This window comes from Pongo pygmaeus, chromosome 18 (genome assembly GCF_028885625.2).
Source record: "Pongo pygmaeus isolate AG05252 chromosome 18, NHGRI_mPonPyg2-v2.0_pri, whole genome shotgun sequence".
NCBI classification, from domain to species: domain Eukaryota; kingdom Metazoa; phylum Chordata; class Mammalia; order Primates; family Hominidae; genus Pongo; species Pongo pygmaeus.
Genome location: NC_072391.2, coordinates 70178610 through 70293751, shown reverse-complemented (window position 1 = coordinate 70293751; position 115142 = coordinate 70178610). Strand labels below are relative to the sequence as shown.

At 45.5% G+C, this 115142-nt stretch overlaps 3 protein-coding genes, 2 long non-coding RNA genes and 1 other non-coding gene across 54 annotated transcripts; 2 read left to right on the top strand and 4 right to left on the bottom strand.

Annotated features, from left to right (window-relative positions):
- Positions 1-16363: 16363 nt before the first annotated feature.
- LOC134738507 (uncharacterized) lies at positions 16364-32947 on the bottom strand. Its single transcript, XR_010124228.1, has 3 exons — positions 32645-32947; positions 21379-21509; positions 16364-17014 (listed from the first exon to the last, which is right to left on the bottom strand). It is a non-coding gene; the product is annotated as an uncharacterized LOC134738507 (long non-coding RNA).
- Positions 32948-32976: 29 nt separating this feature from the next.
- TRNAM-CAU (transfer RNA methionine (anticodon CAU)) lies at positions 32977-33049 on the top strand. The gene has a single exon. It is a non-coding gene; the product is annotated as a tRNA-Met (tRNA).
- Positions 33050-36352: 3303 nt separating this feature from the next.
- TLE7 (TLE family member 7) lies at positions 36353-48657 on the bottom strand. Of its 2 annotated transcripts, none has more exons than XM_063653989.1 (9): positions 48579-48657; positions 39663-39807; positions 39052-39110; positions 38496-38711; positions 38148-38389; positions 37806-37947; positions 37506-37659; positions 37052-37125; positions 36353-36739 (listed from the first exon to the last, which is right to left on the bottom strand). In XM_063653989.1, the coding sequence occupies exons 2-9, from the start codon at positions 39709-39711 to the stop codon at positions 36635-36637; spliced, it is 1041 nt and encodes a 346-aa protein (XP_063510059.1). In that variant the 5' UTR covers positions 39712-39807; positions 48579-48657; the 3' UTR covers positions 36353-36634. The 2 variants fall into 2 exon arrangements, with proteins under 2 accessions (XP_063510059.1, XP_054309695.2); XM_054453720.2 differs by lacking the exon at positions 48579-48657 and adding an exon at positions 39257-39279 and having other exon boundaries at positions 36603-36739; positions 39401-39711.
- Positions 48658-54214: 5557 nt separating this feature from the next.
- ZNF23 (zinc finger protein 23) lies at positions 54215-70406 on the bottom strand. Of its 28 annotated transcripts, none has more exons than XM_054453701.2 (7): positions 68307-68429; positions 67801-67914; positions 63375-63440; positions 60964-61027; positions 60661-60837; positions 59850-59966; positions 54215-56503 (listed from the first exon to the last, which is right to left on the bottom strand). In XM_054453701.2, the coding sequence occupies exons 5-7, from the start codon at positions 60692-60694 to the stop codon at positions 54711-54713; spliced, it is 1944 nt and encodes a 647-aa protein (XP_054309676.1). In that variant the 5' UTR covers positions 60695-60837; positions 60964-61027; positions 63375-63440; positions 67801-67914; positions 68307-68429; the 3' UTR covers positions 54215-54710. The 28 variants fall into 28 exon arrangements, with proteins under 28 accessions (XP_054309676.1, XP_054309677.1, XP_063510053.1 ...); XM_054453702.2 differs by having other exon boundaries at positions 59859-59966; XM_063653983.1 differs by having other exon boundaries at positions 60661-60787.
- LOC134738506 (uncharacterized) lies at positions 68928-70644 on the top strand. Its single transcript, XR_010124227.1, has 3 exons — positions 68928-69035; positions 69907-69941; positions 70582-70644. It is a non-coding gene; the product is annotated as an uncharacterized LOC134738506 (long non-coding RNA).
- A 10034-nt stretch (positions 70645-80678) lies between these two features.
- On the bottom strand, positions 80679-91729 carry ZNF19 (zinc finger protein 19). 21 transcript variants are annotated; one of them, XM_063653966.1, is made up of 6 exons: positions 91569-91604; positions 89238-89309; positions 89000-89139; positions 85824-85950; positions 85173-85286; positions 80679-83060 (listed from the first exon to the last, which is right to left on the bottom strand). In XM_063653966.1, exons 3-6 carry the CDS (start codon positions 89108-89110, stop codon positions 81958-81960), a joined length of 1455 nt encoding a protein of 484 aa, XP_063510036.1. In that variant the 5' UTR covers positions 89111-89139; positions 89238-89309; positions 91569-91604; the 3' UTR covers positions 80679-81957. The 21 variants fall into 21 exon arrangements, with proteins under 21 accessions (XP_063510036.1, XP_063510037.1, XP_063510038.1 ...); XM_063653967.1 differs by having other exon boundaries at positions 89078-89139; positions 91569-91598; XM_063653968.1 differs by having other exon boundaries at positions 89078-89139; positions 90968-91587.
- Between the last annotated feature and the right edge of the window lie 23413 nt (positions 91730-115142).

The following is a 115142-nucleotide window of genomic DNA, read 5'->3' as shown; positions in this document are numbered from 1 at the left end:
AAGTTCTGGAAGATGTCGGGGCTAGAAATATGAATTTGTAAAACATCTGTGCAAAGATGGGTTTTAAGGTGGTGGGAATGGCATGAGATTCCCCCAGGAATACTAGAAGGGAGGTCTGAGATAGGATCTCTGGACCCTCCCCTAGTGAGAGCTCTGGAAGGGAAGAAGGCATGGCCAGGCAGGCAGAGAGAAATCAGGAGGGTATGGTTTCCTGAAAGACAAGTGAAAAGTGGTGTCTGAAAATGAGGTAAGTGATCAAAGGTATCAGATACTGCTGAAATGTATGAAGGCTGAGATTTCAATGCCTGGTTGTCTCCTTATCCAAGTCCTCCAAAAGGATAATGGGAACTCCTAGAGGTGGGGGCTGTGTTTTTTGAGCAGTGCATGGCCACAAGAGTGCACAAATGAATGATTGAGTGACTCCACCATCAGGGAAAGAGGGTGGGTGTGAGTCTGAACTTGAGAAACCCTTTAGGGAATGATAAAATAATAACAACTCCAAGAACCTCGGGACATGAGCCAGTCAGAATGTGTTACCTTTGCAGTAGTCAGGCCTTTGGAAAGTGACAGAAATCCAGGTACAACTGGCTCAGGCAAAACAGAGAATTAGTGGATAGAAGCTAGACTATCTCATATGTCTGGAAGGGCCTCCTGGACAACCTGAACTGGGAACACACATACTGCCAGGAGTCTTCTCTCTCTTATTTCTGCTTTGCTGTAACTGATGGCTTTATTTTCTCAGACTGATGTCTTCCATATGGCAGGAAACATGACCTTAGCTGGCTATATCCCCACCATCTAGAACGATGCCAAGCACACAGTAGGTGCTCAATAAACATCTGTCACATGAATTCATTGGCTCCAAGATGCACATTTGGCAAAGGACTGTTTCTCTTCCCTTAGTTCTAGTTCAAAATGCCACAGAGAAGGAGCTCTAATTGACCCACCTTTGGTCACGTGCTCACCTCTGACCAGTCACCCATGGCCAGCAGGTGGGGTGACCCTCTTAGAATCAGACATGTGGGACAGGGGATGGGAATTCCAAAGAGTAGATGAGTGATCCAGTCCCCAGCAGGAAACAGTGGTCACCCAACAAATCCCCATTTTACAACTGAAAAAAATCGAGGCCATAAAGTTTAAGTATCCTTCCTCAGATCACAAGACCACCCAGAAGGAAAGAGTTGTACAGAGAATGCCACACATTTAGCTCAAGCACTGGAGCCCAGGTCTTCTTCACTCTTGGCCCACTGACAGTAGGAAAGGATTGAAGGAGGAAAGGGCAAGACAACAGGAATTAACATGTTAGAACTTGAAAACTTGGGGGAAGGGATGTTGGATGCATATGGAAGATGGGGTACATATGTCAACACGTGGACATGTATGTTAGTGAACCTGCAGGAAGGGACAGGATGCCTATGTCAACATGTTGGAATGTATGTAAGTGAACCTGCAAGAAAGGACAGGATGCACATGTCAACACGTGGGCATATATGTAAAAGAACCTGCAAGAGGGCCCGGGATGCATATGTCAACATGTGCACAGGTACACAAGTAGCCAACAAGGGGTCTGGGAGACTATGCAGGACTGACGGTGGATGTGGAGGGGCACGGGATTGGGTGTGACACGTAGAGTGAGACTGGAACTTCATCCAGAAGAAACCCTTCTTCCCAAGGCATATTTGCGTCCTGTTGGAGTCATAAGAAATTAGAAACTTCTCAGCCCTCCTTCTTCTAGTTCTGGGTAAGGGTGAAGAGAGAAACAGAGGGAACGGGGCTGTGTTTTCACTCTTGTGGGCCCTAGGCACTTTTGCTTTGGTGAACACCTTCCTCCATAAAAAGTAGTGTAACATATACTGTATGACTGCATTGGTATAAAGACAAATATGTTGATATTCTTTACTAAAACATTTTATTCAACCTAAGATGTCATCTTTCCTCAGCTTTTAAAAAGAAATTAGGACATTTTTGTGTGTTCCTTAAAGTGGCCTGGGTGCTGAGCACTGCACTGACTAGATCTGATGGAGAAGACAGACCGGAGAGGGAGTGGCCATCACATTTTCGGGTGGGCTTTGGGTCAGGAGCCACACACACATATAGGCAGGGGCTCTTGTTGTTTTGAAGGTAGAGTGGCTAGATGTAGTTCCTAGCTAAAGCCAGGAAGAATATGTGGGGTGAAGGCATCTCCAAGTGTCCTATCAGGAAAACTGCTCAGGAAATAGAAAATGGCCCAGCACAGAGAACCATGGAATACCTCAACAGGGTTCCTCTTCTGATGATCAAAGTATTTTGGACCTTGACTTCATGCCCTGTTTTGTTTTGTTTCAGGGTAACTGGTGGCTAAAAGTTAAGCAGGTAGAAGCATACACACAAAATATTAGAGACCAATACAAGGTGATACCATTAGAACAGGTTTTGGGGTCACATACCCTGTGTCGGGTTCTCTCCTAAGCATATTCCTGGGGTTGGCTAGCTTGATCCTCATACCAGTCCTGTGGGAAAGGTACTACTATTGTCTCCTCTTTATAGAAAAGTGGCACAGATCAGTGAAGCAACTTACCTAAAGTAACACAGCAAGTCAGTGGTAGAGTCAGAATTCAACCAGAGGCAGTTTGATCCCATGACTTGTGTCCACAAGGGCTGTACTTTTCAGTACAGGGGCTGCATAAATAGTAGAGAGTGTTCATTCACCTCAGATATTCATTGAACATCTGCTATGATCTAGGCCCCAGGCTAGATGCTAGGGACACAGTAGTGAATGCAACAATCTCTGGCCGCTGGAAGCTTAAGTACTGAGAAGAGGAAACTAGAAACTCAGTGTGATGATACTAGTGGGTTCAAAGAAAGCCGAGGAAGAGACCCCTAACCTAGATTTGGAGTAGGGCTGAAGTCTGGACGAGGTGAGGAATAAGCAGAGACCTGGAAGTAATGTAGGATTTGGTCGGGAGAAGGGGTAAAAGGAAAGAAAACCATCTCAGGCAGTGATACAGTTTGGCAATGTTGCCACCGAAATCTCATCTTGAATTGGAGTTCCTATAATCCCCATGTGTCGTGGGAGGGACCCAGTGGGAGGTAATTGAATCATGGGAGCGGTCACCCTCATGCTGTCCTGATGATAGTGAGTTCTCCCAAGAGCTGATGTTTTACAAGGGGGCTTTTCCCCCTTTTGCTCAGCACTTCTCCTTGATTCTGCCATGGGAAGAAGGACACGTTTGCTTCCCCTTCTGCCATGATTCTAAGTTTCCTGAGGCCTCCCCAGCCACGATGAACTGTGAGTCAATTAAACCTCTTTCCTTTATAAATTACCCAGTCTCTCAGATATGTCTTTGCTAGCAGCGTGAGAACAGACTAATACAAGCAGGAAAAAAAAATAGCATCAACAGTGGCACCAAGGCCAGAGGTAGCCTGGCTCATGTCAGGGAACTGCAAGCCGCTCAACCGAGAGGAAGCTCGGAGGGAGAAGCAAGAAATAAAACTCAAAGGGTAGCCAGGACCAGCTCACGAAGGGCCCTGCAGGCCTGCTGGGTCTTTGGACTTTACTCTTTTCCCGGCCTGCAGCGTGGCTCCTGTTCTCCTTCCAGGCTTGGCTCAAATGTCACCTCTCTCGTTGAAACCTGATTAGGCTACAGCCTTCCACCACCCCCTACACTCTACAACCTCCCCGGCCATATTTTTCTCCATAGGATGTTGACCATGTGAGATAGGTTTTGGCAGCTCCCCCAGTAGAAGCCCACAAGGGTGACTGACTCATGTATCGCTCTTCCCGCCTACATCCACTGAACCCACACACCTAGGGATACCTGCCCCTTTCAGGGCTCCTCCTCACCGAGTACCCCTCTCCTCTCCAGAACAATCAAGTCTTAGGGGCCAAGCAAGCTGTGGAGGGCTGAATAATCCCCACCAAAGCTGTCTCTGTCTAATCCTGGGGCATGATGAATACGTGATCTCACGTGGCAAAAGGGAATTAAGGTTGATAATCAGATGACCATAAAATAGGGGGTCATCCTGGCTTGTTTGGGTGGGCCAATGTAATCACAGGGGACCTTCTGTGTGAGGGAGGGAGGCAGAATTGTCAGGGTCAGAGTGACGCAATGGAAGAAATCCTCCACTGGCCATAACAGGCTTTGAAGATGGAAGAGGTGGCGTCTAGAAGCTGGAAAAGGCAGGGAAAGAGATCCTCCCCTGGACCGCCAGAAGGAACACAGCCCTGCCAAGACCTTGATTTCAGCCAAGTGAGATCCAGTTTGGACTTCTGACCTCTGGATCAGAAGATGCTGCCTCTACTTCTGAGTGTATGTTCTGCGGCTGCCCCAGGGCTCACAGGAACTCAGGTACTTCCACGTTTCGAACTCCTTAGACAAGGTGCCTACCAGGTATACTTTTTCCTGCTTAGCGGGTATGAATCCTCTGAACTGTATGCCAAGGGAGTAGCTGTGCTGAGCTGACCTGCACATACCAATCCCACAGTGGGGCAGAAGAAAAGCCGAAGAGACGGAGGCTCCAGAGACTGCCCAGAGGTCTGGCTCAGTGTGCTCCGTCCTCCCCACACCTGTCCTTGGTTTCCACTCAGAGACCACGGTCGGCTGTGGGAAAATGGCCAGACATCTCTTTTTGGATCTCAAGTTCCCCATCTGTAGAATGGGGAGCTTGGAACAGATGATGTGAAAGTGCCCTTCAGAATCTTACTTCCTAGGCTGTGCACGGTGGCTCACGCCTATACTCCCAGCACTTTGGGAGTCCAAGGCAGTGGATCACCTGAGGTCAGGAGTTTGAGACCAGCCTGGCCAACATGGCAAAATCCTGTCTCTACTAAAAATACTACAAATTAGCCGGGTGTGGTGGCTCGTGCCTGTAGTCCCAGCTACTCAGGAGGCTGAAACGGGAAGATCACTTGAGCCTGGGAGGCGGAGGCTGCAGCAAGCCGACATCACGCCACTGCACTCCAGCCTGGGCAATAGAGCAAGACTCTGTCTCAAAAAAAAAAAAAAAAAAAAAAAAGAATCTTACTTCCTAACCCTTCGATGAAGAAGATAAACGAGTGGCAAACAAACACATAAAATATGATGAACATCAATAGCCATTAGGGAAATGCAAATTAAAACCACAATGAGGTACCCTTGCACACCAGCCAGAGCCAAGTCTCATTTTAAAATGTTGTATTGCAGTGTATAAAAGCAGAGTCCACTAAATTGTGGTGGGTTACAGGGAGCCAAAGAAGAGAAAAGGTTTCCTCTTAGAGCCTGAAAATAGAACATTGAAACAACATTAACAAGAGTTTAAAGAAATAACTATGAAGAAATTCCCACAGCACTTCATGCAGTCCCATGAAATAAATTCTTGTTCCACTGGATCTTGGATCTGCATTCTCTGCTTTCATGAAGTCGTCTGCTTGCAGATTAAAAAAGAGTCCTAGAATTTAGATCTTCGGTGGCCTCATGTAAACCCAGCAGCCAGCCTCTTCTAGAACCCTAGCCCAGGGACTAGAGCAGGAAAGGGACCTTCAAAGTGAAGACTGCCTTGTCCCGCACCTCCTTCTGGCTTAGATTGAAAAATGGGCTTCCTAATGGGTTAAATCCTTTAAAACAAGGAGTTGTGGGGGAAGGGTGTCGTGCACTCCTAGAGAAAGGTACACAGTTGCCTGGCTGGGAATGTGCTTGGCGCTGACCCTGCGGGCATCCGACTGGTCTTCCAGCTCAGGAAAAAGAATTTGAAAGAGGCTTAGCATGAAGGGGAATCAAAGAGGAGGTTGTGATTTGGTCGAAGGTGCCTGGTTTAGTGCTGTAATTGTCTTATTTTATATATATATATATTTCTTGGCATAAACATTTTAAATAAACGACATCATTGTCAAAAAAAAAAAAAAGTCCTAGAAATCCTGACTCAGTCCACTGTTACAATCTGAGAGCTGCTTAAGTGATGTCAGTTCAGATGCCTGTGCTCACGAGTCTATAAAATGCAGACAGTTGGAAGTGTCCGGTCCAGTCATTTACCACCAGGCTCTAAAACTGTTCTTTTTCGTTGATGACACCAACTGCAGCCTCTAGCTTAGAGCAGAACCTTCAAGCAAGCATCAGAGAAAAGCAAACACTATCTGTAGATGACAGAGACTTCATAGCTGTGGTTAATTTTTTTTTTTTTTTTTTTTTTTTTGAGACTGAGTCTCTGTCGCCCAGGCTGGAGTGCAGTGGCGCAATCTCAGCTCACTGCAAGCTCCACCTCCCGGGTTCACGCCATTCTCTGCCTCAGCCTCCCGAGTAGCTGGGTTACAGGCACCCGCCACCACGCCTGGCTAATCTTTTGTATTTTTAGTAGAGACAGGGTTTCACCGTGTTAGCCAGGATGGTCTCGATCTCCTGACCTTGTGATTCGCCTGCCTCGGCCTCCCAAAGTGCTGGGATTACAGGTGTGAGCCACCGCGCCGGCAGCTGTGGTTAATTTATTACTATAACCAATAATGTCAGGGAGGAGAGTAAACTTCTCTCTCAGGTGGTATCCATCAGTAACCAAGGAGGCAAGCAGATTTTACTAAAATGTAATACATTTCATAGTTTCTTTCCAGAATCAGGTATTATAAAACAACATCAATAAAATTCACTATCCAAATTTTGTCCTTCACAGTGCCTTTTCATATTCTAAAACAAACTGTCAATTAGGACAGGAATTCTGCGAGGTTGAAACAATTTTCATAATAATGCCAAAATGTTACTTATGTTACCACGCAATGGGTCCATCACTGCTATTTTCAAACGAATTCTTTTAAACTATTTCACAACAGTCTGGATCTGTGTTTTTCCTGAGGGTGAAGTTCTGGGTGGTGAGGGCATTGACAAATCGCCAGGGACTTCCCATAAAACACACATTTTCTAAAATAGTTAATAATTCATTAATAACATTTTGTCTATATAACTTTAACCTGGGGGAATGCTGAGCATCTCTTCCAATCTGACAATTCTGCTCATGTAAATCTTATAATAGGAACACAATCAAACAAACCTAGCACTCTCTTCTCATAAGGTGGAAGAACAAATCTCTGCGATTTTCCAAGGCTCCTCTGGGAAATTATTGTAGGTGTAAAAGATATCCCAAAAATTCCTTTTCATTTTTCTTTCCTGTCTAATTTCGCAAGGCAACATCTAAAGAGCTGTCAGAGATTTAGATGCTTGATTAATATATATGCTCATGGGTGGCTGAGAAACAATCTTTGGTGACTCATTTAATTAAGTGATAAGAAAGCATTTAAAAATGAACAGACCCAAGAGTATTGAAGACATACGTCCCCATAAAAACTTGCGCACAAATGTTCCTAGCATCATTCATGATAGCTAAAAGTGGGAGCAATCTAAATGCTTATCACCTGATGAATGGAAAAACAAAATGTGGTATACCCATACAATGGAGTGTCAATCAGCCCTAAGTGGAACGAAGCCCTGATACATGCTCCAACATGGATGAGCCTTGAAAGCATTATGCTAAGTGAAAGAAGCCAGACATAAAAGGTCACGTATTGTACAATCCCATTTATATGAAATGGCCAGAATGGGAAAATCTATAGAAACAGAAAGTAGATCGGGGTTGTCAAGGGGTTAGGGGTAGCGAGAGAAACAGGAAGTGTGTGCTAATGAGCGTGGGCTTTCCTTCTGTAATGTTCTAGAAGTAAATGGTGGTGCTGTTTGCAAACCCTAGCAATATACTAAAAACCATTGACCTGTACTCTTTAAAAAGGCGAACAAGATCTCAATTTCTTAAAAAGCCTACGCACACATGAACTGCAAAATAAATAAGTAAAATAAACAAAGAAGCATACATATAGCTTGTTCATGAGCGAGGAAGTTTTGTTGTGTCCTATTCTAGGGCATTACAAATTAAACATAAAACACTGTTAAGTACTCTGGTATGACACAGAATCTTTACTATCCAGAATAACCTTTCCTGTTCTAGGCAGTGGTATCCATCAGTAACCAAGGAGGCAAGCTCATGAAACCACAGCAGATTTTACTAAAATGTAATACATTTCATAGTTTCTTTCCAGAATCAGGTATTATAAAACAACATGAATAAAATTCACTTTCCAATTTTTGTCCTTCACAGTGCCCTTTCATATTCTAAAACAAACTGACACTTAACTAGGACAGGAATTCTGCGAGGTCAAAACAATTTTCACAATAATGCCAAAATGTTACTTATGTTAACATGCAATGAGTCCATCACTGCTATTTTCTTTTGTTTTGTTTTGTTTTTTGTTTTTTGTGTTTTTTTTGAGACGGAGTCTCATTCTGTCACCCAGGCTGGAGTGCAGTGGCGCGATCTTGGCTCACTGCAAGCTCCATCTCCTGAGTTCACGCCATTCTCCTGCCTCAGCCTCCTGAGTAGCTGGGATTACAGGCATACGCCACCACCCCTGGCTAATTTTGTATTTTGTATTTTTAGTAGAGACGGGGTTTCTCCATGTTGGCCAGGCTGGTCTCGAACTCCTGACCTCAGGTGATCCACCCGCCTCGGCCTCCCAAAGTGCTGGGATTACAGGCATGAGCCACCGCGCCCGGCCCATCACTGCTATTTTTGAATGAATTCTTTTAAGTGTCTCCTTTCAATTTCTAATGCAGTAAACATCAATAGCATTAGCCCACATAAACAAAAGCTCTTTGGGAAATCTCAGTAAGTTTTTAAGACCGTAGAAAGGAAGGTCAGACCTTAAAACGTAGCATTGATTGAGAAAGGAAGGAGGAGAAAAAATAGCAGAATGATATCATCTATGTGAATTAAAAGTGCCTACACGCAAAACAGCCACAGTGCTTTGTTAGAGCATTTTTCTAAAGGCACCCAAGACAAAGAGTAACAACTCCTGCAGTGGGAGAGGGAGGCCTAGGGGCGAGAAATCTCATTCAAAGGGAATAAAACAAGAGAGGGACCTCACAGAGACCCCCTGATAGTGACCTACCATGTACTGCGGAGTGTGCTTAACTCACCCTCTGCATCAGAGGCTTCTGCCCTCCCTCCCACAGAACAACAGCCCCCTTGGTCCCCTGCCTTGCTGCAGCTGCAGTTCCCCAGGACAGAGCTGACGCCATCCAGAGACCCTCCCCTGGGCTCCCAGCATTATCTGGGAGGATTTTCTCCAGCAAACCCACACAAGGTGAGGAGCAGGGGCGAGTCTGTCTCCAAAGGAGCAGCATTGCAGGATAGGGAAGGCCAGTGGTGAGGCGAGCACACTGATCAATCAGAGGCCATTGACATTGACTAAAGGACTGGGTCAGTTGCAGGCACAGAGCGGGAGGGCTGGCCAAATGGGAAGCACGACAAGCAATGCAGACACAGGCAGAAGGAGACAGAAGTAGATGGCGGGACTCACCACACCCTCTTCCTGGTAAGGGCACATGTTCAAGGTGCATGCGTTGGACAGCCCTGTATCCAGGGTGATGGGGAGGGAGGAACAACGGACCCAGCAGCGACACACGAAGAAGCCAGCATGAGGGGCCAGGAGCCCAGAGAAGAAGGTTCTCCAAAGGCACAGAGCAGTCACAGGGTCCAATCCCACTGTGACTGCTCTGTGCCTTTGGCACAGACCGAAGGGCACATGCTCCTTCACTTTAAGCCAGCAATGGAGATAGACACTCATCATCAACACCAAACGACTTCCCTGGTTTCTGTGTAACCAGCACTCCTGTCCGGAAACTTGCTGCTTGTCAAAGAAACATACCTTACTGTCATACGGTGCAGGTGTGACATTGCTCAGATGACATTTTTTCGTCACGAGCTGTCATATGACAACTTCTTTTTTTTTTTGAGCATTAGTACAGGCTGTGCATTATGCTGTACTCACACCCAGGGGTACGGTGGGGAACAAAGGCAGCCCAACCCCTGCCCGCACACATGAGCCCCGTCTGGCGAGATGGCAAAAAAATCACAGCAATGCTCCTGCCCTCTGGAATCCCACCCAAAACGCCAGCTTCTCATCCTATCCATCCCCTTTGGTAAGCAAGCCCCTCTGTCCCCACTTTGTCATCTTCCTTCTATCCCCCTCTGCTCTCTGCTCAAGCCTAGCCTCCGTCTTGGCCAGGCTGGTCCCCGTGGTCTTCATGGCCCCCAGCAATCGGCCCAGGACAGGCTTCTGCCTTGGGACTGTCCTCTTTGGGACCAGGGAAATGATTTGCAAGTCCCAGTGCTGAGAGAAGATGTGGGGCCTTCTTCTTCAAAAGTCATTAGACATTAAATGATTAATAATCATTTAATTAATAATTAAGGCAGCAGCAGAGCATTAAACCAAGCTCAGGGCCTGAAGCCAGCCCTGCCCCCTCTTGACTGTGGAGACAGGAGTTTATCTCCAACCTGGGACCCATTAACATGTCCTGTTGTGAGCAGGGGACGTCGTCAGCCTTATCACTAACTGCTCTGAAAGCAACCCAGAATCTCATCAGCCCCCCGAAGAGCTTGCTGAAATTCATCAGAACAGAAATTGCAAACTGAAATGCAAGGTGAAGGAAAAGCAAGGGTTTTAGATATGAATTCTAAAAATTAAAGTTTTAAAGAGTCCTGCCTGACCACAGAGCTAAATCCCAAGAGCCCTTGGCCCTGCTGCAGTTGTCCTCGGTCACTCAAGGCAGGGACGGTGGGACAGCGTGGAGGGTCAGCCAGGGCTTGCTGTGGGCACCCAGAGGGCAGAGGCCTAAGGGCTGTGAGCTGTGCCCAGAGACACCACCTCAGGGAGAGATGCCTCACTCACCAGGCGGCCCTGGGAGTCCTGGAGGAGGTGGCCGCAATGGACTCCCTTTCCACTGTGACTTTCCTTAACCTCTGGTTTTATGAAAATCACGGAAGTCAGGATATTTGCTCAGAAAACAGGATATTTAATCAAGAACCAAGTAGTTCAAAGCATGGCCACAGTCATTGTTAAGAAGCTGCAGAGACACAGGCAAAAGTATGGCAGGCGAAAGAGTTGGCCCAAGAGGGCAGGGAGGCCACACATCCTGGAGAGGAGGCCCCCTCACCCAGAGCATGTCTCAACTGTAAGATACAATAAATCTTCCTGAGTTTCTCTTCAAAAGGTTTAGCCTGTTAACTTCCTTATCCTTTGTTCACAAACTCAACTTTCTTGTTCTTCCTTGGCCCTAGTTACTGTAAACAGCCTAATCCTTCCCATTAGCTCTAATCAATAACTCACATCTGTTCCCTTGGTTACCTGTACCCATTGTTCCCCAGAAACTGCACGTCTTACACGCTCCACCTCTGTACCTCATGTCCCCCTTCCCTGCTATATTTAGGAAAATATGTACAAGTAGCCAATCGGGTCAGCTCAGATGGTGTGGTACAACCCCAGCCCATGGGGGTAGGGACTGTGTTAAGGATAAAAACCCCCTGGTCTCCTTTGTTCTGTGTGCACTTGGGATCTTGATTGACACAAGTGACACCCTTCTGCAGAAGTAAATTGCCTTGCTGAGAGGATTAAACTTTTGCCTGAGTGTGGTTTTACTTCCCAGCACCGAGCATTTATTCCTGGAGTATTTTATATCCAACACAACCAATGAGAGACAGGAGCTGGTGGGTCAATACCCTAATTTTCGGTGCCATTTGCTATCACTCACTGCCCTCATCTCACGTGCCTCACCCTCCCCAGCATCCGAAGCACCACAAGTTAGAAAGCAGTTGAATCTCAGGGTGAGAACAAAGTCTGACACGTCCATTCATGATGAACCCAGAGGGCAAAACACTGTCCACCATGGTTTAAAAGAGGTGGTCCTCTTCCCTTCCAGATGGAAAGAAGAGGTGTCACTGAGCCACAGCCGGGAGAACAAGGGAGGCCCAGGTATAGCCAACGCTCTCCTGAAAATTCAAGAGGAACCTCACACAAGCATTCAGAAGGCTGTCTACAGCAAGTCATGGTTCTGCAATGCAAACAAAGTCAGGAAGAAAGAGGGAGGTTTGAAAACAATGCGGCCTTCCAGGCCCGAGTGAGAGGATGGGTCAGCCGGGCAGGAGTGACCATGTAAGTATCGCAGCAAAGGAGGCTGAGTGCTCCCTGCATCAAATCAATGCTCATCTGGATAATGAAGGTACACCCTCACAGGCCTCCAAGAAGGTCATCGGCAAAATGTCCCACTGGTGGACAGACACCTGATCAGCAAGAGGCAAGAGCAGAGGCTGCTTGAAGAATCTAAAGCAAACAAACAGAAAATCCATGACCTGGATAAAAAGTGAGAAACACAAGAAAGGCCTGACACAATTCCGAGTTGCATTCCGAACAAGAATGCCACAAACCCCTCTTCATGGCACGGGGTGTTAAAAAAGCTCTTGCCACAGAGTCATTTGAGACACATTTCAGGGAAAATACACCAAGCAAGAGAGACTCTTCAACCAACCGTGTCCCTCCAAACAGCCCTGAGAAGTAACAGTCATCAGAGACTTCCCAGAAGATACCCTCGACCACCAGAGTTCTGGCCCTACACCCACATGGGTGAGGTCTTCCTCCCACCACCAACAGCCAACCTGTGGGGTCTTTCTCTTCTTGCTGAAGGGGCCCAGTGTAGACTGGAGGCCTCAAGACTAGTTCCTAGGGCCATCTGAGGCCTCCAGTGCAGTACCTACCTCCTATTAGGTACAGCTGAGGCCCCACCAATACATGCAAGAAACCCTTCTCCTCTAAAGAGCTGGGCATCAGAGGTTGCCCATGGTTTCCATGATTTCCATGATCACACTATGACAAGGGAGACCACCACCCACCGGGAGGAATTCCTAAGCCTCCTCCTCTTCCCACTTAGGGTTCTTCTTATACCTTCTTGAAAAAAACACAATCTGTGCTTTCCCTAAATAAGGACTTCCTTTTGCCTGAGCAGGTATATGCAGACAATAATATGAAGTTTGAGATTAAAAAAAAAAAATCTTTTTGACCACTGTAAAGACGACCACCAAACTATTTCCTCCCACCACCAATCATGAGCCAAGCAACAAAGTCCTCATCCCTCACTGGGGAGCTCAACCTCAACTGCGGACTGTGCCTGCTGGGGAAGACCCTCCACTTTGTCCCAGGGCTCACTTGGGGTCTCTCCTGACCTTGCATCTGTGCTTTGCTGCAACCTTCACTTCTGCAGGTAAGTACACAAAAGGTACCGTGTCAAAGTATCAAAGAGGAACCAACCCGGTTCCCAAAATGATGGCGAATCCAGGGTCAGCCCAATCGACAGCTCCTCAGCATCCCTCCCTGGCTCTCCTGAGTTAGATTCAGGAGACTGGGGTCACATCTGTGGAGGCTGGACGTGCTTCAACATTGGCTATGCTGTCTGTATACATAGCAAATGAGAGGACTCAACACTGCTAGGATAATCCACACCACAATCCTCTGTGCAGTGTGCCTGGCTTTAAGAGAGGTATTCTTGGAGGCATGTTTGCAATTGACTCCAAATCTGAAACCCCAGCATTGTGACCATGACATTCAAGGGAAACCAGAATATCTGAAATGGTGATGACTTTCCACTCTGATTTGGTTTCATCATGCTGCAACTGACATTCTAGTATCATTATTTAGAGAGTCCGGGGATAATAGCCACCTCTGCAGAGAGCTTCTTCAATGCCTTGAAAACAGCCAGCAGCATTTCTATGGTGCACACACCTCACCCAATTCTGGACATCTCCGCCAATGTTACTTTTTTCTGTGGCACAACCATGCTATCGCAAGGTGCTAATTGGAATTTTAAACACTGAGTTCACAGGACCAGCTGCACAAATGATGGCCCAGGTCTACATGATCAGAAAGGAGGCTCCAATGGCCATGCCCAACACCACTGAGACGTTTCTCCTAGAATTCAACTCCATGCTGATTCTTGTAATAGAAAGATATTCCATGTGATACCTGGGGCCATCAACTAACTCAGGGCAAAAACTAGAACCTGCTTCTCTACGCCAAGGCATAGAGGCACTCCTTGTTGTACCAGCTGTGTTTCCAAAGCTTGCTTCTGGTGCTCTGTGTCATTCCTGGGACAACCTCAGTAAGGAGGAATTATTATGCTGCTAAACTTGTGACTGAAGGGCTGCTCTGAAGCAAGCTCTGGAGACATTCAGAAAGAAAGTTTCTCCAAAATCTGGAGGAACATTTCTCACTCCTGAGCAGCAACACTTCCGTGAATTGTATGGAATTCCTGGGGAGATTTTAGAGCAGGTATATAAGTCAAACAAGAGAAGAGCCGAACCATCCATAGAGGATGGTGCAACAAAGCAGCAGCCAAAATCAGTGTTGGAGACCCTCCTCACATCTGGGGTACCAAAAGGAGGTGCCCACCCACTCCCCAGGATCTTTTAGGCCACCTCCTAAATAGTGGAGACTTCAAATACATCCAACTCTTCCACCTCTGTCTCCTGCTTGTCCTTCTCCATAAGACCCTTCTCCAATCTTTCCCCTGAATGAGGAACTACTAATTCTGAGGCTTGTGGTTAAACAGAAATGTATTCACCACAAATGAAGATTACCTCAAGATCTTGCTCCCCACAAAATTAACTGTTTCATTTTAATTGTAGCTCATATTTTAATAGTAAAGGACTGAAAGATTTATGTTGCACTTAATGCTCTCAAGAACCTTTAGGGTGTTTGTTTGTTTGTTTGTTTAGAGACAGGATCTCACTCTGTCACCCAGGCTGGAGTGCAGTGGCACAATTATAGCTCACTGCAACCTTGAACTCCTGGGCTCAAGCGATCCTCCCACCTCAGCTTCCTGCGTAGCTGGGGCTACAGGGGCATGCCACTGGGCTCTGCTGAATTTCGTTTCTTTTTTTCTTTTCCTCTCCTTTTTTTTTTTTTTTTTTTTTTTTGTAGAGACACGGTCTCACTATGTTGCCCAGGCTGGAATCCTTAAGGTTTGCCTAACGAGGAACACAGTAAGAACCAAGTTCTAGTTGATCAGGCTGCCCCACCAGATTAAGGAACTAGTACTTTATATCCAACAGGGCTGGAGTTTGGAAGCCCCGTAGTCGTCGACTTTCCCTTTAAGCAGTGCACAGAAATAGGAGGGATCAACAAGGCCCAGAAGAGAAATCTTGCCAAACTTCAACAAAGCAAATAACCACTTATCGAGGGCTCACTCCACTAGGAACATCACAAAGCAGCAGTTCTCAGTTGGGGGCAATTTTGTCCCCCTCTCACCTCCCCAAAGACATTGAGCAACGTCTGAAGACATTTTTTATTGGTGAAACTAGGTGGGGATGGGGTGAAGGGTGCTACTGGTATCTAGTGGGTAGAGCCAGAGATGCTGCTAATCACCCTGCAATGCACAAGTCAGTCTACAACAACAAGGAATGATTTGGCCCCAAATGGCAAGATTCCCCAGGTTGGGAAACTCTGGTATAAAATAAAGGCACCTGAAACACGCCCCTGACCCCAACCCCAGGCATCCAGTCTTTCTGTCATGATCCCTCTGAACATCTTAGTTAAGCTATTGCCTTTCTTCTAAGGGAAAAAAAAAAAAAATTATATGTGCATACACAGAAACAAAGCTTTGCAATTTTGGGGGACAAGGTGACAGAACAGGGGCCTTGCCATTGTGGACAAGCACCTCATTTTAAAATTCATCTTAATCAAAAACCGCCTAAAGCCAAAAGTTATCAGCCTAATGGCTAAGGTCAGCATGACCATAAACTACAAATAACATCTCCGACCAGAAACGTTCCAAACTCATCCCCAACCAGAGACATGGTAGCCCCAAGATAACCCCCCTCTGGCTGGGAAGATGCCAGCCCCAAGATAACTAACCTCCCTCCTGCCAGAAAGATGTCAGCCCCAAGATAACCTCCCCTCTGCCCAGAAACATTCCGACCCTGCTATAGACTTCTCCCTGACCCAAAAACATTCCAAGCTTGTGATAAGCCCCCTCATCCTAAAACCAATATATACTCTTAGTCTGTAAGAGAAAGCGCTCCTGACCAAAATCAGCCAGAAGCCCCTCTAGGTTTTATCTAAAGTAAACCTGTCTTTAAAAATGTCATGTTTCTTTCCTCTTTCTTTAACTCTTACACAAGTGTTCATCAGTCCCTGATGCCCATTCAGGAACACTCCTCAATCCCAGACACCCAAAGATACTGAAGTCAGGTTCTTTTTCTTTTTCTTTTTTTAATCTCACTCTGTCACTCAGGCTGGAGTGCAGTGGCGTGATCTCAGCTCACTGCAACCTCCACCTCCTGGGTTCAAGCGATTCTCCTGCTTCAGCCTCCTGAGTAGCTGGGACTACAGGTCTCGATCTCCTGACCTCGTGATCCACCCGCCTTGGCCTCCCAAAGTGCTGGGATTACAGGTGTGAGCCATTGTGCCCAGCTGAGGTCAGGTACTCTTTTTAGCAAGTATTCTCATTTTAAAAAATCTTTTTAAATAAAAAGAACCCTGCTCCAAAAAAACCATTTGCATGTATGACGTCATTGAAACCTCAGAGCCATCCAACTGGGTCAGGACTACTCGAATTGCCATGGACAGAGAACAAGACTGGGGCACCGAGGGGTTTAGATAACTTTTCCATGGTGACACAGCCAGTGAGTGGCAAAGCCACAGGAATGCCACCCCACCCCTGCCCTGGCCGCCACCAGCACTCCAGGTTCTGACACCCCATGTCGTGGAATCACACAGTGGGATCCCAGCTGACCCAGGATGCTCCGTCTCCACCCTGGCTTTCCATTTGGCCCACACAGGTGAAGTGCAAAGGCTGAGCTCAGAGAAACCATCAGAGGTACTATCACACTGCCCTCATCAGTGACAGTCACTCCTGGCCAGATGCATGGGCGTGGATGTGGATGACATCAGGTATGGAACAGAGGCAGCACACTCCTCGAGCCCCAGGTGTTCACGGGAAGCCAACCATGCCCTGACTCTCTCCTAGGTACAGGTAGGCCAAGGTGCAGCGCTGACAGGCTCACCACTCCTGGACAGGAAACCTCCCGGCCTCAGTCAGCTCCTCTTAATCAGCCCCTCTTCATCTCCAACCAGGATCACCAGTCTGCCAGGCCCCTTCCTGGGCTCCTCAGGAGGCCAGCAGTCTGCCAATATCTGGAACTTAATGAAATGAGAGTAAAAGTGAATCCCTGAGGTTGTCTTATTTTTCCTCCATTGAACCTCCTTCCAGTTCCCTCAGTCTCTCTCTGCCTTTGTTTCACATCAAAAGGCTACATTTGGACCAGGTGAGCTACTGGTCATGCAGGAGTCGAGCTTGCTGTCCTCCTCTGGCTGGACACTGTAGCCTGGAACTGACTCCCAGCTCAGGAATTTGAGCCCAGGAAGCTTATCCTCTGTTTTCACATGCTAGTAGTCACCCTTTTGGTCTGATTGCTGTTGAAAACCACGCAATACAACACCTGCAACTCTGTCGGAAGCCTGTGACAATCAAGAAACTGCATTCACCCAGACTGCGTTCAGAGGCGCATATGTCTTAGAGTTTGCAAATGCACATATTAGAGTCTAAAATCTGTGTTTCAGAAAGCAACAGCCAACCAGATTTAGCAAGTCCCACCCAATTGCCATAGGTACACCAGACACATTTTTTAAATGAGTAAAACTTTTTTTTTTTTTTTTTTGGAGACTGAGTCTCACTCCATCGCCCAGGCTGGAATGCAGTGGCACGATCTCAGCTCACTGCAACCTCTGCCTCCTGGGTTCAAGCAATTCTCATACCTCAGCCTCCCAAGTAGCTGGATACAGCATGTGCCACCATGCCCAACTAATTTTTGTAGTTTTAGTAGAGACAGCGTTTCCCTACGTTGGCTGGGCTGGTTTCAAACTCCCAACCTTGGCCTCCCAAAGTGCTGGGATTACAGGCATGAGCCACCATGCCCAGCCAAAACATTATTTTAAAGCTAAGCTCCCCACTCTCTTGCTATTCCTTTGGGTCCCCTCTCTCCCTGGGACAAACCCCATTCAACTCTAACGTGCATCCCATCTCTGGATATTTCTCACTGTTACAAGGCAGCCATGTAGCCAGGACCACTGTGTCCTGATGTCTAGTGTGTTTGACAACTAACAGAAAAGGGATTTGGCGTTTTTATTTTATTGTATTTTATTTTATTTTGAGACTGAATCTCACTCTACCACCCAGGCGCGATCTCGGCTCACTGCAACCTCCACCTCCCACAGGCTCAAGTGATTCTCCTGCCTCAGCCTCCTAAGTAGCTGGGATTATAGGTGTGTACCACCACATCCAGCTAATTTTTTGTATTTTTAGTAGAGATGGAGTTTCACCATGTTGGCCAGGCTGATCTCGACCTCCTGACCTCAAGTGATCCTCCCACCTTGGCCTCCCAAAGTGCTGGGATTACAGGCATGAACCATGGTGCCCAGCTGGAAAAGAGATCTTCCTGTCCACAGCTGGGCCCTATTCGGGATCATCTCTTAGGAGGGCCCTAGCTCCTTTCCTGGACTGTATCTTGTCCCCATGATTGAACAAGTGTGGCTTTCAGGAAGAGGATGGGAAAAGTCCAGCCCAGAACCAGGCCCTGCAGCAGAAGGCAAAAAAAAAAAAAAAAAAAAAAAAAAGGTGATTCCCTTGACTCTGGCCCCCTAAGGGCAATGTGAGCCCCCCCAAAACCATGAGTCCAACTCCCTGTTGTCTGGGGAGCAGCACCACAGCCCAGGATGGCTTGGGGGATGCATTGGATGAGGGAGAAGCAGGCCCACAAAGGGGAGATGAATGTGTCAAGATCACACAGCCAGGCAGGGCACGGTAGGGACTAGACCTGTGCTCAAGGTACTGGGCCATTTTGCATTTCTGAATGGGCAGCAGCATCAGAACCTTCCTACTCCTCATCCCACTGACAGCAGGCTGTGTGCGTGGGGATGTCCTTGACCCTGCACCTGGCACAGAGGGAAGCCAGCCAGCTGCGGACAGTCACGCCCTGGGGCTCTGAGCTGCTCCATTGCACCTGGGGCATCCTGCACCGGGGTGAACAGTTCCCAGTCAAGACGACGAAGACTAGGAGACCCGACCTGGGAACTCTACGTGGAGCCAGAGTGCCCCCTGCTGGCTGACCTCCAAGCAACCCAAACCTCAGGTCTGCATCTAAGACTTCTCATGGCTCCCGCCCAGGAGAGCTGAGGGTTGGGTTCAGCGCCCACCTTCTCCTAGGAAGTTTCTCCTGGACCTGCTGTATCCAACCTCTATCTCAGCTGCCGACTACAGGGCCCCCTGCTGTTTCCAGTTCCTGGCCCACCCAGAGTTTTTCCTACTCATGTGAGCTACCGCCAGGACACTGGGAACGAGGCCCTTGTTTAAGGAATCGTCTTCAGCATCACGGCAGAGGAGGAGCCTCTCCTCACCATGTCAGGGTGAGTGCTGGGGTCTCAGGGAAGCCCGTCCACCATGGGCAACGACATCATTTTCCCAATTGTTCTGCGATTCCCATCTCTCTTGGGAACAGGGCTTGCGCTCTGACTGTGAGTGAACAAGATGACCACAAGGGGGCAGCAGAGACAAAAAGCTTTGCCTGAAAACCATTTGCTGAAGTTCTCCACCCACGAGGTAGAGCAGTTCCCAGTCCTGGCTGCACACTGGATTCACCTGGCGAGCTTTAAACACTACCGATGCCAAGTTCCCACCCCTACAAATGCTGAGTTAATGGCCCTGCGGTGCCATCCTAACATCTTTTTACAATCTCCCAAGGGAAACTTTAATTTAAAATGGAGAAGGGAGTGGAGGAGGCAAAGAGCGACCTTTCAGGCCATTCTTCTATCGGGCTAGGGCTGAGGATCACTGGGTTAGACCCTTGTTAATGCAAAGCGTGGCTCACGGACCACCAGCATCAAGGTCACCCGGGAGCTTGTTAGAACTAAGGACCTGCCCCAAACCTACTGAGTCAGAATCTGCCATTTAACAGATTCTCCAGGGAATTCATCTACATATTAAAAGTCTAAGAAACTTATGGTCCTCTTTACCAAAAAGGCAGTAGGGAGGTCCTGGTCCAATGCCATATGTACAGTCTGTGGATGCACAGATTAAAGCCCCGAGGGAGGAGTCCCTTTGCCCAAGGTCATTGGCCATGTATTCAGTGGGATGGCACAAACCTGAAGGCCCTGACTCCAGTACTAGTGCGCCTTCTCCCACAGTACCCTGCTCCTCCAACTCAGATGTGGGCCTGGGCACAAGAGGGCAGGAAATGGTGGCAGGAGTTTGGTGGGGTCTTTGAACTTCCCTGTTAGCACATGTCCTGTGGGGATCCCAGGGATAGCTAAGATACCATCCCTGGCTCAAGGAGCTTCTATCCTCATATCTAACTCTGGACAGACACACTTGGTATCAGTCAAACACAACCTCTTACCTTGAGTCACGTACTAGAACCATCTCTAAATCTAGGAAAACAGAGGAGGGAGAAAAAGGCTAGTTTGGATACGTAGCCTGGGAAGGTTTCCTGCAGTCCAGGCAGTGCAGGAGGAGGGTGGGTTAGGTTTCCCTCCTTCCCAGTGGAGGGAGGGGCTGCATTTCAGACCAAAAGACCAAGATGAATGAAGGGTACTGATATGCAGGAAAGGATCCACATGACCAGGGCATAGGTAAGGGCTGGGCAGTTGTGGGAGATAAAGCTGGGATGGGACAGGGGCTCGGGGCACAGACCAGACCCTAAAAGCAGGCAGAGCACTTGGCCAGGTAGAACCAATTCAGACCCTGGGCTGGAGGCCACAGAGAGCCATGGAAAGTGTTTGAGCCAGGAGAGGAGTCTGGGCCTTGGAAAGACCTTCCAGCATCAGTCCTGTCAGGTTTTGGAGATGATGCAATGAAGAGAGAGGCTACAGGAACCCTCATCCTGAGAGCTCACTGAGTACACGGATCAAGGCTCATTCATCTCAAGGTCACCAGCATTTACCAGAGCATTAGCCCCTGGAAGGTGACCTGCAAATGACCATCTCTAAGGGAGACCAGCCTTTAACCCAAGGATGATTTCATTCTTAAGGTCCAGGCTGGGCACGGTGGCTCATGCCTGGAATCCCAACACTTTGGGAGGCCAAGGCAGGCGGATCACTTGAGACCAGGGGTTTGAGACCAGCCTGGGCAACCTAGTGAAACCCTATCTCCACACACACACACACACACACACACACACACACAAATATATATATATATATATCCGAGTGTGGTGGCACATGCCTGTACTCACAGATACTTGGGGGGCTGAGGTAGGAAGATTGCTTGAGCCTGGAAGGCGGAGGTTGCAGTAAGTCAGGATTGCACCACTGCACTTTGGGCTGTGTGACACAGCAAGACCTCATCTCAAAAAAAGTAAAATAATTAATAAATAAATAAAACTTAAGGTCCAGAACAGGAAATGTAGGTCTCTTGGGACCTTGAGCTTGTTACACTGTGGGGTGGGGATGACCATAGAAATTCCCTTGTGAGATTACAGTGAGACTCACCTGTGATAATGCGTGTTACCTACCTGGCATCTGGATGAGGCTCAATGTCATGGCAACTCCATTCTACCTGCTTTTCCCAGGGCTTCTGTGACTTTGTACCATCGTAGTATTCTCTGGAGCCCCTTGAGTTTTCTCTTCAATCTCTTCTTGCCTCCTAATTAACAGCAGCATTTATTGAGTGCTTTGACCATATTAAAACACTTTGCATATGTGAACTCATTTGGTCCTACAGTCATGCCTTGATTCATTCTCCAAATTTTTTTTTTTTTTTGAGACACAGTTTCGCTCTTGTTACCCAGGCTGGAGTGCAGTGGCGTGATCTTGGCTCACTGCAGCCTCCCCACCTTCTGGTTTCAAGCGATTCTCCTGCCTCAGCCTCCCAAGTAGCTGGGATTACAGGCACCCGCCACCACGCCCAGCTAATTTTTGTATTTTTAGTAGAGACGGGGTTTCACCACATTAGCCAGGCTGGTCTCAAACTCCTGACCTTGTGATCCACCCGCCTCAGCCTCCCAAAGTGCTGGGATTATAGGTGTGAGCCACCACACCCGGCCCCATTCCCCAATTTAAAGATGAGAAAACTCAAGGGCAGAGCTGGCACATGAGCATAACAGGGACTTGAATCTGATTATTGGCTCAATCACCCCTCTCCTAACTACTCTTTCTCATGGCCTCCAATGTGTGACTGCCCAAGACTCTCCCCTGGCCGCTCCATGACCCTCAGGCCATACTCTCCCTCCATAACTCCTTCTCTGACAGTTGTGGGGGCAAATCTCAAGTCTTTGTTCTGAGCCTTGGTCTTCTCCTTTGACCAACATAACCACATGTCCAGAGACCAGTGGGCTAGATCCACATGGACGTCTGTCTTCCCCTGAAACCCAACCAGCCCCAACTCTAATCTGAGCCTTGGGCAGCTTGGCCTTGGTCCCTCCACTACAGTACTAAGTTCATTCTCTCCGGAAGTCTAGTTCATCAAGGCCCTGCTGGTTTCCACCCAGGACTGTGGGATCCTGGAGGGCAGGAATCTGTTCTCAGGTGCCTCTCATAGCTCCAAGCACAGTAAGTGCTGAACTTACCTCTTCTTTAGCCAGCATCCCTCCCAATTCACCTATTTCAGCTCATAGTGCCACCCTCCATCCCTTGACCCATCCCTCTCCAACAGCTGCCTCATCCCCCAATGGTCCTCTCTGCTCAGAACCACTTTCAACTGCCTCTTAGATTGTTCACTCCCCCACCAACTGCTCCTCCCCGCCCTCCAGCAGGCTCAGGTGAAATCCAACCCCATCCGCTGATTTTATTTTTTTTATTTTTTGAGACAGGGTCTCCCTCTGTCATCCAGGCTGGAGTGCAGTGGCATGATCATGGCTCACTACAGCCTCAACCTCCCTGGCTCAAGTGATCCTCCCACCTCACCCCCCACAAGTAGCTGGAACTAGAGACACGCACTACCACACCTGGCTACTTTTTAAATTTTTTGTAGAGATGCGGTCTTATCATGTTGCCCAGGCTGGTCTCAAACTCCTGGGCTCAAGTGATCCTCCTGATTCAGCTTCCAAAGTGCTTGGATTATAGGCATGAGCCACCGCTCCCAGCCTACCCCTTGAAATTTAGCCATACTCTGCCCCCATTCAAGTTAGTTTCTGTGACTTTCCCCAATGAACTGGAAACTCTTTGGGGGAAGGAACTGTGTCTACTTATTTTTGTCCCCACAACACTGTCCGAGTAACTGGCATATGTTTGAGGACCATTTTAATGTGTGTGTGAATTGTCCAAGTCTTTTCTCTTTTTTCTGTGGAGTATTTCATCCTCTGTCCCTCAATTTTTAAGAGTTCTGTATATATTAGGGAGATTAGCCCTTTGTCTGTGGTATGTGTTACAAATATTTTCTCTCAATTTTTCAGTTACTTTGGTTTCTGTGGTTTGGGTTTTTTGTTTTGTTTTGTTTGGTTTGGTTTCGTTTGCCATGTCCAATTTGCCAGAATTTTATTTCATTGCTTCTGGATTCTGAGTGACGCTTTCAAATCCTTTCCTTACACTGAGGTTAAGAGGAATTCACCCACGGACTTTTTCCCCCTAGTACTTATATGTTTTCATTTTTTACATTTAAATTCATGATCCATTTGAGTTTATTCTCATATATGCTGTGAACAATAGATCTAATTTTATCTTTTTTTTAAAAAAAGACTACCCCATTATCCCAGTACCATTTATTAAAAAGTCTGGGCCAAGCACAGTGGCTCATGTCTGTAATACCAGCACTTTGGAAGGCCAAGATGAGTGAATCACTTGAGGTCAGGAGTTTGAGACCAGCCTGGCCAACATGGGGAAACCCCATCTCTACCAAAATAAATAAATAAACAAATACAAAAATTAGCCAGGTATGGTGGCACACACCTGTAATCCCAGTTACTTGGGAGGCTGCAGCACAAGAATCACTTAAGCCCAGGAGGTGGAGGTTGCAGTGAGCTGAGATCGTGCCACTGCACTCCAGTCTGGGCGACAGAGCAAGACTCCATCTCAAAAAAAATAAATAAATAAATAGTCTACCATTGCCTCTGAGATTTGACACGCCACCTTTATCATATACTAAATTGCCATTCGTACTTAGGTCTATTCTGCACTTTCTATTCTATTCCATTGGTCTGTCTGTTCATGTGGTCAGTGCCACACTGTTCTAATTACAGAGGCTTTATAGTTTGTTTTAACAGTTCATAGGGCGAGGCCCCCATTTTGTGTCAGTTTTTCCCTGGCTATTTCAGCATGTTTATTTTCCATAGAAACTTTAATATCAGCTTATCAACTCCATGAAACAAAGCTTGTTGGTATTTTTATAGGAATGGCATTCAATTTATAAGTCAACTTGGGGGGAAATGGGCATCTTGATGTTGAGTTGTGATAGCCAAAAACAAGGGATGTCTTCCCACTCTACGTGCTTTAGTGTTTTCTAGAAGTGTTGTAAAATTTTCCCTTTATAGATTTTGCACATTTCTTATTAAGTTTATCCCTAAGTATTTAATCATCTTTGTTGCTACCATACATAGTGGGGTGCTACAGGGACCACAGCCTTTGCCACTTCCCTCTGGAGGCTGCAGCTCACCAGGAAAAAGGCTAGGGACAAAGGAGACCCCCACTTCAGACACCTCTCCTGCAGCTGCTGCCCCTCAGGCCAAGGAACGCCCTCTCTGTTGGAAGGGAGCACCCAGAACAGAGGCCATCCAAACCTGAGGCAGAGGGGGACCATATCCTCCTCACCAATCTAAGAGGCTTCCCCAAAGACCTCACCCCCAGCTTTTGCAGACCCAGCCTAGTGCCTGGGCTTCAGCTGAGAGGCTGGGGGATGTTTTCCTTCCTGCCCCAGAGACTGTCAACTGACTCCTCAAAATGTATCTGAAGGAATGGGAGACATTCTAAAAACACTGTTTGACTCTGAACAAAAAGATCAAAAGTTCAGGGACATTCTTTGAGGCCATCAGAGTAAAAAACAGAAATCAGTCAAAGGAAGAATCTGGGCTTCAACAGATCAAATTAAATTCTAGTGAGGAATCTACTTGTTAATTTGGAGCCAGGATAACAAGAGAAAACAGAGACAACGTGAAATATTACAAAACCATATGTGAGATTTAATAACACTTTCTAAGGTAAGAAGAGCTTTAAAGAACGTAAATGCAAAGGAGACATGTGGATCTAACTTCTGTCTGGCTTGGGAAGAACATATGAGGCTTCAGAATTCCTACAGGAAAAAGAGAAACAGAGAAACCAACATGCTGCCTTTAATGACTTGATCAAATGCCATGAGCAATCTCAGAGAGTCCTCCAAGTCCTTTTTTGCAAGACACAAGAAAATGCCCATCTAAAAGATCACATTACACCATGAGAAGCGCCGGCAGGCCAGTAGAGCGATGAGACATAGTTTCGGACAAGTCAGACGGCAGATGACTTTGACAGAGTCTTCGTTAACCATGATGGGGAAAAGCACAGACTACTTCCAGGCAACACAGAGGGAGGTTGTGTCAGACAAGCAACATCTGGAAGAACAGTAAATCAGCTGAAAGAAGGTGACTACCCACTGCATAAGGCCAACACTCTCCTGAAAAGATAACGTGCATCTGCACAGCCCACTCATGCAGAGCATTAGCAGAAAATCACAGCCCTTAAGCAAGCTGACTCTGGAAGAGAAAGAAATGGAAGCGAGACGCAGCCTTCCAAACGCACTTCGGAAGAGCATCCGCAAGACAGGGGCTGGGAGAGCAACTGCCATAGTGAAAGGTAACACTGACTTACTTCGTGGGACCAAGCCTCTTCTGGAACATCAATCTAAAAACCACAGAGCCTTAATGAAAGCTGTCAGCAAACGGAATCTCAAAAACCAGTTTGCTTAGCAAAGAAAAGAACATGAAGGGAAGTGGCAAAATCTTTCCCCCAAAAGAAAATAACCAAAACTCCAAGACCTGGATTAAAAATGAGAAAAACAAGAAAGGCCTTATACAATCCAGAGTTGCATTCTGAACAAGAACACCCATGAACTCTCCTTCATGGCATAGTATGTTAAAAGAGCTCTTGCCAGCCGGGTGCAGTGGCTCACACCTGTAATCCCAGCACTTTGGGAGGCTGAGGTGGGCACATCACCTGAGGTCGGGAGTTTGAGACCAGCCTGACCAACATGGAGAAACCCTGTCTCTACTAAAAACATAAAATTAGCCAGGTGTGGTGGCTCATGCCTGTAATCCCAGCTACTTGGGAGGTTGAGGCAGGAGAATCACTTGAACTCAGGAGGCGGAGGTTGCAGTCAGCCAATTTCACGCCATTGCACTCCAGCCTGGGGCACAGGAACAAAACTCCATCTCAAAAAAAAAAAAGCTCTTGCCACAGAGAAAGTAGGTGCTACCAACTTGAGACACGTTTCAGGGTAAACATACAGAGGAAGGGAGAGTCTTCACTCAGCCGTGTCCCTCGAAACAGCCCTGAGAAGCAACAGTCATCAGAGACTTCCTGCAAGACACCCTCAACCACCAGAGTTTTGGTCCCACCCCCATTCCCACACCAGGTGAGGTCTTCCTCCCACCACCAACAACCAGAAAACCCATGGGGTCTTTCTTGCTGGAGGAGCCCAGTGTAGACTAGAGGCCTCAAGGATAGTTCCTAGGGCCATCTGAGGCCTCCAGTGCAGTATGTACCTCCTATTAGATACAGCTGAGGCCCCATCAATACATGCAAGAAACCCTTCCCTTGAAAAGTTGGTGTCACAGGCCGCCTGTCATTTCCATGAGTTCTATGATCACACCAAGACAAGGGTGTCCACCCCACCAGGGAGACCACTGCCCTAACCAGAAAGACTTCCCATGTCTCCTCTTCCTCCCCTCTGTGGTTCCCTTTAGACCTCCTCAAGATAATACAATCTATGTTTTCTCCAAGTAAGAACTACCTTTTGCCCAAGAGGGTATATGTAGAAAACAATCTAAGGTTTGGAGTTTTAAAAAACTCTTGACCACTATGTAGACTACTCCCCAAACTATTTCCTCCTACGAATAACCCGTGTCTTAGTTCAGCTCCTATCAGCTCTGTAAGCATAAATTACTTAGAAATTAACAATAACTTTCCATGCAATAGGGCTCCCACAATGTGGTGCACGTTCCTAAAGCCTTCCAGACTTTCTGTAAGAAGTGTGGCAAGCACCAACCCCACAAAGTGGCACAGGACAAGAAGGGCAAGGATGCCATGTATACACGGGGAAAGTGGCGTCATGACAGGAAGCACAGCAGCAATCTTGGGCTGAGTACTCAGGAGGCTGAGGCATGAGAATTGCTTAAGCCCAGCAGGTGGAGGTTGCAGTGAGCTGAGATCACGCCACTGCACTCCAGCCTGGGTGACAGAGTGAGACTCCATCTCAATAAATAAAAAATATAAATAAATAAATATAAAAAGTCCATCACTGCCTCTGAGATTTGACATGCCACCTTTATCATATACTAAATTGCCATTCGTACTTAGGTCTATTCTATACTTTCTATCCTATTCCATTGGTCTGTCTGCCTGTTCATGTGGCCAATGCCACACTGTTCTAATTACAGAGGCTTTATAGTTTGTTTTAATAGCCCGTAGGGCTAGGCCCCCATTTTGTGTCAGTTTTTCCCTGGCTATTCCAGCATGTTTATTTTCCTTAGAAACTTTAGTATCGACTTACCAACTCCATGAAACAAAGCTTGTTGGTATTTTTATAGGAATGGCATTCAATTTATAAATCAACTTGGAGGGAATGGGCATCTTGATGATGAATTGTGATAGCCTAAAACAAGGTATATCTTCCCACTCCACGTGCTTTTGTGTTTTCCAGGAGTGTTGTAAAATTTTCCTTTTATAGATTTTGCACATTTCTTATTAAGTTTATCTCTAAGTATTTAATCTTCTTTGTTGTTATTATACATGGGGTTTTCTTAAGTCCTCTAACCTAAGTATTGTTTGTGTATATCAAGGCTATTGATTTCTGTAAGCTGATTTTCCAGAAAAAGGCTAAAACTACAAAGGAGATGGTGCCGAGGCTTGAGCGCTGAGCCCAGCTACAGATCTAAGACGATGCGGGCTATGAGGACATGCAAGCATTTTGAACTGGGAGGAGATAAGAAGAGAAAGGGCCAAGTGATTCAGTTCTAAATTTCATCTTTTGTTTTATTATGAAGACAATAAAATCTTGAGGTTATGTTTACTTCAAAGAAAAGAAATGTATGATAAATTTTACACTGTACATAAATCTTTTTTTGTGGGTGAGTGGCAGGCATTCCTCAGTTATCCCGGTGGGAACCAGGGGAATATAACAGACGGGCCTGAAATTTGGCAGCTCTGGAAGCCACTCCTACTTCCCAGCAGAGGGTCTTGAGAATAACTGGACCCATTCCACACTAGGTGGTGAGGAGAGAGGGCTCAGCCAGGCCAGGAGGGATCCTTCATCTCTAAGTGGCCGCAAGTCAGTGATCAGTGATAATCAGTGATCAGCCACTGCCTTCCCGTGCTAGGCACATTCTGTCCACTCTATAATATAACCTCCCTTCAGCAGCCCAGTGAAGTAGATTCAGGTATGATCACCATTTTATGGGAACAGAGAGGTTAAGATACTTGTCAAAGGTCTCTCAGCCAAGCATGGCAGACCTGGGGATGAATAGATCACTCCAGCAACCGTGCACAGTTGTTTCCAGGACTGACCCCATCATTCATAGAGGAGAAACAAGCCCAGAGGGGGAAGAGACATACTCAAGGTCACGCAGCCAGTCCAGATCTCCTGCACAGGGCCCTTTGCATCCACGGCCATGTATTGGGGTGAAAGATGCAATGCAAGGCTTCCCCCCAGAGAAAGGGCCAGAAATTGCAGACAACCCTAACAGAGGCCCTGGGCAGCTTCACTCTGCATGATGGTGGATTTAGTGACCTGCCCCAGGAGGTTCTCCTTTCTTCTTCTTTTTTATTTATTTTATTATTTTATTTTATCGCCCAGGCTAGAGTGCGGTGGCACCATCTCGGCTCACTGCAACCTCCACCTCCTGGGTTTAAGTGATTCTCCCTCCTCGGCCTCCTGAGTAGCTGGGATTACAGGCATGCACCACCATACCCCAGCTAATTTCTTTGTATTTTTAGTAGAGACAGGTTTCACCATGTGGGCCAGACTGGTCTCGAACTCCTGACCTCAGGTGATCCTCCCACCTCGGCCTCCCAAAGTGCTGGGATTACAGGTATGAACCACTGCGCCCAGCCTTTATTTTTTGAAACAGGTATCTGTCACTCAACCAGGAGTGCAGTGGCCTGATCTTAGCTCACTGCTGCCTCAAACTCCTGGGCACAAGTGATCCTCCTGCCTCAGCCTCTCAAGTAGCTGGGACTACACATGCATGACACCACACCCAGCTAACTTTTTTTTTTCGTAGAGACAGTGGTTTCACTTTGTCGCCCAGGCTGATCTCAAACTCCTGGGCTCAAGCAATCCTCCTGCCTTGGCCTCCCAAAGTGCTGGGACTACAGGTGTGAGCCACTGCGTTGGGCTCCTCTCTTATTAGTGCCCCACTGTGGAATCTTCTGGACCCTGTTGGTGAAGTCATATCAGGGGCCCCGTATACACAAGGGAATTTTTCCTCTCACTGCATGACTGAAATAATTGACTCTCTCAAGATTCAAGTTCCAGGAAGTCCCTAAGAAAAAAGAAGAAAGAAAGAAAGGGCCAAGTGCCATGGCTGATGCCTGTAATCTCAGCACTTTGAGACCCCCTGTTGCTACAAAAAAAATGTTTTTAATTAGCCAGCTGTGGTGGTGTGCACCTGCAGTTCCAACTACTCCAGAGACTGAGGCAGGAGGATTGCTTGAGGCCAGGAGTTCAAGGCTGAGGATTGCTTGAGGCCAGGAGTTCAAGGCTGCCGTGAGCAGTGATCACTCCGCTGTACTCCAGCCTGGGTGACAGAGCTTGAGAGCCTGTCTCTCAAACCAAAAAAAAAAAACACCTAGAGAGAGATGGCTTTCCATGTCAGAGACACTGGGATGGATACAGTAGAGACAAAACCCGAGTGGATGGTGCTGTCTATCATCACAAAAGTTATGACTTCTTGGATGTCTCCGATGCACAGTCTGGTGAGCAGAGAGCTGGGGTAGGCCAGGGAAAGGACCAAATGCCATCCAAAGACAGGCGCAGTGGCCACCTCTAATCCCAGCACTTTGGGAGGCTGAGGCGGGCAGATCACTTGAGGTCAGGACTTCGAGACCAGCGTGGCCAATGTGGTGAAACCCCATCTCTACTAAAAATACAAAAATTAGCCGGGAGTGGTGGCACATGCCTGTAATCCCAGCTCCTCAGGAGGCTGAGGCACAAGAACCACTTGAACCCGGGAGGCGGAGGTTGCAGTGAGCTGAGATCATGCCACTGCACTCCAGCCTGGACAACAGATCAAGACTCTGTCTAAAAACAAACACACAAATGCCAGCCAAACAAGTGAGGGGACTCCTCACAGTCGGGATCATATCTGATCTGAGTGTGAAAGGTGAATGGCTTCAGGCATAAAGAAGACAGTAAGAAATGCCTGGGGACACAGAGAAGGCACGGTTGGTGCCTTTCTCACTGGTCCCTGGTCCTGCTGCCTCCCCTCCGCTCCTCCCTCCCTGCGCACCAAAGTCCTGGGGCTGCTCCAATGGCCGACTCCCTCCAATCTTCTATTGCTTTCTCCTCCCCGCTGGTCATGCCAGCCTCATCTCACAGCCACCCCTGCCCCTGGCACTGTCCATGTCTCCTGTTCTCACCACGCACCCAGCCTCACACACCCACCCCTAACACTGAACGCTTGGATCTCTGCTTCCTACGTACAACTGTCTACAATCTCGACATTTCACAAATCAATAAGCAAAAACTTCTTCCTGCATACCTGCTGCAAGGAATTCAGAAAACTCCATACCAGCCTCTGCCCCTAAGAAGGAGAAGTCAGCTCACGGAAAGAGGAAAGGCACAAAGAAGTAGCAGAGAAAGAACATTCCCTGCTAGTTCTGGGCCACTGTGGCAAGGGGATCCCAGAAGGAAGGGGTCTTGTGGACCATGGATGCTGGAGTAGGACTGGGTAAGTGGGAGGATGGCAGGAAGGTTCTGCACGGGTCCGTGGAAGTGTGTGGCCCGTTTCATCCAGGTGGGAGAGTATGGGTTGGCCTTGTCCTTGCAGGGCCCTGTGGAATATTTCCCCAAAGGCTGGGAGAAGCCACTCAAGGTTAGAAGCGGGGACATCTTGAAAAATGTGTTTAAAGGGATTGCTAGAACAAACTATGTTCCTTCCCTCTATAGCTTCTCTGGCTGAGCAGCTCTTCAGAGCATCTGGGAACCACCCCAACTGGGGATGCTGCCTGTCCATCAGCTCCCTGGGGCAGAGTGTGTATGGCCCCAAGATGAACATGAGGGGAGCCCCAAATTCAAGGCTGGCTGGTGGCAGAGAGAAAAGCACCCAGGACACAGACTTCGGGCAGTGCTCTTTCCTCCCTTCACACTCTCCCTCCTGCGCTGGACCTGGAATGGAGAGAGCAGCAGAGGGCGGCTTGGGGGTGGGATCCTGAGCCCCCCTTTCCCCATACCTCTGGGCATGTGGAACGTGGCCCACCCAGGGGTGTCTCAGATCCTGTCTCTGGATCGCAGAGGTCCCAGCCTAATGGAGAAGACAGGACTAACACACAGAGAACAACTGAGAACCCCCTCAAACCCTGGGATGTGCTAGTCACCAAGTGCCCTGGGAGATCAGAGAAGGAAGAATCAGAATGACCACTGTGCAAGAAATCACCGGAAACCAGTTCCCAAAGGAGCACCGAAACCCCGAACAGAAGAGCAGGTGTGTGCGTGGGGGGTTGGGGGTAGAAGAGACTAGTCCTATCGGGTATTGAAATATATGATTGGTTATCTGGTGAAAACAAGCAAAAATGCCACAAGGGCTTAGAGAATGAGTAAGCTGGCAAGTTCAAGGTCGTCATCTTACCCAAAATGGTTTTTGGGCAATAGGATGGGGTGAAGACTCCCTGGGGCAGTAACATCCCAGTGAGGAGGGAATCTTGAGATGGGGAAAGCTCCCTCCACCCACCCATCCACTCGCCCATCCCGCCCCGCACCCTTTATTCCTGTCATCTTTTCATGTGACAATAAATTGGAGAGCCCTGCTCAGAACGAGCAGTGCGACTCTGCTGCCCTTCATAGAGCCTCTGGGCCTATGTGTAACCAGGAAGCAAGATTATTTGAGAAAGAAGTGGGAAAAAGAAACACGCGGGATGCGAAAAAAAAAAAAAAAAAAAAAGAATTGGCAAGTCCAAGGCAATCATAATTTCTTCCCTCCATTTTCCGACTGAATCCATGTCCAAGAATCTTCTGGAACCTTCCCTCCCTGCTTCCACCTCACCCCCACCGTGACTCCAGGACCTAGACCTGGGCCTGGAGATTTCACACCCCACACCCCTTCTCCGCCCTCCTGCCACGCCCTCCTGCTCCCCAGGGCCCTACTCACCCCTCGCTACGGGGTCGCCCCTGACGCCCACCCGCGGCTGACGTCGCACGCTCCAGCCTCAGTCCACCCTGGAACCCTGCATTTGGCAGCCACGCGAGCCCATCTCCCGCCCAATCAAGCGGCCGTCGCCCTGGAGACTGAGGACCCCAGCTGGGGTCACCCCTTGCAGCCTCCTCTCCCGTGCTTGCCGGTTCCCGCCACACCCCGCCAATTGCACCGGACCCAGGCGCTCGTCCCCCGCTTCCCCCGCTTCCCCCGCGCCCCAGCCCAGTCACGCCTCGGAGCTTGTCCCCACCTGGCCGTGCTCAGAGTCTGCCCGCCGGGCGTCCCACACGCACCGCAGGGTCCCACCGCCTCTCGGTGAGCCGCGGCGACTCGGGTCCCGGGTCCCCAGTAGGCTGCGCTCCCGGCAGGCAGCTTTCTTCCCGGCGCGGGACTCGTTCCCCGAGCCCAGGCCGCTGCATGGCCGCAAGAGCGACCTTCCCACGTGTCCCCAGATGTGCGCACAAGACCGGGGTGAGACCAGAGGCTGCTGCCTGCAGAGCCCGACCTTGGGTAGGTGACTCCGCGAGCGCAAGGGGCTGCAGGCATTTTCTTATGGGAGGTAGGAAGAGTCGTTCGCCAGAAGCCCTCTTAGCGCAGTGGGCAGCGCGTCAGTCTCATAATCTGAAGGTCCTGAGTTCGAGCCTCAGAGAGGGCAGCTGTTTTGTTGTGCTATGATTGCCGCAAATGTGCGGATGTCACCCAGCAAAGCGCTCTGAACTATGGGCAAAGAGTAGATGTGCCCCTCAAGGACCAGAGCGTAAGGATGTTCCGTCACCTGAGAGCCAGGTGTACATGAGCAGCGCACCCCGCCACAGGGCTGCGTAAATAAAATACATGGTAACGTCAACTCGCGAATGATTCAACCTCGCACATAACGAAAGAAACTCAGATCACAGCCACAGGAACTGCTATTGTCCCCTCTCCCAGGAATTAAAATCCACAAATGAGGCCAGGTGCATTGGCTCACATCTGTAATCCCAACACTTCAGAAAGCCAAGATAGGAGAATAGCTTAAGCCCGGGAATTTAGAGACCAGCCTGGGCAACATAATGGGACCCTGTTTCTACAAAAAATAAAAATAGCCAGGAGTGGTGGCAAGTGCCTCTAGTCCCAGCACCTCTGAGGTGGGAGGATCGCTTAGGTCGAAGCTGCAGTGAGCCCTCATCACACCACTGCACTCCAGCAGTTTTAAAACAAAACAAAACAAAAACCTCCACAAATGAGAAAACACGCACTGTTGGCGTGAATGTAGGCAAACGGACACTAAGCGTTGCTGGTGAGAGCTAAATTGAGTCAATTCCTGTTGCAACATCTATGAAAATCAGCCTCCTAGACCACTTCCAATCTCTTTTTTCCCCGACCTTCCTCTGCTAGGAGAAAGGCCTTGTCTCCACCCTCGCTCCATCCCAGACCCAGCTTCCAAGAGCCAGGAAGACCCAGGCAGTCAGCACCCAGCCTCAAGAGATCTAAGAGAGGGGGATGGGGCGTGGCTTCAATGACAAGCTCTGGTTCTAGCTCTAGCTGAATCCTTCCGTATTTTTCATTACAATACCTTCTAATTATTTTGTAGTTTATTCTCTATTAGTTATTTAGAAGCATATTTAATTTCCAAAATAGGAAAATTCTAGTTTTATTTTTGTTATTTATATCTTAATTGCATTGTGGTCAAATAATATATTCTGTAAAAGTTAAATCCTTTGAAATTTATGGCTTGTAAATGCTGTGTATGTGGGCGGGGTGGGGGTGTGTTCTGTAGTGGTTGTGTGCCTTGTTCTAAGTTTTCTTTTCTTTTTTTTTTTGAGACGGAGTCTCGCTCTGTCGCCCAGGCTGGAGTGCAGTGGTGTGATCTCGGCTCACTGCAAGCTCCGCCTCCCGGGTTCATGCCATTCTCCTGCCTCAGCCTCCCGAGTAGCTGGGACTACAGGCACCCGCCACCACGCCTGGCTAATTTTTTGTATTTTTAGTAGAGACGGGGTTTCACCATGTTAGCCAGGATGGTCTCGATCTCCCGACCTCGTGATCCGCCCACCTCGGCCTCCCAAAAGTGCTGGGATCACAGGCGTGAGCCACTGCGCCCGGCGCCTTGTTTTAAGTTTTCTAATCATGTTATTCAAAACTTCTGTACCCTTATAAATTTTTTGTCTATTTGAACTGCTGGTTACTGTGAGATATAAATTTGTCTAATTTGTTGATTTTTCTTTTTGTATTTTGAGGCTAAAATAACAACTACATAAAAACAGAATTCTTGTGCTTCCTGTTGAATTGAACCTGAATTGAACACTTACGAAATGTTCACCTTTATCTAAAATATTTTTTGTTTTCTACTATGTTGTCTAATATTAATATAACATCAACTTTCTTTGATTTGTGCAGAAAGTATCTTCTACTATGCTGTACTTTCTGTACCCTTGTTTTAATGTATCTTTCAAACAGTTATGATTTTTTGAATTGTGATATGATCTCTACAAATTAATAGGAATATTTAATCCACTTACATTTAATATAATTACTGCTATATTTGGATTTAAATCTATCATTTCAGTAAGCTTTTCCTTTTCTGCTGCTTCTTTGTTCCTTTTTTCCTTTTCCCTCTTTTTTTGGATTATTATTATATATTATTCCAGTATTTTCTGTCTTTGCTTGGAAGCTGTATACTTATTTAATATTCTTTTAGCAATTAACCTAGAGATTACAATGCTACTCCTTGATTTATCAACACTGCATTAATTAGGACTCTTATTTCCAGAAAGCATTTTAAAATTCTTGTATTCCCACTCCCAATTATTACCCTTCCAACTTGTATGTCTTTATTTTTAATTCTCTTGGACACATACTTAGGAGTGGAATTACTGAATCATATGGTAACTCTGTTAAGCATTTTGAAGGACTTCCAAACATTTTCAAAGTGACTGCAACATTTTGCAATCCCACCAGCAATATATGAGGATTCCAATCTCTCCACATCCTTGTCAACACTTGTTATTGTCTTTTTTACTCTAGCCATCCTAACAGATAAGTGATAACTCCTTTGGGTTTGTTTTCTTCCATGCAATAGTCCAAAGTGAACAGCTTATCTCAATGTCTGACTCATGCACACAGGATGCTTCTACCCTGTGGTTCTGCAATGCCCTGGGGCCTCCACATCATTTGCCTTGAGCTGGTAGAAGTGGAAGGAGACCCTGGAGGGAACAGTCCTGCTTCTTTAGGCCTAGCCCAGAGCTGACACATATTATTCACTCATGATCCACTGGCAAGAACTAAGTTCCTGACAATGTCTACATGTTGCAAAGGATGGCAAACTTGGCCCTTGGCATTGCAGCTTCCTCCCAGGGAAAACTCCAAGCCATGAACTTCAGTGGGCAGCTGGCAGTCTCAGCTATACAAACACCAAGCCAAAAAGAGGACACTGATGGAAAGAAGACTAGAAAGCAGGCCTATATGGCTTTTTTTCCAGGAGCTGGGCCCTTTCCAGCCTGGTGAAGCCCAGATATAATACTACATTGTCACATTTTCAAACATGAGGAAACTGTCCTGAAACAGTGAGCTAAGTAGCTTTGATTAGCACCAAACACCAGAATTAGCATCAGGACTTTTAAAGAGTCAAATAAAGTGAAGTAGCATGAAGCAGGGAGCTTCTCCATCACTGAAGTTAGGCACAAAAAGGGAACCTGTCCTCAGAACATGGCTAGACCAGCTCTAGGAGTTCTACCTGAGTCAAGAGTTGAGCATTGTTGGTCTATCTATCAACTCCCTGATACAATCTGAAAGTTGGTACATGGACTTACATTTCTTGAGCTTTAAGATTCCAAAAATTCCCCGCTTAAAAAAAAAAAAAAGTTTACAAACAAAACTAAGTCTGGTCTAAAATTCCTTCCCCACCTTGAAATTTGCTGAAGGCATAAGCAATCTATCACAATGAGTTTGTGACTTGAAAGAAAGGGACACATATCCAAGCCACTTTGCTTTCTGCTTTACTATTTTATTCATTACAAAAGGATCTCAAGTTTCCTGCCAAAACCCAGAAATCAGTGTTAGGAAGATAACAAAGGAAAAAGCTCCAAACCATCTGATTAAAATCTGGGAGTGCAGGCTGAGAGCGGGCTACTAGAGGGGAGGGATGACCCAAGCTAAGGCAGAGGGGATGGCAGGTGTTAGAGGTGTCCAGCACTCTGAAGCCATCCTCACAGCCACACCAGCCCAAAGACTGGGTCTTCACTGGCAGGACCATGGCATGCCACCTTTAATACAAGAGCTGGTAGATGGTAGCACTGCTATTGGAGCCCATGACCAGATACTGGTTGTCAGAGGACACGTCACAGCACAGGATACCTGAAGACTCCTCTATCTAGATGGATGGAAGGGCCAAAACAGGGATCACATTTGGGGCAAGGATTGGGCCAGACATGAAGGCTTCATTTAGGGCTGTTTCAAGGCTCAGTGTAGACCTAAGGCTCAGGCGGAGGACAGGGCCAGGTCTCAGGGATCAAGGTGACTTGGGAGTTCATAGGATGTGAAGTCTTCATTTCCCCTACTCTGTAAAATGGCCCTGGGTGCCATCTCAGAGGTGTTTTCCAACACCCACTGGAATCCAACCAACTGGGACCTGGAGCTATAAGCTCCCAGTGCCTGGGTTCGGGCATCCCTCCGTGTCCAGTACCTGAAACAACTTTTGTAGAGAAGGTGCCTCCAAGCCACTGAGGCGCGTATCTATTGCGGTCACAAAATAGCTCCCTGGTGAAGGAACGAACAGATGAGAGGCCAGAGACCAATCCTGCATTCTAGTTCCAGCACTGTCCCCAACCAGACTAAAGGCAAGTCTTTCTCTGCCTCAGTTTCCCTATCTATGAAAATCAGACACACAACCCAAGCCATTCCCTTATCTGCCCCCACCCTCCTACCACACACAAGATCATGGTTATCACGGGACAACAGAAGGACAATCAGATAGGGTTCACGCCTCTTCAGTTTGCCTGCGTCTTCAGGCTATCATTCTGTGCAGGACCTCCCATTACGGAGGGAGCCAGAAAAGGAAAGGGGGTGAATACAGAAAGAAGAGACGACAGCAAGTTCAAAATCGGACACCCAGAGGTGTCACCTGGCTTCTCACTCACCACAGGAGGCAAACTTGAGGCTGTGGTGGCGCGTGTATTTTTTCATGACAGCCTTAAACTGCTCATTCCGACGAGTGTGAAGGAATGCGATATCACCTGTTCTCAGGCCCGCCAATACCCATTCTTCACCGGGGTCATGGGTAATGCTGAGGATCTGTTCGTGGAAGCAGGTTTGAGGTCAGCACTCAAAGTTGCCAACGCCATCCTCTGTGCACACCTGTCAAGCTCACACTCCCACCCCTGCCTCCTTGCACGGCTCCACTGCAGGTGGCATTCTGCCAGTGGTGGCCAGCTGGGCACCTCATTCTGTAAGTTGTGTTGGTGCAGCCTCTGGTAGCTCCTCAGGTCCCAGGAATACAGGGTGGTGTCTTCACCTCCTGTCCAGAATATATTGCCGGTGATGTCCACACATCGGGACCCGTATACAGGAACTTCGTGCTTCCTGGTGGGTGGGAAAACAACTTAGAGGGTCACTGAATGGTTTGGGCCCCCGGGAAGTTTCAGGGTCAGGATGCCCCTAGGAGTACCCCAGATATATCCTCTATACTGACTTGCCCAGCCCTAATGCAAAGAGGGAAGAGTGAGCCTCACTGGCAAGCCCTCCCCCAGGTACACCTGAGTGGCTCTGGAGGGAGGTCATACCTGATCAAGATTTGGTTCTGCAAATCCCAAATCTCAACAAATCCATGGAAACAAGCCAAACAGATACGGGCATCAGAGGAGACAGCCAGAGAATAGCACGTAGGGCCTGTTGAGGTCAGCCGTGCCCTGACCTGGGGGGTGGGTGCCAAGTCCCAGAGAGTCACGGCCTGGGACGCACCCCCTGTGATCAGGCTCCGCTCATCAGGGAACAGCTTGCAGGTAACAACACGGTCCTGGGGATGCTGTAGGAAGGGTTCACACAATGGTATCCCCTCGGGGCACCGACCCTGGGTCTCATGTCAGAGGCCCTGTCAGAGTTCCCTGAGTCCTGCTTTGGATCCCCCTCACCTGCAAGTCCAGCTGGGCCCGAGGGGCCTTGTCCCCCGCATGCAGCACACTCTCATCCCATACCCTGATGTAGCCGGAGCCACACGTGTACACGTGGTGGGTTGAGCCACTGACGGCCACTGCGTAGACTCTCTTTCCATGGAGGAGTGTGCCAACCTTCCAGGAGCCCTGTGGGGCCCTCTTCTGTCTGACCACAACTTCATCTGGAATGGGGGGCTGGGCAAGGAGAGGGTGGATAGCAGTGGCCCTGACCTGCTATCATTAATAGGACAGCCCACCCCTGTCTTCCAGCTAGATTCTTAACCACCCACCCATCCACCCACCCAACCGTAGAACCTGGCCCCTGGTTCCCAGGGTCACAGCTCTTGAAGAAATGACACTGTGAGCTGAAGACCCTACTTCTCAGGATGCGGGAACAGGGAACATAGCTCAAAAGCAGCAGGAGCCCAGGACACCCCCCTACCTATGGGGGAGAGAGTGAAAGTGTGGACACATGGTTTCTTGATTGGGGGTGGGTGGGAAAGGAAGGATCCTGAGTATGAAGTTAGACACTTACAATTGCTCTGAGCAATGAGAGGACTTCTTCACTGGGAGAGGAAGAAGAGTAAGGCTGGCCTGCAGGGAAAGAGCAATGCCCACCTGCTCACAGAGTCCCACGCTTCAGGGAGAAGCCTGCTCTGTTGACACCAGGCCCCCGTTCCTAGTCCCCCATCTGGGGCCCAGCTTGGGCGACCACACGCACCACCGTGACTGGTACTCACCAACCTCAGAACCCAATAGGAAGCTACAACACATGGGGAGAGGGAGGGAGGAGACAGAGTGTGAGCCACAGAGCTTCCTGCTGGGCTGCCCTCTTCCCAGTCCAGCTTGCCACTCCCACTGAGTCAGGTTCAAGCAAGACCTGCCTTGGGCTGGACTCTGCTGCTTCTCCTGGTTGTGCATCAGGGAGCCCAGCGGCCTGGAGCTCAGATCTACCCAGGCCCTGGAGGTGCCACTGGTGCTGGGTCACCATGCTTGTCTCTTGATCAGCAGGGCTGTGCTGTATCAGGGGGCCCGGGGACTGCCAGGGCACTCCATACAGACTGCCCAGTTGCTGCTGCACTTGTGGCTCAGGCTGAGAGGAAACGCCAGAGCTTTCTGGCACATCCCTCCTCTCCTCTGGCTCACCATAAGCCCCGAACATTCTGAACGATGCCTCTTCCTTCTCTCCACTCATGTTCTTAGATCAGTGAGGTGCCTGGACCACCTGGTTCTAGGGCTTGATAAATAGACCCGCCAAACAGATCCCAGGTTCCCAATGTGTCCTGATCCCCTGTAAGGTGAAAAAAAAAGAGAGGCAGCTATGCACATGTGCTCTGTAGGGTCTCTTTAGAAGGGGCAGAGAATGTCTCCTTTGGTGAAAAGATTCAAAAGAGTGGTTGCCAACTAACTTTTTATATTAGGTGTTGGCGGCAATGATGTTAAGGGTGAAAGCGTCACACAAGCACTTTGAGATGTTAGTGCCAGGCATTGTATTTTTCCTTTTATGCAAATGGACTGCATTTCTGGTCATTTAAAAATCAAACTCACCTGCCGGGCACGGTGGCTCACACTTGTAATCCCAGCTCTTTGGGAGGCCGAGGCAGGCAGATCATGAGGCCAGGAGTTTGAGACCAGCCTGGCCAACATTGTGAAACCCAATCTCTACTAAAAATACAAAAATTAGCCGGGCATGATGGCATGTGCCTGTAATCCCAGCTACTTGGGAGGCTGAGGCAGGATAATCACTTGAACCCGGGAGGCGGAGGTTGCACTGAGGTGAGATCGCACCACTGCACTCCAGCCTGGGCGACAAAGCAAGACTCCGTCTCAAAAAAATCAAACTCACCTTTTCATCTGGCTGTAAATATTTCAAATGAGGGCTCATACCTAAGCTAAATAAAATACAAGGCAACAGGAAACTCCACACACACCATGTGTCTCTCACCTCCTAGAGGGGTTGGAGGAAACTCCAAGAGATCCTAAGAATATAAGGTGTCCTACTTGGATGGGGCAAGGCTATCTAATAATGAAGTTGGCTTGGAGGTGGTTACTATTTCCTACCCTGTGGGATAATTCTGAGAACTGGATGCAATTACTCAAGTAGAATACTCGGCATTGTACAAGGCTAGTGGTAAACAATCAATAGAAGATAGTACACTTATTTGAGGCCTATGTCAGGGACCAGAGCTTTGAGGATTTAAGTAGACCAAATACCCTCCTTCAGGAAGGCTCCTGCCCAACAGCCAGCCCTAGGAAGGCCCTGGAGAGACCCAGGGTTCTATGAACAGAGCATATCAGGAGCCTTAGGGATGGGACAAGACAATGCGTGGGGAAAGGATCTTCCAGTGAGAACCACCAGCTTGACAGCCGGGCTCGATAGTTGGCTCTCAAACACCCACGAACTCTACGGCAAGCACCAGGGTGGGGGCCCAGGCTACCTGCCTTTGGGAAGATGCAGGGGAGAGTTTTACTTCTCTGTGTGTTTGGCCCTGAACTAAATGCTTTACATAGCTGATCTCATTTTATGCTCACAACTATATGGGCCCCATTTTATAGATTTTTTAAAACTGGAGCTTGGAGAGCACTGGGTCCATGATCAAACTGCTAGAAAACACAGAGAGGAGGTTCGAACCCTGTCCTGCATAGCTCTAAACCACCTCCTTTCCTACCTCCCTGTTAGAAGGAAGGCAATATCCACCACTATTACCAATGCAGTGGCCTTTAACCTAGTACTTCTACGTCTAAAAATGTACCCTAGAGGTGCACTTGGATATATGCAAAATAATAGATGTACAAGCTGGAGAACAGCAGCATTGTTTGTGACAATGTTGGGACATTGTTTATTATAACCTTTGCAGAGCCAAGATTGCACCACTGCATTCCAGGCTGGGATTTGGCAGATGACTGGCCAACGCCCAAATGGCCATGGGAGGAGACTGGTGCAATAAGTTAGAGTATAGCCATATGGTAGAATAGTATGCAGCTATTAAAAATAACAAGGACGTGGCTAGGCACGGTAGCTCATGCCTGTAATCCCAGCACTTTGGGAGTCCGAGGCAGGCAGGTCATGAGGTCAGGAGTTCGAGACCAGCCTGACCAACAAGGCGAAACCCCCGTCTCTACTAAAACTACAAAAATTAGCCAGGTGTGGTGCCACGCACCTGTAATCCCAGCTACTCAGGAGGCTGAGGCAGGAGAATTGCTTGAATCCGGGAGGAGGAGGTTGCAGTGAGCCGAGATCGCGCCAATGCACTCCAGCCTGGGTGGCAGAGTGAGACTCTGTCTCTAAATAAATAAATAAATAAATAAAATAAAATAAAATGACAAGGACGCATACATTGATATGGAATATTCCAAGGTGTATTAATAAGTGGGTGAAAACTGCAATGTTCAGAAAAATGTGCCAAATATGCAACTTTTATGTAAAAGAAAAATGGAAATTAAATGTATCTTTGTACATCTTTGCATATAAGAAATTAGAAACAGTGGTTGCCTTTCAGAGATGGAAACTGGCAAATAGGAAAGAAGAATGGGAGGGAGATTTGTCACTGCATAACTCAGTACCTTTTCTGCATATTTCTGGATATTCAAACCTATGTTAAAAATGGTTGGATCTGGAGCCTTTCTCATGTCACCCCAAATGTTGATCCTCCTGATTCTTAGTTGTTTAAATAATTTAACACACTCTCCCTGACTTGCGTCAGGCTCCTCTAATTGGAGACACCAGGGCTGAGCTTGGAGCATGGAAACTCCCAGCAGAGACCACCACTGCTCAGACCCCCTTTTGGGGGCTACATAAAGCTTAAAAGCAGTGAAACTATTTAACCAGGGCTTCAGACTCCAAATTCGCCAGAATTTCACCCTAAGAATAAAACAAGGCTTTCTAGAAAGAGCAGGAGGAAGAGTCAGTATCACCGATTCCCTTCTCTTCTCTCTCCCAGAGCTAGGAACACAGAGATCCCCACCCCCTTACCAGACAACTCTCTTTCCAAAGCCCCCAAAATGCTGGTGCTGGGGGCTCACCCAAACCCCCATGGCAGGAATCTCACCTCTGAAGGAAGAAGGTCAAACCCTAGACATGGGAAGTCAGCCAAGCTAAGACCCAGCCAGGCATAAGAATCCCCACATCCTCTCCCAACCCCAGACCCTCCCTTCCACAGCCAGGTGCTGCTGCTATCCTGCGGTGCTGCTGCTTTTAAACGTGAGCCTAATGGATCATCAAGCCCTGGGTCAGAACCTCAGTCAGGTATCCTGGCCCTGAATGGCTATCAATCTATCACCAGGCGTGGCCACACAACCAACCTGGCTGAGCCAAGCTGCTGCTGGCGGTATCTCAGGTTAACCTATGAGTCCTTGAATTGGGGGTAGTAAGACAGGGATCCACCAAGTATTTCCATGGCAGAAGGCAAGATAGAGGGAGACATTTTTAGGGGGATATGTCTTTGGACTGGATTCAAACCGCCCTACAAGAGCCAGCGTCTGTGCAAAGATGGGGAGTTGAGTTGAGCTGTTCGCCAGAGCCAAGAGTCAGAGTCTCAGCTCCAGGTGAATCTTCTTTGCTTGAGAAGGCTGATCTTGGCCTGAAGCCAACAGTGGGTGATTATGGGAGGGACAGGGGGCCGCTTTCCTCTTCCTCCCCTGCTCTGGCCCAGACTTGCCTGGCTATGGGCCTCTAATCTTTTACCAGTGTCCCTGAAAGCAAAGACTGAGGAACCCTCTCTTTTTCGTGGCTGTCTCAGCCAGTGGTTCTTACATTGGAGCACACATCAAATCCCCTTGAGGCCTTGTTAAAAGTGTGGTGGACCCACTCCCAGAAATTCTGATTCAGGGCTGGGCATGGTGGCTCGCACCTGTAATCCCAGCACTTGGGGAAGCTGAGGCGGGCAGATCACTTGAGGTCAGGACCAGCCTGTCCAACATGGTGAAACCCTGTCTATACTAAACATACAAAAATTAACTGGATATGGTGGTGCACGCCTGTAATCCCAGCACTTCGGGAAGCCGAGGCAGGTGGATCACCTGAGGTCAGAAGTTTGAGACCAGCCTGGCCAACATGGTGAAACCCTGTCTCTACTAGAAATACAAAAATTAGCTGGGCATGGTGGTGCGTGCCTGTAATTCCAGCTACTTGGGAGGCTGAGGCACAAGAATTACTTGAATCTGGGAGGTGGAGGCTGCAGTGAGCTGTGATTGTGCCACTGCATTCCAGCCTGAGTGACAGAGTGAGACTGTCTCAAAAAAAAAAAAAAAAAGGAAAAGAAACGGAGGGAGGGAGGAGAGAAGAAAAGAAAGAAAGGAAGAAACAAAGAGGAAGGAAGGAAGAAAAGGAAATGGAAGGGAGAAGGGAAAGGAGAAGGGAAGAGAGAAGGGAAGGGAAGGGAGAAGAGAAGAGAAAGAAATTTTGATTCAGTAGGCATGGAGTGGGGCCCGAGACTGTGTTTCTAACAAGTTCCCGATGCTGTTGGTGATGTTGTTGCTGCTGCCACCAGGCTGGGGACCAGCATCTGAGAGGCACTAGGGGAATGCTTTGGTCTGATGGTCGCTTTCTGGAAGGAGAGGAAGGGTGATGAAGCTGGACCCCTTTCCTCCTCCACTCCTTGCTTTTGCCTCCATTCCCCGATCACTGCCTTTCCCCCACTGAATCTACTCTCTCCTCTCCTCTGGCTTCTTTCTCATTCATTGGCTTCCTTCTTTTGAAGAAGTCCTGAGATGGCTGCTACTTACAGAGGAATCTTTTACCACCCCCTGACCTCCAATCTCCAAAGCTCTCTGTCTCTCCCTTCTCCCCTCCACCTCACTTACACACCCCTTGTCCCCAGAACGTCTGTGGCTGCCTATTGCCTTCAAGATAATGTTGCTGGAAAAAGAGGGTCCTGATCTAGACCCCAAGAGTTCTTGAATCTCACGCAGGAAGGAATTAAAGGCAGGTCACAGAGTGCAGCGTGAAAGAAACAAGTTTATTGGAAACTACTCTGTTGTAGAGTGGAGCATCCTCAGAAAGCAAGAGGAGGAACACACCATCTTCTGTTAGTGTCTCTACTTGTAAGAAACCATAAGGAGTGGCCGGACACAGTGGTTCACACCTGTAATCCCAGCACTTTGGGAGGCCGAGGCGGGCGGATCACCCGAGGTCACAAGTTCGAGACCAGCCTGGCCGACATGGTGAAACCCGTCTCTAGTAAAAATGCAAAATTAGCTAGGCGTGGTGGCATGCCTGTAATCCCAGCTACTCAGGAGGCTGAGGCAGGAGAATCACCTGAGCCCAGGAGGCGGAGCCCTGAAGCAAGATTGCGCCACCCCACTCCAGCCTGGGTGACAGAACAAGACTCCATCAAAAAAAAAAAAAAGAAAGAGAGGGAGAGAGAAAGAGAAAGAAAGAGAGAGAGAAAGAAATAAAGAAAGAGAGAGAGAGAGAAAGAAAGAAAGGAAGGAAGGAAGGAAGGAAGGAAGGAAAGAAAAAGAGAGAAAAGAAAAGGAGCTGTAATTAAACTTGGAATGTGCAGATGTGCTAGCTAAAGGTAAGGGATATTGGTGGGCGCCTGTAATCCCAGCTACTCGGGAGGCTGAGGCAGGGAGAATTGCTTGAACCCAGGAGATAGAGGTTGCCATGAGCCGAGATCGCACCACTGCACTCCAGCCTGGGTGATAGGGCAAGACTCCGTCTCAAAAAAAAAAAAAAAAAAAAAAAAGTGAAAATGGGGACAGCCTGAGGAGTTGCAAGAGTCAAAGAGAGCCGTGGTTCTTAAACCCAGAGGCAAGTTAAAGGCAAGTGGTGCTTTAGAAATAACTGGATGGACAGACGGTGCATCCTGTTGTCCCTCAGCTGTGGATACAGGGACCCAGCTTGAGGTCAGGATGTGCCATAGTTGAAATTCAGGTGTATGTGGGCAACAGGTGGGACCCCCTTGACCAAAACTGTCAGAACCAGGGTAAAGTTGATTCAACACACAGAAAGCAAACAGGGCTGATGATAGTAATCAAACACACCTGTGCCCTTTCCCCACCACCTTTCCATCCCCGTGGTCTGTTGGCACAGTCTTACTGACCCCCGCTGTGCTGGGCACTGAGGAGATGAGGCTGGGCCCACAGAGCTGACCATGACCCGTGTGGAATTCCCTCTTTGGAGGGAAACTGACCACTGAACTGGAGATTACAAGTCAGAGTGGAAAGTGACATGGAGGAGGAGGGCTGTAAAGGGGCGGGGTGTGTGAGCCCAGAGAAAGTCACATAACCTGGAAGTGAAAGGTGATAGGGAGTAGGTAAGGTCGGAAGGATGAAAGGACTCAGCGGGGGAAGCAGGGTAGCAGAGAGCATAGGAGAATGTTCCAGGCAGACAGAAAGGCAGAGGCAAAGGATTGGATTTTAGCAGTTGGGAGAATTTTCTAGGGGCTGGAGCACAGAGGGTGTGTGTTTTGGAGGCAGGGAGGGCAGGAATGTGTCCTCCTTTCCAGAGAGAGTTGGAAGGCATTTGGGAGTGGTTCTGAGCTGGGGGAGACATAATTAGAGTTGGGTTTCAGAAGGAGGACTCAGCCTGTTCTTCTAGGGATAGACTGGGGGGAGGGGACAAGACTGGAGGCTAGGACCCAGCTAAAAGAAAAAGACACTCCACATCACCAGTCATCCGGGAAACGGAAATCAAAGCCACATGCAATAGATCACTTCACACGCCCTAGGATGGCTGTGACAGCCACTAAAACCACAGAAAATAACAAATGTTGGTGAGAATGTGGGGAAATTGGAACCCCCCTACGCTGCTGATAGGAATACCATGGAGCAGCCACTGTGAAAAACAGTTTGGCAGCTCCTCAGTTAAACATCTGACCCAGCAGCTCCACTCTTAAGTATATGCCCCCAAAAATGGAAAACAGGGACTTAAACATTTCTTGGACACCAGTGTTCACAGAAGCATTATTCACAATAGCCAAAAAGAAACAACCCAAGTATCCACCAACTGAAGAATGGATCAAAATGTGGTGTAAATATACAACGGAGCATTACTCAGCTGTAAAAAGAATGAAGCTGTGATACATGCTACCACATGGGTGAACCTGAAAATATTATGCTACGTGAAATAAGCCAGACACAAAAGGCCAATACTGCATGATTCTATCGACATGAAATATCCAGAAAAGGCCAATCCTTAGAGACAGAAAGCAGGTTAGTGGTTGCCAGGGACTGGCAAAGGGGAATGGGGCACCACTGCTTAATGGGTCTGGAATTCCTTTTGGGATGACAAAAAAGTTCTGAAACTAGAGGGTGGTGATGGTTGTACAACATTATGATGTACCTATTGCCACTGAATTGTACACTTTAAAATAGCTAAGATGAGCCGGGCGTGGTGGTGGGCACCTGTAATCCCAGCTACTCGGAGGCTGAGGCAGAAGAATCACTTGAACCCGGGAGACAGAGGTTGCAGTGAGCCGAAATTGGGCCACTGCACTCCAGCCTGGGCAACAGAGCGAGACTCCGCCTCAAAAAAAAAAAAAAAAAAAAAAAAAAAAAAAAGCTAAAGTGTTAAATTTCATGATAGGTGTATTTTACAAGAAAGACCCAAAACCAGACATGGGGTCATGAGTTAGGGGTCCTGCAAATCCCAACAGCATTTTTCCTTCTTCCCCTTTAGCCAGCAAATTCCAGGCAGTTTAGCTGGTGGTTTTCTTCCCTTTGCTCCCCTAGAAGAGCCACTCAGCTGCACGTGCCCCAGCCCGGAGGCTATGGGCAGTTGTAGTCAAATGGCGGGTGGGACCCCAACACCTAGTGGGCCAACACAAAGGCCAGAGATGGGGTCATCTGGGCAGAACTGCGACTGTTCCAGATCTTTATTTGAGAGCTGGCGCGCCCTCTGGCGGGCACCTGGAAAGGATAATGCATGGCCAGGCCCCTCCTCGCTGCTCCCCTAGTCCCTGACGCTTCTTCTCACCTCCTACCTCCCTGCCACGGGGAGCCCCAGCTTCCCATTCCTTGCCAAGGCCCCTTCCTCCCAGCACGGTGGCGTCTCCCGCATCGTGCATTGCTCTTCCCACCCACCTCGCGTCCCGTCCCTGCCATGGGAAGCTTGCATTCCCAAGTCCTGCATTCCGATTTCTGTCCTGGGTCCATTCCTTATCTCCCCAGACACCTGTTACCAAAGCCCCCTGCTCAGTCACTCTCAGGAGCCCGCCGGCAACTTTCTGCCTCCACCACAGTCCTCGACAGCAACTCTACAATGTGGGCTTCGCAGCAGGATTTCACTCGATTTGCTTCGTAAGAAAAGTTTACTTTTTGTTGTTGTTGGTAGAGACAAGGGTCTCACTTTGTTGTCCAGGCTGGTCTTGAACTCCTGGCCCCAAGCAATCCTCCCGCCTCGGCCTCCCACAGTGCTGGGATCACAGGCGTGCGCCACCGCGTTGCAATGGCTGCACTAACCACTCAGAGCGTCCTTGGGATTCTGGCCTGCAGGGCGCGGCGTGCGCGGCCGGGCTTGCTAGGTTAGGGTCTCTGAGGTCATCTCCGCCCCCCACAGACCCCCATGCCCCCACTCCCAGCGGATCCACGGGAAGCTTCCCACCAGGAGCTCGGACCCGCTGCCCCAGGACTCCGGCCGTGGGCAGCTGTGACAGGGCCACTCCTCTGGGTCGGGCAGGGTCGAGCTCTCGCTTGGCCGGCGCCCCAGGGCCTGGCTCTTTGATTTTCCTCCCGCGCTCCCGGAAAGCGGGCAGGGGTGCAGCGATCGCGCCGGCCGCCAGGGGGCACCAAGGGCCGGGGGCGGCAAGGACTCCTCGTGGCTTCTCCGCCCACCGCGCAGGGCGCAGACTTCCGGACGCAGGGCCCCGCTCCCCTGCCCCCTTCCACACCGAGGCCTCAGCCGAGGCCCGGGGTCAGAAGCGCTGGCCCACGGCCGACGCAGAGGCAGACGGGCCCTCGGGCGCTCACGCGCAGTCTCCAACTCCAGCCGGCCTCGCCGGCGCCAGCACCTCCGCGGGCGGCCCCAGCCTGGAAGCACGTGGGCCGCGGGGCTGCGGGCCGATGGCGGGGTGGGGGACCGGCAGACGCGCGGGGATCCACGGCAGAACAGCCCCTTACCGTGGCGGGGGCGCTGAGGTCCCTCGGGGCAACCAGAGGACGGAGGCTCGGTGCCGCAGGGCAGTCGGGAAGGCTTCCTGGAGGCTGGGCTTGAGCCGAGGGTGGGTGGGATTTCGGTGGCTGGCAGGGGGTGGGGGCCACGCCTCAGGAACACTGAAGCCACTTGAGGAACAGGCGGCACAGTGAGAGATCCAGAAGGAGGAGAAAGCCGGAAAGCGAGCAGAGGTGGCCCAGACCGTGCAGGGGAGGCCCCTGAGACCCTGCCCAGTACAGGATGTGCTAAGGACCACCTGGTCTGTAGTGGGTCTCCGGGCCTGCGAGCTAGGGGAAGGGGCTACAGGGATCCCCGCCTTCCCCCAGGCTGGGGCGTTCCCCAGGAGAAGGCCAAGGTTGACCCATGGAGGGTTCCCCAGCAGGTGGTCAACCCCTGGCCTGTGGAAGGGGCCTGCGGACAGTGGTGGAATGGAATGGAGTGCAATGGAATGTGTCGGAGGATGTCCTCATCCTCTCCAGGCCAGAAGATAACAGATGTGCAGGAGTGGAGATTTCAGAGGCAGAGAGAACAGGAGAAAATCCAGAGCCTCTTCCCAGAACCCCCAGCCCCTGCAGAGAGAGGGACCCCAGGCCTCCAGGAGGCTGTGCAGATGACACAGGAGCTCTGCTCCTCAGCGCATGGACGCCCTGCTTAGGCCTCTCACCAGGCTCTCCCCTCTACCTGCGGGTGCCTTGAGACAGGACAGTCATGTTTTCCTTTGAGCTTCCATTTCCCCTCCTGACCTGGCCAAAGCAGGCCCAGCTGTTCTCTGAGGTCCCTTCCAATGTGACAGGCAAAGGTGGGTGTGTGCACCTTGCACTGCAGGGACAGAACATGCACATCCCGACTGAAGAAGAAAGACTTTAATCCTCCCTGTTCCAGGCCCAGGGCTCCAGTTAAGCCAAGCAGAAGTGCTATTGTGCGGGGTTCTGGAGTCTCCTGTGCTCAGGTTTCTTGCTGTTCTGGTAAGGCCTCCACTGCACCACATGGCACCCACACTGCACACACATAGCCTTGGTGTGGTGAACACCAAGGCTACACGGTCTCCTGGGTGGTGGGGTCATGTGACTTCACCAGGCTTTGCAGGTGTCTGACTGCCTTCTTCACCGTCCAGTTGTTGAGGTCTGAGCAGATGACCTGCCCTGGACAGTAACAAGCCTACGGAGAGGGAGAAAACCATCAGAGTCCTGGGACCATCCCCACCCTGTGCTGACCAGGAGCCTGAGGTCGAGAGGCCCAGGGTCACATGGGACATTGGTGGCAGATCTGAGATATCAGGTTATATCCTCTAGGATTCTCAATCCTCCATGAGTCTGAGCCTTGATCCTGCCACTGCAAAGAAACTGGACCCTGCGGGAAGCCAGGGCTGCAGGACTTCTTGTCCCCCTCTACGGACTATGTCTCAGAGACCTGCAGAGGCTGTCCATCAACTGGGAAGGCTGGGGTGAGCCCTGGCCTTCTGAACTCTCCTCTGGCCCCAGTGAGAGACCACATCAGCCCCTGGTTTGCTGCATGACCAGGGGGTCATCCCATCCATCTCTGGGCTTCAGTTTCTCTAAATGTAAATCCAGGACTTGGACCCCTCCAGGGTCTCAGTGCTTGGTCTGGAACAGCCCAGAGGAACAGGGCTGGCTGGTCAAGGAGAGGAAGGGTCCTGCTCTTCCCTCTCCCCAAGGTGTGGTCTGGGGGCTCTAGGGGCTGCCTCCTCCCGTGCCCAGCTCCCAGGATGCCTGGGGTGCGGCTGACTTACACGATGGCATCCCTAGGACACTCTACCAAGGTCCTGTGCCACGTGACAAGCTTTCAGACAGGAATGGCTCCTTTGAAATACTCAAGGCAGCACTCCTGGCCGACACCAGCCCTCGAGCTACGGAAAGCCAGTGCAGGAGTGTCTATGTGAGGGTGTGGCCTGTAGGGTGTACCATGTGTACCACTAGGTGTGTCTGTGGATGTGGGGGTCTGCAGGGTACACCGTGTGTGTGTGTCTATGTATGTGAGGGGTGTGTCTTTGTCTATGTGTGCATGTGTGTCTTATGTGTGTCTATGGGTGTGGGGGGGAGTCTCTGTGTGTCTATGTGTGTGTGTGTCTGTGTGGGGGGGGTCTGTGTGTATGTCTATGTGTGTGCATGTGTCTGTGTGTGTCTATGTATGTTGGGGGGTGTCTGTGTGTGTCCTTGTGCATTGGCTATGTGTGCATGGGGTATCTGTTTGTGATCTCTGTGTCTGTGGATGTGGGGGTCCGCAGGGTGCACTGTGTGTGTCTATGTATGTGGGGGGTCCATGTGTGTCCATGTGTGTCTGTGTATGTGGAGGTCTGTGGGGTACACTGCGTGTGTCCCTGGGAAGGTGTGTGTGTGCATCTTGCTTGTGCCTATGGGAGAAGGATTTGGGGGCTTCCTGCATGTGTGCACCTGTGCATGACTATACATCAGATGTGCACACATTCAAACCACCACCCGCTTCACCACCTCTGGGCCAGGCTCTGGCTGAGCCTTTCCCGGAAGCAAATAATTCAGGCCTCACAACCATATCTGGGAGGCAGGTTCTCTATTACCCCATTTTACAGATGATCAAATGGAGGCCCGGAGATATGAAGACACTTCAGACCTGTTTTCTCATCTGTGTGCAAAAAAAAAAAAAAAAGATATCCAAAACTTGGAAATGGGCAAAATGATGATTATGTGTCTTTTAAAAGTTCATATTATGCATTTTCTAGGCATTTCTCCCCTAGCTGTCCTTGGACTCTCCCGGGGATAAAATTCAGTTTGACTACCTCTGATTGGGGCCCCGCCCTTTCACAGCCCTGTGAACTTAGAGCAGACTTACAGGAAACTTAAGGGTGGGACCACGTCATTTGTCTGAGTGAGAAGATAACCCGGCCTCCAGTCCTCACCCTAAGTACTTCTTCATCTGGCTGTTCATTTGTATCCTTTACAACAAAATGGTAATAGTAATGTGTTTTCCTGAGTTCTGTGCACTGTTTTAGCAAATTACTGAACTGGAAGAGGGGGTCATGGGAACCCCCAATTTGTAGCCACGTCACACAGAAGCATGGGTAACCTGGGGACCCTCTACTTATAACTTGTCTCTGAAGTGCAGGGCAGTCATGTGGAACTGAGCCCTTAACCTGTGGTGTCTTCACTTACTCTGGAAGTGTCAATTGTTAAAATTGTAGGGCCAGGCACGGTGGCTCACGCCTGTAATCCCAGCACTCTGGGAGGCCGAGGCAGGCGGATCACGAGGTCAGGAGATCGAGACCATCCTGGCTAACACGGTGAAACCCCATCTCTACTAAAAATACAAAAAAAAATTAGCCGGGCATGGTGGCAGGCGCCTGTAGGCCCAGCTACTTGGGAGGCTGAGGCAGGAGAATGGCATGAACCCGGGAGGCGGAGCTTGCAGTGAGCCGAGATCAGGCCACTGCATTCCAGCCTGGGTGACCGAGCAAGACTCCGTCTCAAAAAAAAAAAAAAAAAAATTGTAGGACACCCAGTCGGTGTCTGCAGAGAATTGGAGAATCGTGTGAAAAACCAACACATTTGGCATCAAAGGTCTTGTGAAAAGCAGTGTTTCTTTACTACCAATAACAGGTGATGAACCTATTTTCTCCATACTGTTATACTGTCCTGGTGTACACAAATAGATTCTGCTGTATGATTTATTGAAGAAAACCACCATCTAGAAATGGACTTTTACTAAAAATTGTTCAAGGATTCTGGGACAATAAATCCTCATCTTAACAAGCAAAAAGAGGGACAGAGAGATTTCAGATTTTTAAAAATCCGATTACTAACTTTTTGAAGACTCAGAATATTTGGCATTACTGGAACTGCTTTGCTGCCTACCCACAATTTACTACAGCTGAGTCGAGGCTGCCTTCTTTAGGTAGGGCGTGCAATCTTCAATTCTCCACCCGCCCTACTCCTATTGTCACTCTGTGCAGCCTCAATCGTCTGTCTTTGAGGACACTTGAGTATCTCTGGGCCTGCAGGGATGCTTATGAGGATTTGGAGTTTGCTGGTGATCGTTAAGTCTCATTTACTAGCGATTGCTTTTCTCCTGTTTTTATCTGTGGCATGTCAGAAGACCTGGAGCATGATGATCTGAAGGAAGAGTGATGCTCCCAGTCCAATTATCTTAAATAACTGTCCCACATTCAGAAAACCTCCAGTGGTTTTGAACCTCATTCTAAACTAAATGCAGACTAGCTGCTGTTCTAAGGAGCCTGGGGGCCAGAGACAGCATATGTCTTACAGAGCTCACAGGTAGGCATGGTAAGGAGAGGGTGTGTGGCACTTGGGGGATTGTAGAAGTTATCATGTCCCTTTACTACTATTGGGCCTGCTGTTCTTCAGCTTCCTGATAGTTAGCTTGCCTGCTCCTATTAGTGCTTACAGTTTTTTTTTTTTTTTTTTGACAGAGTCTCACTCTGTCGCCCAGGCTGGAGTACAGTGGCATGATCTTGGCTCACCGCAGCCTCCGCCTCCTGGGTTCAAGTGATTCTCCTGCCTCAGCCTCCTAACTGGGACTATAGGCAGGCACCACCACGCCTGGCTAATTTTTGTATTTTTGGTAGACACGGGGTTTCACCATGTTGGCCAGGATGGTCTCAATCTCCTGACCTCATGATCCGCCCACCTCGGCCTCCCAAAGTGCCGGGATAACAGGCGTGAGCCACTGCGCCCAGCCTATTGCTTAGAATTTTTTAAGGTGTTGAGAGATTCCCTTCTAAAGAGTATCTTGAGGCTTCCAAGATCTTCATCAGAGACCTTGAAAATCACCAATGAGACTGGGAATCCAAGGTAGCCACCTTCCTTCAGGACCTGAAAAGCCATGTGTTTATGCAAGAGTTCCAGTTATTACAAAATAGAAATCCTGTAACATGCTATCTTGTTGACTACATTTTATACTTATATAAAGGGCATCTATAGTAAATGTCATTTTTGACAGCTGCATAGTTTCCCATGTATGCATATATAACAATGTAATATGCAAAAAAACTTACTAATTTTCACACCTTAGAGTACTGAGATTGAGTATCTCTTCTAACAGTCATTTTTTAGTATCTGTTTAAAAGCTGCCTGTTAGTGTGTCTAAATTATTTATCTTTAGATATTAATGTTTTAAGAGACAGGGTCTCACTGTCACCCAGGCTGGAGTGCAGTGGTGGTCATAGCTCACTGCAGCCTCGAATTCCTGGACTCAGGCGATCCTCCTGCCTCAGCCTCCCAAGCAGCAAGGACTGCAGGCACATACCACCACGCCTGGCTTTTATTATTTTTTTGTAGCAATGGGATCTTGCTATGTTGCCCATACAGGTCTGGAACTCATGGCCTCACGCAATCTTCCCGTCTCAGCCTCCCAAAGCACTGAGATTACAGGTCTGAGCCACCATGCCCAAATACTACACTTTTATATCACAAATTTTACAAAAGTACTTCCCCATTTTGCACTTTATCTTTTAAACTTTAAAACAAAAACATATAGGAATATTTAGTTTTGAGTAGTCAATTTATCAGTACATACCCTGTGGATAGTTTCTGGCTTTCATCTAATGCTTAGGTTTTCTCAATTACATGAAAATTAAAAATGTACTCATATCTTTTTTCTTTTTTAAATAAATCTTTATTTTTCATCTTTTCAAAAGTAATACATGCTTGTTGTCAAAAATTAAACAAATAAATTAATGTAGGTAGAGTATCTTTAGTATGGGTTTTCCTATCCAACAACAAGGCTTCTCTCTCTATTTATTCAAATTTCCTTTGTAAAGTGGCCCTCAGTGAAGACTTAAATTTCTCCATACAAGTCCTCCATAACTGTTTATTTCTAGAAAATCTACTTTTCTTGATGCTGCTGGGAACAAAATCTTTTCATTATATTTTCTAATTCCTGTTGGTACAAAACAAAGCTATTTATTTTTGGATGTTTCTCTTTAACTGGTCATCCTTTCCTGATTAAAACTGAATAGAATAAAAACTGTTTTCATATGAAGACTCTGCCATATTCATGCCCTCTTGGGGGTTTTTCAATGGATGAATCTGATGATACTTGATCCATTTTGGCATTAACCTTAAGAGTTTTCTATATCTTTCTCATTATTAGGATTTTCCTTCACTATGGACACTCTGATGCTGACTGAGCTGGAAGCTAAACCTGAATGCTTTCCCACACACACTACACATATAGGGTTTCTTCCAAGTGTGGACTGTCTGATGTATAATGTAGTCAGAACTAAAGCTGAAGCCTTTGCCACATTCCACACATCTGAAGGGTTTCTCCCCAGTATGGCTTCTCTGATGCCGAATTAAATGGGCATTAACATGGAAGGCTTTTCCACACTCCTTACACTGAAAAGGTTTCTCTCCTGTATGGATTCTCTGGTGTACAATATAGTTAGAACTACAGCTGAATGCTTTCTCACATTCCATACATTTGAAAGGTTTCTCCCCAGTATGTATCCTCTGATGCCTAGTTAGTTTGGCATTGATACTGAAGGCTTTCCCACATTCCTTACATTGATAGGGCTTTTCTCCAGTATGGATTCGGTGATGATCAAGTAGGTTTCTTTTAGAAGTAAAGCATCTCCCACACTCATTACATTCAAAAGGTTTCTCCCCAGTGTGAATTCTCTGATGCCGCATTAGTTTCCCATTAACGCTGAAGGCCTTTCCACACTCATTACACTCATAGGGCTTCTCCCCAGTGTGAATTCTCAGATGCTGCCGAAATTGGGAGTTACATCTGAAGGCTTTCCCGCATTCATTACACTCATAGGGTTTCTCGCCTGTGTGAATTCTCTGGTGTTGGATTAACTTCCCTTTGACACTGAAGGCTTTTCCACATTCAGTGCATTCATAGGGTTTCTCACCTGTGTGGATTCTCTGATGCTGAATGAGTTTTGTATTATTATTGAAGCCTTTTCCACACTCTTTACACTGATAGGGCTTTTCTCCTGTGTGGATGCTCTGATGCTGCCTAAGCTGGGAGCTGCACCTGAAGCCTTTTCCACATTCATTACATTCATAAGGTTTCTCTCCAGTGTGGATTCTCTGATGTTGAATTAATTTTGCATTAACATTGAACGCTTTCCCACAGTCATTACACTCGTAAGGTTTCTCTCCAGTGTGGACTCTCTGATGTGTAATATATGCAGAACTACAGCTGAAGCCATTTCCACATTCCTTGCACTGATAGGGCTTCTCTCCTGTATGGATTCTCTGATGCCTACTTAGGCTTCCATTAACACTGAAGGCCTTCCCACACACCTTACACTGATAGGGCTTCTCCCCACTGTGGATTGTCTGATGTGTGATATAATGGGAACTGTAGCTGAAGCTTTTCCCACACTCCACACATTTGAAGGGTTTCTCCCCACTGTGAAGTCTCTGATGCCAAATTAATTTCTCGTTAATGCTGAAAGCTTTGCCACACTCCGAACACTGATAAGGCTTTTCCTCAGTGTTGTTTTCTTGATGTTGAGTAAGTTGAGAGTCACACCTAAAGGGCTCTACTAATTCTTCACATTTGAAAGGTCTTTCCTCAGAATTAATTATTTCATGCTTAACGAGTTTTGTATCAAAGCTGATGGATTTCCCCAATCCTGCACACCCAGAGGGCTGCTCTCCTGTGATGGTATGACACTGATATGAGTTTGAACTTTGACTAAAAAAACACTCCTCCACAGGGCTTGTCTCATCTTTCACTGTTCCATCAATGGTGCTGCTCTTCTCCTTCTTTATATTTCCTGCTGAGTAGACTTCCTGTTGTTTCTCTAGAAGAGAGGCTTCTGAAAAGTCTGTTTCCTGGGAAAAGTCTCTTTGAAGTTCAAATGATACATTCTCTTTTCGTTCATACATTTCCTTTGTCAAATCATTGTCAGTCTGAATATCTACTACAAAAAACAGAAAACATAAAATGTCATGTAAGAACCATGTTAGGAAAAAGAAGAGAACTGTGCTATAAAAGACCATAATAATCAGGGGGCTCCTTAAAATCACCAGACTAGGTCAAAAAACATAGGGTTTCTCCATAAGGTGGGATAAGTAATTTGTAACTAACTAGTAAAAGAATACAATAAATCCATATATGCTGACATAAAAAGATATCCAAGATACAATCAAATGGAAAAACAAGTTGAAAAAACAGTATGTAGATTTTCAGCTGTGTAAAGAAAAATATAAAAGACAGATATATATATTTGTACATATCTAGAAAACTTCTAGAAGAATCCATAAGAAACTAAATAAACTGGCATAGGAAGTTTGGTGGACTTGCTTCCCTACTTTATACACCTTCTGTACTGTTGAGTAGGTGTCAATATTATGAAAGTAATGAAAAGCAATGAAAGTAATGATTAAAAAAAATCACCATTCCCACTGTGCCTAACACAAGGCCACTGTAGAGAACATAACCAATCACATGAAGGTTAAAAGTGACAGCTGGGCACGGTAGCTCACGCCTGTAATCTCAACACTTTGGGAGGCTGAAGCAGGCAGATTGCCTCAGCTTGGGAGTTTGCAACCAGTCTGGGCAACACAGTGAAACCCTATCTCTACTAAACCACAAAAAATTAGCCGGGTGTGGTGGCACGTGCCTATAGTTCCAGCTACTCGGGAGGATGAGGCAGGAGAATTGCTCGAACCCGGGAAACAGAAGTTGCGGTGAGCCAAGTTCTTGCCACTGCACTCCAGTTTGGGCGACAGAGCGAGACTCCATCTCAAAAAAAAAAAAAAAAAAAGTGACAGTAGTGGAATAAAATTCTAGGTCTTGTCCACCAGATCAGCATTCTTTTAATCACACCATGCTCTTCTACACCCTGCAGTTTCTTCTTAGTTGTTCCTATAGCACTCAGTTCCTTACTAAAAAAAAAAAAGGAAAATGCTGAAGAAGGAAAAGGCACAGGATCCAACAGGATATGGCAACTTGGAAGATGACAAGAGTCAGCAGCACCAGGGAGCAAAATGGAAATAATTTTGTTTCTTTCCTTAGAACGTTAACTGTGGGCTTTCCAAAATTCATCATTCAACTTCATTTCTACTTTAGACAGGCTCTATTTGAGGTCCATCTCATCCCATTTCTTCCCATTCCCCTTCAAATACTGCTGCATTAACCTTGCCTTTTCCTTTCACTTCTTCCTCCAATCCTAAACTTGATCATTCCCTAAAAGTCTTTTTATAATCCCAATAGTCTTTAGAACTAGAACTACTCATCTCTGCATTTGTTCCCAACTTTCTCAAAAGCTGAGTCCCAAAATGCTGCCTCATATTTTTTCATCTTTCATCACTCCTCAACCACATGTAATATGCCCCCTGCCCCAGTATTTCATAATTGCCCTCAATAAGCCCCTCCAATTGCCTGGATTCCCCAGCAAGCACTTTCTAAATAATATTGGTCTCTTCCCAACTAAAAAAATAATACTCATCTGTCGCTATAGACTGAATGTTTGTCCTCCCCACAAATTCATATTCTGAAATCCTAACCCCTGATGTGATTGTATTAGGAGGTTGGGCTATGGCAGAACCCTCATGAATGGGATTAATGCCCTTAAAAAAGAGCCCGGAGAGCTCCCTTTCTTGCCACCATGTGAGGATACAGCGAGAAGATGGCTGTCTATTAGCCAGGAAGCAGGCCCTTGCCAGACAGAACCTGCCAGCACCTTGATCTTGGACTAGAACTGTATGAAATAAATTTCTGTTGTTTATAAGCCATCCAATCTATGGCAGTCTGTTATTGTAGCCCAAACTGACTAAGACATCTATACTATCAGATGTCTAGTCATTGTCTCCAGAAGTCTATTCCTGCTTTGCTGCACTCTCACCAACATTGAATATAATTTAATTATTCTCAATATGATAGGTGAAATATCTCTCGTTTTCATTTCCCTCTCTTGCAGTGAGGATGGCCATTTGACACAGTTACAGCAAATGAGTCAAACAGGTATCACTGAGTGGGCTTCTGAAGATTTTTAAAAAGAAAGTCAACACTGCTGCCATGGGCCTCATGCCCTTTGCCCTCCCTTCTGCCTGCCTAGAGCCTGTTTGATTCCTCATCCCAATTAACCCACACACACTGACTACATTAATGTTTCTATCACCAGCTAGGATCATGATGGATTTCCTGGAAAAGTCAAAGACTTCAGGACAGTCAGCTGTCTACAGAATAAAATACAGGGTCCTTTGATTAAGACCTCACAATATCACTTTTTTTCCTATATTTGTCAAGGCCATTATACGGCAAACTCTCCATTTCCAAAACATGCCTTCCTTGGTCAGATATCATCTGATAGAATGATCAAAAGGAATAAAAACCCACAGAAACCATCTAAGAAAAATGAAGACTCACTGAAAAAATTCAAGAGAATCTCACAGACCCTAAATATAAGAAATAACGGGGGGCCTTGGGGGAATGAGAAGTCATTTGGCAGCTACTCTGCTGGCACCAATTGGAGCCCTGCTCTTCAAGTGTGGTCTGGTAACCAGAAGTACTGGCATCGCCACATCAGCAGGGAACTTCACAGAAATGCAGACTCCACATTTACTGCGTATCTGTAAGACCTCAGGATTCCTTTACACATTCACATTTAAGAAGCAAAAATTAAGAGCACTTCCTGCCTTCCACATTACCTTCCCTGTGTACAGCTGTCTTCCCCAAAACCAAAATAAAAATACTGAACTGAGCACACATTATAAGCTAGGTATTTGATATGTGTTATCTCATTTAAACCTCAACCCACAAGATAGTACTATTACCTCCTTTTATTGTTAACCCATTTTCAGAGATGAGAACACTCAAATAACCCACTCAAAGTCATGCATATTAGGAAGCAGCACAGTTGGGACTGGACCTCAGCAAAGTCTCCTCTAAAGACTGTGCTTTTAACCACTTCTATCTGTGTGAAAAGGCTGTTAATTCTGTATCCTCCACACTATGTGAAGAATGCTTAGAAATGGCAAGGAACCCCCAAACTACTGAGTCCCTTAATTTTGTCTGAGAAAGGCAGGATTCCAAAATTAGGATTGAAGAGTCAGAATGAAGGGTTTGAAAAAAGATCTGTTCTTGGAATTAGACACAACAAACTTTGAAGACAGAAAGATAAGGACTACCTATCTCTATGAATCATCAAAATTTACTCAAACTTCACTCTATATGACTGGCCAATAAACACAGTATGTTTATATGTTGCTAAAGCTGGCTTTATGATTAAAGTGCTAAATTCCAACAGAATGGGAAATATGTACCTCCCTTACCAGTCCGGAGGCCCTGGAGGCCTCTTCCTGCAGCCAGTGGAGATGGGCCCCCCAGCTCACCTCCTCCCTCCAGCTGTGAGATCACAGCAGGTTTGAGAAGTGGAAATCCTGGTTTGGGAGAGGTAAATAGGAGAGATAGATGAATAAACTCCCACAGACAAATTCCTAAGCCTCTTCTCAGATTGTCTCAGCAATGCAGAGGGAAGGTAAGAACCCCAGGAGGTCCCAAGCCTCAGGACTACGGGAAAGTACTGTGGGGTTTAGGAAGGACTAGAGAGACCTTGGAGACTTCCAAGGGCTTTGGGAGGCAAATGTGGGGGTTGGGGGTGAAGGCTTGGGAAAGTGTGGGAGAGCCTGGGAAGGGCCCAGACTGTAGGCCTAGGAGACCTCATGCAGGGCAAGCAGGGAGATTCTGCCCAAAGGGATACCACTTTTTGACCTTGGCCTGAAATATCCAGAGTACACTGAGATCCTTGAAAAGACTCAAGACAGGTAAGATGAGGGGGCAACTGAAGATGCCACTGTGGAACAGGAAGCCACTGGATTCCAGTGTTTCCAAAACATAGCTTTCATGGGTTGGATCAACAGTGCATACCAGTTCCAAGCAAAGTCCTATACAGGCCTACAAAAGGCTTGGCGTTTGCCCCTGCCAGTAACCTCTAAGTCTAGGAGATTAGGAACAGCTCTGGGGTTCTCACTCAGTAAAGGATTACCAGAGATTCCCCCCAGTAACCTGTAAGGGAGAAGCAAGCCAGGAACCCCAATTGGCAGAGTCCAGGTTCCCAGGAGAGAGAGGTCTTACCCAGGGAGGCCACATTCCCATAATTCTCCAGCATCACATCCCTGTACAGGGTCCTCTGTGCAGGGGACAGGCCGTCCCATTCCGCCTGGGTGAAGTACACAGCCACGTCCTCAAAGGTCACCGACTTCTGAAACAACAGGTTCCTGCTGCCCTAGGGCCAATTCCATGGCTCAGGCCCTAAGTGAGGGGCAGAGGGCAGTATAAGGGCTTGGGGAGCGTGCTTGTGAGAGCACAAAATTAATATTAACAACAAGGGAAAGATCTCAGAAAAAACATCGACAAAGTAAACTACAGAGTATCCACCTTCTCCCACAGCAGGGAAACTTCATGCCATTTTTCACACAAATAAGAGGTCACATAAGACAGGCTGAAAGAAAAAAAGTTTCCATAAGCAAATTCTCTAAAGCCAACTCCACTCTTTTAGATAAGCTGCTCCCTCCCAGCAAACTCAAGGCTGATCCACCAGCAGGTCCCACACCACTCCCCTGAGCTCTTGGCTCCCCTGCACCTAACCTCAGCCCTGTTCTGCTCCCCACCCATCGCCCTCATCCTCACAGCTCAAGCCACCCCCAAAGATCAGCCACGGCTTCTGTCTTATCCAGCCCCACTAGATTCCCTTCACAGATCCCCCAACAAGGGGCTGTGCAGCCTCTGCTTGAGCACCTCCAGCCAAGGATGCTCCATGCTGCCCAGGATGCGGGGTCTTCCTGGAAAGCCAGAATTTTCCTTACCCTCTCCCATTCAAGTCTCATCCTTTCCAACTTCTCCGAAACCTTCACTGTTTCTCCAAGAACATTTGGGAAAGCAGGGAGACCGGCCTTCCCACTGGCTGGCTACTCTCCCCTTTGCATCACTAAGCTATGTGGTTGGCACAAGCTCCACCACTCAGGGATGCTTCGTGTCGCTCCCAGGCCCAATCACCCCTCCTGGGCAGCTGCAGCCTCTGGCAGGCTCACCCTCTGCCCACCTCAGCCTGCTCTAACAACCATGGGGGCTCACTGGCAGGGATCTGCTGCTCAACTCCTCTCTGCCAGGATGTGTCTTCCTGGAGTTTACTGACCTCCACCCATCAGCAATTCTAGTCCAACCTCTAGGTGTTTCTGTGAGTCTTCTTTGTGTGACCTTCAACAAGTAACTTCTCTGCACAAAATATAATGTCTTCACTGTGTGCCGCCACCACCACCCCAGTAAGCTGGCACTTCCTTCTGAACTTACACCTCAGCTGGGGTCAGAATCATCCTCACAAGAAACCTCAGCCAGAAACCTGGGGACTGTTCTTGACTTCCCGCCTTCCTTATCACCACAAATCCTTTGACTCTCTATGTCCGAAAGATTTTTTTTTTCTTTGAGTTGGAGTCTCGCTCTGTCACCCAGGCTGAAGCGCAGTGGCGTGACCTCGGCTCACTGCACCCTCTGCATCCCGGGCTCAAGCAATTCTCCTGCCTCAGCCTCCTGAGTAGCTGGGACTATAGGCATGTACCACAAAACCCAGCAAATTTTTCTATTTTTAGCAGAGACAGGGTTTCACCATGTTGGCTAGGCTGATCTTGGAACTCCTGACCTCAAGTGATCCACCCACCTCAGCCTCGCAAAGTGCTGGGATTACAGGCGTGAACCACCACACCCGGCCATGATTTTTCTATCTTAAGCATTACTTGAATTGGATCCCCCTTTAATGATGGCTTTCCTTGATGAAGCCCGTGTCACGGGACCAGTGGGATTCTTCTTTGTGAAGTGGTCACCGTGCTTTTGAATCTTCCTTACAAATTATTCCATACACATCACAAATCTGACCAAGTTAACATCACTGGTTCCACAGCTGTCTTGTGGCTAAGCAGTTCTGAATCACACAATAACTCTGTGATCCTGGGCAAGTTACTCTACTCCCCTCTTGCCTTTTCTTTTTAGGTGGAAAGAGTACAACACAGCGCTTATCACAGAGGCGGTTGTCAGGACCAAACGACCATACGAAGGGCTTAGCATGGCGCCTGGAGCATAGTAAGCCTCCAAAGATACAACTGGTGTGACTGTGGCTATGATTGTTCCCAACCTGTAGTCCATGGATGTCCATGGATGAGCTTCAGGGGATCCGTGAAGTCCCTGAAAATCTATGGAAAATTTGGTTTGCAGGTTTATTTTTCTGCAGGACAGGGTGGAAAGCTCTTCTCAGAGACTAAAGTCTGCATCCTAAGCTTTGAAAGCTTCACAAGGACAATGAGACATTCCGTCCCATGTGACTGTCTTCCCCCTCCCTGGACTCCACTCCCTGTGACCTTCCCTTACCCCTGAATTAGAGGCACAGCCATCCTTCTCTGATCAGGTCCTGCTATTCCTCTTCTCTACATTCCCACCACAGATAGTCTAATCCTCTGCCACTGTCCTCCACTCACATCCCTGCACAGTACATCCCACAGGGGGCGGTTTCCACGTCCCCATTCACCCAGAGCCCTATGCTGGGGGTGCTCCTGTAGAGAGGAGCAGAGACCCTCAGTGTGCAGAAGACCACCACCCTCCTGCTCTCCTGCTCACTCTCCCGCTGCCTCCACTCGCTACTGTCCTGGTCTCTGCCGCCCTCCCCGCACAACACCTCTTTCCCACAAGTTCCAGTCCAGCAGGTGGAAGCAGCTGTCATCCCGAGGCTCACCAGCTCCCCTTCTCAATGTTTTTCAACCTGAAACTGCCCAGAGGAAGAGCTGAAGGACCCCACAGCTCACCTGGGGCCAGGCTGTCAGGTGCATGGCTGCCATCCCCTGGTCCCCCCTCTCAGAGAAGGGCTGGAGCTAAGGAGAAACACAAAGAGAGACAAGTGTGAGGCAAGCCACCCCCACCAGAGCAACATAGCCCCTCACAGAAAATGCAAGACACAGGCAGCTTGCATCCAAATAGGAGTGCGAACACGAGCTGCCCAAGAAGGGAGTGATCTGTTCACTGGCTCAGTGCCTAGGACTCCAGGCTATGACACTGAAATTCACTGCCAGGAACCCTAGGACTTTACAATTCTGATACATATCACACACTCAGAAGAGTATATATATAAAATTTAAAAATAAACTAATAAAAATAAAAAATAAAAAGAAGAAGAGTGCATATAAAACCTGCTGGGCACGGTGGCTCATGCCTATAATCCCAACACTTTGAGAGGCCAAGGCGGGTGGATCACTTGAGCTCAGGAGTTCGAGACCAGCCTGGACACATGGCAAAACCCTGTCTCTATAAAAAATACAAAAATTAGGCCGGGCACGGTGGCTCAAGCCTGTAATCCCAGCACTTTGGGAGGCCGAGGCAGGCAGATCACAAGATCAGGAGATCGAGACCATCCTGGCTAACACGATGAAACCCCATCTCTACTAAAAATACAAAAAATTAGCCAGGCATGGTGGCGGGCGCCTGTAGTCCCAGCTACTCGGAGGTGGAGGCCAGAGAATGGTGTGAACCCGGGAGGCAGAGCTTGCAGTGAGCCGAGATTGCACCACTGCACTTCAGCCTGGGCCACAGAGCAAGACTCGGTCTCAAAAACAAAAAAATATTAGCCAGGGGTGGTGGCACACGCCCGTGGTCCCACCTATTCAGGAGTCTGAGGTAAGAGGATTACTTGAGCCCGGGAGGTCAAGGCTGCAGTGAGCCAAGATCACACCACTGCACTCCAGCCTGGGTGATGAGAGTGAGATGCTATCTCAAAAAAATAAAAAATAAAAATAAATAAAATAAAATGTATGCAGAGCCTAAAACATAAAGCAAAGAGTCATGTATCCACAATTCAGTTCAAGAAATAGGACAATACCAAGATCTTTGACTTATTTCTCTTTCTCAACACAAGTATTATCTTCGGTATCACAGCAGGAGAAGCTGGACTGGCTGGGCTGCAGCCCCAGTACACAGGCCTGGGGAGTCAGACCCCAGGGAGGCAGCACCTGGAGAAGGCAGCTGCCCCCCAGTATCCTGCCCCATTTCCTCAGAGCTCTGAATGTCCTCAAGAATCCTAACACCTCTGGAGAGGTCTTGAGAGGTCAGTCCTCCTAAGGACAGCACAGGCTGTCCTTAGGAAGCTGAGCTGGAAGTTAGGGACCAGGCTGTTTCCCAAACTTTCCAGTCTTCTGACAGTGAATGAGCCAAGGCCTACACTTCTGCATCAGCTCCTGAGAGAGAAGATCACTGTAGCAGCCAGTCCCGTGACCCAGAGCCTCTTGTTCACTGTATTCAAAAACACATGGACTGGTGATTTTCTGACTTTTACTGCCCCTAAAGTCAGTCTTGAAATTACATTTTCCTAAAATATCATCCATTTCTTCCAGGATTTCAACTTTACTAGTACAGAGTTGCAGAAAATACTGGTTTAGGATTTTTTCCATTTCCTCCATATCCAGAGCTAGTTTGCTTTTCCCACTTCTTCTTTTGAATACATGTGCTTTCTAGACCTTTTTCCCAGGGTTAGAGTTAGAGACTAAACATTTATGTCCCTGCCAAATTCATATGTTGAAGCTCTAGCCCCCAATGTGACTGTATATGGAGACGGGGCCTGTGAGGAGGTTATAAGGATAAATGAGGTCCTAAGGGTGGGACTAAAGGTCCTAAGGTTAAATGAGGTCCAATAGGGGTGGTGCCTTTACAAGAAGAAGGAGAGACCCAGAGCCCACGCACCCACTCACTCCCCGCCTCCCCCATGTGAGGACACAACGAGAGGGCTACTATCTATATAAGCCAGGAAGACAGCCCTGGCAGGAGCCAAAATCAGCTGGCACCTTGATCCTGGACTTCCAGTCTCCAGGACTGTGAGAAATAAGTATGTTGGTGAAGCCACCCAGTCTATGGTATTTTGTTATGGCAGCCCAAGCAGACTAATACAGTTAGGCTGAGCAGTGGTTTACTTATTTTAATGTGGTTTCCTTTTATTTTCAAAGAACCAGCTTTTCTAGTTGAGCAACACTACTTTCTTCTATTTGTTTTAAATTCACTAATTCTGCTCTTAGTTTGTTCCTTCAGCTCTTTAAGGGGCAGTGTAAGCACCACTCCAATCCTCTTATCCCATCCTTAGTCCAGTTCTACAGAGGTTAGTCAGCTTTGTGAAGCTGCAACCTACCAGAACCTTCACAAGGACCTACATCACCTATGCCTGGTTCCTGCCCTGGGGCTTCTCTGGTGTCCTATGTGGGACACCTGTGGACACTGGCTGGGCCCTGAAGTGCAGAGGCATTAACACCTGTGGGACCCCCTTGACCAATAAGGGAGAGAAACCAATGGATAAATGTTTTCCCCGTCGATCCCCCAGCAGGGCAGCCTTAAGACTCCAAGGCTCCTCAAAGACCCTGCAAGGCAGAGCCTGTTGAGGGCCGAGCATACCAATGCATCCTTGTACCAGTTCTCCCATTTCTGTTTCACTCCCCTTGTCTTTCACTCTGCCCCTGTGACCATATTCCTAAATAAATTCCTACATACAAATCTTTGTTCCACGTTCTGCTTTTGGGGAAGCTTAGACTACAAAAGGCTTTTTTCCTACCTTCTTGAGGTTGCATGACTTATTCATTTATTTTCATTCTTTCCTATTTGGCAATTAAAGCCTATAAGGCCACAAATTTTCCTCGGGATACGCTATTTGCCACATTCCAGAGGTTTTTATATTTCATGTTTTAATTACTGTTTTATAGTCAGTCAGCAATTCTGTTTTGTCTCTGACCTAGTAATTGCTTAGGATAGTTTGCTGTTGCTAATTTCGTCTAAGTTCTGGCTTTATTGCATGATGGTTATATAACCCAATCTACTAACTTCTACTTTACACATTTTTCAGGGTTTTTTTGTGACTCGTGTCCATTTAAAAAAATATATTATCTGGTGTTTAAAGAGAAAACTTATTCTGTGATGGGAGAATATACAATTCCATTTTTAGATAATAAACCAACTCTACCAATTACATATGTAGTGTGATAGCTACCCCGCTCAGCTAGTCAAGGGTTTATAGTCAAGGGTGTATACCTGCTGCCTGAACCTTGAAGGCCGGGCAGTGAGTCAAGACCATGGGGCTCAGCAGAGGAGCAGGTGTTTGCAAGAACGTAAACATCCTAGAAAGTATATGAGAACCTACCAAGAAAAGTCTCATTGTTTAAATGCAGTAGGCAAAGAGCCAGAAAATTCTCTAAAAAGTTCTTAGAGACGAGGGGCATCACAGGTCTCTAAAGCTGTCCTGCTGCCATCCAGGAGTAAGTATGTAAGTCCTAATAAACTCATCTACTTGCCAAGCTGGACTTGTCCAAGGCATTCTTTGGTCTCTTGGCTCCCTCCCAAGGGGACAGTTTTTTTTTAAATACGATTCCGGGTTTTTTCCTGTTATGACATTATACAGATTGTCTACATAATCCTTGATTACTTTTACCTAATTAAACCAAGATGGCCAGTGAAGAACTAACTCTCACAAAACACTGAGCTCAGATGTGTCATGAGCAAATCCTTTCAATGTTTCGGAAATGAGTAATTCTAACACTATGTAAACCGTAGCAGAGCACAGCAAAGTAAGTTTCCCAATTCTTTTTATGGTGCCAGCACAATACTGATGCAAAAACTACAGACCAGTCTCATTTATGAATTCTAATGCAAAAATTCTATCAAGGAATAGACTCCAGTAGCTCATTAAATACATCATGAGTAAGTAGGATTATCCCACGAAGATAAACAAAGCTCAACGTTAGGATACTAATTAGTGTATTTTTCACATGAATAAATCAAAGATAAACACACTGCCCATCTCAACAGATGCCAAAGATGTTTAACATAATTCAACATTTGTGCCTAATTTTAAAAACTTACATACTAGAGAAACTCTCATATGTAGGAGGTACGTACAAAAATATTATCAGCACATTTTAATAACAAAACACTGAAAACAACCCACATGTCCATTGAAAATACATCGATAAATTTTCATACAGTTTTTATAATGGAACATTATCCAGAAGCTACACACAGAATGAGTTTGGAAACTTAACATTGAATTATGCGAGTCCCAGATGACTTATACACACAACGGTGCCATTTATATGAAGCTCAAAAAAAAAAATTTAAGTACATTGCTTACAGATACATGCATATGTAATTATTTTTAAAAATAATAGGGCTACAATTAACACAAAATTCAAGATAACTGTTACCTACAGGGGTTGGAGGCTGGGAGTTGGGTTGAGGAGGAGGAACACATTGATAAATTCAGCAGTACTGGCAATCTTCTCTTTCTTAATTGGGTGGTGTGTTCATGGATGCTTTTTACTACTATATATATAAAACATATAAATATATATTTTAAATAAATATATAACCCAACAAGGATGGGGTTAAATTGAGGACCCAAAATGTAATCAAAAGAACAGCCAATGTGCCTAACTATACTACAGTGAACATAACCACACTTAAGTGGTAGGAAAGAAAAGGGGTAAGCAACTTTGGAAAAGAGTATTTTAACTAAATACCATAAGAGTAAAGACAAAAAGACCTGTATCCAAGTACTGTACTTTAGGTAGTAAATTTGCTTTTCATGAGGGTATGAATTAGCGATTCTGAAACCACTAAATATATTCTAAAACTGAGTGAATTCGTAATTACGTTGTAGAAGTCATTCCCAGGTCATTGTCAACCCAGAGCCGAGAGAAGCAGGGCTGAGTTACCTTTTGGGACTGACACTGCTCCAGGAGACAATGTCCTCCAAAAGCCGGGCTGCTTCTGCTGCCGGGTGACTGGGAGGGTCTCTGCGCTCCCAATCGGCCCCAATTCATGACCCTATGTCAGGAGCCTGGGAGCACACGGTCCATACTCGGGAGGCACATAGGTTAATCTTCCTGCCAGACCTCAGCATGTCAAAAGACTTGTGGCATCACCTCGTGCCGCTTCATGCCCGCAAATATTCCATATTTTAGCTGCATCGACACATCTTCCCCCAGCCGATCAAGTGCTAAATGCTCGGGGCTTTGTGGCTGGGACAGCAACGTGAGTTTCCCCTTCCAATGGGCGCAAGCTATTGAGCCACAAAGACCAAAGCTGGAGTCGAGGAGCGCGTAAGAGCACCCCGGGTCGCCACCCTGCTCCCTCTCCCAGCCTGGGCCTCCTGGCAGCGTAGGCCACGAGAGACCCAGCAGCACCCACGGTGGGAGTGCGTCTCAACCGGACCCAGAGCCTGGGGAACACGACACAGCCCACAGCTCCCGGAGATCCGCACTCACCTCCGTAGCGGGCGGCTTCCCGGCGCTGCCGGAAGTGCGTCACCAGGCGGCCGGGCCTCTCTAGGAGCAAGGTCGCTCCGCCTCGGTGGTGGTCACGCCCGGCCAGCTGTGGCAGCATCCCTGTCGGCTAGCTCGGGTCTGGCCCACGGTGACTGTTACCCCTGGGGAATGGGGCAGGTAAGAATCAGAGTCAAGCGGGGACCCAGCCCGGGAGGTGAAGCTGCAGGTGCAGCCACGTGTGGGAGTCTTGGAAATGGACCAGTGGATGGCGCGCTGTCGCACCCAATGCCCCCTTTTTCTAACAAATAGTTTGTAATGTCCATCTTATTTTCCTGACCTGATATTCATACATAATGGCCTAGAAAACCATACATAACATAGACACCTACATATTAAAAACTAATGTTATGCCTTAAGTGTAATGAAAGAGAAAAAAAAAGAGGACCCTCATCTGTCGTTTAAAAACACATACTTCAATGTGTTTGGTCTTGGCTGCTGCAGGAGACCTAATAAGGTGGTCGGCTTTACACATAGACGTTGTCTGAATGCCACAGCCACAAAGCTGTGACTTATATTGTTTCAAAAGGCACAAAATTGTGATCCAAAATGGCAAACATGTTTTGGTGAAGTTCTGAATGAAACACAGGACAATCGTCTCTTGATTATACAATAATTACATTCCTAGAACATCAGTGTATGTTAAAACTGTGCAAAAATACATGTTTATCCAGAAAACAGGTTTAGATTCAGATAATTTAGAAATAGAATTTTCACCTACCTGAATGTTCAGCAAGACATTTGAAAGTGTGAACATTTTCTCAATGGGCAGGACTGTCCTGTACATTGCAGGATCCTGGCTCCTATCCACAACGCTAGTAGCAATGTTACCACTGACACCAAATATAACAAAATACCTACCATAAAATTCCAAAATGAGCCCTGGGGGAAGGGAGACAGTACTAAATGCCACTGGATTGGACGACCCTTAAAATCCCCACCCCCTCACACACACCCCAACCCTGGTAATGTAGGCTTTTCTTCCTTCCAGCTCTGATCCATCCAACGCTGCTGCACTGGAGACTGGTATTTGGCTCCCACTTGCCTCTGTGGCCTCTTATCACTCCCATTCATTCCCGGACTCCACCTCAGCCCTACATGCTGAAAATGCTGTTCCCTAAATCTAGAATGCCCTTCCCCTCCCATTCCTACCCTCCATCTTAACTGTTACTGGAAGTGTGAGCTCAAATCCCATTTTGCTGGGAAGCAAGCCTTCCCTGATCACCCAGAATAAGGCAGGACACTCATTTACGTGCCATCACAGCACTGTGTACTTATTTAATGGTGATAGCTTATTCATATGTCTGTCTTCTCTGGTGGCTCCAGGGAACAGACACTGTATCTATCTTGTTCAACATCATCATCCTCAGCTAGAGAATAACCTGGCAGAAAGAAGGAGAGCAATAAACATTTGTTGTTGACAATGGTCCAAAGGCTCCAGCCCTAACTCTTAGGCAGAAGCCTACTTTGTGTGTCCCCAAGGGTAGGATATGTCTTATGCCTTGGACCTTGACAGTGACCATGGCCAGGTGCCCTTCTCTGCCTTGCTCTGACCCTGATCTTCACTGTTTTCCAAAATGAGCTCATTAAGAAAATGATTGGGCAGAGTAATAGCTGGGGATTACATTGCTCTTGTCAATAAGTTCTGGTTTTCACTTCTTTCTAGGGTCAGAAATCAGGAGTGAGGACTTGTTGAAAGAAATAGGAAGGAATCAGGAGATCACATAAATGCTGGCCCCAAATGTTTGCATCATAAACCCATTGCCTAATTTTACAGATGAGAAAATAAAGCTCTCTAAATAACCACAAAACTCCTACTCCTACTTCAGAAATATTGGAAAAATGAGATAATAATGCACAAACCAAGTTTCAAAAGCTCTACGGTAGGTCTGGAGAGATGGAGATCAGTTCTTGTCTGTCAACCCCTGTTCTTCCATTCTTATATGGTTACATCATCTCTAGCAAGGAACATGACAGCTCAGGGAAAAAGCACACACTTCCCAGCATTCTTTAAGGCAAAGTGTGTCCATGTGACCAACTTCTGGCAAACAGGCTGTAAGAAAATGTGATGCTGTGTCCTTAAAGACAAGGGACATGCCCTCCCTGGCCCCAAACCTTCATTGACCAGGTGGAATGTTGACAAGGGAGAGCATCAGAGCATCTTAGACCATGTGAATAAGGGGTGGCTGCTGGGGATGACAGAGCAACTAAAAGGAGGAGTCACAGAGCTGCTATATCAGCCCCAGATGGCTTACTTGATACAAGAGAGAGAAATAAACTTTCATCAAATTTAAACCACATTTATTTGGGTTCTTCAAATTAATTTCCAAGCCTATAGCCTAATACCCCTAGAAATGAGGAAGGATGGAAAAATCACACAACACAACAGTTAAAAAATTAAGCTGGCTCTTCCACTACAGCATTCTAGAAGTTCATTTCCACACTGGGCCTGCAACCATGTAGTGTCAGTTTCCTCCTGCTCAGCTCTAAGGCTTCTTCTCCTGCACCCTTTGTCCCTGCAGCCCCAAGACTTCTCTAAAGCCCTTCCTCTCTGACCACCAGGGAAAGCTGACAATCTTCTCATGTTAAAAAATCTTTTTTGTTGGCCGGGCATGGTGGCTCACACCTGTAATCCCAGCACTTTGGCAGGCTGAGGTGGGGGGATCACCTGAGGTTGAGCGTTTGAGACCAGGCTGACTAACATGGAGAAACTCTGTCTCTACTAAAAATACAAAATTAGTCAGGCGTGGTGGCACATGCCTGTATTCCCAGCTACTCGGGAGGCTGAGGCAAGAGAATCGCTTGAACCCAGGAGGCAGAAGTTGTGGTGGGCTGAGATTGCGCCATTGCACTCCAGCCCGGGCAACAAGAGCGAAACTCCATCTCAAAAGAGAAAAAAATATTTCTTCTTGTTTCCAGTTTTAATAGGACAGAGTAAAGATGGCTTTACCTGCTTCTTCTCATGAAAATTGTTGCAAAACAACAGTCTGGTTGATGTTCATTCCAGGAGTCCAAGGCTGTTTTCACGCTACAAAATTTTTACTTACTTATTGATGTTGTGAGTTCTGTGAACAAATCATTTAATCTATGTGGAGAAATGTGCTAGGGTAGGGTGAGGTCTTATTCTCAAAGCAAGCAAACATATATAGGAATAAGTTTACTAATAAATGTATAAGACATATATCAAGAAAATTTTAAACATTTGGGGACTAAACCAATGAAAACACCTTGTGTAAATGGAAAGGCACAGGTAATCCTTCAGTAGGAAGGGTAGTTTTCTTTATTTAATCCATAAGTCCAATGTCATACCAAATAAAACCCCTATAGGATTTGTTTTAAAACTTGTGAAAATGATTCTAAAATTTACGTAGAAAAAATGTTAGAAGCGACTGGGCACAGTGCCTCATGCCTATAATCCCAGCACTTTGGGAGGCCAAGGTGGGCAGATCACCTGAGCTCAGGAGTTCAAGACCAGCCTGGCCAACATGGTGAAACCTTGTCTTTACTAAAAATACAAAAATTAGCCCAGCGTGGTGGCGCACACCTGTAATCCCAGCTACTGGGGAAGCTGGGGCAGGAGAATTGCTTGAACCCGAGAGGCGGAGGTTGTAGTGAGCCAAGATCATGCCACTGCACTCCAGCCTGGGCGACAGAGTGAGACTCTGTCAAAAAAAAAAAAGAGAGAAGGAGAGAAGGAGAGAGGGAAAGAAAGAAAGAGAAAAGAAAAGAAAGAGAGAAAGAAAAGAAAAAAAGAAAGAGAGAAAGAAAAGAAAGAAAGGAAAGAAAGAAAGAGAGAGAGAGAAAGAAAGAAAGAAAGAAAGAAAGGAAAGAGAAAGAAAGAAAGAGAAAAAATGTTAGATGCTTATAAGGTACTACTGAAACTTAAGAATGCACAAGTATTGAAAGTTGAAGAATGACAAATAGATATATCAGACTAGTATTAAGTTAAAGGAAAAATGGCATAGCTATATTAATATCTCACAACAATAAGTTTAAGACAATAAATATTATTAGGCAGAATTCTGTTGAGGGCAATGTAGCAAATAATATAAACTAGAATCTAGAAATTTAGAATAAGATATAATATTCAACATCATTTTAAATACTTAACTCACAGGAAAGTGTACCCAGGTACCAAAACCAAACAAGAAACTAAAACCAGAGGGGTTGGTTTGGACTGAGGACCTCAGCTGATGCTTTGGCCAACAGGGGTGGGAATGGTGAAGAGTTGTTAGTCTTGATATCTGAGAAAGCAGAATTATAATATGCAGGAGGCATATTATAGGAACAAGGAATAGGAACAGAGACTTTTCTCACACACATACACTCATCCAAATGCCTGGACACATGAAAGGATAAATTTTTAAAAAATCTCATGAACAAAGAGAGGTAACAAAGAATCTTATGGTTCTTGCCTAAGCTTTGAAGTAGTAGTAGAAATGTCTTCTAAAAATTTATAATCATAGTTTGCATCATTAAGTATAGAGTTTAAATTAATACTATCTACTTGGACAAGTAATTCATAATCCAAGAAATTACATGAAAAACGAATCCTGATAGACTTCTGAAATAGTCACAACAGAATTAGTAGGCAATGACATTTAAAAGTTATTACAACCACATCTGATACATCTAAAAGTTTGATGGAGAAATGAAACATATAAAAAAGACCCAAATCAAACTTCTAAAGATAAAAACCTATAATGTGCAATAAAAATACATTGGATGGGATTAACAGCAGATTAGACGTTACAGAAAAAAGATGAGTGAATTTGAAGACATAGCAATAGAAACTATTCAAAAAGAAACACAGAGGAAAGAAAATTAAAAATAAATGTACAGGACTGAGAAGTCCTGATTTCTTCACCTACTAGCTATGAGACCTTGGACAACCACTTAGCTTTTCTGAAATTCCATTGGTTCATCTGAAAAATGAGATAATAGTGCACAGTTGTTGTAAATATTACACATATTGTTTTACTTAAAGTACATACAACAGGGACCGGGATTCAGTAGTTGCTCAATTAATGTTAACTTTTCCCCTCCTCTAAATTATTTGTGGACCTGATTACACTTTTTTATTTGTCAATAAGGAAGTTAGTAATGCATAAGTTTGTAAATATGACATATTATAACTAGGAGAAAGACCTACAGCGCCAAACTCCTTCAAAGTTTTTGTGCATAACCTCACAGAAACTTGCTAACAACAATAAAGTTCAGAAGATTTTTACCACAGAGAAAGCAGATCCAATCCATTCTATGTTTCTGAAAATAGGTTAACAGGTGGGGGTTAGCATGTGAGGAGACGGTGTGAAAAAGAATCGAGCAGCCTGTCTCCAAATGAATACAACATACCTTCTTTCTCACATGCATTGCCTGATAATTTGCTTATATGTGCCTAGGAAGAGCCCTGAGCATTCTTCCTTACATAGTATGACCAGCTATTACACATTTTCCCCTAACTTGAAGGACGTTGGCCTCCGGCATAACACAATGATACTAGGTACCAATCCCATAGACCTCCCAAGGGAGTCGGTCCAATTATCAGCTCTGATGCTGAAGTTTCTAGAAGGAAGAGAAAGAATCTCAACCCCCACCTTGTCATAAAAAAACTTCTAAAAGACTGCTGACTTTAGAGGATTACAATTGCCAGGTACACCGGAGTCGAAAGCCCCAGGAAATTAACAGTGACCACTGCAACCTGTGTTTAGTGTCATTCAGGTACAAAGGACAGCAGTAGAAAACAGAGAAGCTGTGGTGCTGTCCAAGGTGCTAGCTCCGACTCAGTGGGGTGTCTGTGGAGCTCTCCAAGGTTCTGGGGCTGGCCTTAGAACCATTGTCCTCCAACCTGGTGTGTTGGTCCCCTCTGACTATATATATGTGTGTGTTTTTTTTGAGAAGGAGTCTCACTCTTGTCACCCAGTCTGGAGTGCAGTGGCACGATCTCAGTTCACTGCAACCTCCACCTCCCGGGTTCAAGCAATTCTCTGGCCTCAGCCTCCTGAGTAACTGGGATTATAGGCGCCCACCACTACACCTGGCTGATTTTTGTATATTTAGTAGAGATGGGGTTTCACCATATCGGCCAGGCTGGTCTCGAACTCCTGACCTCAGGTGATCCACCTGCCTTGGCCTCCCAAAGTGCTTAGATTACAGACATTAGCCACCATGCCCAGCCTCCCTCTGGCTATATTTTAAGCCTGATATCCAGATACTTAATCTCACCCTATTCCTTTCTTTGAACTCATTTGATCAGAACCTGACACATATCACCCAGTGCCCCAGTTCCTACTTGTCTTCTCTATCACTCTGCCTCAAAATCCAGATTCCAAGGATGATAATTTATTGTGGACCCAAATGGCTAAGAGAGGCTCTTCTGGGAAGCTTTCTTACATCATAAAAATTTTTGTAAACATAAATTATTTGTATTTGAAAGATTTAAAAGACAAGGAAGCTATGTATTGTTCTTGTTAACAATAAATTACCTCAACACTATTTGAACATAATAAAAATGTAATAAAATCTGAAACTTCGTGTATTCCAATTGCCTTATTCAACTACCTTACACTCCTTTCCTGGTGAGTTACCTTGCATTCAGGTGTTCTCAGCCATGAAAACATTTTTCTTTCTTTTCTCTTTTTTGTAGAGATGGGGTCTCACTATGCTGCGTTGGCTGGTTTGGAACTCCTGGCCTCAAGTGATCCAACCATTTTAGTCTCCCAAAGTGCTAGGATTATAGACATGTGCCATGACGCCTGGCCCAAAGACATCTTTCATCTGAATTGCACTTCATTAACTATTAGACACATTTATGTTTATTATGTAATGCTTTCTTCACATCCATACTGAAGAAGATCCAGAAGGTATTATATCTATTTTATAGATACAGAAAACAAAGCTTACATGTTACAGTCTTTGTAGAACATAGACTGTAGTGGGGGACACAACTTTTAAGTAAATCCACACCTGGATAAATATATTATTGTAAACTTTCATTCGTGTGAGGGAGGTAAAGAGCAAGGTGTTTAGGAGATAATATCAAGGGAATACCATTTTAACTTGGAGGTAAGGAAAGGCCTGAGGAAGTGATCTTGGGCTGAGACCTGAAAGATAAGAATGAAATATCTGGGCACATAATCAAGGAGACAGCATTCCAGGCAGGAGGAATGGCATGTGTAGGCCCTTCAGTGGAAAACAAAAACAAAAACAAAAAAAGCTTGACACATCATGGGGAGAGAGGAGGGAGGAAGTGCTGCGCCATGAAGTCATTAGAGCTTTGCATGCCATGTTAAAGAGTTTGGATTTTATTCCAAGGTCAATGGAAACCCACTGAAATGTTTTAAGAAAAGCACGTTATATTCCATATTTTTAAAAGCACACTCTGGCTGCTGACTGGCAGATAGATTAGAAAGATTCAAGAGCAGAAGTGGGGAGACTACTTAAGGAGCAATTGTGGTAGTCTAGGAAAGAAATGTTGGTGGCTCAGAACAGGGCAGTAGCACCAGTTCCTAACTGGAGAGAAGCTCCATGTTGCTCATCAGTAACATGTTCTGTCATCATGTGCTATCATCTAGCATGTTGCTTAGCACACAGAAGTCACTAAATAAATATTTATTGCCAGGCACAGTGACCCATGTCTCTGATTCCGGCACTTTGGGAGACCAAGGTGGGAGGATTCCTTGGCCTCAGGAGTTCTAGACCAGCCTGGGCAACATAGTGAAATCTTGTCTCTACAAAACATATATAAACTGATGGGCACAGTGGCTCACACCTGTAATCCCAGTACTTTGGGAGGCTGAGGTGGGTGGATCACAAGGTCAGGAGTTCGAGACCAGCCTGGCCAATATGGTGAAACCCCATCTCTACTAAAAATACAAAAATTAGCCAGGCGTGGTGTCACTTGCCTGTAGTCCCAGCTACTCGGGAGGCTGAGGCAGAAGAATAGCTTGAACCCAGGAGACAGAGGTTGCAGTTAGCCGAGATCATGCCACTGTACTCCAGCCTGGGCAACAGAGCGAGACTCCATCTCAAAAAAAAAAAAAAAAAAAAAAAAAAAAAATATATATATATATATATATACACAAACTGGGTGTGGTGGCGCATGCCTGTAGTCCCAACTACTAGGGAGGCTGAGGTACGAGGATCACTTGAGCCTGGGAGGGCAAGTCTGCAGTGAGCCATGATCGTGCCACTGCACTCCAGCCTGGGTGGTAGAGCAAGACCCTGTGTCAAAAAAAAAAGTTGAGTAATTAATAAAATCATTTATTGTATGTGGCACACTTCTAAGGATTCTTTTATTTGCATGGCTCCAAGTGCTTGTTTTAGTTGATAATCTGAGGGACATGCATTGCCAGGTCCTCTTTACAGGCTGATAACTGTGATATTTACCATGTTTTACCTCTTGGCCACACATAGCTACAGTTATATAAACAACTTAGTCTATCTAAAAGTATGCACTTTAGTGACACACAGAAAAACTTTGCGCCCCACAGCATAGTTGCTCGGAGAGGAAGCTTCTTTGAAGTAGAAATCAGAAATATGCAGCCACCACTGAAAACAGAACGGGATTTCATCACAAAAATGCTCATCTGGGCCATCCTCTAACATCTAAAGGATTTCAGTTGAGTAGACTACTAATATTCACTACTAGAATATAAGACACATTCTCATTGCCTGAAAGTTCTGTCTCCCTCTCTTTAGTTTGGGTTTCCCTGAAGGCAGGGCTTGAGACAAGGACTCAAATGCACATTTATTCAGGAGATGATCCCAGGAAGCAGTACTAAAAGAACCCAAGGAGTGAGACAGGATAGGAGGAAATGACAATATGAAGTGTTCTAAAGGTTGATGCTATGAGCACTGGGACCTCCAGAAAAGAGTAGACTTCCTCCTCTAATTGTCCACTTGAAAGATGGGAAACTGGAACCTTTATCCTCAAGCTCTTGTCCAGCATCATTAAGGGTTTTTCTGGGATTGCTAACTTGCCCTGTGTATTCACAGGCTGTGCTTCCTAGTTGAGTGAGCTCCGGAAAAGTGCCTGAGGCAGAATGTCAGAAGGCATGTGGAGTGTTCGAGCACTGCAAGGGGAGCTCTAAGTTCACATACAACTGTTCACCACAGCTACAGCGAAAGCGAGAGATGTGCCAAAGTGATGTGCGTGCATCTCAGAGGCATCTGCTCTATTCTCCCATCAATCTACTAGATTTCACTATACCCAGCCTGTAAACTGGGGAAAAATATAGCACCTATCCTAGAGTTGTTATGCACATTGAAATTCAAATAGCACAGCCAGCTGTAAACCAATTTTTTTTCCTTATCCAAAGCTTTTAGACATGCAGAATTCAATGGCAGTCATGTGCCATGGCAGAGGCTGCTAGCTACCCACTCAAACACTTGTTCTCCTTCGTCCTCCTGAACAAAATCTCGAAGTTATTTGATGTAGTACACTGCCACTCGACTGAAGGATATAGTGTCCTCGGGAGCCAGGTATAGTCATGTGACTAAGTTCTTGAAATAAACACTTAACTGGAAATGTTCTATGGTACTTACAGAAAGTCTTCTTTAAGGCAAAGTGGCATGCTCTTCTTCCCCTTCCTCTACTGTCTGGAACAAGCTCTTGATGGTTGGAGTTCTAGCAACCACCTTGGACCATGAGGATAATGGCCCCATTGAGGATGGCCAAGTGGTACTTTGGAAGGAGATTCGGTCCCCACTAACATTGTAGAACTGCCTTAGCTGCCCTGGGCTATCTCCAGACTCCTAAGAAAAATTCTGTCTTGTATTAGGGTGTCTTGTTTAGGGCTTTTCTGATACACACAGATAAACCTCAGTGACGGTGGTGGGCTGAATAATACCCATCCAAAGATACCAGGTCCTGATTCCTGGAATCCATGAATGTTGCCCTAAATGGCAAAGTTCTTGTAGGTGTCACTAAATTAAGGGTCCTAAGATGAAGAATTATCCTGGACTATTTGGGTGAGTCCTAAATGCCATCACAAATGCCCTTATGAGAGAGAGGCCAGGGAGATTGGACACAGAGAAGGTGATGTGAAGACAGCAGCGACTGGAGTGATGTTGCCACTAAGGAATGCCGGCAGCCACCAGCAGCTTAAAGAAAGATCAGATTCTGCCCTAGAGACTTCTGAGGGAGTATGGCTTTGCTGACAAACTGTTTCTGCCCAGGGAAATTGTTTTCAGACTTCTAGCCTCTAGAACTGTGAGAACAGATTTCTGTTAAGAAGCCAAAGAAAACGAATACATTAATCATAACTGATTCAAGGACAGTTACTCAATTGGAGAGGGCTTCCTGACAGTGGCACTGGGGTCAGGGGCCAAGGGAGCTAACTACTCAGTAGTGAAGAACAGAGAAAAGGAAACAAACCTCACTCAGCTATCCCTACACCTCAAGGCTGAAAAGTTGGGGGGCCTCACTTGGACCTCAGTGGAGCCAGCTCTCTGGTTCAGGTACATGATATGAAGATACCCATTTTCAGATGGTGTTGAGAGGTACACAGCCAATAAGACAGGGAGGCAGTGCTAAGAACCAGATCCTCTCCCTACTAGAGGCATGCTACCTCCCTCATGACAACTCTCCTGGGACAGTTTGTACTGGACATATCTTATGATTCTATCTCAACCTATGGTTTCCTCCCTGATGCCAATTCTCCACCTCCCATTGTATGAAGCCAAGCACAGCCTCCCCATCTTGACTTTATCCTAATATTCTCCTCCACCCCTAAGGACCATATCAGTTTCTTCCAACAATCTCTCTTCTGTTACCAAGACACAGTGTCACATACCTCACATACAACTTCTATAGGGCCATACTGTGCAACAGCTAGAACATGAGTTCTGAAACCAGACTGCCTGTATTTGAATACCTACTCCACTACTGTGTCCTTAGGCAACCTAATTAATGTCTTCTCAACTGTAACATGGAGCTAATTATAGCACACTCTTCATAAAGTTATCATATTGAGTAAATCTGTGTAGTGACTAGGAAAGTGTCTGTCACATGTTAAGTGCCAAAAAAAAAATTACTGCTGTTATCATTTACTACAGGGCAGCTGGGTTGATGCAGCAGCATTTGAAGCAGTCCCTGACCATGGTTACTTTAACCAGTTTTTTTTCTGAGTGGCTTTTAGGTTTTCTGCCTTCAAAAAGATCCCCCTGAAAATAACCCAAATGCCCACCAACAGTAAGCAATAAATTGTGGTATATTCATGTAATGGAATACTAATAGCAATGAGAATGAATCTGTACTGATGATTCCATTGACACAAAAGAACAAAAACAGGCAAAATAATTTCTGGTGATAGAAGTCAGGGTAAAGGTTCCGTAAGGACTGTAATAAGGTACAGGGAGACTTGTAAGGTGCTATGTTCTATTTCTTTATCTTGGTGATTATAAGGCTATGTTCTTTGTAAATATTCAAGTTGTACAACCATGACTCATGGTTTTATTTTATTTTATTTTATTGAGAAGGAGTCTCATTCTGTCGCCAGGCTGAAGTGCAGTGGCGTAATCTCGGCTCACTACAACCTCCGCCTCCCGGGTTCAAGCGATTCGCCTGCCCCAGCCTCCCGAGTAGCTGGGACTACAGGCATGCACCACCATGCCCAACTAATTCTTGTATTTTTAGTAGAGATGGGGTTTCACCATGTTGGCCAGGATGGTCTCGATCTCTTGACCTCATAATCGCCCACCTCGGCCTCCCAAAGTACTGGGATTACAGGTGTGAGCCACCACACCTTGCCGACTCATGCATTTTTATGTTTGTGTTATACTTCAATTAAAAAGTGTTTACTTAATTCCCCAAGTCTATCATTCATTGGTCAACCCAAGCACATGATACAACTGCTCATTCATCTGCTGACAAGTAAGAAAGAGGTGATGAAGCCACCCAGGTGCTAGACTCAGTAGACAATTAAGTCTGGAATTGGGTAGGGAGATTCCAACACTGGCTGGCAGCAGAAGGGCACATGGGAGAAAAAAAGGGTGCAGTTTACGTTCATCACCAAAGAAAAGGGCCAGCTCTGTTTTCCTACTGAGAGATATCTGCAGTGCATCTTATGACCGAGAACCATGGCATTTCCTTGGCTCCCTAGCCAGGTCAAAGGGAAAAGCGGGCATGCTGTCCTAGGAATTAAAATGGCAAATACCAAGCTATAATAGCTACAATAGCCTGGCATTTCTCAGTTTAAGGCCTAGAGTAGCATCCACTCCAAATAAAAAACTGAATAAACAGAAAATGAAAGCTTTAAGAGTGAAAGCTTTTAGTTTCCTAGTTAAGACTTTTCTTGAGAATGGACTCACTGCTGCAGACGTAATTTTGCAGTACAATGAGATTTTTGTTACAGAGCTCAAGTTGTTAGAACTTCTATCCACTGGTGGTGTCTGATATAACCTGGGCTCTCCAGTGTTACAATGGGCTTCCCAATCTCATCACAATCATGGGGTTTAGGAGCTGCCATGACTATAACTAAAGACTTTCCCACATATCATACATACAAAACATTTCTCCATCGGGTACATTATCCCTGAAAACTTCAAACAACTGCTACACTGACAACACTGTTTAAGTCAAAATTCTGTTCCAAGGGAAGAAAACCTAACTCAAATGTGCCAAAGCCAAAACCAACCAAACAAAAATGGAATTTATTGGCTGCTGCAATTCAAAAATCCGTATGTATTTTTAGCTTCAGGCATGGTTTAACGTGGCTGTTCAAACATTATCTTCAGTCTTTGACTGCTCTCCAATTCTCAGATGCATTTTTTGCTGCGTGGACTTCATTCTCGCCTCTGTGAGAGTCTAGGAGTTCTTCTCAGCGTTAAAACCAATGGGGGTGGGCCGGGGGGAGTATTTCTTCCTATTAGCTCTTGCAATCCTGGGACTCTAATTGGACCATCTTTGGTCATCTACTGACATCTGAATCAGTAACTGTGGCTTGAGGGATGGATCAGAGGCTGAGTCAGGCCTGTGTCATACATTCCATTCCTGAGTAGAAGATGGAATCCACTCAGTACATTTCACTGGAGTGTACTATTACCAGTAAAAGGGGGTAAAAAATTCCGGGAGGCCAAAACGACAAATGTCCAGCACAGGCTTTTCTCCAGAGTGGACATGCTCAAGGTGACCTAGCTGGGAAGAAGTCCCAAAGGCCTTCTCATACTTGCTATACTCATAGGGTTTCTCTCCAGTATGGATTCTTTGATGCTGATGAAGATTTCTTTTGCTAGTGAAGGCTTTTCCACACTCATCACATACATACGAAGACTCCTGAGTATGAATTCTCAGATGCCTTTTTAATTGTTCCTGAGCACTGAAGGCTTTTCCACAATCTACACAGTCAAAGGGTTTCTCCTCACTGTGAATTCTCTGGTGCCGAGTTAGTTTTGTATGAAAATTGAAGGCTTGTCCACATACTTTACAAGAATAAGGCTTTTCCCCTGTGTGAATACGCTGATGTTGGCTTAGATGGGAAGTCCTTCCAAAGCTTTTGCCACACTCATTACACTCATAGGGTTTCTCTCCAGTGTGGATTTTCTGATGCCGAAGTAGGGGTGAATTACCAACAAAAGCTTTGCCACACTCATTACACTCATAGGGTTTCTCCCCAGTGTGGATTCTCTGATGGATAACAAACTCGGAACTACTGGTGAAACTATTCCCACACTCTGTACAGTAATAGGGTCTGTCCCCACTGTGGATTCTCTGATGCCTGATCAGATTTGCATTATCATTAAAGGCTCGCCCACACTCCTCACAATGATAGGGTTTCTCTCCAGTGTGAATCCTCTGGTGCCGAATTAACGAAGAATTGCCATTAAAGGCTTTTCCACACTCACTACACTCAAAGGGTTTCTCCCCAGTGTGGATTCTCTGGTGTCTAGCATAGTAAGAAAAGTAGCTGAAGGATTTCCCACACTCTTCACATATGAAAGGTTTCCTTGCACAGGGGATTCTTGGAACCTTTCCTCGGATATTTTTCACTGTGGGGATGTCCTGGTGCTTTTCCACATTACATGTTTCTGGGAAGTCAGTTCTCTGAGGGACACTCTTCAGCTGACCATGTGACATCATCCCATCTCTTTCTTCAGAAATTCCCTGGATTAATGTGGACTCACTGTCAATGTTGGTCTCAACATCTGACATAAGAGATAGAAAACACAAATAATGCCACCTGAGAACTATACTAGAAATAATAGAGCATTGAAAATGATAAGGCTTTAAAAGAGATCATTTCAACTTTCACATCAGCATGCTGGGAAGAAAGGCTGTTAAAATCAAAGTGCCAAATATCACACAGGCAGAGAACATCGAGGTGGAACAGGGTATCAGTGGACACGACACACATAAGACTGCTTCCTAAGCTTTTCCACTCTAATATTTGAATGACGTCTGATTGTCCCTGGCATGAGCTAGTATCTTTTGAATTGATGCTACTTACAGCCTACAAAATGCCAAAGGCGGCACAGGTCTTAAGAACAAGCAGTGACATTGGGGCTGGCAAGACTCAGAATCAGAAAGTGAAACAGAACAGTATCAGAAAGCAAAGGCAAAGGATGAATTGTTGTTCTTTTTAAAAACTCATACCCTGCAGATGTCCCAAAAGACTTAAGACACTGAACATTACGGACACTGGGTTGTGGCAAGACAGAGAGAAAGAAAATCACAGAAGTGCTTAGAGAGCATTATTCCCAATGTGTTGTAAGATTACCTAGTCCAGAGGTTCTTAACTGCAGAACCACAGATGGACTACAGACGATGAGGAAACGCCCTAAAACTGCTGAACCTCAAACATGAAGAGAAACTACTGTCCTAGACTCTCTATTTGAAAAGGGATGAACAGTTTACTTAGACACACCTAGACTGAGAGTATTCTTTCTCCTACCGGCAAAAAGGAGACAAGCAGCCCATAAAATGGCATTTGTGTTCCAAAAGATTGGATGACATTTTAAATGAGTTAAAGTCAATCTATTTTATATGAAATGTTGGACTTGGTTTTAACATTAATTTGGGTTACCTGGGACTCATGTGATGGTTAATCAAGTTCATCCTATGACTGTGAGTTAAAGGAGTAAGGGAACTCTGAAGGAGAATGTTGGGAGAAGAGTAATCTGAGATTGAAGTAAACAAGGTAACCAAGAGTCTGAAAAAGAATCATTGGCCGGGCGCGGTGGCTCACGCCTGTAATCCCAGCACTCTGGGAGGCTGAGGCGGGTGGATCACGAGGTCAGGAGATTGAGACCATCCTGGCTAACACGGTGAAACCTCGTCTCTACTAAAATACAAAAAAAAAAAAAAACATCACCTCATCACCAGAGAGAGGAAGCGTGTGAGAACAAACCACCAGGTTCTCAATTGTCTTGATGATTCTTTTTCAGATTCTTAGAATAAGAGGCTGAAGTGCTGTGCCAGCTTCATCATTTTCCACGTATTTGCTCTCTGCAAACCACCTGCACTGAAACTCCTGCCTCTGCCTTCAATTTCACTATTTGCTCTTGGTGGCCCCCATCTGACTATTTGACTGTCTACTTTCTCTTCCTTCTCTCACTGAAATTAAATATCCCTTAATGGTTAAGATTCAGCCTTCCTTTTTTCTTCCTGGGGGTCATTTCAACCCAGCTGTGTTAGAGTACCATTTCAGACCTGCCTTTTATCTCAGACTCTCCACCCACCTTCTCAATGGCCTGCTCTAGCCATCCACTTGCCTATTCTAAAGGCACCTCACACCCTGTGCTCAGCTCTGAATTCCTATGAATTCAAAAAGTCCCTCCCATGCTATGACCTCCTAGTGTTATCTGACTCAACTCTCCCCATTTATGGCCAACTTTTGGGAAGATCTGGCCCATTTTACCTTCACATTCTCCATCCCATTTCCAATAGCACTTAATACTTTTCTTTTTCGCTTTTTACATCTGTCTCCATAACTTGTATCTTCCAGAACTTCTTAAACAAAGTTCAGTACATGGCAAGTTGCTCAAAAACTGCTCTTGAATAAATCCATCCCAACCAAGGAGGACAACTAAGGTAGGCAATGTTGAAACTCAGAAAGGAGCAATGGATTCAAGGATTGCAGATGAGACATACTGAGTGATTACATGTTGGTAAGAGTTAAGATGGGTGACAAAGGTTTCATATTTTACCTATTAGGTGAAATCATCTATTTTATTTAAATCCTGCCCAGCATGGTTCATTTTAAAATACAGTGCTCCATAAAACTCTACAGTTATTGGTTCTAAATCTGCCTCACCTACCTTTACAGACGTTTTTGGTCGTCTCTGCCAGGGGATCATCCTGTGCTTCCAGGCCCCAAGCCATGTCCCCTCCCTCCAAAAGTGAGATCAGTGCAGGTTTGGGAACTGGGTACCCTGAAAACAGGAAGCAAATGGTACTTTTCAGCCCTGTATCTGCTGTGTCAAAAGAAGGAAAACCCCAGGAGTCTCAGTAAGAGTAAGACCCATAGAAGAGGGTTCTCAACTGGAGAAGGCCAAAGAGATTCTGATCAAGAGGAAACTGAGCATTTGTGACTTCCTCGTAAAAAAAACACTCAAGGAGAAGTAAGTCAGTGAAATCCACAAGGCATGAACAAACACAGGGAAGGGGACATGCCCTTCCCCAGACAACAACTACTACTTATTCCTTACTGTGCAGAGCCTCTTGGAAGATGGAACATACTCTTACCAGGCGACAGTAATTCCCTTCATTGGGAGACCAAAGTGACCCAAGACCTCTCCCTACCGAGAAATCTTTGAAGTTGGTCACTGAGCTTCAGCTCTGCAGTCACTCAGTGGAGAACACAAGAGACAACCTCTCCTCTCCACTCCACACCCCTCCCCCCAGGCTGTAAAAGAAGGAATAAAACTGGAAAAGTACAGATCTGAGTCCTAGGAGGAAAATGGCCTTACCCAAAGCAGTCAGGTTCCCAAAATTCTCCAACATCACACTTCTGTACAGGGCCCTCTGGGCAGGAGAAAGACCAGTCCATTCTGTCTTGGTGAAGTGCACAGCCACATCCTCGAAGGTCACCATCTCCTAAAACAACAGGTTCCTGCTGCCCCAGAGCCAATCCTCTGGCTCCGGGCCAGAGTGTGGGGCAGAGGGGACAGGTAGGGGCTTGAGGGAAAGTCCTGTGAGGGATGGGTAATGAGAAAAGGTGAAAGAACTGGATATTAGACCATTATATGACTATTTTTACAATGAAAAATCTGGAACTTCTCTCACTACCAGAAGAGATTCCATTAGGATATAAAATTGACTATCATAAAATGTGATTTAACATTTTTTAAACCCTAGGAAAAAAAGTCTCTTATTAGTTAACCTTCCTAGGGCAAAAATCTCTTTGATTTAGTAAATATTTTCAGTCTTTTAGTGTTGTACCTACAGGTGGACAATTTGCTTCAAATGGTATCTCAGGACCCACCTGTTCCTATTAGGTACTCCCTATTCCCAGCCAATCTATCTGTTCCCCACATGTGTTCACCCTGCCCCAAACCTTATGCCCATGAAACAAGCACAGAGTCACGGTTTGCACTGATGGGCCTATCTCATCCAACTCCCATTCGATTCTTGTATAAAGGACTGCGCTGCCTGTGCTCAAGAGCATTCTGTAGAGGGAGCTCAGAGTCTCCTGGCACAATCCACTCTGCTCCTTGATGGCTTTTCCTAGAAAATGATGCTTCTAGAATTAAACTGCTGCTGCTGGGTAGCTCTTTTAGCTCCTTATCTTTATAGCTCCAAGACAATCTGTAATAGCTTCTGCCAACCAAGCCTCATGCTTCTTGGGTTTTTTTTCTTTCTTTCTTTTGGTTTTGGTTCTTTTTCTCTCTCTTTTTTTTTTTTTTTGGTTGTTGTTCTTTTTTGAACAAAAAAGAAGAGTTTTTGACAGTGTCTCGCTCTGTCACCCAGGTTGGAGTGCAGTGGCACAATCTCAGCTCACTGCAGCCTCGACCTCCCAGCTCAGGTGATCCTCCCGCCTCAGCCTCCTGAGTAGCTGGGACTATAGGTGCACACCACCATGCCCGGCTAATCTTTCTATTTTCTGTAGAGACAAGGTTTTGCCACATTCTCCAGGCTGGTCTCAAACTCCTGGGCTCAAGAGATCCATCTGCCTCGGCCTCCCAAAGTGCTGGGATTACGGGCATGAGCCACCATGCCCAGCCCCTCATGCTTTTTCAATAGACACCCTTTTCCCTCCCTGCTGGCCTCAACTCTATCTTTCCACAAAGTTCTGGCATCTGGTTTAGAGCCTCTATTCACTCTTCAGATGTTGGTATTAAACTTCATTACCAGACTGCTCAGGGAATATACTCCAACCTTCCAGTGCCTCAACTGATTTTGCACATCTCCACATCCTCCTCATCCCAGCACTGCCTCAGACTCTCTGGATGACCCAACACACTGACTCGCCAAACAACACCAAACTCATCTTCCCCAAAATGGCTTCCTTTCTAATTTATATAAACTAAGTCGCAGAGTGACAATATTTTCCCCTCTGTTGATAACACCAATTTCAACCCAGTCTCTAATGCTAGAACTTCAGATTAATCCTAGACATTCTAACCCCCATCATCACTCATTGCTGACAGTTAATACTCAAGTCCTGCCAGTTTTATCACCTACGTTATTTCTGGAATCTGACTCTTCTTCACCATGGTACAATCAGTAAACTAGGTCAACAGCTGGGGACACTTTAGCTCTACTTCCAATCTTGTCCCACACTGAACCTATCCTCTGCCCAGCTGACAATCTGACCTCATCAACTCCTGAATGAACCTCTTGAATGAATCACCACTAACTAGAACAGTGGTATTCAGCGTGTGGTCTCCAGACCACCATCAGTAGCAGGTGCAACACTTGGGAATTTGTTAGGCAAATTCTTGGGCCCCACTCTGAGAGCAGTCCATGCTTCAGTGAGCCCTCCAGGTAATTCTGATGTACACTGAAGTTTGAGAACACTGGATTGGAGGATAAAATCCAAACTCAGGAAACTAAGCTGTATTAGGTGACAAAGTGATGGGAAGGTGCACAACTATACACAGAGAATCTATCTGGGAAGTGCTGCAAACAAAATTCCAGAGAAGTAATGACAAACTCTAAATGTAATCTAAAAGATGGCACAAATGGCAGAGAGAGAAGGAAAAACAACAAGACTTTGTGTCTCTCTGGAAATGGTATCAGGGGAGAACACAGTCAACAATTACACAGCAATTTAGAAACTGAGTGATCAGGACTGCAATATAGTGTGATGTCAGACACTCGTGGAAAAACCAGAAGAGGGTGGGCGCTCCAAGCAAGCTGATATATCAGTGAGACAGTCAGGTAGAGAAAACTGAAGGATGTGAGAAATATGAAATTGGGATTTGGGATATGGTTCATGGATACTAAGTTACTGGATAAATAAGTGCCAGGAGGAAAGAAATGACAAAGCAGCAACTCCATCTCAAAAAGTGAAATGTAATTCAGGAAATCAATTCTCTGTCCCAAAAATGTAAGGTACTTATGTTCACCTTACAAATGAATCCAGTTAAGATGCAAAGCAGTTATGTGACTGGCTCAAGGCTACGATGCCACTGAGGCCTAAGAGAATCCCTAACTTCAGGTGTCCTGTTGTAGTGTAGACTTTTCCTATCACAGCCCACTGCCTCACTTTGCCAGCAGTACTGACCTCAAGGACATGTGTTCCCTGATTCTGAAGCCCAAACTTCCTTCTTTCTTTTGGAGGACAAATGAGATAGGCCCCCCTCTTTCTTGTCTTCTTCCTGCTGTCCCTCTGCTGCTACTTCCCAAAAACCTTGTGCCCTTGCTGATCTTGGTCACTTCCATCCTATCCTGGATCCCTACATCACCAGCCTGAGTCCCTCATTCTCACAATTCCCTCTGCAGAGGGACAGCTACTGAACCTGGGGATCCTCTGGCCCAGGAGAGATTCTCAGTATTCAAGAGGCTGTACTTCGGCTTTCCAGGTCACTCTGTCCTGTTTCCATCTTCACTGCCCCTAGCTCTTTCCCCAGCACCCAGTCCTACTGGAGGGAATTAACAGGGGTTTTCCTACTGCTTTGGCTCTAAGACTTGCCAGAATCACTTTTATCCACCTTCCGCCACCACTCATTTCCTTCAACTCAGACTTCCATAACGCTGACCTCAGGGATCCACAGCTCACCTCGTATCGAGCTTTCAGAGGCATGGCTGCCATGACCTGGGCTCCCTCTTAGCAGGCAAAGGCTGAGGGAAGAAACAGAGAGAACCAACAGTGAGCTCAGCCCAGCAAAATGCTCTCTTTAAAGCAATAAATTTGCCAATAACAAGCAGCATTGACTTACTGAATGCTCACTGGGTTAATGGTGTATAAATATGTACTTTTTAATCCACATCATACCATGAGGTTTGTAATTCTGAGGAAACAGATTTTGAAAGAATAAGTAACTTGTCCTAGGACACCAGAGCCTGTCCTCACCAATACCAAGCTAAATGAAGAGCAAAACAAACAAAAGACACCAACAAACTCAGGGCAAAACCTAACAAGAAGAATCTCAGACCTTTATTTTTAAAAATAAATTTGACTGAGAACATAAAAGGTTAAAAATACGAAGTATCATGTTTTTGGATGAAAAATACATATTTTCTTATTTAGTCCTCATAACAATCTTTTGAACCTTTAATTTTTACCAAATGAGAAAACAAGGCTAAGAGAATAATTTCTTCTACCAAGATCACTCAGCTGGTGAATGGATGAACTCGGATCCCACACTAGATCTGCCAGGCTTCAAAGGTCATGTTTTTCTCTGTTTGTTTGTTTGTTGAGACAAGAGTCTCGCTGTCACCTGGGCTGGAGTGCAATGGCGCGATCTCAGCTCACTGTAACCACTCCCTCCCAGGTTCAAGCAATTCTCCTGCCTCAGTCTCCCAAGTAGCTGGGATTACAGGCATGTGCCACCACACCTGGCTCATTTTTGTAATTTTAGCAGAGACGGGGTTTCATCATATTGCCCAAACTCGTCCTCAAACTACTGGCCTCTAGCGACCCACCCACCTCGGCCTCCCAGAGTGATGGGATTATGGGCGTGAGGCACCGCCTCATGCTTTTAATAACTACACTACATTCTTTCCAATAGTAATCGTAACAGGAATGCTTTTAGAACTTGGCAAAATGATTTTAAGGTTAATATAAAAGAATAGACAAGAATGGCCAAGAAAATTCAGGAAAAAAATCTCAGAGCAAGTCTTCCTTTACTTGGACCTGGAGCAGGCATCTTTTTTGTTCATTGCCCCATTCAAGGGCCATGAAAACCAGAAACTGATTACCAAAGGACCCTGAAGGGCCACCTCAACACACTAAAACATCTGGGTTATTGTTTTAACTATATCATCTCTTACAGACATTTTGTATTCTAGTTAAACAGCAATATTCTATAAAAAAGCCAGCATCTTCCCTACAGGGACTTAATGCATGATGCTGTTTTCTGCGAGCCTCATCTTGTGCCACCCTCCTCTTTTCTCTTAGTTTAGCTACAATGGCCTTCTTTCAGTTTCCTCTATACTAACTCAGGACCTTCATACCTGCTGTTTCTTCTGTATGAACTACGCTTCTCCAACCTCAGAACCATTACAACTGAGATTCTCTGCCTGCCATTCTCTCCAGTAATCTAGCCACCCTTCACCTTCAGATCACAATCGCTCTACAGACCAGGTTAGGTGTCTCTGTTAAACACTCCGCTCGCACCGTAGTTTGAAATTATATATTGATTTGTGCTTTAACCCAGTTTGAAATTATATATTGATTTGTGCTTTCTTCATTCAACAAATATTTATCTCATACATATCTCATGCAAGGCCACGTATGACACACAACAGACGAAGTAAAGACAGAAGGGGCACGATCCCGTCCCTCGCAGAGCTTAGTCTAAAGGAAAGACACATTAATCAAGATTCTCTCAAATAACTTTTAAGTTCACAACTAGATCACTGCCAGGGGAAACTAACGTGCATGGGAAGCTTAAGAAAATAAATTAACTAAGGTATGAAGGAAATCTTTACAAAAGTAACAGCATACGCAAAAGACATGTTCTAGTAGTGAAGGATCAAGAAGACTGTAGTAGCGGTCAAGGGAGAGTGTGCTGTTAGATGATGCTGAAGAAGTCACAAGGGACGAAGCCACACTTTGTGCACGTCAAGAACTTGGTCTTCGATCTACATGCACTAAGTCACGGGCAGGTGGAGTGAAATAACCAGATTTGATTAATACATGACTTTCCCATTGGGCGGAAAGCTTCCTGGGGGCGGGGCCCACGCCCCACCTCATTCACCGCTGCATCCCCGGAATCTAGAGCAGGAACTGGCACACAGCTGCTCAGTAAGCAGCTGTGGCCCAATGAGCAGATGGGGTTTGGGCGGCGTCGAGAACAGAGGCGTCCCTTCCATCCGGCCGCCCATATCCACAGCCTCCATTTCCCAAGGCGCCGATGCAGGCATGGGGGAGCGAAGGCACCAGAGGAAGACCGGGACCGGCCCGTGAGCAGCCTCCGCTCCCCGGTCCCGGAGGGGCCGCCCTGTCTCCCTCCACTGAGGCAGCAGGGACGAAGCCGACAGCCTTCTCTAGAAGTGCAGTGCCTGAGCCTAGCAAGGACTCCTAGGCAACAAACCCCAACACTCACCTCAGGAAAAACAGAAAGCGGTGCGTGAACGGAAGTGCGTCACTACGTTGGCCTTGCACCTAGCCTCACACGCGTCCTCTCTAGGATGCCGGAGCGGTCTTCTCAGTGGTTGTGTGGTTTTACTCCCAGGAGGAGTTTCCCCCCGGGGATCCTCAAGAGACCTTGAATAGGAAAGAAAGTATATCATTGTTTTCGCTAATCTCTAACCGAAATTTAGCATCTTCTTCTGTTATATGTCGGCAACAAACTACAGTAGTATCAGCCGTACCTGTGACTGTCACCGATAGAAATCACAGATATTTTCATATCACATTACAGTTCATGCAGATCTCAGAATATGGCTATTCTCGTCACTAATTTGAAATTATCCTTGTTGTTATCGGGCCCACCTTCAAGTCTTGTCATTTCATTTCATCACGTTGGTAAAGACGCACTTATATTTCTGTATCACAAATTCTAAAAAACTGTTTAATTGGATTTTCATTGGTTTTGAAGCTGTCACCAGATTGCCAAAGGGTCGTTGCATAAAAAAGCTGTCCTCCTTAGAGGTAAAGACCCAGGCACGTTAAGAAAGACTAGGTCAGCAGGCCAGGCGCCGGGGCTCACGCCTGTAATCCCAGCACTTTGGGAGGCCGAGGCAGGCGGATTGCCTAAGGTCAGGAGTTCGAGACCAGTCTGACCAACATGGTGAAACCCCGTCTCTACTAAAAATACAAAAATTAGCCGGGTGTGGTGGCAGGCGCCTGTAATCCCAGCTACTCGTGAGGCTGAGGCAGGAGAACCACTTGAACCCGGAAGGCAGAGGTTGCAGTGAGTAGAGATGGTGCCATTGCACTCCAGCCTGGGTGACAAGAGCGAGACTTTTTCTCAAAAAAAAAAACAAAACAAACTAACAAAAACATAAAAACACTATGGGACAATGATATTTGTTTGGACATAGGTCTCCAAATCTGCCTCTTCAAAAAAAACGGACACTGCAACAGCCTTGGTTAAAGACTTAAGCCGTCCCCAACTAAGAGTGGAGATGGCTTCCCTAGGAGGTAGGAATCAGCTGGAGTCCTTGCCTCTCCTGGTGCCCAGGCAGTGCCATCTGCAGACACTTCTGTCATTCTCCCATCCTTGGGGGGCTCTTTCTCCAGCTCCAGTTCGTGCACGGCAAAGCTTGTAGCTGTACAGCCTCCAAGAAGAAACAAGCCCAGGTCCCACCCGGCCACAGTTGTATAGTGACGCCCTCCCCCGTCCCCTTCTTTGAGCTGCGCTCAAAGGACCAGCCTGGGCTGCTATGCTGTCTCACTCTCAACCCAAGCTCCGCCCAAATGTGGGTCCTTGCACTTTGGCCCCTTTGAGCGCGGACTCAAAACAGAGGCCAGAGGCGCACCACTAACGAGAACGGCTAGGAGGCCGGAAGTGCGTCACGCTCGTGGGGCGCTTGGAGGCCAGAAGTGCGTCATGAGCACGGCTGCTCTTTCTACGGTGCAACTTTTCCGCATCTTGGTGTTTCCGATTGGGAGACATCCTCTTCCTTTCCTTGTACACACTTTCTTCACTCCTCAGGAACCTCACGCCTGGGTCATTATCCATTTGGGTGGGTCAGGAAAGGGATCGCCTCTGCCTGGGAGCAGTTGATTGTCAGGAAGGAATTCGTGATAAAACCGCTGTCACCACAGGCCTAGATGGTGGCCGGTGTTTCCTGGATGCTTACTGGTCTTTCTGAGTTCTGGTTCACTCGCAGTGAATCAACTTCCTTTCACAAGCTCTGCCACTCACGGGCCATTGAGGAAGACCCTTCTGTCTCTGAGCAGCGTTTGTCTTCTGTAAAATGAGCCAGTCAAGCTGGCTCATTCAATTGAATGAGCCATTCAAGCTATCTTTAATTCCATGCACTGTAACCTCCAATGGTTTGCCACTACCCCTGGAGTCCAAGTCAACTTTCAAGGCTCCTCAGACCCTTACCCTCCTTCCCCTCTAAATGTTAAAGAAAATGCCAAAAGCGCAGGGCATATGGGGTAAGAGAGATAGCTCTAAAGTGTTAGCGCCTGTGGCTTTCTGGGTCCACAAAAGAGAACTCTGGCCAGGATTTTGCTGGACTGTCAAAACGCTTGTGATCACTGTCACAGAATTACAAAACAAACAGAGGACTTAGAGCGTCTTAGTCCCATCTCCTTTACAACAGTATGACACAGTGGTAAGGAGCACAGCCTGGCATCAGGATGCTTTGTTTCAAAGGCCAAAGGACCACTCTGTGACCTTTGGTGCATTACTTAACCTGTAAGTGTCACATTTATTGCTAAAACTAGGATAATAATAGTATTTATTCCCCGGATTGTTGTGAGGATTAGATGTTAGTACATGTAAATCAGTACAGTGTCTAGCACATACTAAACACGCACTAGATATTAGTAATTATTACACTCACTAGATATTAGCGATTATTAATAGCTTAGGAATTGAGCCTGAATGGGCTCTGGAGTTAATCCAATGTTCAATCTTTTTATTAAAACCTTTGAAAATGGTTATAAACCTCAGTGGGTTTGGGCGTCTGTACACTTTTTACTACCAGACCAGATAGTATAAGCAAAGCCTGGTGGCAGTTCAGGGTTGGTTCTTAGGAGATCAGAGTGCTAAAATAGCTAGCTCATCATGAACTGAGGACTTCCAGGATGACTAGTTGGACTTCCTGTTCAGTCGGGACTTCAGCAACACAAGTCCAGACAAATGGGACCATGACCCAAGTCTTCAAGAGCAACCCTCAGGCTTTCTGCCGAGTGTAAACTCCTCAAGAAAGAGGCTTTTCTATCTTTTCCAAGACTGTATCCCAAGTTTCTAGAATAGTGTTTATAACACAGTTCATGATCAATAAGCATTTTTTGATGAATAAAGAGTTGGACATAAATGATTATACTCCCTTACTATAAGGGAGAGTGGGACAGATAATATAAGCACTCAATGCAGAATGAATCATAAGAGAAAATCAAGACTCAAAGAGTTTCAGCAAGGCCACAGCATATAATAGGTATCAGAGTTAAGATTTAAACCCTAGATTATTTCCATCATGTCAAACTGGCTTTCCAGAACAATATACTAGGTGGTATTCCAAGTCCCAATATGCCTTTCTATGCTCTCACACCATGGACACAAGCTTTCTGACCTCAGTCCCTTCAGAAAGAGAGAGAGAGAAGAGCAACAGTAACTGTAAGAGGAAAAATCATCAAATTCTGAAATAAGGGCCAAAGAACCATATAAGATGACACCATTCCCATTTTACAGATGAGGAAACTGAACACAGAAAGATTAAATAACGTGCTCAAAGTCATGCACAGCTATGTGGCAGAGCCAGAATTCAAACCATGATAGTTTGGCCTCAGTATACACACATAAGCACTCTATCACTGCCTCAGATATGTAGTTCTGTGTCTCATAGTGAAGAAGAAGTTGAAATATGTTAAGTCAAACTAATGTTTCCAAGCCTCCACTTATTAACTGTGATTTGGGGCAAGTTACCTAGATTCTCTGTGCTTTCAATTTTCTCACCTATAAAATGGGTACAATATTAATACCTACTTTGTAGGCTGTTGAGAGGATTAAACAACATATGAAAATCACTTATTTTCATGTCTAACTTATTGTAAACATTCGCTACATTTCTAATTAATTGATTGTTTCATTTTTATTTAGTTTTTTTTTTTTTTTAGAGTAGGGGTCTCTCCATGTTGCCCAGGCTGGATTTGCACTTCTGAGCTCAAGTGATTCTCCCAATCAGCCTCTCAAATAGCTGGGTATATAGGCACGTGCCACTGTGCCCAGATGAGGTATAATTTAAGTTCAGTAAAGAGTACAAATCTTAAGTGTAAAACTTGATGAATATTTATATATGTAACTCCAACCTGATCAAGATATAGAATGTCCCCAGCACCCCAGAAACCTCTCTGTTATACCCCTTCCTAGTTGATAGCCTCCCCAAAATAATCACTATTCTGACCTCCATCACCTTAGCTTTACCTGTTTTTAAACTTTATATAAATGGAATCATATTGTAATAGAACCATGCAGCTTGTTTCTTTAATCTAACATAATATCTTTGAGATTCATCTATTGGATATAACTATAGTTCATTCATTTTTATCATTGTTTAATGGTTCATTGTTAAATAAACCACATTTTTTTACCCAAAAAAATCTACTGTGATGGACATTTAGGGTTTTTTTACTTTTTGGCTCTTATGAATAACCTTGAAGATTATTTATGAATAACTGCAATAAACATTTTCACACGTCTGGTGAACATAAGCTCTTATCTTTCTTAAACATACTTAAGAGTGAATTTGCTGAGTCATTGGATATCATACATTTCGCCTTAGTCAATAACTGCCACCAGACCAGGTGGTATACGCAAAAAGATAACACAACTTTATTACTATTAATAATTTTTTCTTTTTTAATGTTTTAGAGATGGGGCCTTGCTATGTTGCCCAGGCTGGTCTTGAACTCCTGGGCTCAAGAGATCCTCTGCCTCAGCCTCCCAAATTGCTGGGATTACAGGCATGAGCCACCATGCCCAGCTAATAACAATTCTTAATATCCTCTAATACCCAGCCATAATCCATTTTCCCTGATTGTCTCAAAAATGTCTTTTTACAGGTAGTTTATTCTAATTATGACCTAAACAAGGTCCTTACACTGCATTTAACGATATGTCTCTGAAGTCTCTGTGTAAAATGCAGTTTTTCAGTGTGCTTGTACTAATTTCCCCTTTAGTAGCAGCATATGAGAGTACACTTGTTCTACATCACACTCAATAAATGTGAACCATTATGAGAATTGTAACTCTAATTATTTGGTGAATCAGAGGAGGAAGGCTAAAATTATACTGGGTTTTGCCTGGGGTAACTGAGTAGGTGGTGAGGTTTCAGAGGGAGAGGTGGACAAGCAATAATGAGTTTCTGGTGTCTGCATGGAAACACATCTAGTTGGACATATCATCTGAAGCCCAGGGGAAAGTGCAGGGCAGAGGTAGTGATATGGGTGGATAAAGATGTAAGACCAGATGGGATCACACTGAGCCAACAGAGAATTTGTAACCAAACAGCCTAGCCTGAAAATGCATTTTAAAACCTTTTTTCTTTTTTCTGTTTTTTCCCTAGTCTCAAGATATAACCTTGAAGCTTACTGCATATATCATTGTTTTCTTCTCCTTAGTCTTAAAGTACAGCCTTGAAATTTACTTTCTTTGAAACACCACGTCCCTCCCTTTCTTACCATACACTTCCTTACACCATGCACATTTTTATCTAACTATATGCTGGTATCTAATTATGTGATTACTTAGAAATTCCAGGGGCTAATCTTGCAACAGACCAAGCATAGGGACCCAGCTGCAAAATTCCAGAAATTCAAGGCAGTTAGAAAATAACCTGGCCATTGTTGAGATGATGCCAGCCCACACTCTAAGTGGACCACAGCTCAAGATAGCCACTGGAACAAGACACGCAGACCTTGTACTCAGTACCCCTCTCATATGCCTCCCATTCCCAGTTCCCTTTTTTAAGCCCTTCTACTCAACCTAAAATTTGAAGTGGTTACCTTGGATGTGAATCCGACCACTTCCCCACTGCAAGTTTTGGTAAATAATGTCACTTTCTTTCTATCATAGCTCGCTCTTGTTATTGGATTCTGCAAGCAGCAAGTGTCCAGACCTGCCTTCGGTTACAAGTTCAAAGGCCCAGATGGTTCATTTAAATAGAATAGGGGCCTAAGTTTCTGTATTTTTCACATGTCCCCTGGATGATTATGACACATATTAATGTTTGAGCACCACTGACGAAAGCAGTGGGTTAAGAAAGGAACCCTAGAAAGCAATGACATTTTAGGAGGAAATAGGAAGAGGAACCCTCTCATGACATAGGTTCAAATTAAGAGAGGATGTAGAATCTTGGAAGACACAGAAGCAGGGTTTTATGGAATGGGAGTTCAACTGTGTCAAACCAGCAGAGTTTTGTTTTGTTTTGTTTTGTTTTGTTTTTTGAGACAGAGTCTTGCTGTGTCGCCCAGGCTGGAGTGCAGTGGCACAATCTCGGCTCACTGCAAGCTCCGCCTCCTGGGTTCGCGCTATCCTCCTGCCTCAGCCTCCCGAGTAGCTGGGACTACAGGCATCCGCCAGCACGCCTGGCTAATTTTTTGTATTGTTAGTAGAGCTGGGGTTTCACCGTAGCCAGGATGGTCTCGATCTCCTGACCTTGTGATCCGCCTGCCTCAGCCTCCCAAAGTGCTGGGATTACAGGTGTGAGCCACCGCGCCCGGCCCATATTTTTTAAACTTTTAATTTTGGATTTTTAAAAGTTACGCTGTAAAGTAGTATAATGGACTCCCTGGTGCCCATCCATCATCACCAGCTTCAATTCCATCTCATTGCATCTGCTCCTACAAACACACACGTAAACATGTGCACACACACTTTTGCTGTTATTGTTTACCTGTTTTGCTGGAGTTGAACTCAGACATCATATCGTTTCTACTGTCAGTACTTCACTGTGTTTCTCTAGGAGATAAAGATAAGGGGATAAAGATAACACAATTATATTACCATTAATAACAAGTCTTAATACCCCCTAATACCCAGCCATATTCAATTTTCCCTGATTGTCTCAAAAATGGCTTTGTACAGGTGGGTTTTTTGTTTGTTTGTTTTTTGTTGTGGTGGGTTTTTTTTTTTTTTTTTTTTTTGAGAGAGTTTTGCTGTTGTTCCCCAGGCTGGAGTGCAATGGCACGATCTTGGCTCACTGTAACTTCCGCCTCCTTGGTTCAAGCAATTCTCCTGCCTCAGCCTCCCAAGTAGCTGGGATTACAGGCATGCGCCACCACACCCGGCTAATTTTTTTTCTATTTTTTTAGTAGAGACGGGGTTTTACCATGTAAGTCAGGCTGGTCTCAAACTCCTGACCTCAAGAGATCCACCCACCTCGGCCTCCCAAAGTGTTGGGATTACAGGTGTGAGCCACCTCGCCAGGTCTACAGGTGGTCTTTCTAATCATGATCCAAACAAGGTCATCATACTTCATTTAGCAATATGTCTCTTAAGTCTCTTAAGTATATATAACAATTTGTCCTCCTTTTAAAAATGACATTTGTTCTTTGAAGATGTTGGACTATTTGTCCTACAGAATTTCTCCCATTCTGTGTTTGGCTGTGGTGTTATTTAACATCTTGACTTGTTCCCCACCATGCTTAGTGTGAGTTGGTAGTTTGACCCAGGAGTTTGATTTTATTTTATTCAAGTCCAACTCTAGTGGCTCCCCGCACACTCTTCCTAAACATCTTTGTTCTCCCTTTTCTCTTTTTTAATATTTACTCAATATTCTCAGAAAACTCAGTCTCCCTCTCTGCCTCTTCATTAATGTGTTGGAAAAAAAAAAAAGACCTTGGTAATGGGTAATTATAGTAGAGGAACTAGAGATAAAACTTGAATGTGGAATGGAAAACTCTATTTTTGCTTTTATTAGTTTTAATTAATATATAATAACTGTACATACCTATGGGATACTGTGTGATATTTCAATACATATATAGAATACATAATGATCAAATCCACATAATTAGCATATCCATCACCTCAAACATTTATCATTTCTTTGTGCTGGGAACATTCAAAATCCACTCTTCTAGCTATTCAATATACAATAAATTGTTGTTAATTATAGTCACTCTATGATGCTTTAGAACGCTAGAACTCAGTCCTGCTATCTAGTTCTCCTTTTGTATCCATTAACCAACTTTTGGCTCTCTCTGTATTTTGTTTTTAATGACCATAGTTTTAAGAGATCAAGTTTTAAAGCCCTTAGACATTCCCAGGAGGCCTCTCCATAACATCTTCAATAAACTCCTAATTCTCCAATGGCTATCTATTCAGCAAATAATTATCGAGGTTTTACTGGTTATGTGCCAGGTATGGTTCTGGGGATAGAGCAGTGAATAAAATAGACAAAAAATATTTACATTTATAGAACTTAGATTATATTGTAATTAATTTCTCTCACATTATACCTGCTGTCTTAATAAAGAGAATGAAATGGAAGAAACTTTTATTTGGTATTTGCTAATATTGTAATTGTTTTGTTGCACTGACATATAACAAAATTGCTCCATTATGGAAAAACTGATTTTAATTTCCAGGTAGTGACTTAACCACCACTTAAGATGCTAATTCACTTGGAAATAGCATTCTGGGGTGTAAAATTAATTTCCAAATTAACTTTGGAAGATAACTGTAAGTTTTATAAAATTATGGAAGTTTATGAAAAACTAACACTTTTTAACAGCTAAATTATCAAGGTAGGCTTATATGTAAAAAATGAAATCAGACAGTATTAGAAAAATTATTTTCTCTTTCTTCTGCTTATACCAGTAAAAGCCTCTATTAAAAAGCAAGAGTTGATTTGGGAGGCCGAGACAGGCGGATCACCTGAGGTCAGGAGTTCAAGACCAGCCTGGCCAACATATAGTGAAACCCCATCTCCACTAAAAATACAAAAATTAGCTGGGCAGAGTGGCACATGCCTGTAGTTCCAGCTACTTGGGAAGCTGAGGCAGGAGAATTGCTTGAACCTGGGAGGTGGAGTTTGCAGTAAGCTGAGATCGCACCACTGCACTCCACCCTGGGCAACAGATCGAGACTCTGTCTCTCAAAAAAACAAAAACAACAAAAAAGTTGGAGTTGAAAACCCTAGACTAGGCCCTTCAGCACTGGAATCAGATCTAAGTGTATTAGAACAGAAATTTACCAAATAGTTTTCTTCTGATTCCAAGATGATCCTTTGAAATAATTTATCCTCAGGATTTGGCTTACTCACAGAGAACATCAATTTTCTACAGTAAGGTGACTCTCAAATAAAATGAAAATGAGCTACAGGAATCTAACAACCCCCAAAAAATCTTCTGGAATCTAATCAACACAAAATAGGAGGAAGGGCCATTGGTCAGTTCACTTGCAGAGATTTCATTACGTATCTTTGTCCTACAAGTTTCAGACCGGCTGGGCGTGGTGGCTCACGCCTATAATCCCAGCACTCTGGGTGGCCGAGGCGGGTGGATCACTTAAGGTCAGGAGTTCAAGGCTAATCTGGCCAACATGGTGAAACTCCATCTCTAATAAAAAATATAAAAATTAGCTGGACATCGTGATGTGCACCTGTAATCCCAGCTTCTCAGGAAGCTGAGGCAGGAGAGTCACTTGAACCTGAGAGGTGAATGCTGCAGTGAGCCAAGATTGTGCCACTGTACCCCTGGGTACAGTGTCTGGGTAACAGAGCAAGACTCCGTCTCCAAAAAGAAAAAAATGGAAGTTGCAGACCAAAGTCCCACCTTGGTTTTTAGTTCTTTGTTCTGAGCTAAGTACATTAGCTTTTATTTTTATACGTTCTTGTTGTTTATCTTCTACATTTCTTTTTCATGCTCCCATCTTGTGGAAGATCCCTATCTTGTGCAGATTTGGATGCTAGACCTGCAAGCGAGACAGTGAGTGGCTCCTTGAAGATATTGGCAGTCCGTGGAGATTTAGCATGTGTGGAGTTTGGGCTCCAGTGCCTTGTTTTCTAAAGATGGTGTTTGGTATAGTTTGGATACGTGTTCCTGCCCAAATCTCATGTTGAAATGTAATCCCCAGTGGTGGAGGTGGCGCCTGGTGGGAGGTGACTGGATCATAGGGGCAGAGTTCTCATGAATGATTTAGCACTATCCCCTTGGTGCTGTCCTTGTGATAGGGAGTGAGTCTTCCTGAGATCTGGTTGTTTAAAAGGATGTGGCTCCTCCCCGCTCTCTCTCTTGCTCCTGCTCCTGCCGTGTGATGTGCCTGCTACCCCTTCACCTTTGGCCATAATAGTAAGTTTCCTGAGGCCTCCCCAGAAGCTGAGCAGATGCCAGCATCATGCTTCCTGTACAGCCTGCAGAACCATGAGCCAATTAAACCTCTTTTCTGTATAAATTACCCAGTCTCAGCTATTTCTTTACAGCAAGGCGAGAACAGCCCAACGCAGTGTGCTAGCACTGTTCTCTTCCCCTCTTTTCACTCTGCACACAAAAGTTCTGCAATTCTGTGAATTTACTGTGTTTTTGTTCAAGTGTCTTAGCAACTTCATTCAGAATTTCAACATGCCATTTTAATCTGTTTCTCCCTCCCAAGCCTGTTACCTTGAAGTAGTAATTAACTGTCCTCATGCTTTTTCTTATTTTACTTGCTTGTCATTGATGGTGTTCTGAGCTATTCTTCCCTTGAGCTTCTTTGTTCATTCCTGAGGTCTTTCTCTTCCCTCTTCTCCCCGAGCACACCCAAAGTTTGCATCTAGTTAGTGATTTGCAATGTTATGCCTTAGTTCATCTTCTTTTTTTTTTTTTTTTTTTTTTTTGAGATGGAGACTCACTCTGTCACCCAGGCTGGAGTGCAGTGGTGTGATCTCGGCTCACTGCAACTTCTACCTCCATGGTTCAAGCGATTCATCTGTGTCAACCTCCCAAGTAGCTGGGATTACAGGTGCCCACCACCATGCCCAGCTAATTTTTGTATTTTTAGTAGAGACATGGTTTCACCATGTTGGTCAAGCTGGTCTCGAAATCCTGATCTCATGATCCACCCACCTCGGCCTCCCAAAGTGCTGGGATTACAGGTGTGAGCCACCGCGCCCAGCCTACTTCATTTCAAATATTTAATTTTGGGTCTTTTCCAACATAGGTTGAATATTTTTTGCATATTTATTTGCTTTAATAATGTAAATGTGGTCTCATACTGGGTAGAATTATCTTATTTGTTGCTCCTTGTACAAACTTCTCTGATCCCTGCCAGGCGAGGTATCAGAGCCCCGGCAATAGAAAGTGGCTGGCTTGCAGGTGGTAAAAAAGAATTTACAGTATAGGTTTGAAAAGGAAAGTTTTATTAGATAGAAAGAACACTGCAGGAGAGTGCAGTGAGGCACTTCAGCAAGAGAGGACTAAGCGTGCTAGTGGATTTTCCTTAGGGGTATTTATGGACCTTAAAGCAGGAGCTTAAGAGTAATTTGGACCACATTAGCAACGTAGGTCATGAAAAATGACCACATTTGTAGACGTTTTAGTGCCTTGATGTCAGCAAGGGTTGCACAATGAGTTTCAACGTGCATGGATTTTGGAGATGTATAGAACTCCTAGTTACTTACAAATTTAGGGGGAAGAAGTCTGGTACCAGACGCCAGCTTTAGATAATAGGGAAGTCTAATTACTTCCTAATTCCTCAGACAAGGAGTTTTGCCTCCGGATGGTCTGCTTGATGGCTACCAGGTGATCTTTGCTCTCCTCCATCATTATTAGTGTCGTCATTTTTGAACCACACCATATTCTGGCATTAAGAAGGAAGAAAAATTAACAATCTTCAACCATTTGAAGAGCCTGACTCTGTCCTGAATATTGAACAGCACGCTGAACAGCAGCTACATTTACATAGCACAATGGTGACATCTAGTGTCAGCGGGATAAATTTCAGCCGGCTCTGCAGCTTACCTGAAATTTAAGCACAGGGTCTCAGTGCCTCAGGATCCTCACTTCAACTTCCTTGAGGGCCAAGAAAATCTTTCCTTCCAATTTGTAATTTGCCTTTGGATTTTCTTAACAATTACTCTTTAATTTTACACATTATTGGGTTTAAAATTAATGTACAATAGACCAGAGATGTTTAGAGTGTACAATGTGATAAGTTTTGACCAGCAGAGAACAAAATAGAAAAAATAAAAAAACCCTTGTCCTCATAGAGCTCACATTCTTAATGGCCAAAATTATGTCACATGGCTGCTCCTAACAGCAGAGGAATCTGTTAGGCAAGTTTTTTTACTTTCTTGCTTCCATAGTAGGAAGAAGATGGAAAGGGGGGGTTTGTGTGAGCCCATCTACAATTCCTGCCACAGTGAGACAGAGAAGCACTCAAATTACATAAGTGCTTATATACAACAGTTAAGGTTAAAGCATGTTTCAGAAGTATTGACGTGTGTTCTTTACATCAGCCCTATTTATTATTATTACTACTATTATTATTAACTTAGATGCCTTCTTATGTGATGACATGTAAATAGATCCTCTAGCACAAGACCTTGATCCACAGAGGACCTCCAGTCAATGACAGACATTATCTTGGCACCAATAACGTACACCCTGTGGTTTTCTAGTGTTGCTTAGACCTTTCATTAGTTTGCATACCTTATTCGCTGCAGAGGTTCTCTGTCTGCTATAAGCTCATCTGGCTCATGACACCCTTCATCTGGCTCATCAAATTGTTCACAGCCTGTTTGTTTTCCAAACTCCCCTTGATGGAAAGAAACAGATGTCTACTAGATAGGATGAGTGGGTCCATTCATCTGGCTCAGAATATATCCATTCTTACTGAATCAGTATTATATCACAGTTTATAAAAATGTACTCCAAAATTCCTGGGACTTACCACCAGGCTACGCTTCCCAAGGGAAAATCCATCAGAGCACTGGTTCTCAAACTTGGCTGCACATTGGGATCACCTAGGAAGTTTTTAAAAAAAACATAGTGCCTAGGACCCATCCCGCAAAACGGTGATTCTCAATTAGGTGGTTTGCCCCACTACTAGAAATACATGGATATGTCTTTTGGTCAGTACAACTAGGTAAGTGTGCTACTGGCATCTAGTGGGTAGAGCCCAAGGGTGCAGTTAAACAACCCACAATGCACAGGACAGCTCCTATAGCAAAGACTTATCTGGTCCCAAATGTCTCTAGTGCCAAGGTGGAGAAACCCTGTCCAAAGATACAACTCTCCGGATGCATTCAGCCTGGGTGTGGGATTTTTGAAACCTCCCCAGGTGATTATACTATGCAGTAAAGCTTGAGAACCACGGCTAGAGACATGTTCCTAGAGAACATTCAATTATATGGCTAAATTCCTCTCAACCCCGTGCCATTGAGCTTGAACTGAAAATTTTCCATTTCTTCTTGTTTGATTTGGGAGTTGTTTGTTTGGGAGGTGAGGGTGGTTGGAAGCAGGAAGAGCTAGTTGCTTTTGTGAGAAAGCCTAGGTTTCCCACAACATGCTGGAATGGGTATCTCTGTAAATAGAAGTCTAGCTGTTATTATTCACCTTGTGAGTTTGCCTCCCCAGCATAGCTCAAGAGGATCATTAACCACAGTCAAACACACATATCCTGGGGTACAGGTCACTCGGAATTACATGTGGGAGAAGCAACTCCTTTGCAAATGAACACTCCCTAATGTTTCACAGAATGACAGCTTCTCCCACTGGGGACCTCCCAGGAAGGGCCACTGCAGTTGTGAAACTCTAGGGGGAACCAGTCACATAGAACACAATGTGAACGATGCTCCCAGGCTTCACGGCCCTCAAAGTTAATTTTACATTCACCAGAATGCCTAGCCTTTTAAATCAGTCCCATATATACATATAAAGAGAGAGTGTCTCACTCTATTGACCAGGCTGGAGAGTGGTGGCACCATCACTGCTCACTGCAGCCTTCACCTGCCGGGCTAAAGCAGTCCTCCTGCCTCAGTCTTGCGAGCAGCTGGGACTACAAGTGCATGCCACCATGCCTGGCCAATTTTTTAATTTTTCTGTAGAGCCAGGGTTTCACCATATTGCCCAGGCTAGTCTCAAACTACTGGCCTTAAGTGATCCTCCCACCTCAGCCTCCTAAAGTTCTGGGATTACAGGCATGAGCCACCATGCCTGGCCCAGTCCAGGCTACATGAAATATTTAAATATTTTGGCTACGTGAAAATATTCCACTAGCTCTCCATATGTACTTTGACATTTATTTATATTATCTCAGATAATGCTAGGATAATATATGTTACTCTCTATATATGTATATATACATACTATATGTATACATGTGTATTTATAGATAATATTTAAAATTTGTAATGAAAATAGTGTTATATTATACAAGCCAACCTACAACTTGCTTTTTTCACTTAACACTCTATATTACCCACTTAGCATGCCCAGACATGTAGATATATGTTATTCCTCTAACAGCTGCAGAACATTACATTGCATGGACTTGATTTTAAAGAATAGTTGCATATTAGATGTAAGTGGAATGAACACGGGCATTTTCTGAGCCCCATAACATGACACTTAAAGGACAAAAAGGCTGCAGATTCACAAGGACAAGAGAGTGAGAAAGGAGACAAACGCAGATGAGAGATGTTCACAATGTTTTGGTGATACCAGGAAGCAAGCTGATTCACCCATTGGAAAGGCTCAGGGATCAGGCATCAGAGACTTCACAAGGCAGAGGCGAGCCATGTGACAGACGTATAAGGATCAATTGGACCCACCGATCTCATTCCCACCTGCAAAGCCCAGAGACCTCTCCTCCCAAACCATGCAATATAGGAGCTTTATTCTCTAGGGAAAAAACCAGCAGAGGGCCAGATGGAGACAGTGCATTTAAAACAAGGAGGTGATTAAAAGTGTGCATGCTGAACAAACATCACAAGGCCTTGCCACTGCCCCAGCTCCATTCTCCCACCTGGCCCTCAAAACATTATCAAGCAGGCTTATACCATCTGCAGAGGAGCCTTAGAGGCAGTGAATAACCCCAGATAAACCTACAAAACATCTGGGGTAAGGGTCTATCAGCAAAAAAAAAAAAAAAAAAAAAAAAAAATGCCATAGTCTCACAATTTCTTCTTTACCACAGAGGACTGGGTGTGATTCTAGGATCCCAAACACAGCCATGCCTACAGGTAGCACAAACATAATAGAAACGACAAGGAAGAAGAGGATTTCTAGAAATAATGATCAAGAGTATTGGGGATATTTAGCACTAAAACTAGTGATCCAAGGGACATGCTGGTAGGAGGTCATGAGGAACCATGGAGAATGTCAGACTGAGATGGACAGGGATGAGGGCAGAGCAGGAGCAGCACCCAAGATGTCTACCTCTTAATTCCCATCAAGGAGACAAGAGGGACTCGACAGAGCCATCATGGGACAGAGATTAACAGTGACGAACCTGATTCAGCAGCCACCTGGTGTACCTACTATGCACCAGATTTCGTGTTAGGGAGCACATAGGGATATAGGAGTAGGATGCTGTCCAATGATCTAACAATGCACCTGTGGAGATTGCCACTCACAGTGTTCTCCGCTTTCCTAGAGTCTGGAGACTCTCCCTTCTTACTTTCACAGCTCTTTGGCCAACCACAAATCCATTTGCCCACACGCTTCCTGGTTCCCTCACTTTCCTCCAGCCTGACACAGAAATGTCTTTCCCAGTGCAATCCCACTAAAGAATGTCTGCAAGGATAGAAGGTCCCTTCTGGTTGTCATGACAAACCAGTAAACTAGCATGGGAAACACTCACTGTGTGCAAGGGACTCACTTTGGCATTCAAATTTCATCGTACAGAATAAAGAAAATGTGGTTCGTCTATACCATGAAATACTACACAGCCGTAAAAAGGAATGAGATCATGTCTTTTGCAGCAACATGGATAGAGCTGGCGGCCATTATCCTAAGCAGATTAACACAGGGACAGAAAACTAAATGCTGCATGTTCTCACTTATAAGCCATGGTCTGCAACCTTGTTTTGCTTTCATACCCATTAAAACAGTTTCATTAAAAAAATAGTTTAGGTAGTCATGGCCATCAAACACATGAAAAGATGCTCAATGTCATTAGTCATCAGGGAAATGCAAATCAAAACCAAAACGAGGCTGGGCGCGGTGACTCACTCCTGTAATCCCAGCACTTTTGGAGGCCGAGGTGGGTGGCTTCCCTGAGGTCAGGAGTTCGAGACCAGTCTGGCCAACATGATGAAACCCCATCTCTACTAAAAATACAAAAAAAAAAAAAAAAATAGCTGGGCGTGGTGGCAGCATCTATAATCCCAGCTACTCGGGAGGCTGAGGCAAGGGAATCGCTTGAACCGGGGAGTGGAGGTTGCAGTGAGCCAAGATCACACCACTGCACTCCAGCCTGGTGACAGAGCGAGACTCTGTCTCAAAGAAAAAAAAAAAAAAAGAGCTACTATTTCACACCCACTAGATCAGCCATAATTAAAATGGAAAATAACAAGAGTTGTGGAGAACGTGGGAAAACTGGAACCCTTGTGCATCGCTGGTGGAAACGTAAAATAGTGCAGTCACTGTGGAAAAGTTTGGTGGTTCCTCAAAACGTTAAGCATAAAATTACCAGCAGTTCCACTGCTAGGTATATAGTAGTTCCCCCTTATCCTCAGGGGAGAGGTTCCAAGACCCACAGTGAATACCTGAAATCATGCATCGTACCAAATCCTATGTATACCATGCTTTTTTCCTATACATACATACCTACAATAAGGTTTAATTTATAAATTAGGCACAGTAAGAGATTAACAACAATGATAAAATAGAACAATAATAATAATATGCCAGCATCACTACTCTTGCATTTTGGGGCCATTAAATAAGGGTTACTTGAATACAAACTCTGCAATGTGATGACAGTTGATCTGATATCTAGAACAGCTACCAGGTGACTGACAGGTGGGTAGCATCGACAGTGTAGATATGCTGAACAAAGGTGTGACTCTCGTCCCAGGCAGGACAGAGCGGGACAGGGAGAGGTTGCATCACACTACTCAGAATGACATGCAATTGAAAACCTAGGAATTGTTTACTTCTGGAATTTTCTGTTTAATATTTTCGGGCCATGGATGACCAAGGATAACTGAAATAGCAGAAAGGCGGAATACTGTGTACCCAAAAGAACTGAAAACAGGTATTCAAACAAACACCTTGTAGAGGAAAGTGTTGCAGCAGCACCAGTCTCAATAGCGAAAAGATGGAAACAGCCCAAATGTCCATCAACTGATGAATAAATACAATGTGGTATATTCATACAATTGAATATTATTCAGCCATAAGACGGAACAAAGTACTGGAACATGCTACAGTGCAATGAACCTTGAAAACATTATGCTAAGCGGGGTGGTGGGGGGATGTGGCAGAATGGAGAGTAACTGCTTCATGGGTACAGGGTTTCCTTTTGAGGTGATGAAAATGTCTCAGAAATAAGAGATCCTGGTTGTACAAAGTTGTGAATGTACTAAATGTCATGAATTGTAATCTTTGAAATAGTTAATGGTTAATTTTATGTTATGTGACTTTTACTCAATTAAAAAAATCCATAAAAGAAAATAAACCCAGATCCCCTAATACGTTTTTAGCTAATATTTAATATTTTCAAACATAAGTGTAAATAGTTGCAAAGGATGTAATCTAAAATAAAACTGTTACATCATTCTTTTAAATATAGCCATACAATCTTAATGCACTATTAATTTCAGACTTGATCGCCTATTTTTTTTTTAGATGGTAATTATTTATTTATTTATTTATTTATTTATTTATTTATTTATTATTATTATACTTTGGGTTTTAGGGTACATGTGCACAATGTGCAGGTTAGTTACATATGTATACATGTGCCATGCTGGTGCGCTGCACCCACTAACTCGTCATCTAGCATTAGGTATATCTCCCAATGCTATCCCTCCCTCCTCCCCCCACCCCACAACAGTCCCCAGAGTGTAATGTTCCCCTTCCTGTGTCCATGTGTTCTCATTGTTCAATTCCCACCTATGAGTGAGAACATGCGGTGTTTGGTTTTTTGTTCTTGCGATAGTTTACTGAGAATGATGATTTCCAATTTCATCCATGTCCCTACAAAGGACATGAACTCATCATTTTTTATGGCTGCATAGTATTCCATGGTGTATATGTGCCACATTTTCTTAATCCAGTCTATCATTGTTGGACATTTGGGTTGGTTCCAAGTCTTTGCTATTGTGAATAGTGCCGCAATAAACATACATGTGCATGTGTCTTTATAGCAGCATGATTTATAGTCCTTTGGGTATATACCCAGTAATGGGATGGCTGGGTCAAATGGAATTTCTAGTTCTAGATCCCTGAGGAATCGCCACACTGACTTCCACAAGGGTTGAACTAGTTTACAGTCCCACCAACAGTGTAAAAGTGTTCCTATTTCTCCACATCCTCTCCAGCACCTGTTGTTTCCTGACTTTTTAATGATTGCCATTCTAACTGGTGTGAGATGGTATCTCATTGTGGTTTTGATTTGCATTTCTCTGATGGCCAGTGATGGTGAGCATTTTTTCATGTGTTTTTTGGCTGCATAAATGTCTTCTTTTGAGAAGTGTCTGTTCATGTCCTTCGCCCACTTTTTGATGGGGTTGTTTGTTTTTTTCTTGTAAATTTGTTTGAGTTCATTGTAGATTCTGGATATTAGCCCTTTGTCAGATGAGTAGGTTGCGAAAATTTTCTCCCATTTTGTAGGTTGCCTGTTCACTCTGATGGTAGTTTCTTTTGCTGTGCAGAAGCTCTTTAGAAAACAACCCTTCATGCTAAAAACTCTCAATAAATTAGGTATTGATGGGACGTATCTCAAAATAATTAGAGCTATCTATGACAAACCCACAGCCAATATCATACTGAATGGGCAAAAACTGGAAGCATTCCCTTTGAAAACTGGCACAAGACAGGGATGCCCTCTCTCACCACTCCTATTCAACATAGTGTTGGAAGTTCTGGCCAGGGCAATTAGGCAGGAGAAGGAAATAAGGGGTATTCAATTAGGAAAAGAGGAAGTCAAATTGTCCCCGTTTGCAGACGACATGATTGTATATCTAGAAAACCCCATCATCTCAGCCCAAAATCTCCTTAAGTTGATCGCCTATTTTAAAAAATATATGAACAATCTTTTCTTTAACTGTCATTTTAACTTGTCATTCCTTTTCCTCCTTGAAATTATGTTTCCATTACACCTCTCCACAAACTTTCAACCTTGTATAATTTTTTAGGTTTGAAAGTCTTCTCCCAATTATCTTATCATATATAAAATATGTATATAATTTAAATTAGAAACTTTTAAAAACTCTACTGACACCAAAGTCTTCAAATAGTGGAAACTTATTCTGGATTGGTTATTATTATTGCTATTAGTATATAACTGATCAAAACAACATAAATATTACAAGTTTTGATAAATAACATAAATAATTATTAAACACAAAAATAAAAAATTTGTTAAAAATACAGATGTTTTAATAGATTGGGTGGGGCTTTTTTCTGTTTATTCACACATTTGTGGATAAATATTATGCTAGAATGAGGGTTCAGCATAAACTCTATTTTTAAATTTTGTTTCTAGAAATATAAGCACTGTTTACACAAACAAGAAGATGGAAATGGAGAGTTTTGAGATATCAGTGTCAGTCACTCAATCCTTTTGAGTTTTATGCCCCAAATCACATGGTTGTTAATCATTTAAAAAAAAAAATCTCTTTTTTTAAGACAGAGTCTCTCCTGCTGTCACCCAGGCTGGAATGCAGTGGTGCTCACTGTAACCTCAAACTCCTGGGCTCAAGCGATTCTCCCATCTCAAACTCCCAAGTAGCTGGGACTACAGGCACATACCACCACAGCCGGCTAATTTCAAAAGGTTTTTTTTGTAGAAACAGGGGTCTCACCCAGGCTGGTCTCCAACTTCTAGCCTCAAGTGACTCTCCCACCTCCACCTGCCAAAGCACTGGGATTACAGGCCTGAGCCACCACACCCCTCCTTAAAAATTTATCTTTAGTGATCTATCAGCTCATGGCTAGATTAGGTATTCTTTCAATGCGTTAATTTGTTTTTTAGGTTTGTTTTTACTTATTCTTTAATTTTTTATACTGACAAGCTCAAGTCTACACAAATATAGAAGAATAAAAAGAATCCCTATGTGCCCGTCACCAGCATCAACAATGTTATCATCAACCCATGGCCAATCTTGTTTCATCTCTACCTTTCCCATCTCCTCTCCATCCCACACCACTTCATCACTGCTGGACTGTTTTGAAGCAAATCCCAAGTTACACACCTTTACTTCACCTGCAAATACTTCTATATATATCCCTCTTAAAAATAAGGATGTTTTGAAAACATAACTTATAAACCAGTACACCTAAGAAATGCAAGTAATTCAATATCCATCCAATGTGCAAATTTCCCCTAATTGTCTCACACATATTTTTGTTTTGGTTTGGTTTAGATTTTAGTGTTGGTTTTTCTTCTCTTTCTTTTCTTTTCTTTTTTAGTGTTGGTTTTTTAACTCAAGATCCTAACAAGGCCCACAAATTGCATTTGGCTGATATTTCTCTTAAGTCTCTTTGCATCTCCTTGGCTTACTGTTTAACATGTTCTCCTGGCCCCTGAATTTCCTGAAAATTGATCTTTAGATCTCATGGCTTGGTCAGATTCAGATTTTATACTTTGGCAAGAATCTTTCACAGGTGGTATGTGCAGTGGGTTCAGTGTTTTTATCTTTCCATCTAATGGTTTTAGCAGCTATCAATGACACAACCTGGATCCATTATTATGAAATGAAGTTCCTCTTCAATTTTAATGAAAGCCAGTAAATGGAAACCTGCAAAAGAATTTGTTCCCTAGTTGTTAGAGTCACCACTCTCTTAATTTTTAGAAACTAGTATACTCAACTTCAGAAATTATCATTATTATATTAATTATTGATTTTGAGACTTATTTTATTAATTAGACTTATTAATTTTGAGACAGGTAATTATAATTAATTATACTGGTTATTCTTTCTTTTTTTTTTTTTTTTTGAGACAAGGTCTTGTGTATCACCCAGGCTGGAGTGCAGTGCAGTGGCACAATCATAGCTCACTGTAGCCTTGAACTCCTGAGCTCAAGTGATTCTCCTGCCTCAGCCTCCTAAGTAGCTAGGACTACAGGCATGCACCACCACACCCCATTAAATTGTCTTATTTTTATTTTTATACAGATGCAGTCTTACTATGTTGTCCATGCTCACCTTGAACTCCTAGCCTCAAGCAATCTTCCCACCTCAGTCTCCCAAAGCACTAGGATCACAGTGCATCAGCCTGCTATTATTCTTTCACTTAAGCTACACCTTGTTTAACTTGTTGATAATACTCAAAAACTATTGGAAAATCAAAATATTTATATCAAACCACCATCACCAATTTAATATTTTTTCAACAAAAATATTTTTATCTCATCCTATGTTTTAAATACATTCTTGTTAAAAAGCCTTGGAAATCTATTTCATTTCAACTATGAAAAATACCCACCATATAACCTAATTGGACACTCTGATCCTCATTTTCAAACCAATAAAATAATCAGAGTTAATTTCTCTCTGACTTTTTTTTTTTTTTTTTTTGAGATGGAGTTTCAGTCTCGTTGCCCAGGCTGGAGTGCAATGGCACGATCTTGGCTCACCGCAACCTCGCCTCCCAGGTTCAAGCGATTCTCCTGCCTCAGCCTCCTGAGTAGCTGGGATTACAGGCATGCGCTACCATGCCCGGCTAATTTTGTAGTTTTAGTAGAGACGGGGTTTCTCCATGTTGGTCAGGCTGGTCACAAACTCCCAACCTCAGGTGATCCACCCACCTCAGCCTACCAAAGTGCTGGGATTACAGACATGAGCCACCGCACCCAGCACTGACTTTTAAAATTCAAATAAATGCGTGTATTAGTCTGTTTGTGTTGCTCTAAAGGAATACCTGAGGCTGGGTAATTTACAAAGAAAAGAGGTTTATTTGGCTCACAGTTCTGCAGGCTGGAAAAGAAGCAGGATGCCAGCATCTGCATCTGGTAAGGGCTTCAGGCTGCTTCCAGTCATGGAGAAAGCAAAGGGGAGCTGGCATGTGCAGAGATCACATGATGAGAAAGGAAGCAAGAGAGAAGGGAGGGAGATGCCAGACTCTTTTTAACAACCACTCTTGCAGAAATCCAGAGGTCGAGAACTCGCTCGTTACTCTGAGGATGGCACCAAGCTATTCATGAGAGATCTGCCCTCGAGATCCAAACACCTCTTATTAGACCCCACCTCCAACACTGGGGATCAAATTTCAACATGAGATTTGGAGGGAAAACAAACCATAGCAATGTGTTAATAGGCATTATTGAGGAATATTATTAAAATTACTGAGAAATAAATTATGGAACACATCTTGTAAGATTCATTACTAAAAGGAGAGCTTAGCCAGGTGAGCTGGCATGCACCTGTAGTCCCAGCTACTTGGAGGGCTGAGGTGGGAGGATCGCTGGAGCCCAGAGGGTCAAGGCTGCAGTGAGCTGAGATCATGCCACTGCACTCCAGCCTGGGCAACAGAGTGAGACCTTGTCTGAAAAAATAAAAATAAAAAATAAAAGTGGGAGGAATTTAAACTAAAAAAAAATTCTAAGCCCCCTTTATTAGGCCATTCTTGTGTTGCTATAAAGGAATGCCTAAGACTGGGTAATTTACAAATAATAGGAGGTTTAATTGGCTCACAGCGCTGCAGGTGGTACAGGAAGCATGGTGCCGGCATCTGCTCAACTTCTGGTGAGGCCTCAGGAGGCTTATAATCATGGTGAAAGGTGAAGCAGGAGCAGGTATGTCACATGGTGAGACTGGAAGCAAGAGAGAGAGGGAGGTGCCACACTCTTAAACAACCAGATCTCATGAGAACTCACTCACTATGGAAAGGACAGCACCAAACCACTCACGAGGGATCAGCCCCTATGACCCGAACACCTCCCCCAGGCCCCAGCTTCAACATTAGAAATCACATTTTGACATGAGATTTGGAGGGGACAAACATCCAAACTATATCACTCCCCAACCGCTGAACAGACCCTCTCTTGGCCAAGGGGACCCCAGAGAAATCTTAAAAACTGAGTTCCCAGCCATGATGGGACAAGAGGTCAGACATGCCCCATTACATCCCCTCCCTTTTGTAGTTTATTCACAACTGACCAGCATTAATATTAAGATCGAGATCATAAGACTGACTGAATAGACTCTTTGTGGCAATAAGATACCAGATTATAAACAAGACCTAATGCTGTGCCAGGCAAGGGTTAAGTCATGGACTCCTACACTTAAAGAATCAACTATGTTCTAACTGACACAAGGTTTTTCTTTTTCTCTAGCAGCTAAATAAGCACTGCCCTCAAGATAAGCAATGTTAAAATAATCTGCAGCTCATCCACCACCAGGCACCAACTTACTGAGTCCACCTGTTCCACAAGCCATAACTACAGCTTTGATTGGACAAGAGGCTGATTTTAGTAACTTTCTCCACCTAAGAGATCACAGACCATGGACTGGTTCTGGCTGGTTTACAGAGGTTGTGCACTTGAGGGCCTTTATGTCCCAGCTTCACCTTTTGATGTACAGGACCTAATTGTAATAAATTTAAATGTTAAGTCTCCACCCCAAGGTGAACATAGGTCATAAGTTACATGCATGTTTGTTCAGCATGCATGCATTAGGATCACCTTCATGGATATTCATAGCTCCTCCAGTAACCTGTTGAATATATGTAACTGGCCAACCCATTCAGCTCAAATTCCTGCCTTACCCCTCCCTCCCTCAAAGTGCCTGCTTCCGGACTTTGACCAAAGGCTACATTTCCCAGCCTGTTAGGATGCAGGCTGTAACCCTTTATAAGAAATAAAGTCTTCTTTCCAAATTTGGAGATCTTATGATTTTTCAGTTAA

Excerpts from the sequence above, each read along its gene's own strand:
- ZNF23 (XM_054453686.2), bottom strand. The coding sequence starts at position 68,414 with ATGAATTGGGGCCGATTGGGAGCGCAGAGACCCTCCCAGTCACCCGGC. Across the intron at positions 63,441-68,306 it reads AGCAGTGTCAGTCCCAAAAG|CTCCAGCCCTTCTCTGAGAG; the intron begins GTAACTCAGCCC and ends GTTTCTCCTTAG. Across the intron at positions 56,504-59,849 it reads CCTCCGGACTGGTAAGGGAG|TAGATATTCAGACTGACAAT; the intron begins GTACATATTTCC and ends TGTTTTTTGTAG.
- ZNF19 (XM_054453708.2), bottom strand. The coding sequence starts at position 89,110 with ATGGCAGCCATGCCTCTGAAAGCTCGATACGAGGTGAGCTGTGGATCC. Across the intron at positions 85,287-85,823 it reads TGGGAACCTGACTGCTTTGG|GGTACCCAGTTCCCAAACCT; the intron begins GTAAGGCCATTT and ends TCCTGTTTTCAG. Across the intron at positions 83,061-85,172 it reads GACCAAAAACGTCTGTAAAG|ATGTTGAGACCAACATTGAC; the intron begins GTAGGTGAGGCA and ends CTCTTATGTCAG.
- TLE7 (XM_054453720.2), bottom strand. The coding sequence starts at position 39,711 with ATGAGTGGAGAGAAGGAAGAGGCATCGTTCAGAATGTTCGGGGCTTAT. Across the intron at positions 37,948-38,147 it reads CAGAACCAAATCTTGATCAG|GAAGCACGAAGTTCCTGTAT; the intron begins GTATGACCTCCC and ends CCCACCCACCAG. Across the intron at positions 36,740-37,051 it reads CTCTACAAAAGTTGTTTCAG|ATAGAGGAGTCTTCAGGTAT; the intron begins GTACTGGACACG and ends CCATCCATCTAG.